The sequence below is a fragment of the Lissotriton vulgaris genome, chromosome 9 (genome assembly GCF_964263255.1).
Source record: "Lissotriton vulgaris chromosome 9, aLisVul1.2, whole genome shotgun sequence".
Lineage (NCBI taxonomy): Eukaryota > Metazoa > Chordata > Amphibia > Caudata > Salamandridae > Lissotriton > Lissotriton vulgaris.
In genome coordinates, this window is record NC_141697.1 from 1114070131 (window position 1) to 1114203100 (window position 132970).

At 44.7% G+C, this 132970-nt stretch overlaps 1 protein-coding gene across 2 annotated transcripts; it reads left to right on the forward strand.

Annotated features, from left to right (window-relative positions):
• The first annotated feature begins 15332 nt into the window (after positions 1–15332).
• ASB14 (ankyrin repeat and SOCS box containing 14) lies at positions 15333–115438 on the forward strand. Of its 2 annotated transcripts, XM_086939116.1 has the most exons (11): positions 15333–15439; positions 33811–33938; positions 40861–40921; position 41518; positions 42179–42310; positions 42399–42557; positions 49364–49609; positions 54033–54204; positions 70313–70856; positions 80804–80957; positions 114786–115438. In XM_086939116.1, the coding sequence occupies exons 2-11, from the start codon at positions 33817–33819 to the stop codon at positions 114965–114967; spliced, it is 1773 nt and encodes a 590-aa protein (XP_086795242.1). In that variant the 5' UTR covers positions 15333–15439; positions 33811–33816; the 3' UTR covers positions 114968–115438. The 2 variants fall into 2 exon arrangements, with proteins under 2 accessions (XP_086795242.1, XP_086795241.1); XM_086939115.1 differs by lacking the exons at positions 15333–15439; positions 40861–40921; position 41518 and having other exon boundaries at positions 33817–33938.
• Positions 115439–132970: the final 17532 nt, after the last annotated feature.

Consider the following 132970-nt stretch of genomic DNA (forward strand, 5'->3'; position numbering starts at 1 on the left):
GAGACGTAAGTCCCATGCTCTCCACACCACTGGAGTCAAGCTATCCTGGTTGAAGACGGCTGATAGCCAGAAACCGGTCCTAGGATGCTTAATTCCGGTCCAGGAAAGACATGGCTTGGCAGTTCGGCTGGTCTGTTCCCATGAGGCACAGGGTCAAGGCTGATTTGCATAGGGCCATGTCTGAACTGGGGTGATGTGGAGTGCAAAAAAACTATGGATTTAGGCCCAGATCTCTGTACTGGGGTGAATCTTTGACATTGTTCTGTATTCTGTCCATCAACTGTTGGTTTTACCTTCAGGGTCTTCAATGAGTCCAGATCTCATATCAAAAAGAAATGGTTACCAGTTATAATGTGGGTGTGACATAGATAAATTGTTGGCAGCCCATGAAGTAGCTTTGAATGTGCACAGATTTGCAGAGGAGCTCTTAGGAGATAGCTTATGGTGGCACATGCCCACAGAGGGGAAGGACACACGCCTTACATTAGAGGGGGAGGACCAGACAAACTACACAGCCATAAAGACCATTTTAGTCAGTAAGATTGGGTTGACACCTGAGAAGTACAGGCAACGGTTCAGGGCCTGTCACAAACACTCTATACAACCATGGGTGGATTTCTGGTTCTATGCTGGTTAGACACTGAATGGTTGGAAGAGTGGCAGCACAGGTAATGAATATGAAGTGTTGTACAACTTGTTTTTTAAAGGAGCTCCTTCTTGATATTTGTTTTTTCAGAGCTGCGTCAACACCTGGTTGATAGCAAGCATCCTGACTCCAGGAAGCTTGCTGAGGCGGAGGACCTCTGGGTCAGCACCAGAGTGTCTAGAAAGGTATCTGTGGGGACTCCCAAAAGGGTTGTTGGGGTTCCGACCAGAAAAAGAAAGGGGGAGATAAAAAGACTGAGTTCTCTAAAGGCCCAGAAAAAACAACTCACAAGGGAAGAGGACTGGTTCTCATTCCCAATCTGGCCACCAGATGAAGAACTTTCCTGCCAAGGTAGCAGCCCAAGCCTATCAAGCGCTATTTGCTATGATTATGGACACTACAAGGGGAATCCTAAGTGCACAAAAAGAGAACCACCTACTATTGGAGGGAATATTCTAGGGGTGGCTAGTGTAGTGCTGGGGGAGGCATTTGTCCCATTTAATGGGGGGACTTTACAGGGGCTACCTACTGTCCTCGTGTGACAGTGAAATCGTTCATAAGATCTATGTGCCCTCAAATACTATAGCGTATAGGCAATGGGTCACCATCAATAGGTAAGGTGTTGAGGCTCTGAGGGATACAGGAGCCAGTATGATGATAGTAAGGAGTCAGCTGGTTTCCCCAGAGCAGGTAACTACCCATGCATTCCACTAGGTTGTGGTGGCTGATAAGAGAGAGGGTTACTATCCCATGGCTATTGTTCCATTTGAGTGAGAAGGAGGGGGATTCAGGTCTTCTGAAAGGTGCAGTGAACTCTGCCATGCCTGTGGACTGTTTGTTAGGTACTGACGTGGAGCACACTCAATAGAAAGAAGTGGAGCTCAAGGCTCATGTGGATTTGTCCAGGTTACCTGAGTGGATCTGTGCCACGACAAGGTCCATGGCTGCCCAGGAAGGGAGTCAAGAAGGGCTCTAGCCTGAAACAATGACCCATCCAGCTGCTAAGAAGGGGAAAGGCAGAGGGCATGGTAAACCAGTCCCTGAATGTACCTCCAGTGAGATGGATGGGGCACCCAGGGTGGCTGCCCAGAGTCCACTGAGGAGGACAGTGCTTCTCTTGGTGACCTACCTGAGCTTGCTGGATGGCATGTGGAAAGAGGACCCACCAACGAGAAATTCTATACGGCACAAAGGAAGTGCCTAACCCATGTGGACATACGGCAAAACACTGAAGCCCAAGAAGCAGGTGATGCCTCTGGAAGTCACCACATTTACTGGGAGGAAAACCTCCTGTACAGTGAGTCTAAGGCTCCTGAGCTGGGGACATCAAGGGCCCTGGCGGACTCCCAATGCTACAGGGCCTTCCTACTGGAGCTGGCTCATAAAATTCCCCTGGAAGGACACCTAGTACAAGATAAGAACTTTACAAGGCTTGTCCCCTACTTCTATTGGCCTAGGATCAAGATTTCCTCAGATACGTTCTGTATGACTTGTGTGACCTGCCAGGCCAGCGGGAAGACAGGGCAGCGGCTTAAATCCCCCCTTAATCCTTTGCCTGTTGTTAGCATTCCCTTTAAGAGAGAGATCATCGACATTGTAGGGCCTATGGATCCCTAGACTGCATCAGGCAACAGGGTCACCCTGGTTCTGGTGGATCATGGCACAAGGTGCCCAAAGGCAATCCCTCTGAGGACTACTACTGCATCCACAGTGGCAAAAGTCCTAATGGTGATTTTTACCCGAGTGGGTTTCCTCAAGGAAATTGTGTCTGACAGGGGTACAACCTTCATGTCTGCAGATATGCAGTTAATGTAGAAGGAGTGTGGGGTAACAGACAGGTTCTCCACTCTTTACCATCACAAACCAATGGCCTTGTTGCGTGGTTCAACAAGACCCTGAAGGCATGACCAGAGTCCTGCCTGAGGCTTTGAGGAAAAAGTGTCAAATCCTCTTACCATGCCTGTTGTTTGATTACAGAGAGGTGCCACAGAAAGGTGTGGGTTTCATATGATCTGAACAGGGCTTGACTGGCCATAGCGGACACCGGGCGTTTCCCCAGTGTGCTGCTAGGGTGGGGGCCGATTTTGGGTCCCTGGGTCCTTTTTTGATACAGGGTCATTTTTGCAACATAGCTGCAAAATCAGACCCTGTAACAAAATCAGCCGAAACCGGCCCTGGCAAACAGCTCGGCCGCTCCCAGGGGGGACCAGCTGAGCTCTTTGCCAGGGCCAGTTTTTGTTCCCAGTCCGGCCCTGTATGGGCACCCAGTCTGAGGACCTCTGAGTCTGCTGAAAAAAGGGTGGGAACAAGCATCCAGGAAGGTACCCAAGGATGTAGTGAGCTACATTCTGGCCTTCAGAATCCAGATGGCTAAATTATGGAAGCATTCTTCCAGTAACCTTTAAGCCAGCCAGGAAGTCAGAGTGATATGACGAATATTCTACTACTCTGGGGTTTCAACCTGGTCAGAAAGTGTGGATGATGGAACCGGAAGAACCCAACACCCTACAGGACCACTGGAATGGGCCATATGAGGTGAATGAAAGAAAGGGTGGACCACATACCTGGTGGACCTCAAGACCCCTAGGCACCCCCACAGGGTGCTGCATTTATATCACCTCAAACAACACTTTGAGAGGTCTGAGCTCACCATGCTGCTGGTGACTAATGGAGAAGAAGAGGAGGACAGTGAACCTCTCCCTGGCCTTTTGGACTCCAAGGAGAAGGGTCAGTTTGTGGAAGGAGAAATCTTTTCCCGCACTCTAACTCCTCAACAGCAGAAAGGCTGACACCAAGTGTTGGGGCAATACTCTTCTCTGTTCTCCCTTATCCCTGGGACTACCCATCTTGGTACTCATGATGTGGACACAGGGCACAACTTCCCTGTTAAGAATAAATCTTGCAGGTTGTCAGATAAGGTGAGGTCCAGCATTAAGGCTGGAGTGTCCAAAAAGCTGGTGTTGGTGGTGATAGAAACCTCCAGTAACTCCTGTTCCAGTCCTGTTCCAGTCCTGTGGTTCTCGCGCTAAAAGCTGCACCACACCCGAACTGATTGCAGAGGGCTAAATTCTGTGACTAAGATAGATGCTCACCAGTTCTCCTATGCTGTTGAGCTGATTGATTGGTTAGGGGCTGGCCAGTGTCTCATTACTTTTGATCTTGCATCAGGGTACTGGCAGATGGACCTAACAGAGGGAGCAAATGAGAGGTCAGTCTTCTCCACTCCAGAGGGCCGCTACCAGTTTAGAGTGATGCCCTTTGGATTAAAGAATGCCCCTGCCACCTTCCAAAGGCTGGTGAACCAGGTTCTTGCAGGTATGGAGGCCTTCTCTGCTACTTATCTGGATGACATAGCTATCTTCAGTAGCAGCTGGAAGAACCACCCTGTTCACCGCCATGAAGTGCCTGAGGCTCGGCAACAGACAGGCCTGACTATCAAGACATGCAAGTGCTAGGTAGGGCAGGGCTCTGTGGTGTACTTAGGACATAATAGAAACCATCATGTCCTGACTCCCTCCCCAAAACCCAGGCTGATGTCAGAGCTTTCTTAGGCTTCACTGGGCACTATAAGAGGTTTGTCAAGGTATATGGCACCATTGTTGCTCCCTTGACTGAGCTGACTTCCAAAAAGCAGCCCAGAAATGTGATATGGACAGAGCTATGCATTTGACTCCCTGAAGCAAGCCATGTGCACAGCTCTTGTGCTCAAGGACCCTGATTTCTCCCAGAAGTTTATCATTCAGACAGATGCCTCAGAGCATGGCATTGGGGCAGTACTATTCCAACTTAGGGGCCTATTACGATGGCGGGAAGACTTTGTCCACACGCCACCGTACCGGTAAACGGGCCGACCACCAGTGGTCCAGTGGTCCCGCTATGGCAATTACGAATCGACCACCACCCTGGCGGTTGCATCCCACATATTCAACATTGTGGCAGGCAGTGCTGTAAGCAGCACCCACCACAATGTTGAGTATGCATGTTGTGCATTGGCATGCACAACGAGACAGGCACCGCGAGGTGCTTGCCACCTTGTGTATGGCAATGTATGGGGGTACCACAAGTACCCCCCAAGTGCAGCCCCCACACCACCTTGGGGGTCCGCAACGGGCACCCAAAGTGAACTCCGCATGCCTTTCCATGGCGGAGTCTCCGCCATCGAAAGGCATACTACAGGACACATTGTAATATGGATGGCGGTGCCTGCACAGCACCGCCACTATATCATGGGCCTTTTCCGCCCGGCAGGCAATCACGACGATTGCCTGCGGGTGGAAAAGTGTTGGACGGACTTTCTGTCCGCCGCGGTACTCCCTTCCATGCTAATGTGGCAGGGGTAATTGGCCGTCTGGCGGTGCAACTGCCATGATAATAGGCTCCTTAATGAAGAGGACCTAGACCAACCTGTAGCCTTCATCTCCAGGAGGTTGCTCCCCAGGGAACAGAGATTGAGTGCTATTGAAAAGGAAGCTTTTGCTGTTGTCTGAGCACTGAAGAAATTGAGGCTATACCTGTTTGGCACTCACTGCCCGATGCAGACTGACCACAGGCCCCTCAAGTGGCTTGTGCAAATATGGAGTGAGAATCCCAAAACTGTTGAGGTGGTCCCTTTTCCACCAGGGTGTGGACTTCAGGGTGGAACACAGACCTGTGGTAGGCCACGCTAATGTTTCTGGTCTATCTAGGTTTTTCCGCCTTAGTGACGAGAACTCCTTTAGAGGTTGTGTAGAGCTCTACACTTTCAGCTGGTTGAACACGGGTTAGAACTGTCATCCTTAAGGTGATCTTTCCCCAGACTTTTTGCCTTTTGCCTCCCATTTTTGCAGCTTTTTTTTGTTGACCGTTGGACTCTGAGCACTTTACCCCTTCTGACCAGTGCTAAAGTGCATGTGCTCCTCCCATGTGGACCTGCAGCACTAATTGTGACACCCACTTAAGTAGCCTTTCAAACCTGTCTCTGGCCTGCCACTGCAGTGCCTGTGTGTGTAGCTTACTGCCACTTCAACTTGGCATTTAGAACGACTTGCCAAGCCTTAAACTCCCCTTTTATTACAGATATATTATACTGTATAGAAAGGTGTATTGACCCTCTTTTTGCTTCTCTTTCCACTATTCTTTCATTCTGCATTGGGAACTCTCAAGCGTTATTTTTCTGCTCTGCCTGCTTTTTTGCGGCTGCCAGACCATCCTTCTCTCTTTAAGTCTCCTATTGTGCATATATCTCTAAAAGGGCCGGCTCGCTTGTTTCCACCCACACCGTTTGTTATTCTACAGTGGGACCTTAATTTGGTCCTCACTACTTAATGTGTGCTCCCTTCGAGCCTTTACATAACTGTCTCCTCCGGCTGTCAAAACAGCCTTTGTAGTGGCGATTACATCTGCCCAGAAGGTGAGTGAGTTGCAGACGTTATCTTGCACGCGCCCCTAACTGATGTATTTTCCAGACAAAGTGGTGCTTTGCACCTGGGCTTCCTTTTTACCAAAGGTCGTGCTCCCATTCCATCTGGGTCAATCCATCATGTTGCCCATCTTCTATACTCCCCTGCATCCCTCTAAAGACGAGGAGCGTCTCCACCGGCTGGACCAAAAAAGAGTGTTTTCGTTCTAACTTGACCACACAAAAGAGTTCTGGGTGGTCGACCAACTCTTCGTGGAGTACTTCGTAGTGAAGAAGGGAAGGGCAGTGCAGAGAAGGATCATTTCTCATTGGGCCATTCTCTACATTAAGATCTACTATGCCCTGTCTAAGAAACAGCCCGTGAGGGATTAAGGGCCCATTTCACCAGGGGAAAGGCTGTGACTATTCTAGAAGTCACCCTGGAAGAGTGACTCAAGCCGAAAAGACCTAGTGGGGTTACTACCTGTCCTAAGACATTGTTCTAGTGTAGTGTAGTATACACTACTCTAGCATTCTAAACTTTCAAAACAAGGTTGGAGAAAGGGTTATGCTAGACCCTTGTCACCCAATCTAAAATTTTAGAAGTGGCTTACCTATAAGTATAGTGTAAATAACAAAGGAAGTATAGTGGTTTCCTATAGTGGTAAAGCAAATTCAAGTCTTTATGCCATTGCGGTCACAAATGTAGGAGGCTGGCTCAGTATATTGTGTCCCCCTATCGTGAGGCACTGTGCACTGAGTCCAGACAACCCTTAGTGATAGTGTTTAAGCCCCTGAAAACCAGGGTTCTCAATAGGTTGCTGTGGAGAGCAGCTAATGCTTATTCAGGAGGGTGCAAAGCAAGTGCATTTACCAATATAGTCAGTCAGTAATCTTTTCACACAAGAAAGGACCACACCAGGTGAGTATAAAATACTTTGTATTTATTAGCACGCACTAGACACTAATTTAGTATAACTCCTATCCGGCGAGATCAACTACACCCAAGAAATATTTCAGAAATAGGTATGTAGCATAGAAAAACACATAGGGCCCAACCGGGGAGCGAAACCTTACCCCACCCGTGGATACCCCAGAAACCAAGATACCTACACCATGAAGCCCAGGTGCATAGGGATGAAGTGGTGTCAGAACCTCCTGTAGAAGCCAATGGAGGTTCGTAGTAGATCAGCAGCTGCAGAGTCTTGTGAACCCGGCCGGTCGAACCAGGATGTGGAATCCAGACAAGAAGAACCTGAAAGAAGAGAAGACAGAGTCCAAACCACCCGGAGGTGGCCAGGAAGTACAGGAGCACAATATCAGCCCTTGTTGGAGATTCTTGCTGTAGCACGGTGGGGTGGAAGCAACACTGCAGAGCCCAGGCAATGATGCAGCACAGGAGCCAACCACGAGCTGTCCCATGTCGGTCGACGTGTGCAGGAAGGTCAGTGGCCAGCAGGACCATCAACAAGCCTTTGCAAACGCAAACAATGGTTTGCAGGAGAAAATGCTGTGTAGCAGACCAGCAATGTCTGTGGGATTAACCCAACAAGGGTAAGTCAGAGCCGTCCTTCAGCACAAAAGAGAGCCAGCAGGAATTGATGGCGCCCCCTCGAGGACCCTCTGGCAGTAGGCCCATGGAGTTGCAGGGAAGCCTCAACAGCACACAGGAGATGAAGGTCCACGATGCAGAGGATGCAGGCAGGACGTTGGTCTTGAAGCTGTGCAATGATTGAGGCTGGGGCCTCTTGGAGCTTCAAGATCTTTTATGGAAAGAGCCAATAAGTCTTGGCAATGGCAAACAGACGCATTGCCAAAGGAGGCTGTTCACGTCGACTGGAGAGGGATTACAGGTGCTCATTTGCAGGGAAGACTGGTTGGACCTGCACCTGTGTGGCAGACCCAGGGGAGGTCTGTGGGAAAATAGGGAGATTCCTTCAGGTTGGGATAGAGGCTGAGTCCTTGGTGACTTGGAAGATGCACAGCCATTGATTTGCAGAACTTGAAGATACACATTTACAAATATGCAGCAGGAATCTGCCCGCCGAACGCAGTGTTGTGTTTGATCCTGGCTTGAAGAACAGCGGAGTTCCAGTATCCACCATCAGAAGAGTCTTTGGACAGTCTTCAGATGATAGGCAGTTGGATTTTGGAGTTGTCGTCAGGACGAATCTAAGGACCCACCCTCAGGCAAGCCCTTAAGTAACCCTAAAAAGGGGAAGGACCACTTCTGTGATGACCTGCCTATCAGAGTGGGTAAGGGATGCTACTCAGCTGCCCTAGCCAGTCGGATGCCCCCATGGAACAAGATTGAACATGCCAGAATCAACTGACCTCCTGGAAGAGCCCTGGGCACCTTCCTAGGGAGTAGCTGGATGGGTGCTGGACACACCCCTGTTCTTTGTGTGGTTTTGCTCCAGAGCAGGAGCCAATGGCTCCTGAACTGGGCAAAACTGGTTTATGCAAAGGGGGCACCAAATGTGCCCTTCAATGCATTCCGGTGGCGTTCTGAAGTCCCCCCACCCTACCTAATTCTAAATGAGAGATGGTGACATATCTCCTCTGCGTGAAATCCTTTGTTCAGCTTCCCCTGCCCGAGTTAAGCTTGTCAGCGGGGAGCAGAACACTGTCTAGGGTTGTCAGCAGTGTGGGCTGGCAGGCAGACCCTGTAAGGCTACACAGGTAGGTATTGTAGGGGTCCTTTAAGGATCCCCCCTGTACAATGTATCATGCAACTACCACATGATTCCAACTTGTTTGATACCAAACATGACCAGGTTTGGGGCAGCCATTCTGTAGTTGGACATCTCGACTTGCCGGTGTCCACTATATACGTTATAATGGCTGTCCTGTACTTACCAAGCCCAGAGAATGAAGCCCACACACGACCCGACGGACCTGAAAAACTACTGGCCCATCTTACTGCTCCCCTTCACTGCCAAAGTCACCTTGAGACTTGTAAACACACTCAGCTGGCCACCTTCATCGGAGAGAACTCCATCCTAGACTCCACCCAGTCCGGATTCCGCAGCAACCAGAGCACCGAGACCGCCCTCCTCGCCTCCACCAATGACATCCGCATGCTAATCGACCTGGGACACACCGCGGCCCTCATCTTACTAGACCTCTCTGCAGCCTTCAACACTGTCTCTCACCTCACTCTCACAGCCAGAGTTCACAACGCAGGTATACGAGGAACCCCCCTCAACTGGATCCAATCGTTCCTCTCCGGCAGACTCCAGAGGATCAGATTCCCTCCTTTCTTCTCCGAACCAACAGAGATCAACTGTGGAGTACCCCAAGGATTGTAGCTCAGCCCCACGCTCTTCAACATCTACATGGCCCCCCTCGCCACCATCGTCAGACAGCAAGGGCTCAGCATAGTTTCATACGCCGAAGACACCCAGCACATCCTCTCCCTCACAAAGAACCTTGAGGACACCAGACTCGGCTTCCAGGAAGGAAGGACCTCTGGCTCTGGATGAAGAACAGCTTCTGAAGCTCAACTCAGGAAGACCATGGTCCTCTTCCTAGGACCCTCCAACGCAGCCTGGGACAACACCTGGTGGCCCTCTGCCCTCGGGAGTCCCCCCCCCCGTACAGACCACGCAAAGAACCTCAGCATCATCCTGAACTGCTCCCTTACCATGACTCGCCAGATCAACTTTGTCACCTCCGCAAGTTTTAACTGCCTTTGCATCCTCTGAAAGACCGAAATACCTCAACGAGAGTCTCCTTCCACGTACCCAAAAGGAACCACCGCTCCGCCGACCTCGCCCTGGCAGGAGACCCCCCTGATCGGCATAAACAGAGCTGGCGTATAAGCCTTCTCCTACCTCGCAGCCAAGACCTAGAACGGGCTCCCAGCAAACATCAGACGCTCCCCGGATCTGCACACCTACAGAAAGAACCTCGAGACCTGGCTCTTCAACTGAACCGGAGCTGCGCCCCCACCCCCAGCGCCTTTGAGACCCTCACGGGTGAGTAGCGTACTTTATAAGCCCCCTGATCAATTGATTGATTGCTTGGCACCCTGCCCTTGGACTGAAGGGCCTACCTTCGGGGTGGCTTATAGTTTAAAAGTGCAGTGACCAAGATATAAGGGAAACCTTATATCCAGTGAAAGGTGCAAGCACTATTTCACGCAGACTGCAATGGCAGTTTTTCAGACACAGGTTGCCTGGGCTCCCATGGGTGGCATAATTTATGCTGCTGCCCATGGGAGTCCCCTGATGTACCAAAGGCCTGGGTATACAAATTGTGGGGTGTACAAAGTACCTACCAGAGAATTTAGAGGAGAGAGCACTGCCACAGGGGTCCTAATTAACAGGATCCCTGTGAACCACAGGCAAAACGCACTGACAAGAGGCAAAATGTGGGGGTATCTATGCCAGAAAGATCCTACTTTTCTACAGGAGCTGCCTTGAATTATAAGAAACGAAAGATACTGAGGCTTCCTGCCTGCCATATTTATAGCAACACAGCCTGTCTGTGAAAAAGACACCTTGAGAACTGCATTTCAGGTCCCACTTTTCCACGAAATGTTTACACATCCCGGAACAAGCTATGAATTGCACACTTAGCAATTTTATCTCTCAGCCCTGCCCCACGATAAAACCAAGAACATCTTTGTCAGCAGTGCACGCCTGCGAGCTGGCAGTGTTCTTGGGTTCATTTTTGGCACGTGACCACTATATTTGAGATGGTCACTGATTGCTTTGAAACTTGTCAACAGGTGTAATGTCGCAGCTGTGACACATTTTCTTTCCGCTTTGCTGAGCAGTGAGCAGGACACCTGCCAAGTGTGCTAGGCCTTACACCAAAAGCGGACTCGGTGGCTGCTGAACACAGAAATGTCGGAAGGGCTGGAGCCTAGTCAGTTTAGATGGTACGAGCAAGCCAGCCTTCTGGTGAACTTGGAGAACAGAGGCAGCTGGTGGAAGCAAGTTAATGTTCTTAGGCACACAAAAAAACAAGCTGCATCCCTAAAATACAACGTCTTATGGTCACTATTTTGAGAGAATTCGCCCTACCACTTTCAAAAGTCTCAGCCCACCACTGTACGTATGCTGAGTTGGGCGTCTAAAGAATTGTAATTAACCCCTTGGCCGCGCCGGTAATTCTGCCGCGGCACTGGGGGGAGGGGGGCCGTGCGGCGCCTCCATGCTCGTGACGGACAACTCCGTCACGAGCCACGGGCGCGCTGTGCTTGTGACGGAGTGGTTCCGTCGCGGCTCCGCCCGCTCAATAAACGCTCAGCGCAGGCGCAAAATTGATGCCGCGCATGCGCGGCGGCTGGGCCATGACGGAACCACTCCGTCATTAGCACAGCGCGTCCGTGGCTGGTGACAGAGTGGTTCGGTCACAAGCACGCAAAGGGTTAAAAAACCTTTTTCATGGTAAGGTCGGTTTTAAGTCACAATTTTCAAGATGCCACTTATAGAAAGGTACATGCCCAGTTTAACGCACGCAACGCGCACAAGGTACATGCCCAGTTTAACGCACGCAACGCGCAGATGAAGATTAAAATGGATTACTTAGAACAAACGCGGTGTGCACACCACCACCCGTTCTTTTGTTACTTATAGAAAGTTGGCATTTTCTTGTCTAAACCAGTGGTGTCTGCAGCCTGTAACCTGGATCACATGGCTAGATTTAGCTCCTAGTTAGTATTGTTGTATTGCTCCCAGACAGTGAATCAAAGAAGAATAGTAGCTGGCCTTGATGACGGGGAGGAGGATTTTGACACTAGTCTTCTGTGACCCCAGACTAGCTGGACAGGGAGGCAGGAAATTCAATACCTCTGGGGGTGGAATCCCCTAAAACCTTCTCCTACTTCAGGGTGGGCACCACTTATAAACAATGGACCCTCAGACCCAACTCTTCAGTACGCCTCTGGACCTATGTATACTACAGTAGGACTGCTGTGCTGCTTTGCTACCAGAAGGATTACTACTTTGCTGTCCTGCTACTCGGCTGCCCTGCTTTCTGAGAAGGAAGACTGGACCTGCACCCTTCATCCCAGGCTGAAGTGACTCCAAGGCTCAGCTGACTGACATCCTGCTCTGGGCTACAGGGACATAAAAAGCTCCAGGGGTCCCTCAAACTGCCCAGCTGACCTGCTGCCTGGACCTGCTAATGGACCTGCCGGAGCCCTGCTGGCCTCTGCTGGAGTGTGTTATTGGTACAAACAAGATGGTCCCAGAAAGTAAGTCAATCGAAATCACTTGAATGAATTCAATGAAAATTATAGCAACATTGTTTTTAATCACAACGTGTCATGTAAGCTTATTCATAAAAATGAGTACACAGTTCAAACACATACAATGCCCCTAACGGGTAGGACAGGGAAGGGTAGTGTTGGGATAGTGAAGGTATAGGAAGTTATAATACAAGTCAATTGAATCCAAGTCAATCAAAACATCATCATCAATAAACACAATGGAGAAAAATTCATCAGTCCATTAACACAAACATGCCTCAGATACACTAAAATCACAAATGATATGTTTGGGAAGAGGCTGAACAAAAGACGGAATGTGATTTTGATTGACTTACTTTCTGGGACCATCTTGTTTGTACCAATCATCCACCCAGGTCCCAGGGACTTGCTGGGTCAACCCGTGTCTTTATAACACGGAGTGTGTTATTGACCATCAGGAGGTGCCCCTTGGGTGTTGGACCCTTGGTGTGGCATCAATTGAGCTCCTCTACAAAGAAAAGTAGAAATACGGAGGTTTTGGGCTCTTTGCGACCCTGAACAGACCTATTCGCTGCAAGATCTTGCTTCCCACGCTGCCCACCAACAGGAAACTCCAGCAAACCCGACTCGTCACAGCACAGCGATCACCAGTGGTGCCCGGGAACATGAGATTTCCAGTTTGCGCTACAGCTTTGACAGGCCTTAGTGACCACCAATGTGAAGCTCCAGCAATGACCGTCCGCAGGGCCGAACAAAATCTTCATGCTACAGCGATGACCATCCATGACACCTGGCCTGCTCTTCGTGCTACATCGGTGATCATCAGCGACGCCCTCCCTCGCGATCCCCTCCACCGCGAACGGAACGTTTTGCGCTGGGCTTTGAAGGTGACACTTTCAGCTGGACTAACCTGGTGTATGTATCCGGCCCAAGCTCCATCAGAGTCGGCCTGAACTTGTGACTTTCACTCATTCTTGCAGGACCAGGAACATGAGGGTGGCACTTTGTGGTTTTTAGGCACTTTACTTCCCTTAAATCTTTAAAATTGCATATCTCTGGTTCTACTGATTTGTTGCCAAATAAAATTGTACTCCCAGATTCATCATTGTCATGTTTTGCGAGTCCTTAATAGCGATTATTAAGGAATCGCTATTAAAGACTCGCAAAACGGGATTCAAGTAGAAATCGCAATATTTATTGCGATTTCTAAAGCTTCCTTATTTGCGATTCGCTAATTGCTAAAGGCCCATAGGAATGAATGGGGAGTCATTCCTTATTTGCGATTAGCAAATAGCGATTCGCAAATAAGGATGCGATTTCAAGGGTGCCAGGGTGTCCAAAGGACACCCTGTAGCACCCCTGAAATGGTAATGTACACAGGTTTTGCGCACACACATGTCCAAAGGACAGGTGTGTGTGTGTGTAACATACAACTTAAAAAAGTGAATTTTTCTAAGTTTTCGCTATTTACCACATAGTTACACTTCGCAGTAAATAGCGGCCCCAGATTGCGAATTCGCAATTTAAAATGGTTCATGAATTGCATTTAAGGAATCTCAAATTGAGATTCCTTAAATGCAATTATTCGCAATTTAGCGATTTTTAGAATTGCGATTTTTGCATTTGGGATGATGAATCCCAAATGCAAAAATAGCACTCATAAACTTTGCGATCCGATTTCGGCTTCATGAATCTGGCTGTATTTCTCTAAATTGGTGTGGGATTTTTCCTGTGTTGTGTTTACACATACCTGCTAAATTAAGCCTGACTGCTTTTGTGCCAAGCTACCAGAGGGTTAAGCACAAGCTAATTTGTGGTTGCTTGTGACCTCATTCTAACGGGAAGTGTAGTTGCTTCTTGAGTAGGGGTTCACCCCCTCAACTAGTAACTCAATTTCCAAAAAAGGCACATCTTTTTGATTATCATAGCCTTATGCATTGTATGAAATATTCTTCACAGGTTCCAATCAGCAAAGGTCTGCATGCCACCTGTCACAAGTTCCGATGTCTAATAAGATAGCTACCTCCAAACAATGTATCTATCACCAGTGTGAAACATTTTGTGACCTGAACTTCTCATATTTTGCTGATATTTTTGAATATCAGAAATCTTGGTTCTACAACTCATATAAAATGTTTGTCAATCAGTTAAGTGAATAGGTGGTCGGAATATTTGTCATTCAGTTGCTGACAGGTGAGAAACCATCAAAATGGTTACAGGGTATTCTACACTTTTTAGTCACCTCCCGACCTTTTCGTCGCACCTACTGAACACACCACCTACATGGCTCTGCATTGCACTAAAATTCACTGGGGTAGATTTACAAGCCTCTTGTGACACTTTTACGCTGCCGTTGCCTTACTTTTGTGATGCAGCACCGGCGTAAACAATGCACCACGTTGCGACACATTTACAACGTGGTGCATGTAGGGAGATGTGTTACGTTGTAAAGCCCTGTGTCACATTATACCGGTGTCAGGTATAATATATGCAGGGTGGACGTACCGACGCAAGAAAGCCTTGTAAAAGTGACGCAATTAAATCTACAAGATTTCACGGAGTCACTTTTACGACGCCACTGCATAAAAACTTTCCACCTGCTTGAAGCAGGCATAAGGAGTGACGGAGCACATTAGGAATAGGCATTCCTGAGCATTGCTGAAGTTGCGTCGTTCTTGCGACACGACTCCAGCGATGCGTTACTGGTACACCAACAGATGCGTCTGTCATTCCTTGCGCCACGGTGTGCTGCATTGTAAATGTGACGCATCCATGGTGGCGCAAGGTTTTTTTGCGTGACGCACTTGAACTGACGCACCTCTGCTAAATATGCAGAGATGCATCAGTTCTTGTAAATCTGCCCACAATATTTTATGTTTTTACGCAGGGACCAGTGCTTGATTACCTGAGCAGGCCCTGTAAACACCGGTAAACCGGCTGAAATTCTTCTTGACTAGCGGTCAATGAGGTCTGCAAATAATATCTCCTCGTGCTGGCCCTAATCCACCTGGTCGTGTTGCCAAACATAGCTAACCCACATGCACGAATCGGGAGAGAGTCCAGGCCCTCGTATTACCTTGTATTTATAGCACGCTGTCGAAGGAAAAGCATTTTCAGGGACAGGAGACTCCGTCAAATTTGGGAAAGGGATTCTTTGCACGCCGAGGAAAAATTGTTCTGCTTCAAGCCTCGTGAAACATTTGAGGGGCATAAGGTGAGAAGAAAAGCTTTTTATTGCACCTGCGTTCCATTTATAGGCAGGGACGTAGTTTAGTCAGTGCTGTTCAAGGGTGTAAATTTTAAAGGGTGGGGGGATGCCCAAGGTTTGATATACACTGCTCCCATGAGGGACAGGTTCAATATTTATTTACATTAGGTAGACCTCTCTCTAGATTCCTTAAAAAAAAAACTTTTAGTCAAACCATGATTACAAGAAAAAACAACAAAGGCATAGAAGACGCGACTCCGGGCCCTCAGATCCAACTCTCAAGCCAATAATGTATTTATTTGAGGGGGTGTCACACCCCAAACACCCCCATGAAGCTGTGGTATGGGAGGACGTGTGGTGTTAAAAAATGTCTGGAACTAAGAGGCCTCTTGGCTCCACATGCACTGCAGATCTGCAATACTAGCATACCACAACAAACGGCAAACATTGCGTGTCTTTTCCTATGTTTACATAGCCTATGACATCATATGTTTGGCTGCCTGAAAAGTATTGAAAGGTTATTCTAGAACATTCTTTCGGAACACCTGACACCCTAAGTAAACAGGAATAGCACAGAAGTGGTGTGTAATCTGCAGTGCTGATAGTAACTTTATAATTGTCTGTGTGCTTCTGGTTTTCATATTATTTCATTTAGTTACAATTCTGGGCTGTCAATCATTTTTTAAGACTGTTAGTGTGGCGTTTGTTTTGCGTTTGACGGAGAGGGCGCGGGCGCAACCTAGAATGGATTTTTCCGACTATGAAGAAAATCTACATTTTGATCGAAAAATAGAACACAGTGCTAAGGCTTCGCAGGTTAAAATGAGTTTGCAAATGGAAAATAATTGTTTTTGTGGATACGCCTCGATTATGTAATTTTAATATAGCCATTGACGAACCAGACAGATAGTACTCCCTTTTTTCAGAAAAAAAAATGATAAAATGTGTGTATCTGAAAGTGCGTAGGGCAGGACGTCACACGTTTGCCATTGTAGCTCTTTTCTAAAAACATCAAAGTACAGTTCAAAATGTATTTGAATCAGGGCGTGTTAAGGGGTGAAGGTATGGCTTAACTGCTAGGGCGGCTGACCTTGAAGCTGAGGAACCAGGTTCGAGCCTGGGAGGAGGCGCAAACATTCTGTGATTCTGGGCAAAACATTATAGGGGAGATTTGCAACCATTTTGCGCTGCGTTAGCATCACAAAATTGACTTAACCAGCGTGATTTTTTTTTGCTATTTACTTTACAGCGCAAAACAAGGCACCCTCAAAGTAGAGCAAAGCAGCGCGAAGCACTGCTGACGTTACTTAGCCCCGAGGGGGCGTTACATGGGTGGAACATGGGCGTTCTCATGCAGCCACCTGTGCCTTTTGACGCAAAACCATATTTACAAAGATTTGTAGACATGGCTTTGCGCCAAAAGTTAACGCCCCTTCAAAGGAGGTGCCTACAGGAGAAATGCTTTCATTTTTCCGTGCTTTTCCGACTTTGCATGTGTACTGTACTGTGCAGCACGCAAACAAAGCGGGAACAACTTTCCATCGTGTCTAGGCATAGTATTTGTTCAAGAAGGGCACCCTTTTTGTACAAAACCTAAGCTAGACTCATGCACACACCCTAGCCCTATGGCCCTATGGTGTGTGCTTGGCACACGGCTGCTGAAATCAGCGCCGGCGCAAGGGAACGGGGAGGAGAGAGCCATATCGCTGAAGATATGGCTCTCTCCTGCTCCCTCCCTGTTGTCAATGCGCTACATGACTTTTTTGTAAATCTCCCCCTTAATCTTCCAGTGCCTAAAATAAATGTGTCCGTCTATAATGCAACTGGTGCTCGAGTAAAGTGCTCTGATACCGTCAGGCCGAGTTCGCGCTATATAAAGCTGCAAAAACATTCTTTGATTCTGGGCAAAACACTTAGGGGGGATATTTACTAAGATTTCGTGCCGTGTTTGCGTCACATAAGTAAAATCTTTTTTATCCAATTTTTTTTCCAGCACTAAACTTCTTTAGCGCTGGAAATAACGGAAAAGTAATGCCACGTTGCGCCATGAGGGCGTACCAAGGGTGGAGCATGGGCATTCCCATGCAACCACCAAGGTTTCTCACCTAAACCCAATTTACTAAGCAGAGTAGATTGGGTTTAGCGTGAAAAAACTGCGCCCTGTTCAACTAAGCGCAAGGAAGGAGAAATACTTTCATTTCACCTTCCTTTTCCGACTTAGCATGCATGCTGCACTGAGCATGCATGCATACAAAGAGGGGAAAGGTTTGAAGTGAGTCTCAGCATAGTATTCTGTACTGGAAGGGTACCCTCCCAGTACAAAAGCTATGCTAGACTCACGGAGACACCCTTGCACCATGGCGCAAAGGTGTCTTCGTGGCGCACGGCAGCTGATTTCAGTGCAGGCGCTAGTGAGAGGGGAGGAGAGCGTGCCTTATTTTAGTAAATAGGGCGCTCTCCTTTTCACGCAGCGCAGCATTTGCGGCTGCGGCAGTGAACTACGTGAAAAGTAGGTACATCTCCCCGTTCCTTAAAATAAATGTGTCCGTCTGTAATACAACTAGTGCTCATGTAAAGCGGTCTAATATCTTCGGGTCGATGTCGTGCTATATCAAACTGCAAAAAAAAGTGTAATTGGTGAAATGTTAGTAATTTATTTTGTGAGCATTTGTTGTGTATTTTGTGTTGTGTACTGGCGGCTCTTGCTACACTGTAGCTGTGTGTAGCAACGGTAGTGAGGGCTTCACAGGCTGTCTAGAGCGATCATTATTAAAAGTTAACAGCAGCTATTTTCAGGGCTGAGGAGGAACAGGCCGTGCTGGACCAGAGAGCCTCCAGTAATTAAAACCTGACTTTGAAACATGTCCTGAATGCAAAAAAATACCGATTTCTTAGAAATTACTTTAAAAAAATAGGGTAATTAATACGTGTTAGCAATGTCAGTCCCAGTTTACTTTTTCCATGAATCCATCATGTGCTCCCTAAGAACATGTGTTTTTTTCAGGCCTGTTTCTGTAGTGTTAGTTCATGCAAAAATATGATTCTTGTGTAGGAGTCGGGTCAGTCTTGGGCAGTGGTGCAATATTAGCCCCCGAAGCCGCAGTGTCTAGGTGGTATCTTTTTTAACACTTCATCCACACATAGTACCAACTACAAGTGCTCCCAAGTCTCGGTAGGTCATACCACGCCCGGTTCTGCAGCGGTATGGGAAGAACCCAATGATGAAGCATGCCACCAAGGGGCAACCCTGGTGGGTGAGGGTTATTTAAGAAAAACAGTGTTTTTCATTAGCAAGGCATCATTAACACCTATGTGGAAAGAAAAAAAGACTTGTGGCACAACAGAGGGGCTCTATATGATTGTTATAATTGTTTTATGCGTATGTCAGTTGTATGATATGTCTGGATGCAGTAACAGTAAATTCTTTCAGGCCCCCAAAGGCTGATTAGATGTCCCTCTGTGTCAAGCATGGGAGTCTGGGTGACATGTTTTAAGCCGCACCCTTCATTATGGGGGCCATGCCTCTGTGAAAGGATTCCTGAATCCTAATTAAGCTTCTTTGTATATATCCTTTTACAGCTTCCCCACTTTTTCGTTCCACTAAAAGGACAGATCATTTTAACAGTCCAGACAAGTATATAATAGGTGTTCTCCAGGTTTCATTTCATGAGACATTTCTGTTTCATCTTTGAAGCACTATTATCTAGGAAATGGAGACCTTCCAAAACAGCATTAGACACAAGTACTGGGGAAACAAAGGTGGAGTTAATGACTGAAATGCAGGCTCTATGCGGCAGGAACAAAAGAAAACAGACTGCATCATTCTATGGATTCTTATATACAACCATCTATTTTTAAGGTCACCTGCCTAATGACGAGGTAACAACTTCATGTGCCAGGGTGCACTGAACCCACTTATGCACCATAGTACAGCTATTTAAATTCTCAGTCCAAGATGCTTAACCGCATCGCTGCGGCGGTTATTTTTCCGCTACGCGGCTTTTTTGTAAAAGCCACGTTAGATGACGAGCACACGCCCCCCGTGGCTGATGACGAGCTCAGGGGTTAATACAGCTTCTTTCAGACCACATTGTAGGTGCCCAGGACTGATACAAAGTAATGGGCCCCAACCATGGTGGCTGAGATAGTTTGCCACTGGTGTCCTGGGACACCTACTAGTATGGCTCTGCAAACTGGTCAGTGGCGGCTCCTCCGCTAAGTTGGAGGAGATTCGCCCCACTCCTTTGAAGCAGAGCAAGAAAGGAAAAATAAAATGATAACGTAATGCTAATATAATTTTATTTTGTCCCACTACTGCAGCTTTGCGTGACGGGGCAGGGCTGCTTTGCTCGCAGGGCTGGGGAGGAGTGATAGCACCCTCCTACATCCTCTATCGCAGCATTGTGATTGGTCAGGGGAGCCTGGTTGCCTGCTTCCTGTTCCGAGGAAAGACGACGGAGAGACGCTGCGGTAAATTATGTTTTAATTTATTTAAAATAATCCCCCCCCACCCCTTGCCCTGCCACACCCGATCCGTGCCGGCCGCTACTGAAACTGGGCCAAGTGCATCCTTTCTGCACTTGACTCTCACAGTAGCAAAGACAAGCAGTTTGAAGCCTCTCCAGAAGGTAGTGTGAGGTTAGAGACTCAGAACTCAAATAATCACACAATAGATGCAATAATGTAATGTCCACCCAATGCTTTTGCTTTTAGAAAATGATAAGTATTTCAATCATAATATCGTGCATACATAGAAAGTCACTCTACAGGGATGCACAACAGCATCCACGAGTTCTCTACAGAATTAAAGCACAGGTAAAGGCTCACTTTATTGCAGCGAAGTAGTTTCCTAGTGTTTTCCGACCAGTGGGTCTGATCATAGCAAATTCTTTATTTTTGTATGTGGGGATATGACTGTTTGATGAATTACCCCACCAAACTCTTAGTTAAAATGTTACAGTCAAGTTTTCATAGGCAAATGGAATTAAACAGCATGAGTGTGCTGGTGAAATGGATATGGGGCACTTTATTGCAATCACCACCTCCTTCCCTCCACAGTCAGGCGACTGGCACAGCAGCTGCTACACAAAGGCACCTCCACCCGTCTGCTCCAGTCTTCATTCTGCTCCAGGGAATTATCCTCCTTCAGTGTAAGGCACTGTGTGATGGTGGAAGTACTACGAAGGGAGAGATAGCACAGGACAGCTGCGTCTTTCTTCGTAGTGGCCTCTAAATCAGGCCGTCTTTCTGGTTGACATTGGCAAGTCGGACATGACCTCTCCTCAGTTGGACTTGAGTTGGGAATGTAGCAGTGATAATGCCACCCTTGGCACTTCAAGTGACTAATTGGTACTCTTCCATTTATTGTCTGATCCCTTTGAGCCACTCACACTGGACTGATCTGCTGTTCTTCGCCAAGGGCAAGCTAACTTCTGTAGGATAGCTCTTTCCTCTCCCCTCTCACTAGGAAGGCAGCTCCCGGGGTCACCTACAGACCCACAGCTTCTTCCAGCAAGACTTTCTGAACTAGGGGGCATATTTACAAGCCCCTATCGCCACAGGAGCATTTTCTTTTTGACGCTCTGGTGGCGTAGCCCTATTTCCCATATTCACAAGGTGGCACTAAGCCCCTTAACGTGGCTTAATGCCCCCTTGTATATATGCCCCTTCCCGTTGCAGTCCTCTGCAGCGAAGGGGTGTGCAATGGGTGTTGTTGTGGGCATTCCACCACATCACCCATTGCTTTTTGACACTGCCCCAGATTGACAAGGCCGAGGCAGCACCAACAACTAACACCATGGAATACCAGGTATTAGAATGGCGAAACCAGGAGAAATTATTAATTTCCCCTAATTGTCTGCTCTTTCCATGTGAGCTGCATTCCGCAGTACACATGGAAAGAGCAAATCGCTATTGTTGAATGTTTATCTGCAGGAAGGTGTTTCTTCCTGCAGATAAACAATCATCCCTGCAGCGCACGACCCACTGCGACATGGCGGCCGGGTGCCTGCGCATTGCACTAGCAGCTTTTTTGTGTGCCAGCACTAGGGGAAACACAGGGGTGCACCATATTCTTGTGAGTTTGGCACATCCCTGCTTTTTCAAAGTGTAAGAGCGTGGCGCTGCCAAATAGGCGCAGTTCCGACATTTGTTTGTTAATATGCCTCTAGATGAGGTCCCATAACAGTTGTAAATGTACTTGACCACAGAGTAAGTCCAGAACCACATGTGAACAACAACTGGTACTGCAACACCCTCTAATAGAAAATAATGGAGGCAAGGACTTAAAATAACACCCAATAAGAAATATCGTGAAAATAAATTCACTTACTTTGACATTTTAAAAATATATATAGAAATGTAATGTTAAAAAATATATAAATAAAAATATATTTTATTATAAAATATTGTAATAGCTTGTTAAATTTAAGAATAATTGTCATATTTGCTTGTAATCAAAATATTTTCAATTAATTCTATACTTAACGTTTAGTAATTTTTACTACATAATAAATAAACATTTTACCATCAGTGTTTTTTAACAAAAGCTGTAAAAATCATTAAGATTTAATATATATATAATTTTATGAAACATTTAATTCAAAATTAAGTTAACAGTGCTGTAGCATTTTATGTAAATTTTTCTACATTTAAAGTAAAAATTGCCACTCTAACAATTAATGTTACACTCGAGGGAGAGTCAAGTACAATGAAAGTAAATAATGGTCTAATATCTTCATTATTCCATTTAAAGCAAAATTCCTAATTTATTTCAGATCCCTTATGCCTATCTTATTAAAGTCCTGAGCCACAGTCATAGAATTAGTATCAGAATGAATCCACGCAATAGTCTTCTCACTTAGTTTTCTTGATGTTTTATTCCAATTCTCGTAAAGTATGTACTTCAGTTCTTCATCGTAACAACAGGTAGCCACAGGTTGAGCCAACACGTGTTTCGTCCATAGGTATTAATCTAAGACTTCATCAGGGCTACAGCAAACAATTACATACAATACTAATATAATCCACAAAGTAATATCCACTCGATTGTAACGGAACCTCCCCCAAAATCATAATTAAGAAGTGAAACACCTAGTGCAAAGCCATAATCAATCCAAAAAGAGTGTGAATCAATTCAAGGAAAGCTGGCGTATTCGTGAAGGGATGGGATGAGTAGAAGAGAAGTTAAACTCTCATAAAAAGGTTGCAGATATTGTAAGTTTAAAGTGCTCATCAGAGAAAATAAGGAAAAACAAAACAAACAAAATTAAGCCGCAAAAAATAGCAAATGCCGCACCCTATGTGCTTCATTCTAGAGATGAACGTAGGTATTAGCTTCCAAATACCAAGTGCACACTTCCAATGTGCTATTCTATCAAGAAACTTACCGCAAGCAGCAAACATCTGTAAGCGTAATATCAAATAAAGTTCTCTGCCACACTCAAGTATTGCCGTCCTCAAAGACAAATAATGCCTTGTAGTCTGGTATAAGTAAAGGAACCAAATTAAACTTTTATCCACATGATTCAGTGCATACATGCAGTTACTTATTGGGCATAATTACAGAGTATGCAGACAGTATGGCTGACACTCACCGCCAAAAGCGAGATTGCTGGCTGAAAATATCTGGCTTTCTGGGGGATTTCCAGGCCAACCTCATGGACTCATCTCTTCGGAGAAAAGGCAGTCTCGGCGGTAGAGCACTTCAAGGACTCACGGCTATGACCAAGTCTTTGGGCCTCTCAGTGATACCCCACCCCCCAAGTCTGCCTTCTGCCCCTTTCATGGCTATGGAAGGGGCATACCACTGTACCAATCATATCTCAGCCACCGTCCTCCACAGGCTTCCAAAGTTATGCAAGGACGTGGACGCAGTGTATTCTGACCCCCTGGGAATGGTAACCAGAAGTCATCCGCCACCAACCACTGGCAGCTGCAGCCTCCAAGTCCTCCAAGCATGGTGCTGCAAGATCATGGGTGCCCAGTTGGAGGGAGAATTCAACATTGTTTACTCCACTGGCAGTTCATAACATGAGAAAATTGATTCTTGCAGATTATTCAGAGGGGCTACTTCCTCCCATTCCAATCTCCACTCCCTCCCCCTTTACTGCCATCTCAAGGACAGCTGGCAAAGGATCATCTCATCTATCTCCGAGAGGAGATTACAGCTCTCTTGGTCAAGGGGGCTATAGGAAGGGTTCTGATATCAGAAGTAGGCAGTGGTTGTCTTTCTCTCTACTTTCTGAAGAACAAGGGTCTTCATCCTATTATAGACCTTAAAACAGTCAATCTCTTTCTCAAAAAGTTCAAGATACTTAATTGACTCATGTCTTGTGTGCCCCAGACCCAGGGGAGGGGCTGGTAGCACTTGACTTGTAGTATGCATATTTTCACATCCTCATCTTGCCTACCCACAAGCATTACCTGCTGCTCAAGGTAGGCCACGAGCACTTTCAGTTCATTGTGCTATCCTTTAGCCTTACCAGCGCCCCTAGGGTGGTCACCAAGGTGAGGACAGTTTTCACAGGTAATCTGCGCAGGTTAGGGGATTTAGTCTTTCCCTACCTCGACAACTGTCTGTTGAAGGTAGCCTTGCCCCAGACTGGTGTCTCCCACCTCCAGACTATGGCGGACCTCTTCCTTACTCTGGGGTTCACTATAAACGTAGTAAACACAAAGAGATGATCAACGGAGTGCTGAAACTTTTCAGACACTCACCCTCAGTCACAGATCTGGGTTTAATCCATCATCATTCTTTAGCTCACTTCACCACCTCAGTTCAGCCTCAGCTACATGCAAATCAGTCTTGACCCTGTGCCTCATGGGAACAGTCCAGCCTGAACTGCCAAGCCAGTTCTTCCCTAAACCAGAAACAAACATCCTGGGACCGGTTTCTGAGTAACACCCTTCATCAGCCAGGCTAGTTTGAATCCAGAGGCGGTTGTTAGGTATGCTGGTCCAATTAGGTGGAGGGCCTTGTATGCTTGAGTGAGGAGCTTGAAGGTTATTCTTCTTTCAATGGGATGCCAGGGGAGATCGCTGAGGTCTTGGGTGATGTGGTTGTGACGGGGTATGTCTAGGATCATTCTTGCTGCGGCGTTCTGGACGTTCTGGAGTTTGCAAAGTAGTTTCTTATTGATTACGGCATAGAGAGTGTTGCCGTAGTCCACTCTGCTTTTGAAGTTGGCGTGTGTGATGGTTTTTCTGGATTCGGGTGGGATCCATCTGAACGTTTTTTGGAGTATAAAGAGGTGTTGAAGCCAGCTGAAAATAAGGCGTTGATCTGGCAGTTCATCGTGAGTGTTGATGTTGAGGTTTCGGCAATGGTCCATCGGGGTGGGGGTGTTCATGAGGGCGGTGAGTCACCAGGTGTTGTTCTATGCGGAGGGCGTGGAACCAAGGATGAGGACATCTGTTTTCTCGAAGTTGAGATTCAGGAAGCTCTTCTTCATAAAAGTGGTGATGGCTTTAATCCCTTCTTGGAAGTTGTGTCTGATGATGTTGGGTTCTTTGATGAGGGATGGGATGAGCTGGGTGTCGTCGGCGTAAGAGATGATGTTGATCTTGTGGTTGCTGATGATGGTTGCAAGGGGGTGGGCTGAGGGAGAACTTCTTTTCATTGTTTTTAACCTCCAATTCCTCAGGAAGTTCTTTGGATGGGACAAATGTGAAATGACTACCATCTGCCATGTCTTGCAAGTCCTTCACATGGATGACCGCATGGTGTCACTGATGCTTCCAAGAAGCTTATGGCCACTCTATTGTTACAGAAAAAGCACAGGCAATATGTGATGTTTTGTGGATTTACTTTTTGCTTTCCCTACCACAGCCATGGTTTTCATTAAGGACAGGGCACCACTGTTGTGATCCCAAACAAGTTTTGACCACACCTGTTTAATATTCTATGACCCTCAAATCCATCAGGATAGCGAACAGCCCACTTAGGCCCTGATTAGAAGTCAGTTGGAGCCACATTACTGAATGGAATTCTACTCCTCCTGATTGTAAGCTGCCCTGTGTTCCAGCAAGTGGTTTTCCTAAGTATTGGAACTCTGGACTCAATTTTACCGGATAGTAATTCCACCTGGAAAAATTGCATAAGGCTTTGGCTGCAGCCAAGCCTCTTTCCATTAGCTTCTCCTTCCCTTCCCTACTCCCCTCACCCCCTCCCTCCACCTGCCCCCACACAGAGGCTGCAGCATATATTTACCACCTGCTCACATCAGGTGGTAAATATATGCATTAAACCCCATGAAACTGAGAATTCAGCGTAATTTTACAATTGGTAAATCCGGTCCATACGGTTATTCCTTATTCCAAGGGGAATAGCACAGAACTGGTGATGGAGCACTGGGCCCTATCATGTTATCACTTAGTCAAATCATCAAAGATTTTCCCCCATTGGTCGTATGAACCTTTGATCGTTGACATGAAGCATAGAAAGGGAGAAAACTTCAGCCAATGTCATGTGTCTCCACAGAAAGGAACATAAATAGCTGAATATAGTTAAAGGGGTTTATTACAGTCTGCCAATCAACCCAGTATATCTGCAAACCAAAAATACGTTCATTAAATCCAGCAGTACAATAGGTAAGGTAGGCTGAAATATCTCAGTAGGTTAAGGCGCAATAGAATAACAAATCAAATTGCGATAATAGTATAAACCAAAATTAAAGCAAACAGGTGGTTCTTAAAGAAACTTCTTTCCTCTCTTCTAAACATAGATCAAATATAGGATCATATATCAAGGGTCTCTAAATCGGGAGCATAAAGAAAGAAGGTGTCAGCAGTATCAGACTCCAGTAGAAGTACAACGAAAATGGAAATAAGTGTATAGCTTAACCTTCACACTTGCAAGAATAGGGAAAGCAGAGAGGTGTACACCTCTCTAAGTCTAAAGGGAATCTCTCCTAACTTTAACGAAAACACCAATTAATAAATAACATGAGATTAAGAAACATTCTTATTTTCTTCACACCGCCAGGGACCAATAGGAATACTACTTGAGTGCATCTGCAACATGGCTCCAGGTTCATATCATATCAAACTGAAAATGTGGCTCCCAACCTTGAACATCTTGCCGTCCTGGCACATGATGAACAGAAGGTCTCTTTCAACCATTGTTTCTCCACGTTCACTGTCAAATTCCCCTTTCAAGCATCTCTATCAGCAGTCTCATACAAAACACTTGGGGCCAGATGTAGGAACCCTAATACCGGTCGGTAACGACCAAAATTACAGAATTTCGGCCGTTACCGACCGGTATTAGGCATTTGGGATGTAGGTGGCTACATTTCAGATTCGGTAATTTACCGAATCGGTATTTAAGAATTCGGTAAATTACCGAATTCTTAAATACCGATTCGGTAAATTACCGAATCTGAAATGTAGGAAGCACTCAAGTGAGTGCTTTTCACCTGTAAGGATTCGTTATTTACCACCAACTACAAGTTGGTGGTAAATAACGAAAACCGTTAAAAAAGCAATGTTTTGCTTTTTATTCAGTGCCATGTGGCAGACATACATGCCCTTAGGGCATGTATGGCTGCCACATGTGCACCCAGGCACTATTCAGGGGAGCAACAGGGTGTCAATGTGACATCCTGTCACCCTTGAAAGGGTTCCCCCTATTACCGATTTGGTATTTACCGAATCGGTAATTCCCATTCATTACTATGGGCCTCCAGGCCCATAGGAATGAATGGGAATTACTTGATCGGTATTTACTGATTCGGTAAATAACGAATCGGTAAATACCGATTCTTAATTACCAAATCTTACCGATTTGGTAATTTCTACCGAAAAATTATCTACATCCCATTTACCTATTCTTAAATGTCGAATCGGTAAAATTCGGTATTTAAGAATAGGTAAATTGAGATTACCTACATCTGGCCCCTAGCCTTTTTCTGGCTAACATAAATCATCATAATCAACCTGCAAAGAAAAGAGAAAACTCACCGGTGAAGCAAAATGCAATTCGACTAAGGTCTGTAGTCAGGCTAACTTAAATCAAACATTTAATGTGCACTTGGAATACATGGGTATACATGTACACGTATAGCCTTAGAAATGAATGCAAAACATGAATAAAAATACGTCTTCATCTTTAAACTGAATATTAGAGCACATATATATAAATCTCTAGTTCTACAATGAATGTATTTCAGTAATGAGTTTAAATGTTTCATACAAAGCAATCAAGTTAAGGCACACAGTAAACATAGCACCATATGCACACTTGCATTTCTATGGGGTGTAAGAGTGGAATCTAAACTGCACTGCCCCACTTGCAAGAAGTTACCCCCATGCTAATGTAAATTTAGCATGCAGTTTGCACCCTGCCAGTATTGTGCAATTCGTAATCATGGCCAAAGCTGGGAAAACAGATGGGGTCTCACTGAACCTCCAAGGTTGAAATCATTGGTGACACGGCAGATTTACAACTGTTTCAAGGACAGCCAGAAATTCTTGCAGGGTAATTTATATACCTGATGGCCACCACTTTGGTTCTTGAAGTAAATTACTACACTATTACAGTTGCCATTATATTTAAAGCGAGAGTATATAAAATGACATACAACTATGACAATAATGAGTAGAATGTTAGCTCAGGCAATTATTAGGAATGAATATGAATTGAATTCCCAACATTTTAATAATGATGAATTAGAGCCCATATTATATATTTTTCTGATCACTAAAGTGCACCTTTGCCCCATACACAACACCTCTTATCTTGTTTGCTAAAGTGAGAGCATCCTCCAGGGAGGTACATGCATGACGTTATCCAATTCAGGATACTGTTGAGTGCAGAGTTCATAACTATGACAGTTATAACCGATAGAATAGCCTCCAAGAGTTACACTTGTGCATCTTGCATGTTTTTTGTGTCTGCTGTTACGATACTATAGAGACTGCAGTGCTCACAATTGATGAGATGGCTTTCCTTTCCAGGCAATGTGTCCAGGGTATATACGCCTTTTACATTTCTTCATTACTTTTATTTGCTTCTTTCCATGTTTACACGCATCTCAAGGGACAGTGAACCAGAGGAGTGTGTCAGTATATGTGTTGCTTGGATGTATGTAATCACCTCACACACTACGACACATTTGGAAACCACTAATAGTGGATTTATGGACAATTAGTGCAGGGCATTATCCTCACTCTTAGGAGAACAGAGATCTGTTACATATAGGTCCTGAGGAAAGTCACAAGACCCATCTCGGGCTTAGGGGGCTGAAACATGTAGACCCCTTTGATTGAGATGTAGGGGACCATTAATTTACCCCTATTGGTATCTTTCTTGCTTTTGAACTTGCCCAAGTACCCATAGATTGAATAAATTGCACTAGGATACTTGAGGTAATTTTAGATATAACACAGATCCCACTAGCAATACCCCTGGTAAGAGAAACCTCCTTTGAAAGGCTTAGACCTCTAGGTGCTCTGGGTGAGGGCTCGATGCTAAAGCATGCCAGTAGAGAATTCTAGTGGGTGAAAGTCCTTTTAAAACCCTAAGATAGTATCCAGTTAGGAGTGGTGAATAGAGGTTTCACTCCCCAATGATTATCCCATTGCTTGGTGTGATCCAGACGTGGGTCCCCTGCACACTGCACCACTGGAATAATGCAGTATCCAACTGATGAGGCCTAAAAACAGTGATAAACGATATTGGGTTGCTGGTGTTCTGTTTCAGGCAGGACCCGCGCTGGCAGTTTGGGCTGAGCTGTTATGACTAAAGTTGAGTCAAGACTGATTTGCAAATGGCTGGGTCCAAACTAAGGTGGTATTGTGTGGAAAATTAACACTGGCCTGGGATGCAACCCCATGAAAAAAACAGATTTACCACAAGTAACTCTGGTGAGATATATGTCCTGTACCTGTGCAAATCTAATGCCTTGCGAAAGGAAACTACCCCATCACTTCCATCTGACTACCACTGTTATGAGGTACCTCTAATGCATCCAGAATGCGGCACTTCCCTCAGGAGTGTCGTCCCTTCGACGCACTCTTAAATGAATTAGTTCATGTTTTTAGTTCAATAAAGGTCTTTGCGAGTGATTCTAGATATTTCAATAGCTTTAATTTTCTTAAGTCTTTTTGATTCGTTTTATTTCTTCATAATACGTTTCAAAAATATTCATTACAATTGTGCCCAATGCATTTCGGGCGTTAGCCCTTCATCAGGGGACTTGAAGTCCTGCAAAATAATACAAGAGCATGTGGTTCCGTATATCAAGTATTTACATTAAAGTTAAATTAACATATTGTTTAATCATGCATGTGAAATTCTGGAACAACAGTAGGGCGGATTCGGGAAGACGGTTTCGAAAAAACGGTTGCAAATGTTAAAAAGAGTTGCCCGTGGGTTTAACGGTACGTGACAAGTCGGTGAGAGAATTGATCAATACATTGGTGGTGACGCGGCCGTAAAACATTAAGAGAACCAGGTGTCCGTGATTTATATTGTGAGTTGACGCATTGGGTAAGGTGATGAGTAATTATATACGTGCCGGTCGTGTTTTGTGTTGGTGAATTAACGCTTAACTAGGAATGTGCAACATGCAATGTGAACTGCCGTGTATTTTAATTCTGACCTGTGATGTACGGGCTCTCCGTACGTATTGTGGAGCTGAATGGAAAAAGGGAGCAATGTTAAAGAAAGCGTCCTGCGCAATAGGTTGTAAAACTTGCTGTGCAATGACTAGCAATATCTCGGAGCTTACCGTTAAGCTTGTGAAGGCTGGCGGGTGTCTCGAACTCTGTCGGGGTCGGCAAAAAGTGATTGCGAAGGTGCTTGTGTATATGTGTACTGGATTGGTGCCGTGATGGTCACGTGTTTTTCAGCGGTAGTAACGAGGAGCGTGATTTGTGTAGCGGACGTCTCGGACGTCTCAAAGCGTCACCAGTGATAGGTGGTAGCTATGCAACGATTGTGTTTGATTACTTTCGCGTAAGTGCCGAGGGTGAACCTGTCTATAAACCCAATGTGGGTGTGTGTAGTTACTTGTTCACGAAAAAGCAATATATAGAAAGTATAAACAGATTAAAATAACGGGTGCATAATAGGTTCAAACTTTAGCAGTATAATACTGTGCGATCGCAAATAGTTGTAAACAAGAAATCGCAAATAGTTGTAAACAAGAAATCTTGGAACTTAGAAATGTTAAAGGTAACAACTGTATTCTAAACGTTCATTGAGTCCCTTGGGTTGTACCGTACACAAACGGTCTATCCAGTGTAATTTACGTCTGAGTAGGTGTTGGGTATTGTCTCTGCCCGGTAATGCGGTAACTGTCTCCAGGATGCGAAATCTCAGTTGGCTGGGGTTGTGATTCAATTCATTGAAATGTCTGGCCACTGTTGATTTGGTTGTTTTTGTGCATATATTGCTTTTGTGCTCTGTGAGTCTTGTTTTGATTTTTCTTGATGTTTGACCCACGTAGGACAGGCCACATGGACATTTCAACATGTAAATGAGATTGGAACTGTCACATGTCCCGTTTACTCTGAGTCTGATTTTGGTTCCTCTGGTTGGATGGTTTATTTCATTGCCTTTAATGATCGCATTACAATTACCGCAGTTGTGACAGGGCAATGTGCCCTTGAATTATTTGGTGGGTAATACTGTCTTCTGTTTCAATAGTTCTTTGATGTTTTTAGTTCTTTCATACGCGAAGATTGGTTGGTGTGAAAAAAGTTCCTTGAAATCTTCTTCTATTTCTAGTAGTGGCCAGTGTTTTAAGATCACTTTTTTGATTTGGTAACTTCTGGTAGAATATTTTGAAATGAAAACCGTCTTTCTTTTGTCCTCCCTGACTGTTGGTTTTAACAATTGTTCTCTGTCTATCAGCCGCCTGTATCAGTGTGTTCTCGGGATATCCTCGTTTTTTTAATTTGGTCAAGGTTACAGTTTTTTGTTCATGATATGTAATTTCTGATGATGCGATTCTTTTGATACGGAGCAACTGTGAAAATGGTAAGTGTCTTTTTAAAGAAGGTTGGTGGAAACTGTGAAAGTGGAGGAGATTGTTTCTGTCTGTAGGTTTTTGATATACAGTTGTTTGGATGTTGCCATGATCGTTGATTACTAACACGTCCAGAAATGATAGTTGAGTTTCGCTTTGATTGTGGGTGAATTGAATCCGTTCGTTCACAGAGTTGAGTTCTTGGATTGCTGCCTCCAATTCAGTGTTTGATCCCCTCCATAGGATTAAGATGTCATCGATATATCTTTTGTATGATGATGACGTTCTCTTTCCACTTAGGTTGACTTAGGATATGATCGGTTTCAAACTGGTGCATGAAGATGTTGGCGTAGGCCGGTGCCGCACAATTGCCCATGAAAGTTCCTGAGTTTTGGCTGTAGAATTCATTGTCCCATTGGAAATAACTGTGATATAGTGTGAAGTGCATTCATTTTAGGAGTAGCAATTTCAAATCTTCTTCTTTATCACTGTTGATTAACACGGTTTCCAAAGCTGATAGTCCAAGGTTGTGCGGGATGGAGGTGTAAAGAGCCTTTACATCAATGGTGCACAGGATCATGTTGGGAGTGAATACTGCTTTCTGTTCTTCCAAAATGTTTAAAAAGTGTGTGGTGTCCTTCACATAGGTTGGTATTTTTTGCACTAACAGTTGTAGTTGTTTGTCTATGAACTTTCCAACTGGTTCATGAATGGAGTTGACGGTTGAAACTATGGGACGGAATGGTGGGTTGGTTGGGTGTTTGTGGATTTTTGGGATCATGTACAGGTATGGTATGGACGGATGTGACTTGATTAGAAATTCCTTGTCTTTGTTGGTAAGAACATCATTCTCAATTGCTTCATCAATAATATTGGTGAGCATTCTGGTGAATTTCTTGGTGGGATCTCCTCCCATTTTCATGTAGCCAGCTCAGAGCACAGTTAGCTATACTTTGACAGCACCACCTACAAATACGAACTTTCACTATCAGCAACACACTTGAGCGCGATCCCGACTATCATAGAAAGTACCTCTAATGCAGACAGTGCAAGTTGACCTACAGTATTAATTTACAACTGCATGTGCCAGAGCTACCATTGTCATTAAAAGTTAGTACAGTGTTTTTAATATGCTAGGAAACCTCCAGGCATATTAGTCGGCTAGCTGTATGGGTCCTAGAAATGTACCCCCCCTATGGGGGTTCATTTTGAATGCCACATTTGCCGATAGAATTTCATCCAGCAGTGACAACAGTGGGTTTTCAGCCTGTGTTTCTTCTGTACAGAAGCTACTTCTATGATGAATGCAGCAACTTTTGTGGACAAACTTTGAACATCTTGGTGGAAAACCCTTATATTTGGTACACCATCGTCCACCCCTGCGGTACATGAATGAATTATAACACACTAATAGACAAAAACTCCATCACCCAAACTCTTATTTCCTAAAAAATGCTGTTCCGTTAACTAAATTCTCTGTACATGCACACTTGGTTAAAATTGGCACAAACAGTACATGCATGTCAGAGTTTTGTTTTGTGCGCGTGGCAACCGTATCGAGAGGGAACCGTTCTCTTCAATGGCAAAGTTTGACACAACCTGAATAAAAATGTTAGTAATAATAACTAGAATGAAAACAATTAAGCATTTTATTAAATACAATTATTAGCTGCTTTGGGGGTGCATCCTTGTGAGCACCATACACTTTAAAAAAAAAATCAAGGACTTTCAAGTAGGAGGCCGCATGTGATAACTGTGAAATTTACAAACTTTAGATAAAGATCTGGAAAGCCAAAACACTTCCAAAGAAGCAAGAACACCTAAAGAAGCAACACAAAGAGGAGAATCGAACGCCTGTGTCTCAGATAGATGGCAACTGACTTTTCTTGTTTGCTAACTGATCATTGGTATGTGGGGTTGTTACTATTATTGGTGAAGAGCAAGACACCCATTAGCCAAATAACACCAAATAGCTCACTGGAACATATTGACTGTCTATGCATCATTTGCCCCATCTTTGGTATTTCCAGGAATGGGGGCATTTCGACGAGCAAATCTCCAAAATGTTCACTAATGGTGAATACAACTACTAATGGTGAATACAACTACTTCAGTTGTGTATTCAGAAGTTGTGTTTGCAGCACAACATGTTTTGCACTTTATTGCCATCAAATATTTTAACAAAAAATGGGGGCATTTCATTTGTAAATTAGTGATTAGATCATTCTGAATAAAGGTTTACTTTCACAACAAGTATTATGAAGACTTATGCTGTAAACTTGAAATGTGCATTATACACAGATGCCATGTGAAGCTGTGACCTGTTTCTGTAGAATTTCACACTTGCATAGAAATTGCAGTAAATTGATTCTGTTTGCTGCTTTTTGTCCTTTTTTGTAATAGAAATCTATGATGGAAACTTCTACAAGTGACGACCTTGATGACGCTATTGCTACTCAGTATGCGATTCAACAAAGTCTGATGGATATTCACAAGCAATACTGTATCACTAATACACCGGAAGCTAATAGGTAATGTATCATTGTGAGATGTACTGAACTTATGTTACAGGGTTATAAAACAATATGCTTTCATTTTAGAGTGTCCAAAGTAGACTCATGAGATTGACAATGTTCTAGTACTTAGGGTGTGATTGGTGAATTCCACTTGGTGTGACCATATACAACAGGTCGGTGAATACAATTGAATTTAGAAATCCTAACATGTTGCCTTAAGTTACATTTCGATTAAAATGTTGTGGTTCAGTTTAGTGTGTGTCGATGTGTTTCGGTCAGGTAAATCGGCCTGTGAGATTTTTCAATGTTGTGTGATAAAACATTTTAAAATCTTAACATTGCATAGATACTAGATGTATTCACCATCAACCAGCCAAAGCTATCCACATGATGTTTTCGTCGGTGTCTATAGACAACATATGAAAATGCAGGAAAACATTTTCAAATAGTTAAGATGCAGTCTTTCTCTCTGAAACAGAATATTTTAATGGCTATGTAACATATGGCAGTGTGAGATTCCTATATCACGTTATAAAATAATGGGGCATATTTATAAGCCCCAGGGCTCATTTTTTTGACGCTCCAGTGGCACAGTGTGCTGGCCCATATTTAAAAGACCATGCAAAGCCACTTTGCGTGGCTTTGCACAGCCTTGTAAATATGGCTCTCTTTCACGCAGTATTCTGCATTAAAGGGGCGTGTCATGGGTGTTGCCGTGGGTGTTCCCACACAACACCCATGGCCTTTTGACACTGCCGCAGATTTACAAAAATTGGTAAATCTAAGGCAGCATCAAAAACTAATGCCTTTCAAGGGGAGGCATTAAAGTGGCGCAACAAGGTAGAATACGCTTATTTCTCCTCTTTTTTGCTCTTTCTATATGTGCTGCATTCTTCAGCACACATAGAAGGAGAAAAACGCTATTAATTTTTGTTTTTGTGCAGGAAGGTTTCTGTTCCTGCACAAATACAACCATCCCTGCAATGCCTGCACCATGACGCACGGGTGCCTGCTTTGGCACACAGTTGCAGTTTTAGCACCAGCCCAGGGGAGAGTTCAGGGGTGAGCTGTATTCCTGTAAATACGGAGCATCCCTACATCTTTTAAATGACGCAGCTCGGTACAGCAAAATTGCTTGCGGCGCAGTGCTACGCCATGTCATTGTAAATATCCCCCAATACGGGACTACTTAAGCAAAAAGTACAAGATTGAAAAACTATTCATAGACAGGCTTTGAAGAGATTTCATTTCCACTAGTTGACATTTAGGGTAAACAATGTTGCACTTGCGCCCGTAAATCCACAATTGTGATTCACACTATGTGGTTCTCTAGGCCTGCAGATAACCGTTCAGTTTGAGACTGGGTGGGGAAAAACGTTTTTTCTTATTTTCATGAGAGGTGGCATTGGTAATAGGGAGAGCACCCATACTGGGTTGACTCTGTGGTATATACGAATAGGGCCAATGCTTTCCCCAAACGTGTTGACTTCTAAAAGTTCCCCACAGAAGGTGTCCATAAATTGTGGAGCAAATGCCATTCTTTTCAAGGATGCACGTGAAGAAATTTCTTCGCACTGAAAAATATTTCCATGTGAAGGAATAGGGGACAATTGTACCAAAGCGCATTTACCCTAATCATGTAGATTAGCCATGGCATTAGAGGCATCACATGGTCAATGCTGCTTGAGTATGTGTGAGGGCTCTGTTAATCAGGGAAATTCAGACGTCCTAGTAAAGCATTAGCCAAGTTTACAACTGCCTAGATGTCTGCATGTTTTAGACTTAGGACCAGATGCATCAAGCATCCATTTTGCGATTCCTAAATAGCGATTTTTTGCGAATTGCTATTTAGAAAGCGCAAAATGGTATGTATGTACAAAATCGCTATGTTTTAGCGATTCCTTATTATTCTTTATTTGCGAATTCGCATTTTGCAAATTCGCAAATAAAGAATAATTTGCAATGCATTCCTATGGGCCAGGAGGCCCATAGGAATGATAGTGCAATAATTCTCAAATTGCGATTACGCAATTAGCTAATCGCAATTTGAGAATTATTTCAAGGGTGCAGGGGTGTCTCAAAGACACCCTGCTGCACCCCTGAAATTTACATGTGTGTGCATGTGGCACACATACATGCCCTATGGGCATGTATGTGTGTCACATGCCACCCCCACAAATGCCAAATAGGGCATTTTTAAAAGAAATCGCAAATTACCACCAAGTACAAGTTGGTGGTAATTTGCGATTTCCTAACACAAATTCGCAATTCCAAATAGTTACATACATATCATTTAAGGAATCGCAAAAATTGTGATTCCTTAAATGCTATGGCAAAATAAGGAATCGCATTTTTTTGCGATTCCTTAAATTGCGATTATTGATACATAGCAAATCATGCTAAAAGGCCGTTTGCGAGTCGCAAAGGCTGAAATTCTGCGAATTTCGGCCTTTGCGAGTCGCAAAAGCCTTGATGCATCTGGCCCTTAGGTTCTTAGAGAAGGAACATTAAAATCACAAATCCTGACAAAATGAGGATGGTAAATAACTGAAAGCTAGAGTTTGTGAGTGAGGTTAAATAAAACATTACAAGACAACTAACAGCAGTTCACCCAACAATTAACGCTATCAACAACAACGAATTAATTGCATAGGCTGTGCAAGACACATAAAACTTTGGGGATGTTTGGGCAGCAAAATGCTTCCAGTGGAAGCAGTTTGTATTTGAGGATTATTTCAAGAAGCCCAGGGCGGTGGCAGATGTCAGATTTTTTAGGGTAGTACAACGTTTTTACTAAGCGAGCAAAGTCTCAATCAAATTCTAAGTATTGATTTACACCTAGTTGTCAGAGTTTACATTTTTTCCTATATCCATGCCTTTGCATAGTTATTCCAATCAGGCTTGCAATATTTCATCATAAGTGATATTTGGTAGTGAAAATGGTGGTGCTGCTTTCTCACGAGTTAACTTTAAAACTTTTTTGTTGTCATTTTCAAAAACAATGGGCAGAAAACCGACATGGTGAGTTGTGTTAATGTTCACGAGCAATAGAAGAAGTTGCCCTGGGTGGCTTAGTGCTGGATAAGTAAAGCTAGGTGTGTAATCAATAAAGGCAACCAGAAATGCAGAACAAAGTCTAGTACAGTAAGGCAAAGGATCAGTTTGAATACTTAAATAAGAAATGAGGCAGGTGAATGTTGGAATATTAAACCGCATGAGGGTAGCAAATCGAGGACTTGTTCAATATGTTTAAGGCATAATGGGAGGCGATGTTGCAGTAGCCTTTCTTGTTCAGTAGTAAGACATTATTCAGGGTTTTGCAAAGTCGAAGGAGAGGTGCACTGTATAGATTTTGAGCATGTTGTGCAAAGCAGAATTGGTTGCTAAGGTAATGAGGTTGGAAAGACTCTTGTCTCTGTTGAAAAGGACCATCCAGGCTTTGGACGGATGAGAGTTTTGATTTACAATAATGTGACGGAGGCAAAAGATGACACATTTTTGTGTGAAATGTCATGGTGCATATAACCCTCACCATCAACTCCATCACCAGTGGGCATGTTGCAGGGTTAACTGCTTGGCCCTTTACTTTTTTTTGTATACCACATAGCTTGGTAGCATTTGTTCCTCCTCTGGTTTCTCATGCCTACACTGATGATAACAAAATCTTTTTCCCTTTTGCAGTATTTAATCATGTCCTTCATGATTGCCTCTCAGACTGTGTCACAGTCATCCGGCTCTTGATGGCGCTCTACTCTCTTATGCTGACCTTACTCCATAAGCTAGAAATGTTGGTATAAGTTGCAACCTATTATCCAACTGGAAAACTCAAAAACAACTGCAGCTACTGCTGCTAGGGATAGTGGTGAACTTTCATGCAAGTAGTGCGTTCCTACCCACTTTCATTGTTAAAAGGCTCCATGAGCCGCCCCCAAGCTGATGAGCTTTGGAACTCCTGCACGCTATGAGCAGGATTATACCTGAAAAAATTGGCAGCATGTCCAGCAACCCGTAAATATGTTCTACTGATGAGGGAGGAATCCTGAAACAATGGTGTCTAGAGATACGATTTTGAAAGACGGCATTAGCTGAAAAATTATATGAACTTTGTGTAAAAAAAGAAAATATTATAAAAAGAAAAAAATGGGTAATGGTGCTGTTATATGCAAGCGGTGCATTCCTACCCACTTTCACTGCTGCTAGACACCAACCACTGAATATCTGTAAATTCTGCCCTGACATCCATGCCATATGGACAAATTCATTGATCTCTGCAATATTTCGTAGCATGCTCCTTTGCAGTTTATTAGTGGGACTCCCCTGCTATTCATTTCCCTCACTGGATAAAGTTATACAGTTCAACACTAGGAATCGTATAGCTTCACTATGACATTCCCAGGTGCACAATCAAGGCCAGGCCAAGAAAACTACCTCTTTGATCTCCCTAAAAAGTTTAAACATCATCATTTGAAGCACCGCCGCCACAGACTCTAACCCAAAAGGCATCCTTACAAACCTGTAACATCAAAATGGAGTACTAAAATTTCACTGAGTGAGACCATGAGCTTGAATTATGCTGCCAAAAGGCAATATCCATGTACAGCCGTGCCCCCCAAAAAAAGCCATGCCTTCCACTCACGTGGCACACTTTGACAAGCTCTAGTGCCAAAACATCGCAGTTTTTGCCCTTTGTAGGGCCTGCTTCAGCAAGCATTTTGCACAACTAAGTATAACCTAGGTGGGAAAACAGTGGCATTTAGGTAACTGAACATGATTCAGATTTTCTTTCTAAATAACTTACAGGTGTGTTTGCGGGCATGTCATAGCAGGGGTACCTGTTAAATGGACTCATAATTCTTTTGCAGGCCGTTTCCCACCCTGAAAACACTAAGCCATACAGGGTCAGATGTAGGTGGCCATTTACCTCCCTCAAAAAACAGCCCTATAACTTACAGTGTGTATCTTACCAACGTTTTTGTGTGCTCTGATTTTATGGGGTTTGGGAAATATATGTATATATAGGCCGTAAAGTGCATATGAACTACAGTTGAGGTATATAATGCCTGAGGTCCATGCATTTTTTCGGCTATGTTAGGAAAGGATGAATATTAGCAATCCTGGAAATCTTTGTTTTTTATAGTTTTGCAGGCATACACCTCAGAATGATTAAGAATCCCCAAAACATCTGAAATCTATTCCAAATGAAGAAGGAAGAGGAAACTTTGAAAGATGTGGTCTGTCTCCCATTCTTTGAAATCTTCAGTGCAGGCTGGACTGGGAGCCCAGAGAAGCCCTGGCAATTTTGTCTGGTCAGTCCCTGGAGTGGGGGGTGCAAATGTGAAGCACTACTACTTTTGTTACTGGGGGCAATAATGCAGCACAGCTGGAAAAAACGGTTCCCGGTAACAAAACTGGTCCCCATTGCTGCAAAACCGGGCCCCACCCTACCAACCTCTCGAGAATCTGCCCGATGCCCACAGGTCGTAGCTTCAGGAGGGTTGTTTGAGGTGTTACACTCCCCTAATAAATGTATTTTTCAATAAATAGTTGGGTACAGGTGCTTTCAGTCAGGTATGGTGAGATGTCTGTCAGATTTCACCTTAACGTTTTACATACGCACAGACAAAAACAATCTCTCCCTCACAGTTTTGAAAGTTCTCAAAAATATTGGTTGCTTTACAAAATATTGTGTTGTCTCTCGTAGTACTCCTACCAATACACATTCCTTTTCCTTTCCACTGCCCCTTAAGCCCTTCTCATGCATCATGCTTGTCCTATAATCAATTTAAACATTTGGGGGCATATTTACAAGGAAATAGAGGAGGGAGGTGCTGCGGCACATTATGCAGAACCACGCTCCGCCATTTGCAAAATGCAGGGATGCGCCATATTTACAACAATATGGCACATCCCTGTGTTTTGCCTAGCGATGGCGCTAAAAATAGCTGCCTAGCGCCAACACAGACACCCTTGTGCCACAGTGCCATGGTACCTGCATTGCAGGGAATGATTGTTTATGTGTTGGAAGGTGTCCATTCCTGCACATAAACAATCAATAATAGCGATTTGGTAATTCTATGTATGCTGCATTCAGCAGCACACATAAAAGTAGCAAATCGTCATTATTTAATGATTGTTTATGTGCAGGAATGAACACCTTCCCGCACACATACAATCAGTAATGGCGTGTTGCTCTTTCTATATGTGCTGCAGAATGCAGCACACATAAAAAAGCAAAAAAAAGAGGATAAATAAAAGTATTTCTCCTTGTTGCGTCATTTGAGCACCTACTTTTGCATGGCGTTAGTTTTTGGTGCTGCCTCAGATTTACAGACCCTTGTAAATCTAGGCCAGCATCAAAAAGCAATGGGTGCTGCGGCGTAAGTACCACAGCAACTGCCATTGCAGACACCTGTGTGAAAGGGTTCCATATTTACAAAGAGACATTAACCCCTTGCGTGCTGATGACAGAACGGTTCCGTCATCAGCATCGGTTGAGCTGTGCTGATGACGGAACCGTTCCGCCATGACTCCGCCCGCGCAAGGCGGAGTCAGCACAGGCGGAAAATACGCCCCGCACGCAAGGGGTTAAACCACAAAAAGTGGCTTAACACCACTTCGTAAACATAGTGCAGGCATTGCGCACCGAAACATCGGCAAAAGTGACGTTCTGGTGGCGCAATCTCTTTGTAAACATGTGATTATCGGAAAATCTGAAGCTTACACCCCCCCAATCTTACGGACCAAGCTACACCTCTGGATGCCTGCTGAGGCCAGTTGGGCCCTGCTTCAGTGCCTCCCTTACTAAAATGGCTGCATTGCTTTGCTTTGTATTAAGAACCTGCTCTTTTAATCAATGCATTATGCTAACTTTAATGTCTCTATATTTTAACTGTGTGGCACAAATACATAATTATGTAATTGTTTTCCCCTCTTGCAGCTTTTTTTCATTACCTACTGACCACAGTGCTCATGAGAAGATAGTTGCAGCAATAGACGCAGTTAAGTAACAGGAGATGCTCAATTATCAGACACTAAGGGCCTGATTATGACTGGGTTGAAATTCCAGGTTCAGTTGTTTTTAATGCATTCAATAATTATCTAATGCTTTAACCACCTCAGCCTTCGTTAAATTAAAGGGGAACAAACTTGCTGACATTTAACAGGGGAATAGCATACAGCATTTACTTTATCATGCAGATTTTGGGTATGTCCTTTAAACACCAAAATCCTTATGGTAACCCCCAAAAACTGATAATAGGTGTTACTTATTGCACCGAATAAATAACCTATCGTGGGGTATCGTTATATACGAGGTGTGATAAATCACATATTCTTTCCCAACCCATTTGTAATCAAGCTCTATGCTGGAGCCTTACATACTTCGCTTTTTACTTTGTATAATTTAATGTATGCAATGCAAGCACTTAAATCAAATAATCCTTACCTTGAGAGCTGTTCAAATAATGATAGTGACAATTACTATAGTCCATTCCACAGGCTGAATTGTTGAATAATTAATGTTGGTGGACACCCCAATCAAGCTCACCATATAGACCACAGACAGATAAAAGGCTGATCAACCCATTTACAAGAGGGTGGAAGAGGGAAATATAGAAGGATACCAGTCAACAACAGGTTTCACTAAGGATATACTTCTGCAGGCTTTCTCTCACCCCTTTTCATCCTTTGTTGTGTTTTTCACATTTTCAGCTGGTCATTATAGCACATAGTATGGATCAATGGTCAGCCCAATAATTATTAAAATGATTTCAGAATTAATTAAATGTAATTTCATGATATTTTAATGTAAAATTAATTAATTAGAAATAGTTTATATTTGTTAAAATAAAACAAGGATGTTTTATTTTTAGATAATATTTTAAACAGTACATTAAGTTTATCTATATTTGTAAATATTTTAAATAATTTAATTTAATTTAACACTATTTCCAATGGGGTTTTGTATTAAGTCCCTACCTGCATCATTTTCTAAGGAAGCGTGTTGCAGTATCAGTAGTGGCCCTGTGTGGTACTTTTAGGGGTGGTCTCATGAGGAGTACTCTTGTAAGTTTACACTTTTGAGTAACTTTACACTCGGAGATTGTGAGTAGCCCAGAGTAGTAAATGTACTCTGCATATGCATATTTACCTTTGTCAATAGCCCCAATATTTGTTTGCAGCTGAAGTAATGCATGGTATGTACAAGTTTCCGCTGGGCATTAAACCTGACTTGGCCCTATGTTCACCTCTTACAGGTGATGAAAAGACATTACAAAATATGAGCTCCCGCTTTCGTACCTTCAAAGAGGCAGACGGAAGAGGATGGATTCCTTTGCATGAAGCTGCAATAAAGCCAAATAAGAATATTCTTGCAATAACTCTTAAAGGTTCATTTCTTGTCTTCATTCACTTAAACATAACCTAAGACTATTATTTACCTGTAAATTAATTTCAGTTTTTCACCATCACTTTCAGCTTCATGTTCTAGTGTGTGGGAGAAAACCACTCTAAAGGGGGAGACGCCCCTCTATCTGGCTATAGACTATTGCCAACTAGAAAATGCTAACTTTCTTCTTAGCAAAGGCTGTGACCCCAATGCTAAAAATGAAGAAGGGGACTCTCCATTAACTGCAGGTAAACCAGTGCATTTATAATGTTGTTTATGTCAATATTTCTAGGGTTCGTCATAATATGTGATAGTTATGATGTAAACTTTGTATTAGGGAGAGTTATAAAATTCGCTAAGCGACAGCTTCCCTTATCTTCTTTATTTTTGCCTTCTGGATATTGCCTTGGACTGTAAACTGGTTCTTCAAAGAATAACAGGAGTCTTTTAACATGTTTCTGTCTCCAACCCGAGTTATATTTTGGTAGTCATAAAGGAATATAATTTAACCACCCTAGCATTTTCTATACATTATAATCTTATAGGTAAAGAACATGCACAAATGACAGAGGTTTTCTTACCACAGGTGTTGACACTACAGACAAATTATTTTTGTAATTTAGTTTTTCTATTTGTTGGTAAACATTTCTGTCTGTGCTTAACGGTACGAAAGACATTAGGCAAATGCTGAGATGCTGCCACTACCAAATAACCTTCTGGGTTCACATCCTCTAAAGTAAAGTAAATGACTTGCTTGACCCCAGTTATCTCTGATAGATGTTCTGGGAATATCTGCTGTAGGATAGTAATATATTTATTCTGCCTCCCTCACATGATCCCTCAAGGCTGCAGGGGACAAAAATTCACCAAGAAAGCAAATGCAATAGAAGCAGCTCTATACCATATGCTTAATGGATAGATCCTAATTATCGACCTACACTCAAAATAGACACCAAAGCAACCCTGATCAGACCAAAACAGCAGAAGTTTAAATGATCAGAGCATGAGTAGCAGAAGAAACTTCTTACTACATGTTCAAAGGGGAAACACAAATCACCAGCGCATGCTTACTGAAGACAATGAGTACGCAACATGTGTAAGCCCTGGGAATTTCCAGATAATTCCATGCTGTTATCATATAGGCATGTTTTTTCTTGAGTCTTCTTTGATGATCTATGTCAACCTGCTCATGGACTCCTATCATGAATATGTACCAATGAAAGCACACAGCAGCTTGACTCAGCACAATAATCCTCCAAAGAAATGCCTGGAAGATGGTGAAGATGAAACACATGCTGAGAGTCAAAATGCCAACCAATAGAGCGTGTTCATAGAAGATATTAAGCACTGCACAGTAGCATTCCCAGAGAGTTTCCAGATAATGTATTCAGGACTGTTGAGGCAGAAATAAATAGGCTGAAAAGTTTGCCCAATATAGAATGATTGAATGGCATTAAAATTGAATGTGTGATTAAGTTTACTTTTTGAATGTAAAATTGGATCCTACGCATTGTACAACAAGTACACCATTGGATGCAGCATGATAAACCAAGCAGCCAATAGCATGGCGTGAGATAAATACTTCTTTGAGGTGGAGCCAAAGCCCACGATTTATATAATTTAAAGAATTGTTAACAGTCTGGCAGATGGATAAAGTTATCTGTAGACAGGCCTAAAAGTGGTATTATAATCATTTCACTGGAACTATTGCAGCCAACTCCTAATGTATGTATGACAAAAATATTTCCAAACTTCAGTAGTTATGATTTACAGTGACAACTTGCCGCGCCCTTTACATCACTTACATCCTATTCAACCAAAACATAGCACCCTGATACCTCACTACCATACTGCACAAGCATCTCCTGTACATAGATTTCACCTATACTATCTTAAACATCTGGAATTGCACCTGGCATCTAAGTTACTGACAAAAGCCCTATACATTGGTTATATATGATTTTGACATTTCAATACATCTATTGCACAATGGCTTGACATTCAATGGGAAAAAAGGGTAACATTCTCAGAGTGATTTTTACAAGGGACCTTCCCACATAAAAGTGAGAATTTTGCAAGAGGCTCAGTATAAATAAATATACTTTTTTAAATTGTAAAAATATGAATTTCACACTTACATGAGAATATAATTAAAATGTAGCAGACCCCTACTTCAGAGCCTGAATGTTTCAGAAGTGCCTTTGTAGTACATTTTTATTTAATGTTATGACTAGCACAATATACAGTGCAGGCCAGTTGTATTCATGAGCAGTGCCTTGAATATACATTATACAATGGTACACCGATGTAATCAGCTTCTTCAATTAATGGCTTTGTTGAGGAGGAATTAATACCCATTTGTACTCAAAATGTACCATCCATGGCCCCCGGTTTTATTGTGTTTCACAGGGCAACCCTCTCGTGGCATGCGGTCTCTCATGCTGGGAACAGCAGTCCATTCCGCCGTACCCATTCAACCACAGGTGTTGTCCTTTCTAAATTCGAGGTATTTGAATGTCTTTGTGACTACAGGTTTTTGGGTCCTCTATATATAGTGAGGCCTGCTTATACACCAATGGAGTAGGATAAGTCTTCCAGCCATTGATTTCCACACTTAATAGCAACATACTTCTAGTAATCTGATTCAAATGTGTTAAGGCAAATTGGTGTTGCATTTCTGAACTGGCGAGTTATATTGTACCAAAGGATCAGTGCAGTGCGGACTCCCGGAGCTTTTTCAGCTATGAAACTTTAGAGGTGCCTTAGGTTGCTATAAAAGACACCAGGACCTCCCTCCCCATGCATGCCAGGAAATAACTGGGGACACAGTTCTATGTTGGCGTCCTGTCTTGAGGTGAAATAGAGGGAGAAGATGAAGGATATGGCCTGGAAGAAAGACATATGATATGTCCCTCGGGTATGACAAAAACAATGAGTTTGTCTTTACATGAAAAGTGGAGTCAAAGTTCTAGTGTTAGCCTATGAAACTTGTGGCATGGAAATTCCTACATATTGGGGACTAAGGAATGGTGAGTATGTACAAACTGGTGGTTTGAACGTGATAGCATGTGGTAAGGTCAATGACATATGGCTAGCAAGAATACAGAAGCTGTTTGGAGGTGAGACTACATGGGTGTTAAGAGTAGGGGTGTTGAAAAAATGCCATAGATGCATGTCCAGTGAGAGGAACTACAAGACACATGAGCAATTTAGACTATGTAGACCCTTAAAGAAAAGTCACAGTTCCTCATAGATTATGCTGATGGCATTTGTTTTGGTTTCCATTGAGCATGAGCAATTAAGTAGTAGTTGTTTAGTGAGGTAGCGCTGAACTTTAGGCAGCTCATTGTGTATCTCTCCTAGAGAGATACATATAATGGTGACGAAATTCCTGCCTGGTCCATTAAAGAGGAAGGAAGGTCCCATTACAATACAACCTTTAATAAACATGCTGTGCTGGTCCAGTCTTTCAGAGCCATTTTACATTGGTTGCTCAAGTCGTTCTATAGAGTTCCTTGGGAAGACTAGAATAACAATATTGAAGCTGTTTAAAGGTACTGTTGCCAGGTTATAGACACCTGGGGTCTTAAGTGACTAGTAACTGCTAGTCTACGAGATACAGACAAGGCAACATGATTCATAACACGTACCAGTAGGCAAGGGAGTGTTGGTTACTGTGGTGTTTTGTCTGGAAGAGGTAAACCTGGGGATGGTCTTAGAACAGATGTGGACAAGACTCAAAAAGTGTTCTCGTCATTTCTAGTCATATACTACTTCGATAAGTGAATCTTTTTGGGTGGTTCCTCCTTTTTAACTGTAGTTACTGTCAGTTTTGGATGCTGGACACTGGAAAGCTGATACACACCCCACAGTGCTTGATCTCTGACTTCTAAACAATGCATCATCTCATTAGCTGTCTCCATTCTGGTACTTGGGACGCCCCCTCCTAAAAGCGAGCCGCAAACCCTATTTTGTGAGTCGGTAATAGGTTACCGACTCGCAAAATAGGGTTTATAAATAGGGCCGACTGATTTTGCAGTCATATTTTCTGTTTTCGATCACAAAATTGGTCGCACATCTGGTCCTTAGTCCCCTGCCCTAAGAAACAAAAAAGGAGCAGGGTAGGGATACCTAACCCATTGGCCCCATGGCACCCCCAGACCAAAAATGATATAAAATTGCAGGACTCCTGTGTTAGCTGGAAAAAAAATAGTGGCTTGGCTGCATATCCTGTGTTAAGCCCCAGGCCCGACCCTCAAGAGGCTCTGGGGAGCCGATCCCTAGGGCTGAAATTTACCAGAATGGGGAGGGTGGCCATGTGGGGGCAAACACCAAGTCCGCTTCCAGCAGGTGGGAGCTCTAAAAATGCTCCCACCCGCTCTGAACAGACTGATTCCCTGCCCGCACTGAAGTGTGCAGGGAAACAGACTGAAATAATGCTCCCATCTGGAAGGAGCAGCATTAGTAGCTGCTTTCTCTGGGTGGGAGTAATATTAGCTCCCGCTGCACGAGGGGAGCTGGCTGGAGCTGCAGGATCCTTGTAGTCCCTCCCTGTGGCCCCTAACAAGAGTATGATGGGTGCCATGGGTAGGTACCAGCAAAAGACTCACAAATGATGGACGAAATGCAGAACAAATCAAAACATTCACCCCCAGTCAAGAGATTTGGGTTAAATGCATCGTTCTTTTGCTCACCATGCCACCCCAGTTTAGACCCAGCTATATGCAAAACTGTCTTGACCCAGTTCATCATGGGAACAGTGCAGCCTGAACTGCCAAGCCAGGCCCTCCTGGACTGGAAACAGGCATCCTAGGACTGGTTTCGGGGTTTCCAAGGCACCCACATTTTAAAAATGCAGGCCTCAGGGAATACGGTCCCCGAGACTGATAACTGCTCAGGGAAGGGGGCCACGTGCCACCCCTTTAAAAAAATACACAGCCCTGGAGGATGAGATCCCCAGGGCCAAAATAGGCTTGGAGAGTGGGTCGGCAGAGCACCCCCTCCTCTTTATAGATATATGTTTGGCTCTGGGGGATGAGTTTTTCTTTGGCTTTTGTAAGTTGACAATTCTCTTGATATATATATATATATATATATATACAGATATATATATACATATATATATATATATATATATATATGTATATATATATATATACACATATATATATACATATATATACACATATATATATACATATATATATATATATATACACATATATATATATATACACACATATATACATATATATATATATATATATATATATATATAAATCAACAAAAGTCCGCCAGTCTCCCAGCCACAAACGGCGGCGGGCTCGAGTGAGGAGGCGACCCTCGTACTAGTAAGTTGACAATTCTCTTGATATATATATATATATATATATATATATATATATATATATATATTATTGAAAGCCCGGATACTGTCAGGTTGAAACGGTTGGGGACTAAAGGAGATATCGTGTCCCAGAAGCATGAGGCATGGCGAGTCGACACCTTTGTAGCGCCAACCCGCCCTGCGCAGCATCGCCCAGAAAAGATTTTCAAAAACAATGTATGCTGGGACTGGTAGTCACAGACAATGGAGTGACTGACCAGCGATGTCTGAGATAGGCATTCACCGTTTGGGGCGGAGTGGCGCACAACCTATCAGTACAGGGCAAGACAGTACATCTTGGATACACGCCCAGTACTTTGAAACAACACACCACTGGCGCTGAGGGAGGCTCGAAATATTGCCGAAATGCATCCGCCGATAGTGGGTGATGAAGTTGCTCTCCTCACCTGTGTGATGGAATAAAGGTGTCTCCTCGTGGTCCCCTTCTGTGGCCTCGCACTTTTTCTTCGGAGGAGGTGGGAACTGGATATGGATATATATATATATATATATATATATATATATATATATATATATATATATATATATATATATATATATATATATATATATATATATATATAAAATATTTTTTGTCAATTGAATTAAGGCTATATTGTGAAACAGAGGTGCCCCCCCCCCCTACAGTGACAACTAAAGTTTAGGCCAAAGAAATGAGGGTTTCAGCATTAATCAATCTAAAGATGTGATTCAGAGTTGGAGTATTAACATACCTTCTATTCTGTTGTTTTTTTAATTGGTGGAAAAACCTAAAATGTGGTTGTGGTAGTTTATAAGGGCCGGATTTTCACTTGGGGGTAATGGAAATTCCTCCAGTTTGTAGAGAAAATGCTAAATGTTCTGTAGAATGCCTTTCCTGTGGAAGAGACTCCGCTGGTACATTTACTATGCCATACTATCACAGTGGTGATGATAATTATGCTGGTGATTCCTGCTTTCCAACGCGATTTAGCACCTCGTCGAAAAAGATAGTTTATTCCATTGCTACGCAACTCTAAATCCGGCCTCTGAAGCATTGTGGGTGAGATACCACACACTGAAGATACCACATTTCTTACTTGCATTGGGACTGAGCATGAGCTCTCGAATCCCCATCATGGAGAAGCGTGGCTCAATGGTTAGAGCGGCAGACTCTGATGCAGAGGTTCAATTCCCGCCTCGGTGGCTCTTGGGCTCAATATCCCCGGACCTGATAATTCTCGCCTCATGGGTCCCACTCTGTGACTCTGGGCAATAGCTTGCTTAATCTCCACAACGGCCCGAGCAGCGCTTGGATGCCTGGCTTCACTTTGGGGTTGCCCAGGAGTGGACATCTCACAGGAAAGCCAGGAAGGGTTCTACAGCGGTATGAATACAGCGCTACGAGACCTCTGGGTAGAAGGCGCTATATAAATACAAACACATTTACATTTACATGTGCATGTGATGTGTTTGTGGGTACCGAGTGGCACAGTACAAGGCCCATAGTATGTGTTATCTGTTTCCTTTGTCTTTTTTCACTGTGTTTTTTATAAGTTGGTAAAATGTAAGAAATCCATTAGAAACAAATAACAAAGAATATATTGTGCAACTTTCTATCTGAACTACGTATTGAAAGCTGTTTTGAAAAACCTTAAAATAATGTCAATTTCCATTTTCACCTTCCAGCCATCCGCCGTGGTTCATATGACATTGCCTCTTCACTAATTGGCAGCAATGCAGATGTTAACTTGCGATGTGTCAATGAGAGGACAGCTCTACATGAAGCCGCACAGCTGGGGCACAAGGATATCGTTCAGCTTCTGCTTCTTGCTGGTGATGATCCTGATCCACGCAGTTCCTCTGGGCGCACGCCGCTGGCGCTGGCATCTCAATATGGTCACAGAGATATCATAGAGCCCTTAATACAAAAGGGTAAGAAGATGAATAGCAGTTGTGTTTTTTCCCAAAATTTTAGACCCGATATAGACATTGGTGAGGGCCAAACATCCTCCAAAAAGTGGAATCCCATTTCGGAATTTTAAGAATAAAGGTTACGCTGCTGGTGGCTCTCTCTTGCCCAAAAAATGTTCGAAGTAGTCCAACATACATTTAAAGTATTAAACTGTCTCCATGAGCCAGCTGTCACCTACATACAGCCAATACATTAATTTCAGGTCTTTTAGAAGTGCCTTGGTGATAGATTAAAACATTTCCCAAGCCTCTCTCATGTCTAGCTTGTAAAACCAGGACCTGACGTAATGAAACCAAGGCAATTTACATCTCAGATCCAATCCTTACAATTCAGAGAATAAATTCTTACCTGGATATTGACCTTGCTAGATTAAAGTCTTACCCAGAAAATAAGGGGTTTAAGAATAACAATGTGCTATAATCTTTAGGGCAAAACCCAAGCTCGTGCCATTTAAAGGAGCCCTTAGAGGCCTTATTCATCATCTGCAACCTGTCCTATCAGAAGCCATGAAAGGCAGGGGCAGATAAAAAAAGAGAAGGGAATCAGCTCTACCCCAGCTCCTCATTGGGTTGAAACTTCTCGACCTGGTTATGACAAATGGAAGTAGTCAATCCTGACAGCTTCCCATTGTGTCTTTTAGTATAGCTTTCTGAATGCTGATATCATAGCAGATGCCATGAGGTGTAGAGCCTGGAGCATGGAGCCATGAAGCCAAGAGCCATGCTGAGGAGAACTGACAGCCAGGCCAGAATAAACGTTTATGAGAATGTCTGTTAGTGTATGCATGTGTGCCAGGAGGCCTGTGTAGTTATTAGTAATATATTAAGGTATCCTGGACAGAATTTTGGCTATCCCTGTTGGCAACCAGTGCCATATTTGTGGGCTTCATTGGTGACGTGCTAGTAAACCTTCCTAGTAGTTCCTAGATAGTCGTCCATCTGTGTGACTCATGTATGAGCATTCTTGACGAAATGCATGCATACTTGTGGCATATTGGTTGCCTACTTTGTTGAGTTCTTGATGGTGCGCAGTCTATCACTGCATGACAGCGCCCATTAGTGACACATATGTGACATTCTTGATGGATTGATCGAAAATGCCTTACAGAAAATGTGGAGGCCAACACAACATATGGAACGAGAACTGCCAAACACGGTATATAACTGCAACACTTTTAGGTCTTGCCTAGGCAGCGCGCATACGCTGTCTCTCCGAGACATCTAGTGATCTATGTGCGTTGGAAAACTCTGCCTATTAGTAATTTCTCGCCGCTTGACATTAGTTAACTTTTGAAATTATTTTGTTAGCGGGCTTATTATTGGCTCTTGTGCTGACATGTAACTTCCAGTTATTCCGGAAGCAGCACCGCTTAACTACAGATTCTTTACTTTCTCATTTAAAGTAGTGTGCATTAACATGTGCTCGCTACCTTACATAATGATTATACGCATACACCAAAAGTTTGACGTGGGTGCATGCGTATTCGACAGCACCAAAGTCAACAAAACGATGAGAGGCGGGGGAGATTAAACACTCTACCCAGGATCACCGGCTGTATATCCACATTATGGCTCCCCAACATTGCCTGCCTTTCCGACACTGTGCTTCTGATCCCCCTTTTGGCAATCCGAAACCTGCAAAATAAGCCTGCAGCAGTCCGGGAAACGGTCTCCCTCCACAAGCGCCACTCCTGCACCCAACGTTCCCGCATCCCCTCCCATGCCATGTGACTCCCCAAACAGTACCCACTTAACTAAATTTACGCACAAACTCCCTACACTCCACCCGCTGACCTCGCTCACTGAACCCTCTGTAGCACCTCTACTTTATGTCCACGCTAAAGTTGCTGCTCCTATCTCTTATGCCACTAACAACCATTGACAAAGCCAAGAGACCTAACCCGTTGTAAGTATGATGTTCCTTGTAACATCATATATCTTGATGCAATGACAGAAACCGTCAATTACAAATCGGGTGGCACACAATGCAAAGCACTGGCTTTTAGCTTCCGTGATTTAAGCCACGCCCTCCATTATTGCTTGACAAATATGTATTCACACTATTGGAGCGTTTTTGGCCCCATCAGCACTGAAGGGAAATCGTTGTGTGTGCATCCGGACGAAGGAGCAGCCAGAATAGTGTCTGAGAGGTCCGACTCATTACATGACAATCACTACAACTCACGTCATGGAACCCCCCCCCACCATGCCCCCTGCCCAAAAGGTCTCCCGCAATCCTGTCCACCCCTGGAGCTCCGCACCATACCCCCAAATAGTAGCAGCATTCAAACCACAGCCCAGAACCGACACCCAAAACCTACTATCCTCACACCCCAACCACCCACCCGCCCGTACATTGCTGTTAAATATTGCCAGGGGCCCTTCCAGTTCCACTTAAAAGCACAAACAACAGGGGGAAGATATGTTAACCTCTCATCTCAGTGGTAACTCCCACAACTTGCCTGAGCCTCTTCCTTTAAATTTGTCTCTGTGGTCTTTAATGTATGGTAATCAGATCCCATTTCATCCCTTCTTATCTGTGAAACTAGCTACTAATGTTTCTTACTTCTCTCTATTGTGTCATTATTCCCCAGGGAAATCGGGCAGGATTGTTGCACTTTGCAGTTTTAGACTGACGAATGTTATGCCATTTCTAACATAATACACAAGGTGTTGACATGCTAATTTTTGAATTGATATGCCAATCTTTTAATTGGTCCCGAGATAGAACAAGCATTTGAAATGCAATGGGTCTCGCATTTACGCGAGTTTAAGCTATCGGCATTGTAAATGACAATGCCTTTTATTTATGTTTTAAAAACCAAAACATAAATAAAAGGCATTGTCATTTACAATCCCAATAGCTCAAACTCGCGTAAATGCGAGACCTATTGCAACTGCTGGTTTGTTCTGCCTGCTTCACCAACCCCAACTTCACAAACGCCACTACCACTCATTGTCTTGGGGCATGTCAATCGCTTTATCATACATCACAACATTCAATATGGATCAGAGAAGAGGAAGTTGAGTATTCAAGTTTTGCTTCCAATCAGCTCACTCAGAAAGAGGGCCCTAACTGGCAATAAAGTCCTACTTTTTTATCATTCTTAATTAATGTAACATCATTCCACCAGCAACCAGAATGAAAATTCCAAAGTTTTTGCTGCTGTCGTGGAGTTCATTTTACGGTACACGTTGCTTGCTATTACATCATAGTTTAGTTTTCTTTTATTCCGCAGCTGAAGGAGATTGTCTATTAAATCCTGCTTCTTTCAATGAAGATATTGTAATATGAATAATTCATGTTTTAGAGGATATTACCATTGTGATAATTACCCCTCATTCCCATATTGCACTCCCATTTTGACTTGGAGTGCATACATTGGATGGCAGGCAATTCCCACAAGGTATCGACTTCAGAGCATTCACTACTATCCAACGGTGGTTCCTCCATGGGAGTGAAGGAGCGTCGCCTCCCCCCACATCCTGGGCACAAAGCAAAAAAAATGAAATGATAATAAAATGTTTTTATTACCATCTTATTTTTGACACTCTGCCAGCAAACAGAGTGCGAGGGCAGGGCAGGGCCTGTGAATCACTGCTGCCAATGATTGGCAACAGTGAGAAGTGGGCGCTTAAGTTTATATTACGCATGTTGGTTTGGCCCGCTACCTTGCTATGGCCAAACTGACATGCTCAATTCAAACCTCTCTGATCCGGCTGTCTTGGACAGCTGGGTTGGAGAGCAGGCCCAGCCCTACAGTGCCTTTTGGAGCATGGAGCCAGCTCCCAAGCTAATTAAGACTCTTTAGAACAGTGTTTTGATTGGAAGAGAGAGTTGGCTGTGGGCTTCCTGCTCAGAGGGCGTGCTGCAGAACAAGGGGCAGTGCTGCAGAACGCGGAGCGGCAGTGTCAAGTAAGCGATTTTATTATGTGTTTATTTATGTTAGTGTGTATATTATTATTTGTTATGTGTATTATGTGTATTTGTTTATATGTATGTGTCTATATTATGTGTATTATATGTATTTGCTTTGTGTGTATTTTTTTGCGCCCCCCCCCCCCCTCAATATGATTTGCCGCCAACAGCCACTGCTGCTATTATATTAAAACATGAAATCTATAATGATATTGTGCAGGTGGTGTAGTCGTCCAAATACATGTCTATCATTATTAAATGATATATTTCCAGCCCTGAAATAGTTAATGAACTAAATAATGTGATTTATGGTCAAATTGACTTAGCTTAAATGTTTTCCAATCACTTTTTTGTTAAAATGTACATTATAATCCTAATGGTTCAAGGAATACTTTTAGGATGTTTATATTCACTAAAAGTGCAGCTTGATTAAACTTGCTAATTATGTATTATATTTCCCAACAGGCGCTAATGTTCTTTCTCAGGCTTCTGACTGTGCTTCCATACTATTCGAAGCTGCCACTGGAGGAAACCCAGATGTAGTATCACTGCTTCTGAAGTATGGGGCAGATGCCAATGTTCCGAAAGAGTCTGGTCACTTGCCAATCCACGGGGCTGCTTACAGAGGACACTTTTTGTGAGTCAAAAAAGTATATTTTCACTAGCCTATCAGTGATATCACTCTTACGATTAACAACATTTTATTTAGTAAGAACACATTATTTATATTCTTGGACTAGCACACTAATTAAATGCTGCTTTTATTTACAATCGATCAACACTGGATGTGAAATGAAAATTATATATGCAATGACTTATATCAACAATATTGTAGATAGCATTGCTGATGTTTGCGGGTAGATTTTGGAAAGGGACAATTGTAGTATGGGTATAAACAAAAATTACATTTTAAACCTGAAGACTTGTCTGATTGTTTGCAACTAAGTTTCAGTGGGTAATTTGCAACGTCAGTTTTCGGTGAAGAAATTGATGGAACAGTCACTGACCATGTCATGAGTGATGTAATATGTGACGTCATCAGCAGTGCATTGCGGGCGCGCGAGTTATAGTTAGCTGAACTAACTATAACGGGGGAATTTCAATGGTTTTATATGAGTGAAATGTCCAGCTAACTATAACATGTGTCAAACCTACGGTTTTTCAGTGAATTTCTAAGGTTTTTTAAATGCTAATTCCTAACTATAACGTGGCTGTAACCTATGGTTTTTTCAGTGAATTTCAATGGTTTTGTAAATAAAAAAATTTTAATGTAATAATTGTTATCTTTTTTAGACTGATTTACTACATTATTATACATTTATTTTTAGATATATTATTTTTTAAATTACATTACATATTTTTTATATAAATTGTTAAAAAATGTTTGTACACCTCTCTGCAATGCAGCCCACGGGCGCGTTTGCAGAGGGGGAACTAATTCCCCTTGCATACTGGGGGTCCCTGGGGACTAACTAGCCCACCTGGTACCTCCAGTATGCGCCAGGGGGCTGCATTGCAGAGAGGTGTAATGAGGCTATGCCCCTTTTTACACATCTCTGCAACGCACCCCCCAAGTGCGTTTGCAGAAGGGAAACTAATTCCTCTTTTATATTGGTTGTCCCTGGGGGCCAACTAGCCCACCTGGAACCTCCAGTATGCGCCAGGGGGCTGCATTGCAGAGAGGTGTAATGAGGCCACACCCTTTTTTACACCTCTCTGCAACGCAGCCCCCGGGCGCGTTTGCAGAGGGAGAACTAATTCCCCTTGCATACTGGGGGACCCTGGGGGCCAATTAGCCCACCTGGAACCTCCTTTATGCACCAGTGGCTGCATTGCAGAGAGGTGTAATGAGGCTATACCCCTTTTTACACCTCTCTGCAACGCAGCCCCCGGGCGTGTTTGCAGAGGGGGAACTAATTCCCCTTGCATACTGGGGGTCCCTGGGAGGCAACTAGCCCACCAGGAGCCTCCAGTATGCGCCAGGGGGCTGCGTTGCCTTGCCCCGGAGGGCGGCGGTCCCCGGGGCAGTGTGGGGGAGGGATTGGGCACCCCCACACTTCTTTATCACTATGCCCCCACAATTTGGTCCCCATGGGGGGTAATTTTTAAATAAACATACCGGGTTTTTAAAAAAAAACATTTTTGGCCTTGGGGGTCCTTGTGGGACCCCATGAGCAGGCCTAGGGGGTCAGGGTGCTTCTACCCTGCCCCCTTTTTGTGTTCTACACGTTTGTTTTTCTGCTTTCTTGTGCCTCGGTCTACTGAGCACAAGATGGCTGCCAACACTTCCTGGTTTGAAGTGTTGAAAGCCAATGAGCATGCAGCTCGTGCTCGAGAAGTTTTAGAACTCAAAAAGTGGGCAGGGTAGAAGCACCCAGACCCCCTAGGCCTGCTCAGGCGTTCCCACAAGGACCCCCAAGGCAAACATTTTTTTTGGGGGGGGGGGACAATCGCCCCCGCGATTTTTCATTTTTTTTTTTTTTTGCCTTGGGGGTCCTTGTGGGCTTAGGGCGTCAGGGTGCTTCTACCCTGCCCCCTTTTTAAGTTCTACACTTTTTTTTCCAGCTTTCTTGTGCCTCACTCTACTGAGGCTCAAGATGGCTGCCATCAATTTCTGTTTTGGAGTGTTGACAGACAGTGGCAGCCAATCAGCATGAAGCTCGTGCACAGCAAGGTGCGCTCACGGTTCGCGCTTATAGATATATAGTTGATATATAATTCTCAGCAACTACTCGAGGGATTTACACCATTTAAACAAAAGCGTGATCTGCATACCAGACCCTACCATTTTCCCAAATTTGGTGTAATTCCGTTCAGCGGTTCGGCCTGTAGCTGTGTCTAATCGTCCTATGGAAATTAACACGGGGAAAACACGTTTTGGTACCCCTCTTTTTTCTCGGCCCCCGCTTGACAAATCTTGCAGAGACTTTCAGGGAAGGAGCGGAGCGGAGCGGGCCATCTTCTTTGAGAAATTTGCGGAGATTCATCAACCGGCGCCAAAGTTATTCCCAATAGAATGTTGCGGATTTCCTATGGAAACTAGTTCCTAACTATAACTACCTACTGGCGACCGCCAGTAGGTAATATATATTCCCATATATATTCCCGTAACGGAGAAGGAAACTCACGCACTCCTGGGGGTCTTTTCTTATTAGTTTAATTCAGCAAAAGTCAAACGCATTTTGACTGTTATGCCTTCATCCAATGTCAAAATGCTCGGAGGCATATTTTTTCTTTTTATCTCAGTTTCATTGGACATTTTTTGACTTAGAAAACCGACCATTTGCTTGCAAAGGAGAATTATGTTATTGAAGTTAAACTGTATCATTTACTATTATTTATCAAATACCTTTTATCGCATGAAATTTTACAAGGCAGCACGTTAATTGTTTTCTAGTTATTGACAACAAAAATAATAATGTTCTTAGAATGATCTAACAATAAAAAATATTGAGAAACATGAAAAATTACAAAATTAAATTAAAATGAATCATACGTAGAGCACTTCATTCCACCCTCATTACTTAATCATGAGGTTTTCACATTCATATTTCATTTAAATGTAGTTAAAATAAATGTATTGATATTCCTTTCATACTCAATACCAATTTCCTTGTATTCACAATTGTGCCCTGAATGGGCCTACATTTCTTTGAATGACTACTCTGCCTACATTAATAGACAATTAATGGAAGGTTTTCTTTTACCAACAATTAGGTTAAGTCCCACCAAACTCAATATTCTTCTATTCATCCTTATATCCCAATGTTACTCTCTCTAAATGATGTTGCAAACAGTATTGAAGAGTGGGAAGTGATATGGATCAATCTTTCATCCTATATGTACCCATCATTTTTCTTCAGAATTGAGACCTACTGGAAGTTTGGTCGGTAAGGTTATGAATGTGGCGGGGTCGATGTAAGGGACTAGGTCTAGGCAAGTATGGTTTTATTTTCTTAAAGGTCTTTTTGTTCCTAGTTGTCAGTCTTTCTCGAGTATGCGCAGCGGGATCCGAGGTTAGGGATGTCCTCTGGGCGTTGTCTCTTTGCGTCAGCTCTTCTTCCTCCTTGGTCTTGGGATTGCAACCAGGTTTCCTCACCGCAGGATATATGGGGAGGGAAAGACACAGAGCTGCCGGTCAGAGTTCTTTTCTCAATCAGAAATGCCCAGGGGGATCCAGGGAGTGTGGGGATCACCGCTGAGTATGTGTATCAAACCACACGTCTCTAAATAAGGGGTGTGAGGTACATGGTGCTGAGGAAAGGGTGAAGGGGAAAAACTGGAAAAATGGGTCTGGAACGAATATGTACAAGGAGGGAAGGTAGGCACCAGTAGCCGGATGAGTTATTCTAGCAGGACGAGTCTCCCCGCCTCCCAACCCAGCCCGACACTCGCTGCCGTACCTGCTGAAGCCACGCTCCTCCTGGAACGTGGCTCGGCGAATCGCGGGAACGTTGGCCTCCTGGCTCCGCAAATCCCTCGGACAGAATTCCTCTCCCCTCACGATTCCGGGTCTCTCGTTACTCGCCTCCAAACGCCGGTCGATCTCCTCTCCACGACAGAAACTCATCTCCGGTGACATCACTCACACCCCGTCCTCGAGTCTTCCTCATCTTTAACCAATTCCAATTTGCGGGTATGTGGTTAGGATTCCCCCTATTATTGGATCTGATCTTAAGACATTTCAATTTCGTCACATTTTCTGTAATCATTTTGAGGCACTAGAAGAATGTTTTGTCATCAATCTCATTGATGCTTGTGTGTCCTTTAACTCTTTTTATTTGTTTGTTTCTTTTTCTAACAGTAGCTGTTGTCTTGTTTTTGTTGTATCTCCTCTTATGCTTCTCTAAGGACCTTGGATGAACACCCTCGTTTTCTGAATCTGTTTATAGTTTTTTCTTGGACATGCAAATGCTAATAGGAGGTGGAACAGTTTCATTTGATGAGTGGTTGATGACTGCTTGCATGTGATAGGAAATTCCCCGCAGTTGGTTTTCTGTAGAGGGTACTTTTTTCCTGTTCCCCTCCACAAAAACTGTTGCATCTGGGAACGAGACACTTGTCTTGCTGATGGTACTTGTGAATTTAAGGTTCAGGGTGTTATTGTTCAGACTCATTATATACTCTTCCATCTCATTTTGTGTGCGCTTCCAAATTATAAATAGGTTGTCAATGTAACAAATCCACTATACTAAGAACCAGGACACCATCAATCGAGGCCAAGCCCTGTGTGATGGCATCCCTGGTGCTCAAATAGGCCCAGGGAGGGGGGCCACAGAGCTCCCGCCCCCATTGAGTTAAGGCTAGGCCCCTGGAAATGGAGCTTCCAGGGCCAGGTAGAGGGGCCACATGGCCCTCTCCCACTTTAATGAATGTATTTGGACCCAGGGAGGTGGTGTTTCCCAGAGCCTGGGGGCTCTGTGTTGCCCCTCGCATTCATGTAAAAATATGCCTGGGGAGGATGATGTCCCCGGGGCATAGAAATGCACATGGAGGGGGGCCCAGTTTGTCCCCTCCTTTAGTTTTAAAATATATGGACATGCCCTTAGGACCTTGCTCACCCAGGGGCTTTTTCTAGCGAGGGAGGCCATGGTTTGTTTTTTCTCATTCTTGCTGTGACACTTATTCATCCATTCGTGGACCCACTTAGAGTCTCATGCACTCACTCACAGACCCACAGAGACACTCATGCAACCACTCACATAGTGAATGAGATACTCATCTGCCCACTCACAAACCTGATGATACACTCACACCCCACTCAGACCCACTCACTCATGCACCCACTCACAGACCCACTGAGACACTCATGCACCCACTCACATAGTGAATGAGATACTCATCTGCCCACTCACAAACCTGCTCATACACTCACACCCCACTCACTAATGCACCCACTCACAGACCCACTGAGACACTCATGCACCCACTCACAGACCACTTAGATACTCATGCACCCACTCAGAATCACACACCCATCACAGACCCACTCAGACACTCACACACCCAGTGAGACACTTATGCAGCCACTTCCAGACTCATACATACTGACACTCACACACCCACTCACTCACTCACACACCCACTAAGACACTCAGTTACACTCAAAATCTCAAGGGTTACAGGGTACAGTAAGAAAAGAAAATTTAAAAAACTTAAAAATTCCCTCAAAAACCCAAAGGTTTTCATAGTTAGGAAATAGAGTTTAAAAAAATCTTATAAATTCACTGAAAAAACCTAAGGTTACAGGGATGTTATACTCAAGGTCGGATTTCACTTGTACAAAACCTGGGAAATTCAGCAGTTATAGTTAGCTGAGCTAACTAAACCTTACGCCCCGCAATGCCTACTTATGACCTCACATATTACATCACTCATGACATGTTTAGTAACATCCCTGATGACATCACTGATGATATCAGAGATGACATCATTCTCAGAAGCACTCATACACCCGGGGGGTCTGTAGGAGAGGGAGCCGAGAAGTGTGGTTTTAGGGCTAGTTTGGACTGATGTTCGTTGGTGGAGAAGGAGCTGCTCGTGGTAGGGGTGGAGAGTCGGGGGGAGCTCTTGTGTACAATGTCGAGTACTCCTCCTGGGCAGTTGGCGTGGTTCTTCCTCTGGATCTTGTATCAGTCAGGGATGGCGGTGGCGATGGCGGCGGCATTGGTCCAGGTTTCTGTAAAGAAGGTGACATCTGGTGAGAGGGTGTCAGTGAGGTCCTAGATCTCTATGGTGTGTCTGTGCAGGGAGCGCACATTGAGGAGGATGCTGATTAGGGCTCCAGAGGGCTGGCATTCGTCGTGGGGGCGGTGTCCCCGGGGGCATGGTCGGAGGCAAAGGTCTGGCGGCAGTGGCAGCAGGAAAACTGGCCGTGGGTGGTGTTCGGAGTGGACAGCTGGCAGTTGTTGTTCCTTCCCGGGTTGAGTGGGAGGAGGGCAGCAGTGTCGTAGCAGTGTATGGGCGGAGATCCATAGGTTGTCGGAGCGCAGATGGGCTTGCCTTTGCCGCACCCACTGTGCGCGTCTTTTGCGTGGCCGCACAGCGGGCGCCATTAAATAGTGGACGGGGGGAGGCACAGTTGGGAGGTGGGAGCGGGAATAAGCAGGGGGAGGGGCCACAGGGGCTGCAGCAGTGGGAGAGGGAAGCAGGAAAAAATGGGCAGAGAGCGGGAAAACAGCAAGAATGGCACAATAAGGCAGAAACATAGAGGTACAATAACAACAAGAAAGGCACAATAAGGCAACCATCAAAATTAAGGGACAGAGTAAGGCAACACAATTTAACTAAACAAAGGGCACAATACAGTCTGGACCAAGGTTTGAACCCCTACCTGCACTATGCCCTGCACAGGGCAGCGGCACAGAACAGCATCGGAGCTGCAGCGGGAGAGAGCAGGTCTCAGGCCGTGAGGTCAGAGGTCTTGCTCACGCACCCATGCAGCAGCCGCCTTTAAAAAGGTAGGAGGGAGGGAGGCACAGCTGGGAGTCGGAGCGGGAATCAGCAGGGGGGAGGGGCAGCGGGGGCAGCAACGGCAGGAGAATGAAGTGGGGAAAAACGGGAAGAGAGCCCGAAAACAACAAGAATGGCACAATGAGGCAGAAACAAAGGTACAATAACAAGAATGCCACAATAAGGCAACTGTCACAATTAAGGAGCAGAGTAAGGCAACAGAATTTAACAAAACAAGCATTGGGAATGCCATAGGTCTCGCATTAGAAAAGTTGGAGCTATTGGTCTTGTAAATGACAAATATTTTATTTATGTGTTGGTTTTTAACTTAGCTAAAATGATAGCTTTGTCATTTACAATGCCAATAGTTATAACTTTCGCGAATGTGACACCTATAGCATTTGTAATGCAACATGTTTTGTATTTACGTGACTTAGATGGCAGCTCTGGTCGTTAGGCCACATCTCTAGAGAGATGTACAAGGGCGATAGATGGAGTGAGGGAGATAGATAGATAGATAGATAGATAGATAGATAGATAGATAGATAGATAGATAGATAGATAGATAAATAGATAGAGTGAGGGCGATAGATAGATAGATAGATAGATAGATAGATAGATAGATAGATAGATAGATAGATAGATAGATAGATAGATAGATAGATAGATAGATAGATAGATAGATAGAGTGAGGGAGATAGATAGATAGATAGATAGATAGATAGATAGATAGATAGATAGATAGATAGATAGATAGATAGATAGATAGATAGATAGATAGAGAGATAGAGAGATAGAGTGAGGGCGATAGACAGATAGATAGATAGAGTGAGGGCAATAGACAGAGTGAGTGCGATAGATAGAGAGATAGAGTGAGGGCGATAGATAGATAGATAGATAGATAGATAGATAGATAGATAGATAGATAGATAGATAGATAGATAGATAGATAGAGTAAGTGCGATTAATAAAGTGAGGGTGATGGATAGACAGATAGAGTGAGAACGGTAGATAGAGTGAGGGCGATAGATAGATAGATAGATAGATAGATAGATAGATAGATAGATAGATAGATAGATAGATAGATAGATAGATAGATAGATAGATAGATAGATAGATAGATAGATAGATAGAGTGAGGGAGATAGATAGATAGATAGATAGATAGATAGATAGATAGATAGATAGATAGATAGATAGATAGATAGATAGAGAGATAGAGAGATAGAGTGAGGGCGATAGACAGATAGATAGATAGATAGAGTGAGGGCAATAGACAGAGTGAGTGCGATAGATAGAGAGATAGAGTGAGGGCGATAGATAGATAGATAGATAGATATATAGATAGATAGAGTGAGGGAGATAGATAGATAGATAGATAGATAGATAGATAGATAGATAGATAGATAGATAGATAGATAGATAGAGTAAGTGCGATTAATAAAGTGAGGGTGATAGATAGACAGTTAGAGTGAGAACGGTAGATAGAGTGAGGGCGATAGATAGATAGATAGATAGATAGATAGATAGATAGATAGATAGATAGATAGATAGATAGATAGATAGATAGATAGATAGATAGATAGATAGATAGATAGATAGATAGAGATAGATAGAGTGAGGGCGATAGACAGATAGATAGATAGAGTGAGGGCAATAGACAGAGTGAGTGCGATAGATAGAGAGATAGAGTGAGGGCGATAGATAGATAGATAGATAGATAGATAGATATATAGATAGAGAGATAGAGTGAGGGCGATAGATAGATAGATAGATAGAGTGAGTGAGGGCGATAGATAGATGGATAGATAGATAGATAGATAGATAGATAGATAGATAGATAGATAGATAGATAGATAGATAGATAGATAGACAGATAGATAGACAGATAGAGTGAGGGCGATAGATAGATAGATAGATAGATAGATAGATAGATAGATAGATAGATAGATAGATAGATAGATAGATAGATAGATAGATAGATAGATAGATATGTGTGGGGTTGTGTGTGGTTGTGTGTGTGTGGTTGTGTGTGTTGTGTTTGGGGTTGTGTGTGTGTAGTGTTTGGGGTTGTGTGTTTGGTTGTGGGGTTGTGTATGTGGTTGTGGGGTTGTGTGTGGTTGTGTGGTTGAGTGTGGTTGTGTGTGTGCTTGTGTGTGTGCTTGTGGTTGTGTGTGTGATTTTTGTGTGTGTGGTTGTATGTGTGTGTGGTTGTGTGTGTGGGGGGTTGTGTTTGGGGAGTTGTGTTTGGGGGTTGTGTGTGTGGGGGGTTGTGTGTGTGGGGGGGTTGTGTGTGGGGGGTTGTGTGTGGGGTGGTGTGTCGAGTTGTGTGGGGTTGTGTGTGTGTCTGGGGTTGTGTGTGTGGGGGGTTTGTGTGTGTGGGGGCATTGTGTGTGTGGGGGGGTTGTGTGTGTGGGGGGTGTGCGTGGAGGGGGTTGTGTGTGTGGTTGTGTGTGTGGGGGGTTGTGCGTGTGGGGGTTGTGTGTTTGGGGGAGTTCTGTGTTGGGGGTGGTGTGTTTGGGGGTTGTGTGTGGAGTTGTGTGTGTGTGGGGTTGTGTGTGTGTGTGGAGCTGTGTGGGATTGTGTGTGTGTCTGGGGTTGTGTGTGTGTGTGGGGTTGTGTGTGTGTGGGGGGTTTGTGTGTGTGGGGACGTTATGTGTGGGTGTGTGTGTGCGTAGGGGTTTGTGTGTGTGGGGGGGTTGTGTGTGTGTGGGGTTGTGTGTTTGTGGTTGTGTGTGTTTGGTTGTGTGTGTGTGTGTGGCAGAGTTAATTACACTCTTTCACACACTCAAATTCCTCAATTGATAGTTCTGTAGAAAGATCAAAATACATTCTTACAAAAAGCCAAATTATCCGGAGTAACCTACGAGCAAATCTCGTTTCCAAATACACAAATAAAAAGCAAATCGAGAGTGAAAGTTTTAAAGTCGTACAAACAGTTCTGTGACAATTAAGGGAACAAGGGGCGAGGATGTGAGTGTTGGTTAAAGGCCAGATCTACCGAATTTGGAACTGGGAGACCCCGTTCGAGTCTCGGCGTCGGCTCATCATCATCTGATTGTGGGCAAATCACTAAACTGCCCGAGCCTCAAACAAAAGGATGTGTCCTTGTGTCATGTAACTGGTGCTTGTGTGAAGCGTTCGAATACCTTCGGGTCGAATTTGCTTTACATAAAACTGCAAAAAAACAGGCCAAACTATTTCTTTGTTTAAATCCCAAAATGAGGGGGATGAGAGAGAGTATGTGTATTTGCGTGTGTGTGAGATTAGTTGGTTGAAAAATACACTAAGCCAGAATGTTCTACATTCCTTGCGATGTTTCATGGAACATTGGCAAAAGATGATGTCACTTCCTTGAAAGTTACAGCAGTTTCATTGCTATCATTATATTTGTCCTGCCTTATACATTTTTAGGCCCGCTTCTGAGATTGCCCTTTAAGGGCTGTGGCATGGGTGACCAGCCTGTCGTTTATGCTAGTGCCGGGCCTCATATTGCATCACATATTCGGCCGAAACCGCAGTGTAATTAAATGAAGCATGTTCTACTCATGGAGTTCACACAGATCACTGCAAGGCCTTCTCTGGTATGTAATGCCAGATCAGCGTGGGCGATGTGTGCCATAGCTTCCAATGAGTTTCACAATTCACTGTAAACACATGTTAACGAAATGTGAGCATACTTCGCAATGGGGGCACTGGTGTACCTTTGCAGTGACGATGGCCACATCTGCTCTGCACTACGCTGTGGCCATAACTCAAAATAAAGGATGCTCACATTTCCAGACTTGGAGCCTGATGTACCAAACATGTTTCCCCAAAATACAGGCTTTGCGGGAGCTGCGCATCTATAATAGGCCTGCGTGGCTGCAGGCAGAATACAATTAGCCGTGCACTGTGCAGGTGAAATCCCGGGGGCGGGGGCGCTCTACTTACCGGGCCTGTGTGCACGGGCACCATAGCTGCTAACGAGCCCTACGAGGGGCTCCAGTACCAAGGCGCTAATGAGGCCACTGTGTGCAGAGAGTGGCACTCCAGGACAGCCACTGTGCAGACATCCTCGGGGGCGCACAGTGCGACACATGGCGGGAAAAATGGTTTGGGGCAAGGACCAGGCACTATAGGGCTTCAAAGGCAAACAGAATATGGATAATTCTGACAAAAAGTGACGTAGTGCTACTTGGGTAAAAGCGTCAGGGGGTCCAAAGGGTACACGGACCAGAAGAAGAAGGCACATAAGTAGAAGGATAAAAAACATGAGTCAGGGAGCATAGCAGAAGGGGACAGAGAATGGCGGTCATGGAGCATGGAGAGTAGGCGCTATAAAGACCAGGAAGTAAAGTGGGGTCTACACGTGAAAGCAGCATAGGAACAATCGGAGTAGAGGGTGTGGCAGGGGAGCCAGTCCGCATAGGCAGAAGGAAACAAAAAGACAATGAGGTAAGGCGACCTGAGATCATGGGACCCAAGCAGCAGAGGGACGAAGGACGGCGACCGCTTTAAGGTGTAGGGCACAATTACAAATAGGCAGATGCTTCCGGAAGCATAGTGTTAATGGACACAAACGCACATAGGGAAAGGCATCGGGGACAAGGAAACACAGGAGGCACAGTGACATGCTGGCTGGAATAACAACAAGCAAAAAAAAAATAAAACGAGACACGGCCTGCCCGCCGTGAAAGTGAAAGTACGGCCGGCCGGCCGTGAATAATTAGGGGAGGAGCAGCCAGGAGAGAGCAGGAGCAGAGGCGCCAAGCTGGGGAACAGATGGCTGGCGATTTGATGATGTGCACGCGCATTTTAGCTCAATGCGCTTGCGCATTGACCTAAAAGCGCACGGGCACAGCTTAAAATCGCCAGTCTAGTTAAACTCTGTTTAAGCCCCTATAGTCTCGCAAGCTCAATGCGCATGCGCATTGACACAGCGAGACCTAAAAACTGGCACAATACAGTCTGGACGGAGGTTTCAACCCCTACCTGCACTAAGCCTCGCACAGGGCAGCGGCACAGCACAGCAGCGAAGCTGCGGAGGGAGAAAGCAGGTCTCTGGCCGTGAGGTCAGAGGTCTTGCTATCTACAGAAGATAATTGGAAATTGGACAGCCCAACACAGAGAAAGATTATTCTTTCAACCCATCTTCCCACACACACACACATACAACTGTTATTTATTCTTAGATGTTAACAACAGCAAAGTTCATTCAGATTTGCATGTAATCCTGACCTAAATATTTTCCTCTTTAACACCAGATATGCTGCTTCCTTTACAAAGTAATGAAATAGCACTAGGAGACAATTTGTCCAACAGCGCTTTTCTATCTATGCACCCCAAATCTGTAAAAACATTCAGTTACCATTAGCGCTCCTTAACTGCTACAATTTAGGAAACAGCTGAAGACGCAGCACTTTAAGGAATATAATACATCATGATGCAGCAGCAGTACATTTCTGGAATCCACTTAACCCTCATATTACACGTTGACTGTTGGCTATATTTGTGCTCTTCTAATACCACAAAGATGCATACATATAATCATTGCCATGGGCATTCCAGGTTTGATTGTATCTTTTAGGCTTCTACTATGATCATACAGGTTACAATTGTAGGTTCCAGAAATAACCCCTCTTCCTGGCACTCAGCTGAGATTCCACCAAATTCTAGGAGGAGAATAGGAGCTAACCAAGTAACTATCTACCATACTGGATTGAGTATGGATATGAGTACAGGATGTCCATGCCATAACTGGTCTGTATACCCCATCCAACTATTTACCTTAGTGCTTTGTATCAGAAAAATGTCTTTTATATGGTGTATTGCGGCACCTCTTAGTACACCTGGTAAACCACAAAGCTAGAGTTGTTGTAATCTAATTGGTACACAACTTACCCTCAGGCCAGGTCTGTGTTTGTCACAAGAGTGAGGAGACTAGTTTGTTCCAAAAAAGGATGTGAAATGAGTAGTTGCTATAAAAAAAGTGAAGGTCTTGGGATTGGTTCATGTTGTAAGTCAAAGTACACATCTACGACTGGCACAGAACAAATGGATGTTGTATTATTGGATTGCATGAGGTGCTCTTTGTGGGTATCTTGGATTGCAAGGAACATCCATAAAAATGTGGGTACGTGCCTTTATGAGATGCTCCTTGGGGTGCTTAATCAGGGCATTCCCTTTTTTAATCCTCTCATTCAGAGGTGGTGCAGTGGCCCGTATTAGGTAGGGATCTGCACTATGTGTCAACTTCTAATATAGCGACTACATTGATTACAAGAAGTGCCTTGAACGACTGTAAATTTTGGCTCGAGGTTAGGTGTATGGTTGAGCTTCAATTTTTCCTGTGAGCCCACTGAAACAGTTTATGGAGCGAAATTAGGAATTAAATTGAGAATTGTATTCATCTCAAATAAGCAAACACTTTAAGCTGAAGTAGCAACCATCAACAGTGAACAAATGTTCATTTTCTTATGTTTTGACTAACTTAGGAATTCATGTATACTAATCGGATTTAGTGTTTCTTTGATGTCATATTGTAAAGCATTCTGTCAATTTCTTTAAATGCTTTAATGCATTCATAAACGTGTTGTAAGACAATAAAGTGACTTTCAATAGTTAAGTTGCCAACTAATTGTTATTTGAGCAAATAAGCTTTTACTCACTGATCTGCGGAAGGAGAGGAAAAACTTAAAAAATGTCTAAAAGATTGTTAAGACGCCTGTGATACCGAAGCCTCTTGGTCATACTAAATGGCTTTTGAGAAAGTTCTCTCAAGTATGAAACACTAAACTTTTTATGTTTAAATAGATCATACCTATTTCAAAAGGTGTGCATCTTTTTTATGTTTTTTTTAAATTTCATGATAAAAAAAAATCGAAAATGTGCCCCTTCAAGTTGCAAATATATCAAGTAAAACGATGTCTTGTGCAATCACAAATGCTCACCTTCACTATCCACTTGCTTAGATATAAGCAAGACTTATTTCAGTAGAAGACACATGCAAGTAGCTTATATCAAATTTTCGAATAAATCAATTTTTGTTTGTATTTTTTATACGCATGGAGAGTTATTCCTACTTAAATTTTCTTTCGTTAGCTTTTGTCATTTGTAGGTTTTCACTTAAATAGTTATGCATGAATATCAAATAGTGAAAAGAAAGGGCGTTGTTGTCTCGATTCACAATGCAACCCTCGCAATCCATGGGGGGGCACTGGCCCCTGCTTGTTATTCACATCTCAATTTTAGAAATGGCACATGTGTTGGTGCTGCCATTCTTCAGTCCTTTCATCTACCACTGAAGATGGAAACTTTTCTCAAAAAGCAAGTGGTCCGCAGCAAACCATTTCAATTTACATATATGAAGTTAGGGAATTGGGACGAGATGAGCCGTTATGCCAGCCCTCTCCTCCATATTCGTCCTTTCCCACATTGCAACCTATATCCCTTCTAGGGACTGATTACTTGGAGAAGTGTGGCTTACTGGTTAGAGGAGGCAGACCTGGAAGCAGAGGTCAGCCCGGGACCAGGGTTCAATTCCCGGCTCGGCGGGGTCTTGAGTCCTAAAATGTCCATGGACTCGACAATTCTCGCTCCGGTGCCTACTCAATTCACGGGTTCACACTCTGCGACTCTGGGCAATAGCTTGCTTAATCTCCACAACGGCCCCTCGCGGCGGGATGCCTAGCTTTCACCTTGCGGATACCCTGCTGGGGTTATCTCACAGGGGAATACCAGGACGGGTTCCCTAAGCAAGCGCTTAGAAACCGCTCGGTGATTTGCGCTATATAAATTCCTGTACATTTACATTTACATTTACTTTTCAGTGTAGAGCTTGACAAGAAGGCCTACCAGCTTCTGCCATCCTTGGGCGCCTAATGACTGTTGCAGATGCAATTTGGTGTCTATTTACTAAACTTTTATGCTGTGTTTGCGTCACAAAAGTGACGCAAGTAGACACAAAATCTTTTTTACCTATTTACTTTCTAACGCTAAACTTATTGAACGCAGGGAAATCACTTAAAAGGAACACAAAGCAGCGCAAAGGGCTGCTTTGCATTACTTAGCGCCAAGGGGGCGTACCATGGGTGGTGCGTGGACGTTCCCATGAAACCATCCAGGCTTTCTGACACTGAACCCTATTTACATAAAAAAGTAGACCGGGTTTAACGTCAGAAAATAGTGCCTATTTTAAGTAGGCACTGTGAAAGAGAAATACTTTCATTTCTCCTTCCTTTTCGACTTTGTATGTGTGCTGCACTGTACAGCATGCATACAATGTGGGAAACGTGTTCAAGTTAGTCTCAGTGTAGTAGTTTGTATTGGAAAACTATTCCTTCCGGTACAAAACCTATGCTACACTCACGCAGACACCCTTGCACTATGGTGCAAGGGTGTGTGAGTGGCGCATTGCAACTAATTTCAGCACCGGCACTAGGGACAGGGGAGGATTGTGTGCCATATTTCTGCAAATATGGCACTCTCCAGCTCTCTTCTTCTCGCGCAACACAGCTTTATTGCCTGCTGAGCTGAGTTGTGTGACATTTTAGTAAATCTGCCCCCATGTGGCCTGCTGAACTATATTGTACCTGCTTTTCCAGCCCCAGGTCTATATTGGCAACCTTTATGAAATACTTTGGTATTAGCTAATCACTACAGTACTTTGCTGCTGTCCTTGGCTCATACCACTTGGGAAATGCTGTATTTTCTGCTCACTACTGACGTTCACTGTTCAGCTTAGTGCACCCTAACAAATCCATCCAGCCCAATTAGGGCTGTTGAATCAATGGCACTGCCAGATTACCAAATAGGCAAAGTGGGCACCGGCCTAAGGGCACCACTCCTTTCAGGGGATCCTAGCGACAATGGATCAAAATAATAATGATTTGATCTTGAAAGAAAATTACAATCTAGCTTTCTTGAATATTGTTTCCAAAAGATAGAAAAAAATGAACCAACTCAAAGAAACGAAAACCTCACATTGAAGACTCTATAGAGAAAATACTGTATTAATGTAATGTACCCATTAACAACTTAAAGTACATCAACCAGGGACATCAGATTCACATAAGTTTGTCTCTTATAAGCTCATCTTCTGGCAGCTGGCCGTTTGTAAACAAAATCTGGTGCGTTGGGTATTAGGAGATAATTTGCGAGGGGGGAGCACAACATTTCGACTGCCTAGAGCCTCCACAGGGTTTCATCCGGCACTGATCAATGGATGGTTTTTAGCAAATTCTCGTGGAGGTGAATTTTCTAAACGGCACAAACCCTGTGACATGGCATTTTTTTTCCTCTGTCCTCTTTTAGAGCTCTAAAGAAATTGATCCCAGCGACTGATTTTGGTGCCATTAAGAGAAGTGGGATTAGCCCAGTGCACTCGGCTGCGGCAGGAGGACATCCTCGGTGCCTCAAGCTCCTCCTTAAATCCAACTTTGATGTCAATTTTATGCTGCACTCTCGAGTTCGAAGAAACTGTGATGACCAGGGGAGGTCGGCTTTGTATTTCGCTGTCGCAAATGGAGACACTTGCTCGGCTAAACTGCTTCTGGAAGCTGGAGCTTTTCCCAACCAGGATCCTATCAACTGCCTGCAAGTGGCCTTGAGAATGGGCAATCATGAGTTGGTAAATATGCTGCTTCGCCATGGGGCCAATGTGAACTACTTCTGCCGCGTTAACACCTTGCACTTCCCCTCAGCCCTGCAGTACACCCTCAAGGATGAAGTTATGTTACGGATGCTGCTCAACTACGGCTATGACGTGAAGCTGTGTTTTGATTGTCACTATGGAAACAAGGATCACACCCCGGAAGGATACAAAGGATGGAGCTCTGCTGTTATCAAAGACACCATGGTACTTTGCAAGATGTTATTGTGTGGTGGCATGTGTTCAAATCTATAGCATTGCTTCTAAATCACAAGTACACAAGTGTGTATCTCCCTTTTCCTGTGAATCACACATATGTGAATTTGGGCATTCTGCACTGTGGAGTGCTTGGAAAACATAGCAATACTAACATGGTAAATAGAGAATCTGTGTCCCAAATAACCCACATGAAAAAGTAGTAAACCTGCACGCCATAGGTTTTCTTCCAATGATTTCGATAGATTTCTGACTCTTAAGGGATAGATACAAAATTCCAAGTGTATGCATGAAAATATATTCCATGCATGTTCCTACTGTCTTACGTTTATCCCTTTATATTGTCCACAGATTGGAAATCTGAAGGTGGAGATGTGCATTTGCACTTTCACTTTTTTTCAACGTAGGGTAAAAACATGTGGCAAGTTCAGTGAACATTAACATTGGGTATGTGGATGCCCACTTCATGTATGACTTTGTGGATACCCATCAACTTCTCCATGGCCACTTCATGTCCCTCCCCTCATTCTCAGCTGTAACGATTGAGAAGAATGCACCATAATTCCTCATCTCCCTAAGTAGTCAGTGGAATCTACATTCAGAGATGTCTGCTCATCCTGATTCTGGATCTTAAATTTCAATTTCAAATTCAACTCTTTGTGCACCCGAGTGATTTTGTGAATGACGTCTAGGGTTTTAAATGTAGGAGAATGCAGTTGGCTTATGATGATTCTATTGCTTTATTTTTAAGAAAGACAGAAACAGAGGAAGATCTGGACTGCTAGTCCTAAATTCTACCCCTTGCTCATTTTTTGTCTCACTCTTTACTTTGGTGTCTAGGAATGTTTTGGCACAAATAACAACGGTAGGCTGCTTGCAATTCCAAGAGAACTCAGGATGGGTTGACTGATAAATATAGAATTCAAAATGAGTTGCACATTGCAAAAGTGTCTGGAAATCTGTATTTATTAGGAAAGAATTATAGTCAATTAGCAAATGAACAAAAGTGTGAGTAACAACGGGTATCCGCAAACAAACAAATAAAGAGTCCCTCAAGGTAAACAAAGCCTAAATGTCTAGTATTCTTGATTTTCAATCTAGACCAAACAAAACACCCCATTAAAACCTCATTTTAAGCATGGGGCAGAATTTCTCCTCTTTCACAAACCCAAAACTATGTGGCCTCTTTGCGGAAGGAATATCATTTTGAGCTGTAAGGAGTTCTCCGTATTACCTGGTGCGAAAAATATTGTGATTTTCCCCAGATTAAAATCAGCAGGTCAAACATGCAGAAATTTCCTAGAGGAAAAAATGGAGAGGACATGACCGGTAATTAACAAGGGTGGTGTGGCGGTTTCTAATATCGTCGTCTAAATATCGACTTGCAACAATATTGAATCCATTATATTGACTACCACTATATCATCATGCCATGTAGATGTGATATTTAGTCTGTCGTTCCCTGAGTATACTTAGTTTCATGATATTTATTTATTTTGTGTTTTACAGAGCGCAAACTAGACCCATAAGGGTATCAGAGCGCTTTACAGGATTGAAACGTAGTATAGAAAGGACTTAGGAGGGGTGGATACCATATGGGATAAAAACAGGTGGAAATAATGATATAGTGGTAGTTGATATTGTGGATGCAATATTTTTACTTGTCGATATCTCAACTGCGATATTGCGACAGATATCCTTCTGGTGGCAAGCTGAATGTGGTGCAGTATCCACAGAATTCTGCATGCTATGTAAAAGCTTGGAATAGGAGATATTTACCGGACCCAAAAAGTGTCAGCATTTACGGGTTGCTACTCCTATCCTGAGCATTCATAATTGGAGCCTTAGACACTATGCCACCCACTTCACTAGATGATGGTGTGGGAAAGCTAGGGCGGTGAGGCATGAGAGGAGGCAGAGATAGACTATAATTTTCACTAGAAAACAAAAAATAAAATGTATTCCCAAGCTACTGATAGGTTTGCCTCTTCTAAGAAATCTGAACAATATCTATATAAAATTAAGGTTCCCAGGACAAACATGGGGCAGTTCACCCTCTACAGGTCAATCGCGCCTCCCACTCTTTTTACAAGAATCTAGGAATTTTCTTGCTGTCATGTGGTAAGAATACGAAAATTATTTTTCCTCCATCCGAAGCTTAGTCTAGTGGAAAACTTCCTAGAAGCAACAATTCCCAGGGATATAGTCAATATTTATTTGCCTGCAGTTCTAACTCCCTTATTAACCTGATGTGGCTTAAAGTGAGAAAGCTATGATTCCTCTTCTTCTCTGCAACCCTGTTCACCGGCTTACATTGCTTAGGTTCGCTCAGTTCCATCATAAGTGTCCCCACTCCAGTATCATTACTAGTGCGGCCTTTCATTGAGAAGTGAGGATTTTTCTATATGCACAAAATACATCCCTAGCCCCCTCTAGTACTTTCTGCAAAATAAAGAGCTTCTGCTCACTCAGAGCACAACTTATAATTGTGCGCATAACGAGGCATCCCAAACACTAAGATGTTTGCGGCTTTTGCTTCACGCAGACTTCTAAATGAATACTCCATCTTTGAGCTCTCGGACTTCGCTTTGCCTCAGTGGAGTTTAAATAGGTGAAATCTTTTTGTTCATAGAGACCACATCTCGGTTAGTGTTTTCAATGTGACCTCTGTTTCCCTCCTGGTTCCTCTACCTATTCGACACTTAATCCTCAATGAGCAATGTGGAGTTCTGCAGTCTCAAAGTGCAGCCATTTCCCAAAATTCTCTCTAAGTTACTAAAACCCCTTATACCTCCTACCGTGTGGTCACCTCCTTAAGAACCTCTGGGATAGATCAGGGTCTCAAAGCAAAAAAATAATTCTTGTCTTTCCAAAGTATGCTGCTTGGATTCATTGTCATCGCTGCAAGAGGGGAACTGGTAGGCTGAGGCATTTCTGGTGGAAGAAGAAGACCTCTGCTCTGTGTGTCGGATTTTCTCTGACTTTACTTCCTGACCTGTCATCATGTTATGAAGAACAGAACACATAGCACCTGGCTGTGTCTGTTTTGACATTATGGAAGCAGAAGACCAACACCTGACTGGTTTTTGAATCTCTATCCTGCCAAGGAATCTACTTCTTCCAGCTCTCCTCATCTCTACAGTCGTGAGCAGAGCTCTACAGTTCTGGGGCCCCAGATAGGTCTGAGGGACTTGAGGTCATACGCAGTGCATAACGTCCCTTTTGTTTTTTTCAGTGAATTTGTAAGGTTCTTTTTCTTCAATTTCCTAACTATAATGTCCCTGTAATCTTTGATTTTTTCACGTGAATTTGTAAGTTTTTTAAAAGCCTATTCCCTATCTATAATGTCCTTGTAACCTTCGTTTTTTTGGTGAATATCAAAGGTTTTTAAAATGTTATTTCCTAACTGTAACCTGTAATCTTTCATGGTAGGTGTGTGAGCGGCTGTATGGGTCTGTGACTGGGTGTGTGAGAGGTTATGTGGGTGTGTGAGCAGATGTGTGGGTGTGTGAGTGGGTTTTGTGAGTGGCTGTTTGGGTCTGTGAGTGGGTGTGTAAGTGGCTGTATGGGTCTGTATTATATGTGGAGAAAGGGGGGTGGGCCTCCAATGAGCTCTCAGCAATACCAATGTGCAGTATCTACTGGTGGTAACAGGAAGGGTTCTTGGCCTCCCAGAATCCTCAGCATCCAAGGGGACTTCATCTCCCAACCAGTTGTGCACCAGGAGTCACGTTTGCAGAGTGGCGGGGAAAGGGGGCAGGGCCTCCGACAAGCTCACAGCAATCCAACTGTGTAGCAATTACTGGTGGTAACAGGAGGGCTTCTTGGCCCCCACCGACCCTCAGCAGCCAAGGGGACCTCATCCCCCAAAAAGTAGTGCACCAGGAGGTGTGTTTGCAGAGTGGTGGAGAAAGGGGGCGGGACCTCCGATGGACTCTCAGCAATCCTGTATTGTGGGAGTTACTGGTGGCAACAGGAGGGGTTCTTGGCCCCCACCGACACTCAGCATCCAAGGGGACTTCGTCCCTTTAACCAGTGGTGCACCAGGAGGCATGTTTGTAAAAGGTGGAGAAAGGGGAGCAGGCCTCAGATGAGCTCTCAGCAATTCCGCTGTGTGGGACTTACTGGTGGTAGCAGAAGGGGTTCTTAGCCCCAATGACCCCCAGCAGCCAAGGGGACTTCATCCCCAAACTAGCAGTGCACCAGGAGGCACGTTTGCAGAGGAGTGGAGAAAGGGGGAGTGCCACTGATGATCTCGCAGCAATCCCCCTATGTGGGACTTGATGGTGGTAGCAGGAGGGGGTATCTTAGCCCCCAACCACCCTCAGCAGCCAAAGGGAATTCATCCACCAACCGGCTGTGTGCCAGGAGGTGTGTTTGCAGAGTTATGGAGAAAAGAGGCGGGCCTTTGAAGAACTCTCGGCAATCCCACAGTATGGGAACAGGAGTGGTATGTGGCCCCCAATGACCCTCAGCCTCCAAGGAGACTACATCCCCCAACTAGAAGTGTGCCTGGAGGCGTGTTACAGAGTGGTGGAGAAAGGGGGTGGGGTCTCCAATGAGCACCAAGCAATCCAGCTGTTTGGGAATTACTGATGGTAAGAGGAGTAGTTCTTGGCCCCCAACGACCCTCTATAGACAAGGAGATTTCATCCCCAACCAGTAGTGCACTAATAGGCGCATTTGAAGAGTGGTGGAGAAAGGGGCTGGGGTCTCCACCGAGCTCCCAGAATTTGCTGTGTGGGACTTAATGGTGGTAACTGGAGGGGTTCTTATCCCCCAACAACCCTCAGCATCCAAGGGGACTTCATCCTCAATGAGTAGTGCACCACAAGGCTCATTTATAGAGTGGTTGAGAAAGGGGCGGAGCATCTGATGAGCTGCGGCAGGATTTGTGGTTCCGTGCTGAAGACCGCAGGGTATCCAAATGTTATAAGGCAATTTATTTTCCTCTATGGATTCCTCTGGGACCACTCTAACACACCCCTGGGGTCAGGGTACCTAAACCTGAACCCCTTAATTCAGTTTGCACAGAAGCCCTGGGGACTGATTCCAATACATACAATTATGGGTGCAACTTCCCAGTCAAGTTGCGGCCAGGCAATCAGGACCCTGCTTTGGCACATGTAGCTGCAGAGCCATCTTGAGTCAATCCACGAGGGTCTCATCCCTAGATATACAAATTTGTTTTTCTTTAAATATCTCTAAAACTAGTGAATGGATTTACACCACATAACAAAAAGGCCTTTTTCTTTACCAAGAGCTAGCTTTCTGGCAAATTTGGTGTAATTCCTTCCAGTAGCTCGGGCAGTAGTCATGCTCAAAATTCCTATGGTAATTAACATGGAGCAAAAGATTTTGGGACCCCCTCTTTTTCTCAACCCTTGGTGGTAAATGTATTTTTAGGGTTTAGTGGTGGATAAAGGGATAGGCCGATGAGTCCTCCTTGTTCTGAAATGGCAGCCGCAACAATAGTCTTCATGTTGCAGCCATCCAATCAGAGCGCAAACTCCCGAGAGCAGTCGGAGGAGCCTTCCACTCCAGTGAGAGCGAGGCAGCTGATGGGAAAAAAAGCCACCTTGGCCAATTAGATTGCTCTGTTATTTAAAGTTGCATGATCGCAGAAATCTTGCGAGCCTCCTGCAAATCCAACCGTCCCGATATACAACATTTTTAACCTTAATTTCTCAAAATCTATCTAACAGATTTACATCAAATCATAACAAGCACACTTTCTGGACCAAGATCAACCTTTGTGTCAAATTTGGTGCAATTCCATTGTTTGCCATTTTTGCTGTATCACTAGGGACATTGGACCACCTCAAACCTTTCCAGGAAGGAGCTGAGCTGGATGAACTTTTTTATTGGAAAATGTTATGAAGATTTGTCAAACAGTACCTAAGATATAAGTAAGGCTCCCAGTTTTCCATGTTTTTTTTATTTCTACAGATAAATACAGACAGAAAACAATGGGGCACATTTACAAGGAGTTAACACCACCAGAACATCTCCTTTTCTGACGTTCTGGTGACATTAACTCCTTCGCCTTATTTACAAGGTGACGATAAGCCACTTAACATGGCTTAATGCCTCCTTGTAAATAATGCTCCTATTCATGCAGCACTTAGGGGCCCATTATGATAACAGGCGGATCTCCACCGCCCGTATGGCGGTGGCGATCCACCCACCAAAAACCACCGGCCACCTCTAACTTCCCTCCCGCCACATTACCATGGCAGGGGGGGACCCCGGCGGACGGGAAAACCGTCTGCCGGTTTTCCGCCGGTAGGCAATCCACCCGATTGCCTACCGGGCGGAAAAGCAGTACATATGGTGGCGTCGTCTGGTAGACACCGCCATCCATATTACTATGAGGGCGGTGATGTGCCTTTCCAGAAAGTCAGCCGTTTTTCAACATTGGAGGCCCGTAGCGGGCCCCCAGGTATTCTGGGGGTGGGGGGTGCACATGGGGGGTACCCCCCAGCAGTTCCATGCACAACATGGCAGGCACGCGCGGTGCCTGCCATGTTGTGCATTGAAGTGCACATCATGCCTCCCTGGCATTGTGGTACAAAAGGGGGTGGTGATGGACGGAGCATCTGAATCAATCAAACACTCACACCCAGTCAAAAGATCTGGGTTTAATCCATCACCGTTCTTTAGCCCACTCTACCACCCCAGTTCACCGGTTTCTGGCCTTCCATCCGTCTTCAGCCCGGCTTGCTTGAATCCAGTGGCAAAGTGAGCAAGGGACTCACGTCTGAGCATACCCTGCCACACTTATGGCAGCCAAAAGCGGTACAGAAGGGGGTGGTGATGGACGCGCCATAAGTGTGGCAGCATACCCTGCCACACTTATGGCGGCCAAAAGCTCACTTTGCCACTGGATTCAAGCAAGCCGGGCTGAAGACGGCTGGAGTGCCAGAAACCGGTCCTCGGAAGCTTGTTTCCGGTCCAGGGAAGACATGGCTTGGCAGTTCGGGCTGGGCTGTTCCCATGAGGCACAGGGTCAGACTGATTTGCATATAGCCATGTCTGAACTGGGGTGGCAGAGTGGGCTAAAGAACGGTGATGGATTAAACCCAGATCTTTTGACTGGGTGTGCGTGTTTGATTGATTCAGATGCTCCGTCCATCACCACCCCCTTTTGTACCGTCCCTGGCATTGTGGCGGGCGGTGCTGATTGCAACGCACGCCACAATGACAGGAATGCAGGATGCGCCTGCCACTATGGCGGGTGCATCCTAATGTCCCCCACGGGACCCCCGCCCTTATGGTGGGTGGTCCCTTTTTGCGCTGGGATGGCAGGCGGACAAAGTCCGACAGCCATCCTAATGTGCCCCTTTGTCTGAAAAGGGCGTGCAATGGGAGTTGCAGTTGGCATTCTGCCACAACAACCTTTGGTTTTTAATGCTGCTCCATATTTACAAGGTATGGGGCAAAGCCAAAAATACCGCCAGGTGAATACTTGGTCTTAAGCAGGCGATACGAGAAGATATGTTTTATTTCTTCTCGTATTTTGTTCTTTCTACGTATGCTGCCTTCTGCAGCACACATAGATAGAACAAATCACCTGTAAAGATTGTTTATGTACAGAAAGATGCCCCATCCTGCACAAAAACAATTACCCCTGCAGGACATGCACCCTAGCAAAATAGTGCTTGAGGGCCTCCGCTGGCGCTAGGCAGCTTTTTTAGCGCTAGGGGTAATGTAGGGGTGTTCTGTATTTTTGTAAATATGATGCATCCCTGTGGTTTGCAACTGTCGGAGCGTGATGTTACCAATTTTGGCATAACACCGCACTCCGCAAATTTCTTGTAAATATGCCCCAATGAGTTTTTGTCTGTATTTATTTTTAAAAGTGGAAACATTTAGAAAATTGTTCTCTTTTGGTGAATATCCATGCTGTCCTTCGTGAATTCCCGGCCAAAGCTGAGCAGACACTATGGGGGTTTAAAAAAAGCAAGCGTATGTTAAGATATATTTGTATATAATGTTAATATTTATATATGGGTTCTATTTTGCTGCATAATTTGCTAAAGCATAACAGGCATCAAAGTATGAGTGTAAGTTGATCAATTAAATAAAAATGGAAATATACCATTTTATGACTCCATTTATTTTCAAAACACAATATGAAAATGGATGCATAGCAGTAAGAGACAAAAAATAAATATGGATGAACACAGACGTAAATGCTAAAAAAAATATATACCATAAAACCCAGAGTCTTAGTTATAAGCAAACCAAAAAACACTCTTCCTATGGTAACTAATTCCTAACTATAATTACACAATGGCGACCTCCACTATGATTTTATGAATATATATATATATTCATTATATATATATATATATATATATATTCATTAGTGATGATATATGTGAGGTCATAAGAAGTGCATTGTGGGGGCGTAAGTGGGTGGGGAAATATATTTGAAAAAAACTCCGGGGAAAAATGAAAACGTATGCAGTTTAAAAAAAATCATTTACATACACAACTTGCCAAAAGTAGTACATTTACTATAAAGTATAAGAGTACATTTACCACATTTTTGGGTCCTTCTTGGCTGTTATATATTTAGACTCACAAGCTTGGCTCCGACCCTGTGTTTCATGGAGTGGGGACATGTAAGTCTACATTTCATAGTAAATTTACACTTGAAATGGTGAATAGCTAAAAGTGATACATTTTCTGCAGTGCTGGCAAACTGAAATTGTACAGAACGGAACACAGGCACACATATGTCAAGTTCCAAAATCACAAAATTCGCTTGCTTGGAAGGGTCACTGCTGTACATTTGGTAAAAATTGTAATGTCAGCTATATATAATTTAGGCATACATACATGGAGGCCTACTTCTCTTTTTGCGATATCAAGTGTTATTCAAAGCTTTATTTGAAAACAATGTTTTATTGTTTTCAAGTAATGCAAATAGAAGATTCCAACTGACATTTCCGTTAACACAGTTATTATGTGTTACAAGTCGACATGTATCAAGAATAATATAGGTTGTTATCACATGTATGGCCATTAAATGCTGAAGAGAAAGCAGGATAAATAAATAGAGTCATTTAAGTTCAAAAACTTGGGAAAAGAGGTGGGCGTTCAGGAATGTATGGGCCCGATTCACAGAATGAACTTACTACTTTTGGCATTCACAGAATGCGCTTACTACTTTTGTTATTCACAGAATGCACTTACTACTTTTGGTATTCACAGAATGAACTTACTCATTTCGGTATTCACAGAAGTTAGGACTACTAACTTTAGGACTCCTAAATGCCTTCTGTGAATACCGAAAGTCTTAAAATTAGGATTTTTCTCAATTTAGTAGTAGTAAAGTTAGGACTCCTAACTTTAGGACTCCTAAATGCCTTCTGTGAATACCCAAAGTCCTAAAATTACGATTTTTCTCAATTTAGTAGTAGTAAAGTTAGGACTACTAACTTTAGGACGCCTAAATGCCTTCTGTGAATACCGAAAGTCTTAAAATTACGATTTTTCTCAACTTAGTAGTAGTAAAGTTAGGACTACTAACTTTACTACTACTAAATTGAGAAAAATCCTAATTTTAAGACTTTCGGTATTCACAGAAGGCATTTAGGCGTCCTAAAGTTAGTAGTCCTAACTTCTGTGAATACCGAAATGAGTAAGTTAATTCTGTGAATACCAAAAGTAGTAAGTTCATTCTGTGAATACCAAAAGTAGTAAGTGCATTCTGTGAATGCCAAACGTAGTAAGTTCATTCTGTGAATCGGGCCCTATGTAATTATCTTGATGTTCTTCAGGTGAAGAGGTAAGAGGAGGGAGTTTTTTAAGTGGGAGGGGTTTTTATACTTCAACAATAACATCGTGAGACAGTGGAAAATACAAAACAAAAATTATTACTTTTATGAACTGTCCCCTGTTAACGTATCCTTTGGTTTCTTCCTCAGTTCTGCGAAGTGATCACACTTAACTGGCTGCGGCATCTTTCTGGAAATGTGGTGCGAGCGTTACTTGATTATGTTGACCATGTAGAACTCTGCTCAAAATTAAAAGATGTTCTTGTAGAACATATGCTTTGGCCTGAAATCAACACAATTTTGCGTAAGTATCTGAAACACAAATCGTTGTTTGTTCCCTTAATTGAACATTGTAATACTACAAGGCTCCATTGAAGCCAATGAAGTGACAACAGGAGAATCATTGCCATTAGAGTCATTGGCTGTGGGCTTTAACGCGTCATTAATTCTAAATGGATCCAATGCATTGCTTAAAGGTAGCACTGATCATCTGCTCCCTCATTGGAATGCTGAGAGTGGGACAGCCAATCAAATTCTGCAGTCAATAACTACTAGTATAGGCCCTCAGTGGCAGCTCTCACTGCAGACAACCCATTTATAGACAGATATGATATAGGGGCTGTTAACAGACCAAGCAAAACCCATCTGCTAATACCATTACTGACCTTGGAGCCATTCAATAACAATCGAAATGGTCATTTACCCTCCGTATAGCCCTCACCTATAGCATGAACTCAGGCAGAGCATAGTTGATGAAAGGTATACCCACCAGCTTTGGGTTCTCATGCTATGTTGAATATAGTTGTTTACCTGCGTTGTATTGTATTGTAATTGCATTTATTTTGCGCTTACTACCCCTGACGAGGTGTGTAAGTGCTTTTTCGGTGAGTAGCACGCTACTCCGGAACCCATGAAGGATTAGTGTTCAATTAGTATAGTGAAATATGAAAGTAATTTGAGTGGTGGATAGGTTAGTCAGTTCCTTGGATTCAGAAGGATAGCGGAGGGATAGAAGAGGGAAAAAGGTTTGCATTTATATAGCGCTTGTTACCCCTGAACTTTTTTCAGCGAGTACCATGCTACTCTGGAACCCACAAAGGATTAGTGGTGAATTAGTATAGTGAAATATAAAAGTAATTTGAGTGGTGGATATTAGTCAGTTATTTGAATTGAGAAGGATAGCAGAGGGAAAAAGGTTTGCATTTATATAGCGCTTGTTACCCCTTATGAGGTGTTGAAGAGCTTTTTTGGCGTGTAGCATGCTACTCCGGAACCTATTAAGGATTAGTGGTGAATTAGGATAGTGAAATATGAAAGTAATTTGAGTTGTGGATATTAGTCAGTTTTTTGGATTGAGAAGGATAGCAGAGGGATAGAAGAGGGAAAAAAGGTTTGCATTTATAAAGCGCTTGTTACCCCCTGATGAGGTATTTTAGCGCTTTATTCGGCGAGTAGCACGCTCCTCTGGAACCCATAAAGGATTATTTGTGAATTAGTATAGTGAAATATGAAATTTGACAAGTGGACATGTTAGTCTGTTATTTTGATTGAAAGTATAGTGGAGAGATAGAAGACTGAAGTATTTAGACTTTTTGGGGGGTTTCTGTTGTTATTTTTGGAGGTCATAAAAGTAGTGGGATGCTTAGGAGGAGTAAAAAGGGATGAGGAGGGGAAGAGTCAGAGGGAAGAGTTTAGAAATGCTTGTTTTTGGGGATCAATATAGTAAAAGAGGTGTCAGATGGTGCAAGGAGGGGTAGGGGAGAGTGTAGAAAGGGCTATTTTGGAGAGCATAGTAGTGGTATGGGGTGAGAAATAGGGTGGTGCATTGGAAAGAGTAGTATAAAGAGGTTTGAGATGAGTCAGAGAGTTGAGGTAGAAGATATATTGAATGAGGTATAGGGTGAGAAATAGGGTATAGCATTGGATATGCTGAATTAGAAGAAAATAATAAATATATAGATCCATAAGTACATGGAAAGTTTGTAGATGCATAAAGGAAGTAGGTATATGTAGATTAAATATATTGATAGAGGTATAGGGTGAGAAATAGGGTAGAGCATCGAATATGCTTTTTTGTTGTTGAGGAAAGTAATAAACATATCGATCTAAGTACATAGAAGGTATATAGATGCATAATGGAAGTAAGTATAAGTAGATCAAAGATGCATCTGATAAACTCTGTTTTTCAAGTGTTGTACTTAAACAAAACTTGCACTCCAGACCATCTCTAAAAGGCAGCACTGCTTATCTGTTTCTTTTAGGAACCTCATTGAATTGAGTACTGTACAGTAATGCCCACAATTACAATGCAGAAATTGCACGGGTGTTCATGGGTGTCTTTTATCTTAAACAATCAAGGCAATTAATTCTGTGCATTTTTCATTGCGAGAAATTCTTATGATATTTGCTGACCTTAGAGGTTATTCAACTCCTGCTCTGAGCTATTTACACTTCACCCAGTGTCTTATAGCTTTATGTTATCTGGTACCTTTGATTGTGAAGAAAAAAAACAGCTTTCATAAGCTATTTGTGTTTTTTTTTATTTCACCTGCAATGTATAGAACTAATACCTTAATCCACAGGAGGGGGCTTATTTACAAGCCCATTGTGGCGCCAGTGCGTCACTTTTTTCGACGTACCAGCAGCGCAGTGTGCCGGCTCATTTCACAAGACTACGTAGTCACCCTACGTGGCTTTACATGGCCTTGTAAATATGTCCCCCTCTCAAGCATTACTCTGCACGAAAGGAGCATTACATGAGCAATCCAGGGTGTTGCTGCGCGTGTCAACACCCATGAAATCTGAAGCATTATCAGATTTAAAAGCTTTCTTAAACATGGGAATGAGTGAGATTCTTACACCTCCCCAAAGAAGGCATAAGGGAGGCACAACAAGGAGAATAATCCTTTATTTCTCCTAATTTTTCCTTTATCTTTGTGTTCTGCATTCTGCAGCAAACATAGAAAGAGGAAAACAGCTTTTGTGATTGTTTTTGTGCAGGAAGGTGTCCCTTTCTGCACAGAAACAATCACTCTTACAATGCAGGCACCCTTGCACCATGGCACAAGGGTGCCTGCGTTGACGCAAGGTAGCCCACTGTGCACAAGTGCAGAGGGAAAGGAAAGGAATGCCCTGTATCTCATGGCATGGTGCATTCTGGCCCTTTTCTTGTGGTACAGGGCAGCACAACAAGATTCCTTGTGTCACTGCCCGGTGCCAACACCTCGTCAATGAGGCCCTAATCTTTTTGGATGGCATTTGGTTCACCATCAAATCCAACCACAGAAGCATAACTAAAAAAGAAACATTATTTATCCCTTTGCATGGTGTGTCCTGACCGTTAATGGTGCTGCATGACCACTGTATTGAAGCCACCAAAAATGTTAATAATGCATTTCAATGCGGTGATGCGGACCATCACAATAAAATGTGTTAGTCTAACACCTGATGCGTGTTTTTTGGCTGGGCTGTATTGATTGTGGCGAGTTGAAATAGTCATACGTCAGAGTTTGGAAAAATACAGTTTATTGGTTAGGTGTATATGTACCTGTAGGTATGTAGGCATTATAAGGGGCAAGCCTAGCTACAAAGTACCAGAACGTTATATGATCAATGAGAGTCATAGGAGAGGAGTCATCAGGCTGTATACAGAAAGGGGTAGACAAAGGAACAAAGGGAGGACATCCAGAGGGATAATTAGAGGTGGGGAGGGAATGGGAGGGCACTGAAAGCTTGCCTTAGAGCTTGGAGTGATGTGAGACAAGTACAATGTGGTGTTTGAGAGAATGGGGCTTCGATTCCACCTGGAAGTGAAGAAGGGATCAGAGCTTGGAGGACCTGGATGGGGCTGGAGATTCAGAATCGGACGCCATTTGTTTTTTGTCATGTGTAATGACACAGCTTGGGAACTATCCATCTCATGACAGCTTAGCTTTCATACAAATAGAGGCAAAAGCATGCTATGCATGCATAACTGGGGAGAAAGCTGTATGCAGCTGTGCGGACCATTAATCCTAAAACCTTAGAAGGACATAGACTGGCAGTGTGTCTTTAGAGATGATTGACCAGGATGGTGATTAAAGGGAAGTTCCACTGTTTGGCCTCCTGTGATAAACAATCAGCCTCAGTACAACATGTTTCCTGTTGGACCCTAGATGTCACCAGCATTCTTGTTCCAAAGGAAAAGCGCTATTTGGTGAATGGTGACTTTGGCTTTAATGCAGAGATGGTCCAATCTGTTTGTAAACCTAAAGATTATAACTACCATCTTGGGTCTGATTATCATCAGTACTTGAGGCTACCACTAGAGCACTATATAGGCTACCAATGATTTTAGAGGCACTTGTGTTGCACAAGGAACTAGGTATCATCTTTGCTATAGCTTTGAGTGACACATATATTATGAACAAATTGAAGTAGGGAACCCTGGGTAATTCCTAGGTTTTGTGTGGATAGCCATCCTTCCTATGGAGCACTCTACAGCATCACCACCACCAACAACAACACTCTAAAAGTGCTCAGCTCACGTGGTGGTGAGCAAGTTTAGAATGTCTATGGTGTTGTAGAATGATCCATGGGAAGGAGGTGATTTGATCAATTGAGAGCTGTAATACTGTGCCTGGAGTGGTAAAAGGGTTTTGTTAATTTTCAGATTGGGGTGGATGGCACTGGCTAATCCTATGCTAAATAATTTACTGTGAAAATGGCAAACAACTTTGCCACTCATCTAGCTAGACATGGATAGCACTATTCTAGTCCTATGCTTAAAAATTATTTTTGAAAAAATACATTTGAGGTGAACAGTTTAAAAATGTTGGAGTTTTGGTGGTAGATTACTTCATATGAAGGAGCTGATCTCCACCTAAAACCTGGGGACTAACCACAGTTCCCTACTTTATTGTTTGTGTCTTCCTACTGTTGTTGTTCTTCTAGGAATCATTGAAAAGCTGCATTTCAGTAGTTTCCCTACAGTTGAAATTACAGCGTAAACCAAACAGATGAGGTGTCCAGGAAAGTTAGATCCGTCTAATATATTTGAATATACGTATTAACACTTAATCCTTTTCTCCTGTGCAGTCGTTCTCTTTTAAGGGTGACCCAACATTTGAGATAGAGCAAAGAGCAATTTGTGCTAGTCCATCCCAAAATGTGCATGCTTTCTTTTTTGTAGTTAAACTGTGGTTTCATCTTGGAGTAATGGGAAGGACATGCCCCAAATTAAAGTCCTGATGACTATGAGGCTAAGTTTGGCATAATAGTGGTCCATCTGTGATATATTGTGGGCATACCTGACAACATTCTGACATTCCCTCGCATAATTGTAGCATATTATTGATTATACGTTTGCATTTGTGACCACATTGTAGCTATCCCTATCATAATAGTGTCTCATCCTTTACATATTGCACCGATTCCGGACAACGTTTCAACTATCCCTCGCATATTGATACCCATCCAGGTCATATTGTGAATGTTCTTGTCATAGTTTGACTTGGAAACTCCTGTCAACTGATGGACAGTCCTAATATTTAATGGCTATGAGAAGTGGGCATTAAAGTCAGTACCTGCCCTTCTTTGATGGTAATAAATGTGAGAACTTGGTGATTGTGGGGACTAAAAATGAAAAATGTATTTCAGGTTGCCATAACTACATTGTTTTCATGGCAATCACAAGATGGTGGACGGTTGAAGGTATTTACAAAACATATAAACGTAACGCCTCATGGTAAAATGTGTGCAATTTCAGTAATAATAAAAGTATTGATTTTCTGAAATATATTTTATGAATATATTTGAAAGATAATTTATGCTGACTATGGCATTGTTGCCAATTTTAATTCCTTATTACTGTTGTTATTTCATGACTTGAAGAATTTCCTCATCTGCTCTGCTAAAGCATTATATGATATGCTAATCACAGTTTTGTCAGACAAGTGGATACTCATCCTTACCTATCACTACAATTTCCTTCGAAGGGGCAGGTTGGAAGAATGTAATGAAGAAAAATGTCGAATGCGTTTTGAGAGATGATAGGTCATGTGATATTATTGATTTCCTTTTTGTCATCAGTTCTTTAATTTTTGAGGAGGGTGTGCCCCTACATGCTTGGAAACATTAAGGTTTGCCTATCACACCACAGAAAGTATTGGGAAATGTAATTACTTTCTGTTCAGTACTTCCAGATTTTTAGCCAATATATGGGAACCCGGTACATTGAAATACACACTTTGTCCCCCTTTCAATCTTTGCCCAGGGACAGAACGCTCAACAGGAAATTGTGCACACTAACTTCTCTTTTCCTCATTCGAGGCAAGAAAAATCTGCCACTGCTAAATCCTCTTTGAAAATTGGGCAAGAACACACGTGCATAATTTTCTCAGGGTTCTCATCGCCTGGATACACTCACGGGTGATTAGCTGCGCTTTATAAGTCATGTTTAATGATAATGATGAGTTTACGCATTATCATAGACTCACATTTTCAAGGAAACAGAGGGCAAGAAGCAAGCCTGTATTTCTCTCTTTTTCCAAGTTTATTTTCATGAATGGAAGGCGCCAGTAAACGTGTCAGTGCCACAATTCTGATCTAACCTATAGCATCTTTAGGAATTTCACACCAAAATACCCTTAGCCATATGGGTTTTGCCTAGCCTAGCTTCAGAGGACACAGCTCACTCTGATAGACTGGCACAAACTGTGGAATGTTTTTAGATTAGGCACATACTTTGGCTATCATTATAGTTTGTTTTGATACATATGAAGCTTATACCAGATAACTCATCAAAAGGGATTTCAAAGCCTTGCTGTCAGCTTATAATGAGGATTTACATTGTGATTGCTTACTAGTGATTATCGAAAAAGTGATGTCATTTATATCTGGCATCTTCTATGATGCTCTGAAGGCCTGAGAGTATCATTTGTCTCTGGTGTTGCTGTGATGAAACAGTTTTAGCTTCATCCTTGGATTGCCATAGAAACTCAGTAGGACACGCTTCCAGAGCTGTCATTTGTCAGTCAGGAACCTAATATGAAGGAAATGGTGAAATGGAGGGATGAAGACAGAAATAGTTCTAATCCCTTTTGTTTAATATTGCCACCTCCTGTGTGGAAGTACTGAACACTGGACCCAGTCAAGTTGGCAGGAATCCTTCAGAGAACTCTTCTTCCAAACGCTGATGCTATTGTTAGGGGCTTTGGCTCACTGATCCAGGATTCTTCTGCTAGTTACAGTTAGATGACCTGTCTATTCTGTAAGATGTCTCCAGGCAGACACTTTGTAATAACCTGATAGTGGGGTTTTGGCCATTTTCTCATCAATAAGAAGTCTGGAAGTGATCCTCAAACGATAGAGTGTGTGATCCTCCAAGAGGTCTCCAGTCTAGTTTTTACTCTTGAAGCAGCAAGCTTTTCAGTTGTGGTCAGAGGACCTTCCCAAGAAATATATAGTCACTCCTGTTACAGACATTTGGGTATGAAGGTTTTCTATTTTTTTCTAATTGTGAAGCCCACATCTGCTTCATCCTCAATTTAACAAAACTGAATAAGTGTACATATTGAGTTACCTTTTGGATTATAATTTACATGTGTTAATCCTGTTAGCCTTTGGGGGACTAAACCCCCAACCTTAATTTTGCTGACCTCGTTCTTGCTGGCCTTAATACACTGTGGTCTTTACCACTGCTAACCAGTGCCAATGTGCGTATACACACTCCTCAAAACATGGTAATATTGACTTCTCACAAATTGACATATTTAATTTACTTTTAAGCCCCTAGTACAGTGGCACTACATGTGCACATGGACTGTAAATTAAAAGCTACTAGTCGGCCTGCCGCATTGATTGTGCCACCTACCTCAGTAGCATTTTAAGCATGTCTCAGGCTTGCCATTACAGCCTGCCTGTGAGCAGTTTAAAACTGCTATTTCGACCTGGCGAAGTAAACCTTTTGCCAGGCCCAAACCTTCCTTCTTAACACATTTGTCACCCCTAGCGTAGGCCATGGACAGTTCATGCATGGTGTCTCTGGAATTGGAATTTAAAATCCTAACTTATGGTGAAGTCAGGTTTTAAATTACAATTTTGAAAATGGCACTTTTAGAAAGTTGACATTATCCTACCTTAGCCGTTCATGTCCATAGCCAGTACCTGGAACACATGGCTGGGTGTAGCTAACAGGTGAGCTTTGTGTATTCCACCCAGACAACCACACACAATAGGGAGCTTAGGTGTGCCTGGATGGGCCATCGCTGGCAGGATGGGAGGGAGGAGCTAGGCCCAGCCCCATTTACACTTGAATAGGCTGTGTCCTGCCTCCACACAAAGGGTTGCATACCCCCTGTAGTTAGTCTGGAGCCAGGACAGGAAACATAGGATGCCTGGGGACTTGAAAGGGAAACCTCTAGAAGGTTCTCCCCCATTTTGAAGGACCAACTGGGTATAAATACTGGATCTCAGACATAAACTCTTCAGTAAACTTCTGGATCGCTGGATATTCTACCAGTAATAAGGACTGCTGGGCAGCTGAAGGACTGCTATGCTGCTGGATTGCACTCTGCTGAACTATTGCCGTGCTGTTCTGACATGCTGCGATCCTGACTGGGTGAGAAGGACTGGACCTGCATCTCTTGACCCCCAGAACTACAGAATGATTTACTGGGCAAGTTGGCTGTCCCTGACTTGAGCCTCAGGGAAAGAAGGCTCCAACAACCTTGCACCTGCACCTGGACTCTGCCATCTATGAGGCTGTCCTGCCAAGTTGGTGCCACTCCAATCCTGAACCCTTGGAAGTGTGCTTACAGTGCTCTGCTAGCCTCTATAGACCCAGCAGAACCAATACATCTACTTTGCTGCACGGTGCAACCCTGAGCAGAACCGATGCATCGCCGCTGCTTAGTGGACCAGAACCGCCGCAAACACCCACATGGCATTGCAGCTCGTTGCCATATCGGAACAACAGCTGTGAGACACATCCTCGGTGCAGATCCTTGCATCCCTCATCGAAGGCAGCCTCGACAATGACACCGAACTCCACATCACAGTTTTGCAGCTCCTCGGAACCAACTGGGCGATGCATCTGTGACTCTGTACTTCGCATCGCAAGCCCTCATTGACAGGATTTTTTATGGTGCTGCAAAAAGACTTCACACCGTAGCCCTGTTGCATGTTGGAATCAATGCATCATTTTCGCCAAGCGACGCATCTTCAACGGGGATCCTCACAACGCTCCGCAATCCAGGATTGAAGGTACTTTGTTCAGTAGGCCGAAGTGGGTCCCTGTAGCCGGCCTGCACTCCATTGCAGTCAACCTGAACTTGTGACTTTGTTGTGTGTGTAGTCACAGTTGGCACTTCATGTCTTTTGGCTCTATTTTTTTACTAAAATCATTCAAATGTAATATCTCCGGCTCTACTGATTGGATGTTTGTCATTTTGGTCATGTTTTATTTATTAAACATTAATCTATGTTTCTATATTTGTTGTGTGCTCTTTTTGGGGTGTGCTTTCACTGTGCTACTGTTCAAAGTGGTGCACAAATACTTTACATGCTGACTCTGAGTTAAACCTGACTGCTCTTTGCCAAGCTATCCGAAGGCTGAGCACAGGTTAATTTATAGTTTGCTATAATAGATTTCTACTGCCTGCTTCAGTGGGTCAGAGTTCCAACTAAAAGATCGCAACAAGTAAGAATCACTGCTCTGTCATTGAATGGTAAGAAATTGGGTTTCTCTTTGGCAGAGGTATGCACCCTGTCCAAGCAGGAAGCACAATACTAGTCAGGGTAAGTCACAAACACACCCTAAATTAACCTGTGCCCACCCTCTGGCAACTTGGCAATGATCAGCCAGGCTTAACTTGAGAGGCAATGTGTAAAGTATTTGTGCAACACATCAAACAGTAAAACAATGAAAACACCACACAAAAAGATTCCACACCACGTTAGACAACTAGCTCTTAATTTAATAAATAAAACAAGACCAAAATGACAAAAATCCAATAAGTAGAATTCAAGATATGAATTTGTAAAGATTAAAAGTGCAAGTAGCTTTTAGAAGCAATAAGCGCCTATGTGGTTATCTGGTTGTGCTGGACCGGGGCTGAGTCAAGAGTTTGGGCCGCCACAATGGAACGCGGGCCGGATGCAGGGTCCACAAAAAGCCTGCTGAACAAAAATACCATGATCCTGGTCGCAACAGCAAGATGCAGTGTGAAGCCGAGCGATGTGTCGGTGTCAAGGTGATATGCCAATTTTATCCATGGAACAATAGCTATGTGCTGGTTCCAGTATGCGATGGTTCTTAAGCTGATGAGCCAGGTTTCTCCACACAGTTGAGGGGATGCATCGATCATCTCTCAGCAGTGGCTGTGATGCGGTGGTACCGATGGTGAGGCGCTGGTTACAACTGCGATGGTTCTGTTCCCACAACAGCCTTGATAAGTTGATTCGGCTCTCACAGCAGAGGGTGCAGGGGCGGCTCTAGGCTCATGGTGGCCCTGGGCAGGGAGCGTAGGTAGGGGGCCCCGGAAGAGGGGGTCCGGGCGGGGCGGAGGCCAGTGTAGAGGGGGGGTCAGGGTATTTGGAAGTGGAACAGAGCCGGAGGCCGCCAAATCCCTGCCAGGGCCACCACGCAAATATATACCCATCCTCAGAGGATTATTATATTAAGAATATATATTGGCGTGGCGGCCCCTGGGGTTTGGCAGACCTGTGCAGGTGCACAGCTTGCACGTGCCTAAGGCCGCCTCTGGAGAATGCATCGGATATGCTTGAGCAAGCACCTGGGTCCACTTCCAATGGGCTAGTCACAGGAGTAGGGTGGAAGACTGTTATGTACCTGAGTCTTCAAATCCAGAGGCTAGTCAGCTATCCCTTGGAATCACTCTGGGTTGCAGTGATACAAGAGCAGTCTTTACCCAGTCAGTGAGAGCAGCAGGCAGCAGGGAAACACAGCAAGCCAGCAGTCTTCCAGATCAGCAGCCCAGCAGACTGGCAGTCGATAAGCACAGTAGTTCTTCTTACTGGCAGAGTGGATTCAGCTCCAGAAGTGTACTGAGTTGGTAGTGCCAGAGGTCCAGTACTTATACCCAGTTGTGCCTTTGAAGGGGAGCAGGTCCTGTGCCAGCTCACCTGACACCTCAGGTCGCCTCTGCCTCCTGGTAGCGTATTGCAGTTCACCACCATGTGCAGGGCTGCAAGTATCCAGCCCTATAAAGCAGGTGCTCTGCCCACTCTGTCTGCTACTGTTCCTGGTCCCTGGTTTTGACCGTTGTTTGTTTGTGAAGCAGGCGCTCTTGCCCATTCTATCTAGTGAATGCAATTGTTATTTTCATGTCAATCTCACATGCACTATTTTCTTTTATCTGTATTTTAATTCCCTGTACTTCATTCCCTCTAGGTTATTTCCATTTTGTATTATCTCTCTCGCCCCCCCTCGCTCCTTCCCTTTCCTGCTATTTCTGCCGGTCCTGCACCCAGCCAGACTTAATGGAGGCTGGAGTACCGGCATGCCAAATGCAATCCTGTTCATACCTGGACAGTTCCAGCATCACGCACCCTGGATCTACCACCATCCACAAGTACACCACCACCGAGCTGCGAGCCCTGGTCCCCGTAAGGCTTGACAACTGTGCATTGCCTCTCTATGATTTACGGAAGGAACTTTCGCCTGCCACCACTCCCGTTTCACTTTCAACTCCGAAACACTTGCTGTCCAACACAGCCAACCCCCAACCCAGAGGAACTGCTCCAGTATTTGCTTCTCAATGTCTGATCACTCTGCAAACAGACCACAAAGATCAAGGACACCATAACCACCCTCACTTGCAATGTGATCACAATCACAGAGACCTGGCTCAGTCCCATATCAACCCCCAACATCGCTACCGCAACTCTCCAAGGCTACAAGATGATACACAGAGACCGCTCCAACAAGCATGGGGAAGGCATCACCATCATCCAAAAGGCTCCAATGTACCACCACTGAATACATCTTCACCAATCATGGAACATTACAACTTCCAAACCTGAACAGTACAGAAAACAACCATCAGAGGTACCCTCGCCTACAGACCCCGGGCCAATCCTGGCTTTTTCGACATTATCTTCAATTTCTTCTTCCCCTGACCATTGAGTACAAGCACTACATCTTCCCTGGAGACCTCAACTTCCACCTCGATGACCCCAACAACACCAACTAAGCCAATCTCCTGGAGAGCATGAGCAACATCGGACTCTCACAGCTGGTCACCTGCCCCATACACAATGTAGGACAAACTTTGGATCCCATTTTCACAACCAGTAAGAGAATCACATTCTTCCATGTAACTGAGCTAACCTAGACCAACCACAGCATCATCCACTTCACAATCACCGGCTTACCGGAACCCACCACCATGTTTGTGGGGAGAAACACATGCACTTGAGCACTGGTTAGCAGTAGTAAAGAGGATAAATGAATGAATAAATAAATGTATTTGTGTGGTTACTCAAAACCATTACAATAAAACAATAAAGTAGAAAAAGAACACTCCATTTAAAAAATTTGAACAATTTAAAACAATAAACATTGTGATAAAACATAAGGGTCTAAAATTAAATTAATATTGAGTCCAAGAGGTGGCTAGCCGAGCAGCGAGATGGCCGCTCTCTGAGTGAGCTCCACCGGCTACTCCGATTAATCCTTTCATGATCCTGTTCCTGGCGACTGCAGACCCCCATTCCTCCAGGGTTCTGCTCCTACTACCCGGGTAATCCTCCAGCCCGAGTTTGGAGCGCGGAGGCGGCTCTCCTTGGGAGCGAGAACGGACTCCATTCTCGCCGGCCGGCGGGCCGGTCCTGACCCTAACCGGAAGTGCCTATTGCTGGGAGCCGCGAGACACTGTGTGCCGCGGCTGCATGGGCCCCAGCGGATCGAGCGAATATTGCGAGGGAAGCTTGCTACGCCACTGCCAGAAGCACTACCGGAGGCGTATTGCAGCTGTACCCCCACTGCAGCCGACAACGATTCCGCCTGGTGAGAGGCTGCGGGGAGCTAGCGGAGACCGGCGCGGCTAGGCGGGAACAGCCGCGCCGCAGAGGAGTGATCCTGAGTCCGCCGGAGGCGGCGCTGACATATGTGGAGCCCGGTGGGGGACAGAGTGGACGCGCCTGCACCATCTGCAGCATTGCGGTGTCCGGAGCGGAGGTGAGAGGGTGCTACGGAGGGGCCGGGTTTCCTGGTGGATCCTACCGTTAAATAGGTGCGCCTGGCCCTCCCACTGCACTAAGACTCGACAGGGCTCAACACCACGCGCTTGGAGGGAAGCCTTGACGCCCTGATCCCCTGGAACCTTTGAGCTGCGCTTTTTCAGAGGTGCGAGTGGGTCCCCTATTACACTGCGGGCGCCCGCCATTTTGGGCCGTGAGAAGGCCCTAGCCGTGCGCGGCAGCTTGATGACCTCGCTGGACACCAAGAGCGGTCCATAAGGCGGATGGCCTGTCACACCGAGTTGGCATAGTCACGACTAGCGCGCACTGGCACCGCCTGGACAGTCACAAGCAAGCGGGGCACTTGGTAGCTGTGGCGCAGTAAGGTGCTGCCCCATTACGTGACCGGTGGTTTTCTCTGAATTGCGAAGATGGGGAAAAATGACGCCAAACAATCCAAACTGAGCTTTGACAATAGAAAGCCACCGAAGGACACGACGATGGAGTCGGATGGGGGCGCAACGTCATCGCAAGGTGCTGCCCCGGACATAGATTTTGGGGCCCTCATCATGGAGGTGAGAACCAGCTTGAAGAGCATAGATGCCAAGCTTGATAACATGGCGGCGCAACTCGAAACCGTGAAGACAAAAGTGGACACCCACGAGAAGAGGCTGGACTGTCTCGAGAATAGACAAACTGAATGTTGTGAATTCCAGCAGCAGGCCAAGAAACACATCACGACACTGGAGCGGGAAATTGACAACTTGCGCGCCAAATCGGACGATTTGGAAGCACGCTCCAGAAGATCCAACGTTCGCATTACGGGCGTTCCAGAGACTACAAACACAGGGAAGATGGAATCGTTTGTGTCAAACCTCCTACATGAACTGTTCGATCCTGATCTGTCCCCGGTTTTCACGGTGGAGAGGGCACACAGATCCCTTGGGAAAAAACCCCCGGTGGGCGCCCCACCGCGTCCAATTCTGGCTAAACTGCTCAACTACCAGGATAGGGACGTCATTCTACGCTTGGCGAGAGAGAAGGGTAAGATCACGCATCAGGGCAATCACATTTCCTTCTACCCGGATTTCACCCCCCTGGTGCAGGCGGCCCGCAAGGAATTCCTACCAGCGAAGAAAATTCCACTGCAAGCTGGCGTGCCCTACTCTCTCCTGTACCCGGCAAAGCTGAAGGTTCACCACGAAAACACCTCACACTTCTTCACTGACGCCAAATCTGCCCTCAAGTTCGCCAAACACATCTGTGCTGGAGCCAGGAGAAAATCGCCAAGACTTGAGGAAGCCTCGGAGCAACTCAGTGACAATGACTGAAACCTCTACAACGCTTACCCTACACGGCTGCAAATATACTCTTTGCATTGGGGTTGGGGGCCTGGTCAGGTCTCTCGCACAGGTATGCTCGTCCTGAACTGACTCATTTGGGGTAAGTCATTGAGTCGCCTTTGTGCGCTAACTTTTGCTGCAACCTCCGCGCCTCCGCTGGGACATTGGTTGTCTTCGGCACTTGAGGACTACGGGATGGGGGGCACTGTCAGGACCCAGGAACTTGAAAGTTTGACTGTAGCCACCCCGTGTATACGGGGGTGTTTGCCGAGCGCACCACGCCTCATGGGGTGCCTCCCTTTGTTGTTGATGTTGGGGTATTTCCACGCATTGCGTGCATGCTTTTGGGATATGTCACGACCTAATTGGGGGGTTGTTGAGGGAGGGGGGTGGATGGGGGATATTCAAAAGTTGCTAGTTTTTGTTCGTCTTTGGTGCAATGTACTACTACACATGCCTATGTATTGGCGCGCTGAGTCTGCAACTATGGCGTCTGGGTGCCCGCATGGCCTCCGAGAGCGGGGATATGTGGTGGGGGCTGGATACAGTCGAGTACTTTAATGGGAGGTATCAAACTCTGGACTTGGAACATTAGGGGCCTTGGGGACTTCAAGAAGGCCCGTTTGATGCATGGCATGTTGTCCAGACACAATGTAGATGTATGCTTCCTACAAGAAACCCATCTGAATGTCGCCCCCTCAGCTCGATTGAAAAATTCCAGATGGGCGCATGTTTATTCTTCCATCTATTCAAATTATGCAAGGGGAGTTGCCATACTCATTCGTAGAGGGTTGGATTGGCGGGAGTACTCCCAGGTGCGGGATGTGGAGGGGAGGTATGTCCTGCTTCATGGGGCGTTACAGGGGCGACCTATTGTCCTAGCTGCAATCTATGGCCCCAATGTGGACGATCCTGATTTTTTCAGAAATGTTTGGGCGAAAATTGTGTTACTGGACTGCCAGTCGGTTGTGTTGGGGGGGGACTTCAACATTGTGTTAAATGATGACATAGATCGCAGAGGCGTAAGCAGACCGCAGCATCCTAGAGCGCGCCAAGCGATATCTGATATCATGAGTGAGGGACTGCTGTCTGATGTGTGGCGAGCTAGAAACCCGGGAGCAAAAGTGGGGACCTGTTACACCTACCATAAGGATGCATGGTCGCGACTAGACTTCTGGTTGGTGTCTCCCGAAGTTGCGACATGGGTGTCGAATGTTGATATCATGGCTAGATCACTGTCAGACCATGCTCCGTGTATGTTGGAATTGCACCCCCCAGGAGCTACACATAGGGCATTCCAATGGCGCCTTCCCCCACACGTACTCACAGACCCTGTGTTCGTAGAGGAGATAAGGGAAGACATCAATAACTACTTTGCTGAGAATGCTGGGTCTGCCACATCTGAGGCTATTGTGTGGGATGCCTTTAAAGCTGTCATCAGAGGTCAATGTATAGCACGCAAAGCAGGGGTCCTGCGCACCATAAGGGATGAGTTAGCTAAACTGGAGGGGGAACTGAAAGCCCTAGATGTTGCGTTTAGCTCTGACCCGTCGTTAGAGACCGCGGGTGCTTTAAAAACCAAATTGCTGGCCTTTAACGAGGAGGCGGAGCGGGAGGTGAGGTTTCTAGGGAAACAAGCAGAAGCGCGCAGGTATGGGGAGGGAGATAGACCGAGCAGGACCCTTGCCAGACTGATTGCTCCCCGCACACAATCAAATTATATCCACACTATTTATGATAACACCGGACACCTAGTGGTAGGCCAGGAGGCAGTGTTGGGCGCCTTTGCAGACTTCTATGCTACCCTGTACACCTCACGACAACCCACTACACCGGCATCACTGCGAGACTTTCTTGACTCCATAGCACTCGTATGGTTCAACAACAACCACAGACAGTACATGGACCTCACCGTCACAGTACAAGATATCGCCCAGGTGATTAGGAGCATGCCGGCCAATAAAGCTCCTGGCCCAGATGGCCTGACCACCTCCTTCTATAAAACATACGTAGCTGAACTAGCGCCGAGACTACACTCTGTATTTGTCGAGGCTCTCGAATCGAATTCCCTTCCAGACTCCATGCGTGAGGCTCTAATTATCACACTCCTCAAGCCGGATAAGGATGAACAGCAGCTAGACTCCTATAGGCCCCTGTCCCTTATAAACGTGGATGCTAAGATATACGCGAAAGTCATCGCAGATAGGTTACAGCCGATGTTGCCTATGATAGCGCTCCCAGACCAATCGGGATTCATCCCTGGCCGCGCGACATCACATAATCTCAGAACGATCTTTTCGGTCCTTCATTATTTACACCCGTCAGTACAGGCGGCGGTGGTGTTTCTGGACGCCACCAAAGCCTTCGACTCCTTAGAGTGGCCCTACCTCTTCAGTGTATTAAGGCGGATGGGCTTCAGTCAGAACTTCATGACCCTGATAAAGCTCCTCTACATGAACCCTAGAGCCCGGGTGTGCGTTAATGGTCTCGTCCGCAAGCCATTCAGTATTTCGAGAGGCACTAGGCAGGGTTGCCCTCTGTCACCGCTCCTTTTTGCGATTGCAATGGAGCCGCTGGCGGCCAGAGTCAGACAACACCACACCGCCAGGGGCATCGGATTTAGTGCTAGAAGCTTACTAATCTCGCTATACGCGGACGATGTCACCTTGTACGTCCTGAATCCTAAAGATAACCTGAGCCCGCTACTCCGGGAATTTGTACGATTTGAGGGCCTGGCGGGGATATCCATTAACTGGTCGAAGTCAGTGGCCTTCCCCCTGACGGAGAGCACTGAACGCCCTGCCCCTGACTACCCCCTCAGATGGGAGACGGAAGCTGTCAAGTATTTGGGCATCTGGATCAGCCGAGATGTGCAGGAGTTGTGGTCGTTGAATTTCGGTAAGGCGGTAGACTGGCTGGAAGGGAAGGTCGAGGTCTGGAATAGGCTACCGCTGTCCCTGGTCGCGAGAATTGCACTGGCTAAAATGGTGGTCCTCCCCAAATTCTTGTACTTGTTCGTCAACGTACCGCTGCCTATGACAGCGCACTTCCACGCCCGAGTCCGCTCACTGCTGCTTAAACTGGTGTGGGCTGGAGGTCAAGCCAGAGTCTCCTGGGACCTACTCACGCTTCCGCTCCGACAGGGGGGCCTGGGTGCCCCAGATTTGAAGCTCTATTCACTCTGTGCGCAGGCTCAGTTCCTGCATTTCTGGGCATACCCTACCCCTTACCAGCCACATGTGGCGGTGGAACTAGCCGTGGTCGCCCCTTGCCATTACGAGTGGCACTGTATGGAAAAGTTACGTGCCCGTCGCGTGAAGTAGACACAGTGGAAATGGTCCGCTGGTCCTGGCGCGAACTCCAGAAGCGAGCCGGTCTCTCCCTGCTTTATGCGCCAGCTGTCCCCCTGAGGGGCAACCCGATGCTGCCTTGTCTGACAGCAAGAGGTGACGTCCTCACTATCTTTGGAAATCGGCTTCTAACCTTCGCTGACTTATATCCAGATGGCACTTTTTTCGAGATGCCTGCTGATGGGGTCGACCAGCCCTGCACATTTACTGACAAACTGCTATATCATTCCCTAAGGGAGTCTTGCAAGAAGATAGGGCCGTGCTTCCCGGAGGAACCCTGCACACTTGCCGCCCTCCAAAACCTGCTTTCACGGCCTTCCCCCAAAAAGCTGGTGTCCAGATTATATAATTGCATGCAGGAACAGGCCCCGGTGACAGTGGCCACGGCCAAAACCGCTTGGGCTACGGACCTGGGGGACGAGCTGCCGAACGACGCATGGGAGTATTGCTGCACGCAACTCACAGCCCTATCCCCGAATTATCGTCTGCGGCTCATCCACTTCAAATTCCTACACAGATATTACCGCACTCCGACACTACTACACCGAATGGGCATACGTGAGGATGCCTCTTGCTGGAGATGTGGAGGCGACGATGCGTCCTTTATCCATATGGCCTGGAACTGCCCCAAGTTGAGTACATACTGGTCAGAGGTCTTCACGGCCATTAATCAAATCACACGAAGGAATGACTCGCCGTCCCCACTGCTGGGACTGCTGGGGTATGTTAAGGACACTGAGCCCTGCGTCAGGAAACTGCATGCGTTACTCCTTCTCTATGCCAAGAGACAGATCGCACTGCACTGGGGCAGACCGGCCCTCCCCTCTCTTGAGAGCTGGATCAGAGACGTGACTTACGGCCACACGCAATTGACACACTATTGGGAGACCATGCCCACTGCTTCCAGACCCACTGACATATGGGGCCCGTTTATACAGTGGACCACAGAACGCACGAGCTCAGACACCCCAGGTACCTCACGTGCTCCGAGTGTTTCAGACGACATGGGCTGAAGGTGCGCGATGCGTAAGTTAATTATTGTAGTCCCGCAGTCCCGCGCCAACACTGACAGGCCCTGCCCGGACGCACGCTATGCGATTGCTGCCCCCACTGATCCGGATTGTGTCCCTGGCCCCCCACGCCCCACTGGCCCTCCTGTGCCCTATTCTTTCGCCCTCCCCCCCTCCCACCCGCCCTTCGCCTATGCGTGAACAGACAAGATGCCCTTACACTCCCGCCCTGAATATGGCTGGCCCTTTATCTGAACGACCTGTGGCAGGCCCATGAGACCTTTTTGTGAACTGAAATGTTGTGTGGATGCTTTTTACACGTACTTGCACCTTTGTTAGACGTTTTTGGTTTGGCTCGTTGGGGGGTTTTGTTGGGAGAAAAATGGTGCTGACGGACACATCCTTTACATGGACCGCTGTAGCGGGTGGTTGACCGCTGCTTACTTAGGGGCGGCTTCATTGATTTTCAATATCTTTCAATTGTCAGCGGCACTGTGTGAAAAGTAAGACCGTTTACTTGCTGAAGTTGAACTGCACACGCTCAAGATTTTATTGTATTTTATGTTTACCTCTGTATGTTTCACCCGGCTGGGTGATGGCCTCTATTCTGTTTCTCAGTAATCTCTGTATGACCTTCCTGATAGCGGCCTGCCTCCGGGTTGTTGGCGTGACGCAGTGTGCATCTTCTCTTTCATTTGTTTACAATAAATGTCTTACACCAAAAAAAAAAAAAAAAAAAAAAAAAAAAATATTGAGTCCAAGAAAGCTTTTTTTTTTTTAAACTCGGCCAACAGCTGTACATGCTCCCATTAAGCTAAGCAATTAGTTCAGGATGGTATATGACCTCAGCGCAAGTGCTTGCCTGATTGCTTAACTGGGGGAGTCCCTCAGCTTCATACGAGTCTGTTGTACAAATTTACCAAGCATAGCCATATTCTTCACTGTGTCCAGTGTGTACAGTTGATGGACTCCCTCCTTTGCAGTTCTAGTCTCCCATTGTAGCAAGATGGGCCTAAGGTAAAGTCTGTGGTCTAGACGCAAGGCCGGGCAGCAAAGTAGAATATGGGCCAAGGACTCACGTTTGTATTTGCAGAGCCGACACTCCATGATCGCAATTTTTATTGACCCGGAGGGTTGTAATTCTTTAAGGGGGAGAGGATGTAATCTAAACGCTACGATCCAGTGTAGGGCTTGCCTCCCCACAGCCTGCGTAAGATGAAGTTTGGGGTTGTACTCTGTATGTGGGAGGCTTTGGGACTCGTGAAAGCCTCTTGCTTCCAATGATTCCATGTCTGAGGTGCGAGAGCAAAGGCAAACTTGTTTTTTATTGTACTTTTTATAGCAGTATTCCTGATTATCTTGGGGTCCTAGTTCTCTATTGCAAGTTTCAAAACGTCTTTGGCAGCGGAAAGGCTGGCTGACCAGGGAGTTCCTGGTTCCAGAAAAATACTTTTTACGGTAGACTTCATTGTGTTTTCTGGTGCTGCCATGGTAAGATAGAAGTATTTGCTCAGAGAGGCCCTCTCTTCCAGCTTTTGTTGGTTCAGGTTAAATGGTAAGTGGTAAAGTGCTTAGATTCATAAAGCCAACAAAAACAAGTTCAGAAAAAGAGGAGGAGGAAGGCAAAAGGTTTGGGAGTGGCCTTCAGACAGCACCATTTTCCAACAGGTTATGATTTAAAAAAGGGGCCTTTGAAGTGCGTAGAAGTCCTTTCTTCCTGTTCTCGCTCCTAACTCACTACAGTTGGGAATGCAGCTCTTTGTTGAGGACTGAACACAGCCTATTTATGTATAAGTGTGAAGCTGTGCCCAGCTCCTCCCTCCCATCCCCCCAGTAAGATCAATAAAGTCACACCCAGGTTCCCTTTCTGTGTGGCTGCCTAGAGGGAATACACATGCAAAAAGAACTATTGATGGACAATACACGACGTCCAGCTGTCACCCAGACCAGCTAGCGATCTGAAAGAGGCAGCTGACACCAAATGGCTAACAGCAGAAAAATGCCCAACTTTCTAAAAGTGGCATTTTCAGAATAGCAACAACAAATCCAATTTTACTATTAAAGAAGATGTCTCATTACCATTCCATAGGTACTAAACATGACAGATCTACCTTCTCCTAATTAGGAATTACATCTTATTAAATGTAATAAGGAATCCCCAATGTTAACATATGAGAATGGTAGTGTCAGAACCCCACAGTCTTTGACTACAATCAGAAAGAAACTAGTATACTCGCCCTTAGGTAGGCACCAGAAAAGTGGTAGGGATTTTAAAAGGCAAGTTAAAAAACCTAAGATGGCTGACAGAAAATCACAAACACTTTTAAATACTATGGTTGCCACCTTAGAGACATGCTTGGAATGTCCAGCATGCTAAACCTCTGTGTAGAATTGAAGACAGTTTGATATTATTTCCCAGCTCTGCAAAAGTTTAGTCAGGGTAGTGGCGTCTGTAATCTCGACAGTTCAGTTTTATTGCATTTAATTAAATTTCTTAATATATCAGAGGCTTTGCGAGCATTTAGTTTACAGAAAGTTGTCTCTCAACGTCAATGTCAAAAGATTTAGTGAGTCGTGTTTTCTGTCAGCTTGCGAGTCAGAGCTGAATTCTGCAGTTAAGATAATAGGTATTGAACAGGCTGAAAATGAATGTGCATCGTAAAATCTTCCTGCTCGCGATTCAAAATTGAATAGCTGGAGGGACTTAATAATTCTTTCCATTCAACTCGCGATTATGAGCTGATTTCGGAAAAAAAGTAGCAGTTAACGAGGCAATTAACTGATGCTTGTCGGAAATTCTTTCCGCTCGCTTTAAAGAATGAATTTCTATAAAGCTGTGTTAAGGGTCAATTGACTAGAGTATTTTTGAGGAAATGAAGAGAGAGTAAAACAATTTAGTTAGAAGAAGTCTTCCCTCAATTCCGGAGCTAGTTATAATAATAATCCAAAACTCACCTCATCAAGAAATCAAAGAAGGGGTAGAATTTCAGGTTTAAGTCATCTTTCTCAAGAATATTCTTGGCACATAAAGACACGCAAGTACCCTAAGAGGGAAGTAAATAATATGGTTAAAAAATAAGAATCAAGGTTGTCGTGTATGCGGAGCCCCGCAAGAACATCCCCTGGTGGAGCACACCAATTGAGATCACACAAAAGTGCTTCTGTTTTAAGCAGTGACGCTTTATTGCTTCATTTATATGGTGATTTTTAGGTTTGCACGGCTTCGATATTTAACAGCATATCGAGAATGTAATAATCCATTTACATGTGAACATTATGCTCCAATGCATTTCGGGCGTAGGCGCCCTTGGTCACGGAGAGCTAAAGGAGGAAGCAGACAAACAAGGTAGTGAGGGGAAGGCGAACATAAGGGAAGACTAAAACGGGTCTACTAGCATGCTCTAAGGTGTTGAATCACTAGGATTTAAGAGTGCGCAAAAGGAGTGCAGGGTGGGGGTATGATAGAAAACTAATTGCCGGTAGTGTGCGTATACCGTGGGTCTCTGGACGTTAAAAAGAGAATGGAGGCGTGCTCTGTGATGTGAGGCTGTTTGGCTAGGTGCGCATCGGTAAGGTGCAGGGTAGGGGGGTGGTGGAGGTTTTACCGCCAGTGAGATGAGGCTCTGGGTATGCACTGGTGTGCTTCTTACTTCACAGTAAAAACGCGATGTCCTCGGGTGTAGTCCTGTGGTCATCTGTTTGCCGTCAAAGCCGCGTTTGAAACAATCGGCTAATATGGTTAAAGTTAACAGAGATAACGGACTCAAGTCCGTGTGTGTGGGGGCCATCTTGAAATGGTGCGAGGCACTATAGAGATTAAAAGGTGATTACATGCGAGTGTGAACGGGTCAGGTTGAGGGAAAAATAGGTAAGGGATACATATGGAAAGACGGATGAAACAGGTAAACAACTTTGAACAAATGTGTAAACACGAATAAAAATATTAACACGAATAAAAATGGGAAAATAAACGTGGTAAGAGAAAGGAAATGAGGTTAGAGTTGGGGTGATGTAAACACTGTGATAGAGAAACTGGAGGGACTGGAGTATGAGAGAGATGAATAATAGGAGTACATAGGGGTAAGGATAAGGTAAGAGAGGTAGACAACATAGAACTAGTGTGTTAACGTGAATGGAATAAGCATGGTGAAATAAAAGAAAGTGAAAGGAAGTAAACAAAGGTAGGGTGGGTACAGCGATAAAGAGAATGGAGAAGCAGCAACGTTTACAGTAATGTATTATAGGTAACAGCTAAACTCTGTGCGGTCATTGAGCCCGTAGGGCTTAAGAGTCTGCAGAAGATAAATCCACTCGAGTTTTCTCTTCAGTAATAGTTTGGTATTGTCTATGCCTTCTTTTCTGGATACGATCTCTAGGACCATAAATTTAAGTTGAGCGATGGTATGGTGTGCTTCCATGAAGTGAAGAGCAATGTTGGATTTTTCAGTCTTAAGTCTGATGTTAGACTTGTGCTCATTCAAGCGGGTTTTGATTTTTCGTTCGGTCTTCCCTATATATAATTTGCCACATGGGCATTTGAGGGCGTATATCAGATTGGTGGAGTCACATGTGGCATCTACATGGAGCTTGATGTTGTGTCCTTTCATGGGGTGTTGTATTTGGTTGCCCCGAATTACATTGTTGCAGTGTCCGCAGTTGAGACATGGTTGGGTGCCGCGGTGTCTTTTAGTTGGTGCGGTGGGTTTTGCCAATATTTCCTTGATGTTGCGATTTCTTGTGTGCGCAAATATAGGAGGCTCATTGAAGATGCCTTGGAAATCCGGTTCGTTTTGTAGAATTGGCCAATGTTTCCAGATGATCTTTTTATATGCTGCGCTGACAGTAGAATACTTGGACACGAGGACCATGCGTTGCTCTGTGTTCCTGTAAGTCTTTTTGAGGCAATCCTGTCTCGATATGTTAGCCACGCGATTCTTGGCTTCTTGCAAAATGTTTTCTGGGTAACCACGTGCCCGGAATCTGTTGGACATTTCCGTCATGCGTTGGTGAACCATGGTTTCATCAGATACTATGCGTTTGACGCGCACCATTTGGGAAAACGGGAGGTGCTTTTTCAGTGAGCCTTGATGGAAGCTGGTGTAGTGGAGGGCATTATTTCGGTCTGTGCTCTTTCTGTAGAGATCCGTGATTATACCATCAGTTGTGTTCTTGATGTGGACATCTAGAAAGGCAATGTCTGTATTACTGATTTGCCACGTGAGTTTAATCCGTGGGTCTTTGGTGTTAGTTTCTGTCAGAAGGTTATGGAGCGATTCTTTGGTGTCTGCCCATAGGAAGAATAGATCGTCTATGTAGCGTAGAAATAGTCTAGTGTGTTTTTGGAAGCTTGGATGAGTGTACAGATATTTTGTCTCAAAGTTCTCCATATAGGTATTAGCGTAGGACGGGGCAGCGCAGTTTCCCATGGCCATCCCCGAGAGTTGTAAAAACCATTGATTGTTGACCTCAAAATAGCTGTGATAGAGCGTGAATATCATTAATTCCATCAGGAATGTTTGCATGTCTTGGTGAATGTCACTTTTGAGGAGGATTTGCTCTATGGCCTCGATGCCCCCTGCGTGGGGTATTGATGTGTATAATGAGCTTACATCAGCAGTACAAAACACTAAAGGTTCATTGTGAGAGGTTTGGAACTCAGACAGATTTTGGAGAAATTCAGTGGTATCTTTGATGTAACTCAATGATTGGTGAACTAAAGGTTGTAGGTATTTGTCCAGGAATTTGCCGGTGGTTTCGTGAATTGAACGTTTGGTAGACACTATGGGTCTGAATGGAGGGTCCATGAGGTTCTTATGGATTTTTGGGCACATGTAGATCGTGGGGCTTTTTGGGAATTCCACTAACAAATATTTTCTGGTGCGTTCTTCGATGGTTCCCGATTGAAAAGCTTTATTGACAATTTCTTTCAGTTGGTTGTGGTATTCATTGGTGGGGTTAGAGTTTAGTACCATATAGGTGTCAGTATCTTGGATGTGCTCTCTGAGTTTGTTAGTATACATTTCACTGTCCAATATGACCAGGGCTCCACCTTTGTCAGCTTTTGTAAGTTTTATGTTAGTGTTGTTGGCTAGAGACTTTAATGCATCTCGGTCTTTGATGGTTAGATTGTGAATTTTCCTGGGTGCCTTAAAATTTATGTTGGCAAAGTCTTTTCGAACCAGTGTCTCAAACATGTCGATACATTTATGGCTAGTCGGTGCCTGGTAGATACTTGGGGGTCGTAGGCCCTTGAGTTCATCTGGTTTCTCCGTAGTAGAGGGAGGCAAAACGTTGTCGAAGAAATGTCTTAGTCTGAGTTTTCGTGTGAACTTGAAGGTACTGACCTCCAGTTCAAGGAGATTAGTTGTTGTCGTAGGAATGAAGGACGTTCCTTTTTCTAACAGTTCCATTTGGTGGTCAGATATCTTGGTTTTGGAGATGTTAATCACGAGGCTGCTTTCTTTGGTTTTTGGTCTTTCTTGGCTACTGTACTCCTGGTGGCCGGTGGACTTGGGTCTCGCTCTTTTGATCTTGCTCCGCCTGGGTCGTCTTGGGGATCTGGGCTGATCTCTAAAAAAGGACGGCTAGATGTAGTTTGTTCTCCACTGGTGCTAGGAATGGTGGCATTCGTGTTGATGTTCGCCTGTTGTCGATCTGTCGTGTTTCTGTTGTTGGGGGGTTTTCTAGTAAACCGGGTAGTCGAGTCGGTGTCCGATGAGGAAGTATCCGTTTGTGAGTTGTACGGTCGGTTGCGCCGTCTTTGGGCGTACATATCAGCCCACGAGTAAACCTCGTCGAGCTTGTAGTCAAGCGTGTCGCGACGGAACTTCCTGACTTTTCGTTCGTGTATTTCCTTCTGGTATTTATCGAGTGTGAGTTTTGTCTCATCTAGCATAGTTGTGAGTTCCTCCGGTGTCAGCAGATTCTTGATTTCATTGTCGATTTCTTTAATTTCCGACTCCAGTTCCTTGAGAATCCCAGCTAGTTCCTCGACTATCAGTAAAATGAGGTCGAGGCTGCATTTATTTAAGATTCCATTCCACTTTTCTAGGAAGGTCTTGGAATTTTTGCAGAGAGATGGTTTCAAAGAGATGCGTAATCCGCGTGGGATTCTGAGTGCCCTGTGGTAACGCAATAGCGTGCTCGCATGGAGCTTTTGGTTTATGTGTCTTTTTGATAGATAGATGAGCTGCTTTATACATTGCTCTTTATTTCTGGTGGTGGTAGAAGGGCTAATGTCTTCCTCGATTAGCGAGTATATTCGTTCTTTCTCCGATTCATCGAAGGCCAAGGTATGTGCTCTGGCTTCTGTGCTTTTGCTGATGTCGTCAAATTGCATGGTGAATGGGTGCTACCCCGTGGTAGACGGAATTGTGAGTGAACGAATAGTGGAAATGACGGGGTGCACAACGTCAAGTTAGACAAGATGTTCAAAAAAGGTATGATGGGTTTTTGGGTGCTCACATAGGGTGGTGTTATCCGTCGAAAAAACACCGTCAAATATCAAGGTTGTCGTGTATGCGGAGCCCCGCAAGAACATCCCCTGGTGGAGCACACCAATTGAGATCACACAAAAGTGCTTCTGTTTTAAGCAGTGACGCTTTATTGCTTCATTTATATGGTGATTTTTAGGTTTGCACGGCTTCGATATTTAACAGCATATCGAGAATGTAATGATCCATTTACATGTGAACATTATGCTCCAATGCATTTCGGGCGTAGGCGCCCTTGGTCACGGAGAGCTAAAGGAGGAAGCAGACAAACAAGGTAGTGAGGGGAAGGCGAACATAAGGGAAGACTAAAACGGGTCTACTAGCATGCTCTAAGGTGTTGAATCACTAGGATTTAAGAGTGCGCAAAAGGAGTGCAGGGTGGGGGTATGATAGAAAACTAATTGCCGGTAGTGTGCGTATACCGTGGGTCTCTGGACGTTAAAAAGAGAATGGAGGCGTGCTCTGTGATGTGAGGCTGTTTGGCTAGGTGCGCATCGGTAAGGTGCAGGGTAGGGGGGTGGTGGAGGTTTTACCGCCAGTGAGATGAGGCTCTGGGTATGCACTGGTGTGCTTCTTACTTCACAGTAAAAACGCGATGTCCTCGGGTGTAGTCCTGTGGTCATCTGTTTGCCGTCAAAGCCGCGTTTGAAACAATCGGCTAATATGGTTAAAGTTAACAGAGATAACGGACTCAAGTCCGTGTGTGTGGGGGCCATCTTGAAATGGTGCGAGGCACTATAGAGATTAAAAGGTGATTACATGCGAGTGTGAACGGGTCAGGTTGAGGGAAAAATAGGTAAGGGATACATATGGAAAGACGGATGAAACAGGTAAACAACTTTGAACAAATGTGTAAACACGAATAAAAATATTAACACGAATAAAAATGGGAAAATAAACGTGGTAAGAGAAAGGAAATGAGGTTAGAGTTGGGGTGATGTAAACACTGTGATAGAGAAACTGGAGGGACTGGAGTATGAGAGAGATGAATAATAGGAGTACATAGGGGTAAGGATAAGGTAAGAGAGGTAGACAACATAGAACTAGTGTGTTAACGTGAATGGAATAAGCATGGTGAAATAAAAGAAAGTGAAAGGAAGTAAACAAAGGTAGGGTGGGTACAGCGATAAAGAGAATGGAGAAGCAGCAACGTTTACAGTAATGTATTATAGGTAACAGCTAAACTCTGTGCGGTCATTGAGCCCGTAGGGCTTAAGAGTCTGCAGAAGATAAATCCACTCGAGTTCTCTCTTCAGTAATAGTTTGGTATTGTCTATGCCTTCTTTTCTGGATACGATCTCTAGGACCATAAATTTAAGTTGAGCGATGGTATGGTGTGCTTCCATGAAGTGAAGAGCAATGTTGGATTTTTCAGTCTTAAGTCTGATGTTAGACTTGTGCTCATTCAAGCGGGTTTTGATTTTTCGTTCGGTCTTCCCTATATATAATTTGCCACATGGGCATTTGAGGGCGTAGATCAGATTGGTGGAGTCACATGTGGCATCTACATGGAGCTTGATGTTGTGTCCTTTCATGGGGTGTTGTATTTGGTTGCCCCGAATTACATTGTTGCAGTGTCCGCAGTTGAGACATGGTTGGGTGCCGCGGTGTCTTTTAGTTGGTGCAGTGGGTTTAGCCAATATTTCCTTGATGTTGCGATTTCTTGTGTGGGCAAATATAGGAGGCTCATTGAAGATGCCTTGGAAATCCGGTTCGTTTTGTAGAATTGGCCAATGTTTCCAGATGATCTTTTTATATGCTGCGCTGACAGTAGAATACTTGGACACGAGGACCATGCGTTGCTCTGTGTTCCTGTAAGTCTTTTTGAGGCAATCCTGTCTCGATATGTTAGCCACGCGATTCTTGGCTTCTTGCAAAATGTTTTCTGGGTAACCACGTGCCCGGAATCTGTTGGACATTTCCGTCATGCGTTGGTGAACCATGGTTTCATCAGATACTATGCGTTTGACGCGCACCATTTGGGAAAACGGGAGGTGCTTTTTCAGTGAGCCTTGATGGAAGCTGGTGTAGTGGAGGGCATTATTTCGGTCTGTGCTCTTTCTGTAGAGATCCGTGATTATACCATCAGTTGTGTTCTTGATGTGGACATCTAGAAAGGCAATGTCTGTATTACTGATTTGCCACGTGAGTTTAATCCGTGGGTCTTTGGTGTTAGTTTCTGTCAGAAGGTTATGGAGCGATTCTTTGGTGTCTGCCCATAGGAAGAATAGATCGTCTATGTAGCGTAGAAATAGTCTAGTGTGTTTTTGGAAGCTTGGATGAGTGTACAGATATTTTGTCTCAAAGTTCTCCATATAGGTATTAGCGTAGGACGGGGCAGCGCAGTTTCCCATGGCCATCCCCGAGAGTTGTAAAAACCATTGATTGTTGACCTCAAAATAGCTGTGATAGAGCGTGAATATCATTAATTCCATCAGGAATGTTTGCATGTCTTGGTGAATGTCACTTTTGAGGAGGATTTGCTCTATGGCCTCGATGCCCCCTGCGTGGGGTATTGATGTGTATAATGAGCTTACATCAGCAGTACAAAACACTAAAGGTTCATTGTGAGAGGTTTGGAACTCAGACAGTTTTTGGAGAAATTCAGTGGTATCTTTGATGTAACTCAATGATTGGTGAACTAAAGGTTGTAGGTACCGGCAATTAGTTTTCTATCATACCCCCACCCTGCACTCCTTTTGCGCACTCTTAAATCCTAGTGATTCAACACCTTAGAGCATGCTAGTAGACCCGTTTTAGTCTTCCCTTATGTTCGCCTTCCCCTCACTACCTTGTTTGTCTGCTTCCTCCTTTAGCTCTCCGTGACCAAGGGCGCCTACGCCCGAAATGCATTGGAGCATAATGTTCACATGTAAATGGATCATTACATTCTCGATATGCTGTTAAATATCGAAGCCGTGCAAACCTAAAAATCACCATATAAATGAAGCAATAAAGCGTCACTGCTTAAAACAGAAGCACTTTTGTGTGATCTCAATTGGTGTGCTCCACCAGGGGATGTTCTTGCGGGGCTCCGCATACACGACAACCTTGATATTTGACGGTGTTTTTTCGACGGATAACACCACCCTACGTGAGCACCCAAAAACCCATCATACCTTTTTTGAACATCTTGTCTAACTTGACGTTGTGCACCCCGTCATTTCCACTATTCGTTCACTCACAATTCCGTCTACCACGGGGTAGCACCCATTCACCATGCAATTTGACGACATCAGCAAAAGCACAGAAGCCAGAGCACATACCTTGGCCTTCGATGAATCGGAGAAAGAACGAATATACTCGCTAATCGAGAAAGACATTAGCCCTTCTACCACCACCAGAAATAAAGAGCAATGTATAAAGCAGCTCATCTATCTATCAAAAAGACACATAAACCAAAAGCTCCATGCGAGCACGCTATTGCGTTACCACAGGGCACTCAGAATCCCACGCGGATTACGCATCTCTTTGAAACCATCTCTCTGCAAAAATTCCAAGACCTTCCTAGAAAAGTGGAATGGAATCTTAAATAAATGCAGCCTCGACCTCATTTTACTGATAGTCGAGGAACTAGCTGGGATTCTCAAGGAACTGGAGTCGGAAATTAAAGAAATCGACAATGAAATCAAGAATCTGCTGACACCGGAGGAACTCACAACTATGCTAGATGAGACAAAACTCACACTCGATAAATACCAGAAGGAAATACACGAACGAAAAGTCAGGAAGTTCCGTCGCGACACGCTTGACCCTATTTTGAGGTCAACAATCAATGGTTTTTACAACTCTCGGGGATGGCCATGGGAAACTGCGCTGCCCCGTCCTACGCTAATACCTATATGGAGAACTTTGAGACAAAATATCTGTACACTCATCCAAGCTTCCAAAAACACACTAGACTATTTCTACGCTACATAGACGATCTATTCTTCCTATGGGCAGACACCAAAGAATCGCTCCATAACCTTCTGACAGAAACTAACACCAAAGACCCACGGATTAAACTCACGTGGCAAATCAGTAATACAGACATTGCCTTTCTAGATGTCCACATCAAGAACACAACTGATGGTATAATCACGGATCTCTACAGAAAGAGCACAGACCGAAATAATGCCCTCCACTACACCAGCTTCCATCAAGGCTCACTGAAAAAGCACCTCCCGTTTTCCCAAATGGTGCGCGTCAAACGCATAGTATCTGATGAAACCATGGTTCACCAACGCATGACGGAAATGTCCAACAGATTCCGGGCACGTGGTTACCCAGAAAACATTTTGCAAGAAGCCAAGAATCGCGTGGCTAACATATCGAGACAGGATTGCCTCAAAAAGACTTACAGGAACACAGAGCAACGCATGGTCCTCGTGTCCAAGTATTCTACTGTCAGCGCAGCATATAAAAAGATCATCTGGAAACATTGGCCAATTCTACAAAACGAACCGGATTTCCAAGGCATCTTCAATGAGCCTCCTATATTTGCGCACACAAGAAATCGCAACATCAAGGAAATATTGGCTAAACCCACCGCACCAACTAAAAGACACCGCGGCACCCAACCATGTCTCAACTGCGGACACTGCAACAATGTAATTCGGGGCAACCAAATACAACACCCCATGAAAGGACACAACATCAAGCTCCATGTAGATGCCACATGTGACTCCACCAATCTGATCTACGCCCTCAAATGCCCATGTGGCAAATTATATATAGGGAAGACCGAACGAAAAATCAAAACCCGCTTGAATGAGCACAAGTCTAACATCAGACTTAAGACTGAAAAATCCAACATTGCTCTTCACTTCATGGAAGCACACCATACCATCGCTCAACTTAAATTTATGGTCCTAGAGATCGTATCCAGAAAAGAAGGCATAGACAATACCAAACTATTACTGAAGAGAGAACTCGAGTGGATTTATCTTCTGCAGACTCTTAAGCCCTACGGGCTCAATGACCGCACAGAGTTTAGCTGTTACCTATAATACATTACTGTAAACGTTGCTGCTTCTCCATTCTCTTTATCGCTGTACCCACCCTACCTTTGTTTACTTCCTTTCACTTTCTTTTATTTCACCATGCTTATTCCATTCACGTTAACACACTAGTTCTATGTTGTCTACCTCTCTTACCTTATCCTTACCCCTATGTACTCCTATTATTCATCTCTCTCATACTCCAGTCCCTCCAGTTTCTCTATCACAGTGTTTACATCACCCCAACTCTAACCTCATTTCCTTTCTCTTACCACGTTTATTTTCCCATTTTTATTCGTGTTAATATTTTTATTCGTGTTTACACATTTGTTCAAAGTTGTTTACCTGTTTCATCCGTCTTTCCATATGTATCCCTTACCTATTTTTCCCTCAACCTGACCCGTTCACACTCGCATGTAATCACCTTTTAATCTCTATAGTGCCTCGCACCATTTCAAGATGGCCCCCACACACACGGACTTGAGTCCGTTATCTCTGTTAACTTTAACCATATTAGCCGATTGTTTCAAACGCGGCTTTGACGGCAAACAGATGACCACAGGACTACACCCGAGGACATCGCGTTTTTACTGTGAAGTAAGAAGCACACCAGTGCATACCCAGAGCCTCATCTCACTGGCGGTAAAACCTCCACCACCCCCCTACCCTGCACCTTACCGATGCGCACCTAGCCAAACAGCCTCACATCACAGAGCACGCCTCCATTCTCTTTTTAACGTCCAGAGACCCACGGTATACGCACACTACCGGCAATTAGTTTTCTATCATACCCCCACCCTGCACTCCTTTTGCGCACTCTTAAATCCTAGTGATTCAACACCTTAGAGCATGCTAGTAGACCCGTTTTAGTCTTCCCTTATGTTCGCCTTCCCCTCACTACCTTGTTTGTCTGCTTCCTCCTTTAGCTCTCCGTGACCAAGGGCGCCTACGCCCGAAATGCATTGGAGCATAATGTTCACATGTAAATGGATCATTACATTCTCGATATGCTGTTAAATATCGAAGCCGTGCAAACCTAAAAATCACCATATAAATGAAGCAATAAAGCGTCACTGCTTAAAACAGAAGCACTTTTGTGTGATCTCAATTGGTGTGCTCCACCAGGGGATGTTCTTGCGGGGCTCCGCATACACGACAACCTTGATATTTGACGGTGTTTTTTCGACGGATAACACCACCCTACGTGAGCACCCAAAAACCCATCATACCTTTTTTGAACATCTTGTCTAACTTGACGTTGTGCACCCCGTCATTTCCACTATTCGTAAAAAATAAGAATTGCAGTGTTGATGTTGAACAAGAAAATGCTAATGAAAAAATCTATGGTATTTGTTTTCTGAAAGAAAAGACAGAACAGTATAGACTATCAATACGTTGAGTAGAAAAGACCAGTAAGAGAAGAGAAGCATCAATCATAACTAAATTGGGTAAATGAAGAATAGATTAATTAGATAAATATAGAATAATTGTTGGAGTTGAATAGGAGGAGATAATTGAGAGGAGTGTGAATATTTTTCCATACAGGTTCCTTTCTGGAAAGAAAGGTAGAATCAAATAAAGAACACAGAAGGAAGAAGCAAGAGGAAATATACAGGAAGGAATTCAAGTTTGACTGACTGTCTCTTCTCTGTCCCAATCCCCTTTCTCCCCTTGGATCTGAACTGACAAATGAGAGATATTAGACTGGCAGGGAAGTTCCTGGAGGGACATTGGGACCATTGTTGTGTGAAATACTAATGAGCTCCCTCTGACAGGTAGGCCTCTCAGTAGTGAAAATCGAATTTAAGAGTTTTTCACTACCAGGACATGCAAAGCTTAAAAGTACATATCCTACCTTTTGATTACATAGCACCCTGCCCTACGGGCTCCCTAGGGCCTACCACAGGGGTGACGTATATGTAATTTAAGGGATGTTTAAGGCTTGGAAAGGGGTTTTAAATACCAATTCAACATAGCAGTGCAAACTGCACACACAGGCTCTGTAATGGTAGGCCTAAGACATGTTTAATGGCTACTTGAGTGAGTGGCAAAAGCAGGGAGGCAGTCCCACTAGTAGCATTTAATTTACAGGAGTTGGGCACGCGTAGTGCTTGAGAATAGGGACTTGTATTTAAATTAAATATGCCAATTGGGTATGAGCCAATGTTACCATGCTTAGAGGAGAGAACACATGCACTTTAGCACTGGTTATCAGTGATAAAGTGTTCAAAACCAATGTAAACAAGGTCAGAAAAAGAGGAGGTAGATGGCAAAAAGTGTGGGGTAACTCTTCAGAGAGAGACATTTTTCAACAGATGGATTGTATTGAAAATGCAATATCTTGTTTAATTAATTTAAAAAACGTTTAAAATCAGTGTTAAAGTTACATACAGAAACAATTATTTTTGCAAGTAGTTTAATATGACATTACATTTGATAGTAAATGATCGTATCATTATAATACGCAGAGATATTCTGTTTTGTACCCATGATGAAATAGCAAGAGGGCATCTCTGTTTACTCTCTAAATTGAAAATAATGAAAGGAATATTGATGACAAAAACACATGCTTTCTGATTACTGTATATCAATGCAAATCTTGGATGTTAGGAATACTTCCACTCCAACCTGTGCATGTGGCTATCCAAACATGTTTCCAATAAACACCCAATCGAAGACGTCTAATTCTATCAACAAAATGTGATATATCTGTAGTTAATGCTGTTATATTGAGCTGTGGAAAATAGCTAAAAGTTTATTTTTTATTTGCAGTGAATACTCGTTCCTTGAAACATCTTTGCCGTTTGAAGATTCGAAAATGCATGGGGCGGTTGCGGATACGATGCCCCATCTTTATGACATTCCTCCCACTACCGGACCGTCTGAAGCAATATGTACTGTACAAAGAATATGACCTCTATGGACAGGGAATCTTAAAAGGAACCAGAAAATAAGCGTTCATTCTTAAAACACCTAGTGACCCAAGGGGAGATGAAAGACCCTGCAGATGAGTGGTCAAGAGGATTCTTTCAGACATTAGGTATACGCATGCTACTACAGTTAACAACATATTATCAGTGAACATACACCTAAAAAGCTACTATGACCAAATTGCAGACACAGAGAAAGAGTATGCAGGGTACATTAGGAGAGAATTACTGCATGGCACATGGAAGCCTGCTTTCAAAAGATCTCTTCAAGAAGTCAATCACAGATTTGCAAGAAGCAAAAAACTGTAACTATACTCTCATTCTCAACATCAATTCAATTTAATTTTTTTTTATTTATGTGTTGGTTTTGAAAATAGCGAAATTAGTAGCTTTGTCATTTACAATGCCAATAGTTTTAACTTTCGCAAATGTGACACCTATAGCATTTGTAATGCAATATGTGTTGTATTTACGTGACTTAGATGTATTGATATTTTTTAATAATTAATACTTAAATAAAAGTTATTGTCATTTATAATGGCAATAGCTTAAACTTTTGTAAATAATTTTTGTGAAGATTATGTTACTTGTATTTTATTGTGATGAAAATCCAAGCACAGAAGTGGAATATTAACATCTGTTTGTGACATTTGTAATAAAGCTTGAAACATTGAGAGAACATATTTGAACCAATTGTTGTTGAATGGTTGCACAGATTGATGCTGTGGTGGCGCTGAGTGATGTTGTGGTGGTGACGAGTGATGCTGTGGCGTTCAGTGATGCTGTGGTAGCACCTAGTTTTGTTGTATTTCCCCTGAGTGATGCTGTGGGGGTGCTGAGTGATGCTGTGGTGAAGCGATAGATAGATAGAGTGAGTGCGATAGATAGATAGAGGGAGGGCGATAGATAGATAGAGTGAGGGCGATAGATAGAGTGAGGGCGATAGATAGATAGAGTGAGGGTGATAGATAGAGTGAGGGCGATAGATAGATAGATAGATAGATAGATAGATAGATAGATAGATAGATAGATAGATAGATAGATAGACAGAGTGTATTTATGTTGCATTGAGTATTGTAAGTATGAGGTGTGTAATTATATGGCACTGAGTGGTATTATGTGGAGTGTATTTACGTTGCATTGAGAATAGTGTAATCATATGGTGTGTAATTATGTGGCACAGTGGTAATATGGCGAGTATATGTTGTATTCAGTATAGTGTCATTATGTGGCGTGTAATTATGTGGCACTGAGTGGTATTTGGAGTGTATAATGCATTGAGTGCAGTCTAATTATGTAGCATATAATTACATGGCACTGAGTGGTATTTAGAGTGTATGTTGCATTGAGTGCAAAGTAATTATGTGGTGTGTAATTAGGTGGCACTGAGTGGTCTTTGGAGTGTATGTTGCATTGAGTGCAGTGTAATTATGTAGAATTTAATTTTGTGGCACTGAGTCGTATTTGAAGTGTATGTTGCATTGAGTGCAGTGTAATTATGTGGCATGTAATTATGTGGCACTGAGTGGTATTTGGAGTGTATGTTGCATTGAGCGCAGTGTAATTATGTGGCGTGTAATTAGGTGGCACTGAGTGGTATTTGTAGTGTATGTTGCGTTGAGCGCAGTGTAATTATGTAGCATATAATTATGTGGCACTGAGTGGTATTGTGTGGTGTGTGTTGCATTCAGTAGAGTGTAATTATGTGGTGTGTGCTATGTTTTGTTGTGTTTTATTATGCTATACTTTGTTTTGCTATGCTATGTTTTGTTATGCGATGCTTTGTTATGCAATGTTTTGTTATGCTATGCTATGTTTTGTTGTGTTTTATTATGCTATGCTTTGTTTTGCTATGCTATGTTTTGTTATGCTATGCTTTCTTATGCTATGTTTGTTATGAGTTTCTATGTTTTGCCATGCTATGCTATGTTTTGTTATGCTGTGCTGTTTTGTTGTGCTACGCTATGCTATGTTTTGTGATGCAATGCTTTGTTTTGTTGTTGTTTGTCATGCTATGCTGTTTTGTCATGCTATGCTATGTTTTGTGATGCTATGCTATGTTTTGTTGTGTTATGCTATGTTGTGTTGTGCTATGCTATGTTTTGTTGTGTTTTGTTATGCTATGTTTTTTGTGTTTTGTTATGCTATGTTTTTTGTGTTTTGTTATGCTATACTATGTTTTGCTATCCTGGTGTGTGTGTGTGTGTGTGGTTGTGTGTGTGTGGTTGTGGGTTTGTGTTACTATCCTTGTGGGGACTTGGGTGTGATAACACACTCACGCTGTGGGGACTTGATTGCACTGTGGGGACCTGAACCCAAGTCCCACAAGGTAAAGTCTTCTAAATGATTTTAAATGAGTTCATAAACATCTGTGCCAATTTTTACAAATTTAAAAAAAAATGCCTTGTGGGGACCTGTGTTTCAGAAAGTGTGTTTATATTTTTGCTCGCTCTGCCCCTGTAGGCCGGAGGTGGTACTGCAGCCTTAAACACACTTCGCATATAACACACTGCAGCAATTGGATTACATCTTGCAACAAAGAGGATAGTGATTTTAAAGAAGCATAGCATTTAGAAAACATAATACATGAATACAATTGCCTTTTTAAATGTATATAAAATTTTTTCCTTTTTTTAGAAACAAATTAATCTACTGATATTGCACTTTTAATTTTTGGGTGGCTATTTTCTTTGATAAGCATAGACATGCACAATTAGAATAATATTTATTTTTTTACATTTCAAACACCCACTTTAGCCACTGACTCTTGCATTGACAGTCAATACAGTTTGCCTGGTTGCTGCACTGCATTACGCAAAATGCGTAAGTCTGTCCCAAACGTATGTGTAGCACCCAATGTGCCTCCTCTATCCATGCACACAGAGCATTCCATCTCTAACTGTATATCATATGATATATGCAGCCCCCTCCATACATTTGCTTCATGCATCCCATCAATTACTGTGTAGCACACAATGTGAGCAGCCTTCAGATTCGATGTGCATAGAGCATTTCATCAGTGGAACTGCCGGATGTTATATGTGCAATCTCCTCCAAGCGTGTGCCCACTGTTTTCCATCATGCAGTCTGCAGTAAAGGATGTCAACAGCCTTGTTCATCTACACACACACTACAGTCCATCACTCACTGCGCAGCACACAATGTGAAGCCTCCGCCATGTACACACTACATTCCATCACGGAGTACCACACAGTGTGAGTGGCCTACGCCATCCATGTGCACACTGCCTTCCATCATTTACTGTTCAATACACAATATGTGCAGCCCCATTATCCATGTGCACACTATATCCCATCATTTACTAGGAAGCACAAAATATGTGCATCGTCCTCTATCCATGTGCAGACCACTTTCCATTAAACACTCTTCGACACACAATATTTGAAGCATCCTTTGTCCATGCACCACCTGCATTCCATCACTCACTGTGCTGCACGGAATTTGTGCAGTCTCTGCCATCCATGTGCATTCCACTTTTCATCTCTTACTCTGCAGCACCCAATGTGTGCAACCTCTGCCATCCAAGTGTCCAGTACAGGTCATCAATCACTGTGCAACACACAGTGTGTGCAGCCTCCTCCATCTCCTAGGGTTTGAGCCTCATGGCCTGCCCCTGTTTTTTCCACCTAACCCACAGGACCTCTCTCTGAGATCCTGACTGGTGTAGAGCAGATTTTCCTACTCTTGTAGGTGATAGGCTGTGTATGAAAGGGAAGAGGTGTGGCCCAGTGGCCAGGGTGCCTGACTCTGGACCGCAGGGTTCACTGTTCGGCCCTTGGCCCCAGCTGCAGGTTAGCCCAGCACCATCTTCCATAATCTTCCAAACGCCCCCCACCGCCAGGACACCTCTCCGGAGGTAGCTGTGCGCTTTAACGAATGCTGGCATTTGTTTATGCTGCTGGTCTGACAGTTTCTACGATGATGCACTACCCCCAACCTTCATTGCAGCTGAGCTGCGGAAAACACATAGAATGTGAATAGGCACACGGGAACAGCGTCTAACTCCTGAGCATAGTGCATTTCTCTATAATAACATAACATGATGCTTGATGAATGCATGGAACAACTTTCTTCCCAAATGATGAGATGTTATCAGCATTTATTGCACTTAAATGTGAAAGCGTACTTATGATGATGCATAATCTAAAATCTACATCTGATCGAAGTCAGATGCTGATACTAATGCGCCACTTTGCCAAATCCTTTGTGGGGTTGTACCTGCAGCGCCCCATTCTAGGCACCTGTAGAAGGCATGTAAAGAGCACTGGAAACAGACCCGACTTACCAGCCCTCAAAAACCACTGAAGACACACCTGTTATGCCAGCATCTCGAATTCAAAACAAAATCTGCTTTCACTGTCTGGGGAAAAAAGGTATGTGAGAAATTGCCTTAAAGCGCAATTTCCAAAACATTGTCCTTTTAGGGTGGTAAATTTTGCAATTTTGTGCGCCTCGAAATTAAAAGTCCACAGGGACAGCCATTCACCCTAGCTGTGTTAAAATTCAGTCTTAAAGTAAAAGTAACTTCTGCACGCTACTTATAAGTTTGTAAATGCCAGTTTCCACAGCAATAATGCCATCAATGTTAGCAGATAAAGGAAGTTATGTGATTTTGTTTAGATACACATGATTTTTTTTAACTAAATAAAACAGGAATATAATTTAAACAGAAGCCTAAAAGTACCAGCACAAATACGTGCTTCAACAAAAAAATGTTGCTCGAGAAAACTGGAATTGTTCCTTGCAACTGAGCACACACCCAAAGCATCTGTTTGAGACAGGCAGCAAGAGAAGTGCTAATTACGCATAAGAAAAGCGTCATTATCATGACAAGAGACCAGTATGCAGAAGCCGGCTGGAGACGGCCAAGACTTTCAGACTGGGGGATGGGACTACCTGGAACAGAAAGCACGTCTGTAAAGTTAAAAGACGGATGCTTGCTTTTGGGTGTGACCGACTTGAGACACTGAAAGCAAAAATATTGGAGCACATGCACCTGAACGGAGGCACTCCTTCATTAAAGCTTCCAGTTCAGAGCTGTTTTTTGCGAGTACATTATTTGTAGAGATGTTTTCATGCAGGCTTGTTAGAGATATTCACTTTATTTTTGTTGGTTAAACAGGTAATTCAGTGCTGCTTTTCGAATAACCTGCTGGCAGCTAATTTAGTTGCTGCTTAGCTATATGAAATCCCAGACAATATGAAGGTACTAAGCCAACTACTCTTCCTTTCCATTCATGCTTAGGAAGTGAAGGTTTTTTTTTAAACAAAATACAAAACGCACAGCAATTTGGTGGCACAAGTGCATTGCAAAAGATTTTCTTCTTTGCTAGGAAAAATGTTGAATCATTGGAAAGAAGCTAGGAGGAAAATGTGACACAACAACAACAAGCTCTTGGCATTGCTGTGGGGAGGGGGGGGAGGATAAATGCGAGACACGGCCTGGCGGCCGTGAAGTGTGAAGCAGTGGGCGGGCGGAGGAGAAATGCGAGACATGACCTGGCGGCCGTGAAGTGTGAAGCAGTAGGCGGGGGAGCCCTTTGAAGTGAAGCTCTCCGAGGGAAAAGCGCGTGCTTGTGTTCATGTGAACTGTCGGAAATCCACCGATGGTTTGAGAACTTTTTGCCCACTAAAATTCTCCTCTATCCATTCCTTACGGAATAGGATAGGCGAGCCCTAAAAATGTTCATAGAGATGTTGGAGCAGAATGTCTGTATCAACAGGTCTGCGCAGTCTTGTGCTGTCCATATGTGTTCAAGGTCAAAACAATACTGAAGTGTTGCATACAATGTCTAATTATGGAATGGTCACTAATTTATATGTCTTTCATGGTACAGAGATACCTGGCTAATGCAATCATTTCAGTCACCAAAAGGCTGCAGAGGATGTCAGAAAAAGGCTTTGGGATTAGACACCAAGAGTTCATAATGACATATGGCTGAATCTATTAATTTTTTTAACATCAATTTAGCATTTTCTGATGTGCTGCTATCACTTATGTATAGCAATAATACATGTAGAATGAGATTTAATAACTTTCTTTGCAAACGTATCCTTTATATTTTATTGTGGGCATGTCACAACCCCCAAATCAGATGGTTCCAAGTTGCCCTACTACTTAAAAAAGGGATGAAATAAAAAAATTACAAAAAGAAGGTCGGGATTTTGTCGAACAAATAGGAACAGCCCATAGTCTCAGGCACTTTGCATCAATAATCTAAAATGGTGTGACATTCTTTACACTGGGAAATAAACTGGCAACTGACCAATACAGTGTAACAAAATAAAGACTCACTGGGGCTTATTTACAAGCCCCTTCTGAAGTCGGTGTGTCACTTTTTGTGATGCACCGGTGGAGCATTTAGCTACCCTATATTTACAAGAATACATAGAGCCACCCTGCATGGCTTTTTGTGTCCTTGTAAGTGCTACACCTTTACACGCAGCACTTTGCGTGAAAGCGGTGTGCTATGGGTGTTGCTGTCCCACGCAACACCCATGGTTTCTGCGTATTTCCAGATTTACCAGAAATCATAAACCTTTAAATGCGTCAGAATGGTACGCCTTCCCAGGAGATGCGTAGGGAGGCGTAACGAGGAGAAATGTTTCCTTTCTCCGCGATGTTTCCTCTTTCTATGCGAGTTACATTCTGCAAGACCCATAGAAAGAGGAAATCACCTCGCATGATTGCTTTTGTGCAGGAAGCTGTCCCTTCCTGCACAAAAAAAATCTCCCTGCAACGCAGTCACCCTTGGACCATGGTGCAAGGGTGCCTGCATCAGCACAGGGGGAGCACAGGGATCCTTCATATTGTTGTAGATATGACACATCCCAGTGCTTTGTGAGTTACTCAGTGCTGTGCAGCAAAATGGCTTGTGGCTCAGCGCTGAGTCACTTTGTTGTAAATAAGGCCCACTGTCTTTTTTGGGGGGACATAACCTCTACATAAACCAATCCTTTGGCAAAAAATCAGAAATACAAAAACATTTAGGAAATATGGAGAGAATGGCATAGGAAAGTACTAATATAGAGCCAGAGTTAGGATAAGGACAAAGTTTTAAAACAAATAGGTGTAAGTACAAGAATTAGGCAAAGGTAGAAGGGCACAGGAAATCTCACTTATAATTGATTTCTTGAACTATTTAATATAGTCTGCCACACTTGAGTGCTTCACATATAACTCAAGCATTTTACAACAATGGAAACGGGACAAGGAAAAAACAGAAAACACAAGTTTAAAGCCTGGAGCCTTCAGCTGAATAGTGAAAACAACTGGCCTCTTTCTATATAACAACATTTACAACATTCAATCTAGCCTGAACTTAATTTTGCTGCAAAACTTGAGCCCTACCATCTCTGTTGGAGCAAGCAAAGCAGCAGTAGGCTTATTACTACCTTTCGACCCCATAGCTCTGGAGGACACCATGTCAGCTATTCGTGGCCTTAAATCAGGATTGCCGTCTGATTCCTATCTCCCCCCCGACTATTTTGCTTTGGGGGTTGAAGCGATCAATTCCTATTTCCTGGAGTGGTAATCTGGGCCTTAGGATCAACACTTGGTCCGTCCTCACCCCTCCTTTGCTATATACCATGCACGGCTAACAACCGTGGGGATTAAATCTCAAGGTGGGTAAGTGTTGCTCTATCCCCCATATCGTTTGGAGTCCCTGGCTACTACCCCACGGACTGGGTTGATATACTTTTTAGTATTATCACCCTCCTCTTTGTCATTACTTCTTCATCTCACCAATAGCTCCTTACCAATTCGACATGGATGGACAAGGACTCAGTTTTGGTGATGATGACGCAGCAGCTATTCATAGACTCCCGTCAATGCTGGGCATAGACATAGAAACCGCTACAGGGAGCAACTCCTCAGACTGGAAATCACTCTCTGATATGAAGAGAGAGTGGGTCAGAATCACTCTACATGGAGCTCTTATAGCCGAGTACTTTAAGGCCAAAATAGCACCAAACGGCCTTATTGTTAAAAATTTCCCCAGGATTTTCTGGGAGGATGGCCAGTTCAAGATAGAATGGTCCCTTATTTCATGGAAATGTACACATGATCTGCTTATTCTCCTGGTCAATACGGCAAAACGTTTGGCAGACGAGCTCTTAACTAAAATTCAGGCAGCAGAAAGTGCCCTTAAGAACACCGGACAGAATACCGGTTTTAAGACCAAGCTAGCAGAGCTGAATAAAGAAATCACAGAACACAAAGATTTCTTAATGAAACAGAAAGTGGCTAAATTACAAAAGGATATTGACCGTTTCTCCAAAGAGAAAGCATATCCCTATCTTAAGGATGACTTTGTTCCACCAGGGACAGGATATCTCTCCGACTCAAGCACTACCTCATCCAGACGAGGTTCCAATAGTGACAACAACTCGAGCGGAGACGAGTGGCAGCCTGGACCCCGAAGAGGGAATAGAGGAGGAAAACGGGGGCAGTCTTTCTATCAACATCCCCCCTATCAGGGTCCTCCGATGTGGCAATTTCCACATTTTCAACATCCCATGACCCCCTTTATACCCCAGTACCCCCCTCAGTTTGCCCCACATAGCATGAATCAGCAGCCTTTTTTAGACAGAGGTTGGGGCAGAGGGCGCGGGCGCAGGCGAGGAAACGCTCCAGACAAGAGGGTGCAGTGGGAGGACACACAAACCCTAGGGATGGAAACCAGGAGCAGGACAGGAAGGAAGTGAGCTTGGTTGTAAATCTATCATCACGCCAACTTACAACACCAGAAGAAAAAGTCCTCCAGAAAGGATTGGGCTTTGTACCTACCCCCCGAATCGACAACTTTGAATTAAACTGTGAAATCCAGAAATTCTTCAGAAAGGTCAGATTGAAAGCCTTCTTTGATGGCAGACCCGGTGAAATACGTACTGACTCAGGTCTCCATAATCCATCGACTTTTACGCCACACAGTGGGATGGTACCTAGTGAAGTCCTGACATATGAGCAGGCTGTGCTCAAGGACATTGGAGCTCTTAGACCATACAAGACACACCACAATCTGTCCAATGTGGAGACACAGATACTTAACTCCCTGGGTAATGATGAAACCATTACTATAAAACAGGCAGATAAGGGTGGAGCCACGGTTATAATGGACACCAAGGACTATGAAACAGAGTGTCTCAGACAATTGGGGGACAGACGCTACTATACTCCCATTCCAATTGACCCCACGGAACGACTCAAAACCATAACAGGGTTGGCAGAATCTGCAGAATGTCAAGATTGGATCACTAAAAAAGAGGAGGAATTCCTTGTGAAAAAAGACCCAAGGGTGCCTTATTTTTACACCCTTCCAAAAATTCACAAGGGGACAACACCAGTGCCTGGACGCCCGATTGTTTCGGGTATAGGCTCGATATTGGAGCCCCTATCACAATTCTGTGACCACTTCTTGCAACCCTTAGTGAAGAGGATCCCGTCCTATGTACAAGACACCAAGGACGTTCTACGGCTCCTTGATAATCTACAAGAGGACATTCAGATTGACTTCCTTATCACCCTCGATGTGGAGGCCCTCTATACCAACATTCCACAGAGGGCCACACTCGGGGTGATTGAGAGGATTCTCAATATGGAAGAATGGACCTCACCCACACCACCCTCATTCGTCATGGAATGTGCTGATCTGGCCCTGACAGAGAATTTCTTTGAGTTCAAAGGGCAACATTACCATCAGACCCAGGGCACATCCATGGGCAGCACCTTTGCTCCTTCGGTGGCCTGTCTCTATATGGCAGATTTTGAGGAACAACACATCAATGGACCAATGAACCCCTACCACTCTAACATCATACTGTGGAGGAGGTTCATTGATGATATCCTCATACTCTGGACAGGGACATCACACCTGTATCAAGAGTTCTTCAACTGGTTGAACACCTTGAATGAGTTTCTTACCTTCACGATCACTGCCTCTCACTCCAGGATAGCATTCCTGGACCTTACCATCATATTGGAAAGGGGGAGGATCAATACCACAATGTATCGGAAGCCCACGGACCGGAACAGTCTATTACTCTTCTCGAGCCACCACCCTAGAGCCTTAAAACTGAACCTTCCTTTTGGCCAGTTTTTGCGGGTTAGGCGCAACTGCACCAACCTTACAGACTACAGACACGAGTCTAACATTCTCTCTCGAAATCTGAAAGACAGAGGCTACCCTACTAGGGAGATCTACAAGGCACGGAAACGGGCACAGAATAATCATAGAGAGGCCCTTCTGGAGGAAAATACACGAGGCACACAAGGCAATGATTACTGACCTGTGTGACAACTTTCACTCCTGTCTCAAATGAACTTAAGAAAATTATCAAGAGACATTGGCAGATTCTCAACACAGGAGACCTCGCCCTAGAGACCCCCAGGTTTGCCTTCAAAAGGTCTAAAAACATAAAAGACATGTTAGTACACACCAGACCTAAACAAAGTGTAGTTCGCAAACAGAACACACTGTGGCAACTTCCCCCAGTTAAGGGACACTACCCCTGCGGCTCCTGCAGTGTCTGTCCTTTTACGAGCGTCACTAAGTCCATCGAATTAACAGAGACATTCACGTGGGAAATTCGCAGCCATACCAACTGCAATTCTTCCAATTGCATCTACTTGCTCAAGTGCCCTTGCGAACTACAATATGTGGGCATGACCACCCGACCGGTGAAAATTCGTATATCGGAACATAGAAGCAACTTTCGTTGTAAGAAAACCAACACCAAGATGTGCCGGCACTTTTTAGAACATAACCACACTGCTGACTCCCTAAGATGGCTCATCCTTGAGATTCCCACCAACAAATCCAAACAGAATTTATTTCACAAGGAACAGAGGTGGATACATAGGTTGTCCTCAGACAGACGGGGACTGAATGAGGACATTCCGTGGAGTAGTTTATGACTTTAATGATACAACAACCTGCCTAATACTGCGAGTCCATAATATGGGTCTTAATTTCAAACCCTGGCCTTGTATCCATATCTGAACATCCTCATGACCCCACCTATTTGCAAATTGAAACAATCATGAATATGATTATCAACACTGGATCAATTACGAAGTGCCTTTTAATACACAGAGACACTTCACAGTTTTGTTCCATTGATAAACCTTGTCTAATATAAAATAAATAGATAAAGTATATGAATAAATACGTACTCTACATTGATTCACCTCTGCATACATATAACTAAGCATGCCTACAACCGAATACTAACCCGTTCTAAGATGGCCCCCAGTCTAACACAGCGAGTCACATGACTTGCTAGGCGATTTGGTAACGCCCCAAACAAACATAAAAAATCACTGCAACGCCGTGACCCGTCACTATCCGGATCCCGGTAGCGATGGGTAGGCACAGCGGCTCTGACCAAGGCCTCGAGCAGTAATTAACCCGCACTTGCGACTCCCCAGCCACAGGGGGACTTTTGATACTGTTTCCAATGACCCGCTACCAGGGCTTTGGTGAATTGCAGCGCGCCTGCGTTTTTGCGTTAATTGAGCTGACCCGATCACAATGGGGGTCGGGAACCGTCTACGCGGTGCCTCTGACTAAGATATAAGCGAGCCTTAGTCAGGGCTGCTTTGTCACTTTGAAAGCGCTTGGGGTGTATTAAGTGAACGGAGCATACCAGACATAATATGGGGGTCAGGCACAGTCACCGCGAGCTATCGAAGTGAGCACAAGAACTCACTGCTTGTCGGTTTACATGCCGTTACTGAGCTTTAATACCTGACTATCAACGAGGCACTGAGAGCTTAAGGAATTAATTAAAACTCCCCCTGGGTATTGTATTATATTGTACTCCGCATGCTGACCCTGGCTGCTCCTTAGTTATCACTACACAGGTTAGCATATAAGGTGCACAATACTTCTAACCAATATTTCTAACCGTACTAATGGATGAATGGACATCCATGTTTTGGCAATAATAATGTGACCATCTAGTAATGTGAAACAAATGAATTGGTTCAACATGATGAGTATGATGCATGCGTACTCGCCCTGCTTAGTATGGCACCCAGAGAACCAGACTATTTTCTTGAAATTTATAGGCATTCAAGGATCACTGACAATGCAAATCTACTTGTCCTTGCCTCCCTTATAGCCATTAAACTCCTTTTGGTTCTCCCCCTTGAAGTCACACCTACCGGGTACTGTTGACACCCGTACTCCTTGACCCTTAGGTGAGTAATAGAATACCCCATTGTAGGATTGTGAATCGGTAACCATGAAGTCACTGCTGCTGTTTTTAGTTAAAACTTCTGTTTTTATTAATTTTACTCTTGAATGTTGTGGTATGTGGTATTGTGATTATAGTTAATACTAGCTGGTCACTGTGCACAATATGTCACTGCCACAGAGTCACTTGTTCCACATAAACCACAGCGTGTTCACGGTCATAAAGGGCACTTGTTGTCTATGTATTTTGGTAATTCTCTCTTTTGTCTCCTCTAGGCAAGAGCAGTCCAACGCAGGTAGTACAACAGGAAGTTAAATGTATTATTGGTTGACACTTGATTAGGTCATTCCTTTGCGATAGATGTATACTATTAGGTCCTGAAGAATCGCAGCATAATTGCATAAGCGAGAAACATGTCGACCTCACTATACGAACTGTAGTCCTAGAGCGTGATACGGAATCCTAATTTCTGGCGATCATAGGCTACCCACTGTTTTTAACATATAGCATGGGAACCACCAGAATAAATTGATCTCCGGTACCTCGTGCTACATTTTAAATCACCACCCTACACTATCCATTCTCTCCCTGGCCCCTCACTTGCACTTCACCCATAGGCAGTTGGAAAAAAGATCTCCGACAAAGAGCCCCTCTATGAGGTGAGCCCGTAGGGCATTGCACCGCCTGCCCTACGAGGAGCAACCGCCAATGATGAAGCATGACACTCGCAAGAGTGTGTGAGGCCATTAATTCCAACATATTGGATACCCAGGGTAGCCCTCCACAGAGCACTACCCCCTTTCCCCTTTATTGACCGTACCCTTCTTCTTCTTCCTCAGGAACAGCCGAGTCCGTTTTTGTTAGTCATTGTTCTTTGGGGCTCTGACTCTGGCTGGACCTTCCATTCCTATTTCCTGGAGTGGTAATCTGAGCCTTAGGATCAACACTTGGTCCGTCCTCACCCCTCCTTTGCTATATACACTGCCACTCTATCCCACACTCTCAGGGCGGTGCCTGTGATTTCAGAGGCGTACAGGTTAGGGGGCCGGTGACGGCGTGACAGGAAAGGCACGCCCTGAAGGGTACGACCGACCACTGCCTGGTCCTGGAAGAGCCAGTGCTTGCCGGATTCCAATTGAAACCATTCCACGAAGGTACGCAGCTGCGCTGCCTGGAAGTACAGGGTGAGGTCGGGCACACCGACCCCTCCATTTGCCGGGGGCAGGGTGTCGAGGGTGTGCTTAAACCTCGGTCGCCGGCCGTTCCAAATGAATCGCGACAGTTCCGATTGGGTTTGCTGAAGCCAACCCGCTGGGGGATTTAGGGGAAGCGTCTGGAACAGATACAAGATCTGCGGTAGTAGTGTCATTTTGACTGCGGCAATTCTGCCCAGCCACGACAATGTAAGCGGCTTCCAACGTCGGAGCTGCTCCCGGAGTTTGATCGTGAGTGCTTCATATTTGACTCGCGCCGTACCTCGGACAGTGGGAGCCAGGCGAACGCCCAAGTACGGGACGGCTGCGTCTGACCATTGTATCTTGAATTCGGACTTGATCTCGGCCACCACGTCCGGGCTCAGGGAGATGTTCAGGGCTTCGGATTTCATTTCATTAATCTTAAAACCCGAGGCCAGGGCAAAGGTGTGAAGCTCCACAAAGAGAGCACGCAGGGATTGCATCGGGTCAGTGAGGGACAGCAAGACGTCATCCGCGTATATGCTGATCTTGTGCGTGTCGGCACCAAATTTGACACCAGATATGAGCGCATGCTGCCGCACCCTCTGAGCCATCGGTTCCATATACAGTGCGAATAGGAGCGGCGACAGAGGGCAGCCCTGGCGCGTGCCTCTGCCAATGTCGAATCTCGGGGAGGTATGACCGTTCACCCTGACCGTGGCGTTGGGCCGGCGGTAGCAATTGAAGATGCGGTGGCGGAGTTTCTCCCCAAATCCGAAGTGGCGGAGAACCTGGTCGAGGTAGGGCCAGTGCACTCTGTCGAATGCTTTCTCCGCATCGATGGTGAGGAGCATGCAGCCCGGTTTAGTGCGCGACCCGGCCTCAATGAGGTGCAGCACTCGCCTGGTGTTGTCGCTGGTCTGCCGTTGGGGGATAAAGCCCGCCTGGTCAGGGTCTATCAACTGCTGCATGTATGGCGCAATGCGGCCCGCTAGAATGCCAGTGTAGAGCTTCAAGTCTACATTCAGCAGCGAGATGGGCCTGTATGAGCTACACGTCGCTGGGTCGCGGCCCGGTTTGGGAATGACAGAGATGGACGCCTCTAGCAGGTCCGGGTGGATGGCACCAGGCGTGTCAAAGGTGTTAAACAGGTCGCGCAAGAGGGGGGCAAGCTGCTGGCAAAAGGTCTTGTAGAAGGCCGCGGTATAGCCGTCGGGTCCCGGGGATTTCCCCACTTTGAGGCGGGCAATAGCAGAGATGACTTCCTCCAGGCCAATGGGCCGTTCCAGAAAGTCCGCTTGGGCCTGGTTGAGTGATGGGAGCTCCGCGCCCTGCAGGTAGGTCGGGCTGGCAAGTGGGTCTAGGTGGTCCGCGTCGTATAGCGCCGCATAAAAGTTGCCAAAGGTTGCCGCAATCGCCGCGTCTTCCGTGATCTGGCTGCCATCAGCCGACAGGAGAGAGCGCACCTGCTGCCGTTGAGTTTGCGCCCGTAGTCTGCTCGCCAGAAGCTTCCCGCATCGGTCGCCTCCGGTGTAATAGGCGTGCTTAAGGCGCATAGCGGCGTATTCCGCTACGTCTTGATCCAAAGCTGCCAACATTTTCCGTTCGGCGCATAATTGGCGCCATGCCCTTGCCGCCCCGGTGCGTTGGTGCATCTGTTCTAGTTCCGCCACCCGTTGGGTAAGCTCGGCACACTTTAGCGCCCTGTCCCTGTTGTTGGCGGTGGCTATGGAGATAAGTTCCCCGCGGAGGACCGCCTTGAGGGCTGCCCACTGAGTGGCCTTTGTGGTGTCATCATTGGCGTTGTGTTCCAAGAAGTGGTCAATCGCAGCTGTGAGGCGGGTTTGGGTGTCGGGCAACTGCAAGAGGCCGTCTCGCAGCCTCCAGTGTCGTTGCGGAGCTGGCATGGCTCCCACACGAAGTGTCGTTACCACTGTGGAGTGATCCGAGAGCGCGGCTGGCAGTATCTCCACCTCTTCGACCTGCAGCGCCAGTTGAGAGGAGCACAGGAAATAATCCAGCCTCGCATACGTCTTGTGCGCCGCCGAGTAATACGTGTATGCTGTAGTCTGGGGGTGCGTGTGTCGCCATAAATCTATGAGGCCCAAGTCTGCCACATGTGCGTGTCCTGCCGCTGTGAGTGCCCCCACCTGCCCGGATCTCTGGCCTGAGCGGTCTGCCGTGTTGTGAAAAACAATGTTAAGGTCTCCACCCAGCAGCAAGTGAGTGTGTGTGGTGGATGTAGCGGTCTCTAGTGCCGTATGTAAGAACCTTTCCTGCCCCTCGTTCGGGCCATAGACTAAACCCACCAGTAAGGTATGGCCTGCAATCTGGAAGCTATAAAGCAGAAGTCGCCCTCTAATTTCCGCTTCTTTCTGGAGGACCCTCCCCTCGAAGGACTTAGCCACTAGAATCGCCACCCCTGCTGCTTTCTTCGGGGATGAGGAGAAGAACTGCCAGGGAAAGGCGCGTGATTTGAGTCTGTGCTGGTCGCTGCGAACAAGGTGTGTTTCCTGGAGTAGGCAGATATCTGCCTTGGAACGCTCGAGACAGGAGAGAATCGCCTTGCGCTTGTTCGGACTATTAAGACCCCGCACATTAAGCGAAAGCACTGTTAGATGACGTGTCATGTCTGGGGTAATAAGGAAGATGCCAATCCCCACCCGGAGGTGGCAGCCACGGACCAACGGGCCGCAGGAGACGCTGCGCTGGGAGTCCTACCGACTCCGTCCGTGATGTCAGAATCCCCTGGACAAGGAGAGCCCACCCGCCCCTCCCCCTCATTCCCCAACTCCCCCCCAACCCCAACTGCCCCCCCCAACCTCAGCTCAACTGGAGCGACTCCCTTCTCCCGGGTCCCCCTCTCCCTAGGTGCAACCCCTTCCCGCCCCACCACCCTTTCCTGCAACAACCCCCAACTCTCCCCCCCAACTGGTAAAGAAATTAGGTCCAACATTGTCCCAGGTCCAGTCTCAAGGCCACTGGACCCGTGGTAAAGTAAGTCCGTAGAATGGAAGCAGTGGCGACAGTGCGAGCAGGTCGGCCCTCCCCTAGCACTCCGCTGTAGGCGAAGAGTCAGAGTCTCCATCCGGGAAGGCCAACAAGCACTCTGCCTTCGCCCCCGCCGCCGGACTAGACTAGCCCGACCCGTCCATGTCCTGCGGAACTAGTGCGGTTCTCTCCCAGCGGTCAGCCATTGTTCGCTTGCGCCAGGCCCTGCGCCACGGTTTCCACCGCAGCCCGCTGTCCCTCCTCTATCTCAGTAGCTGCGGGGCGTCTCGGCTTGCGTCTGCGCCGTTGCTGTTGCCAGCGTCCTGGGGTCGCCTCATTGGGGGCCTCCTCACCCAGTGAACCGTCGTCGACCACCGGCTCGTCTAGGCCCAGTACGCGGCAAGCGTCCCTGAGGGAACGCGGCTGGTGAAGTACATTGCCTAGCCGGAACACCAGGCGGAAAGGGTGCCCCCAGCTGTAGGAGATGTTGCGTTTTCTCAGTTCCGCTGTCACTGGCCGAAAGGTGCGCCGCTTCTCCAGTGTAAGCGCGGCTAGATCCTGGTACAACGTCGGGGAGTGGTCGCCAAAGGTGATCTTTTCCAACTGGCGGGCCTTGCTCAGGATCTCCTCCTTCGTTCTGTAGTCCTGCACACACACCAGGATGTCCGCCGGGTGAGCAGCGCCGGCCCTCGGCGGACCCGTCCGGTGGGCCCTGTCCAGTCGCAAGGGGGCGTCCGCCTGTCGGCCCAGGATGTGGTTGAAGAGGCCCCGCGTAAACTGAAAGAGGTCTTCCTTGTCCGGGGACAGTTGTACTCCTCTGATCCTGATGTTATGCCGCCTGGAGCGATTCTCCAGATCCTCGGCGTGCGTCTGGAGATCCACCTGTTGGTCATGTATGCGGGCCAGTTCCTGCCTTAGGGCCTCAATTTCGGTGTCCCGCGCATCGCTTTTCGTCTCCAGGTCTGCCACTCTCTCCCCTATGGCGTCGGTATCGCGGCGGACCTCCCTGATCTCGTCCTGAAGCTCCTTCTTTAGGGCATGGATGTCTTCCCGCAAACTGGAGAACAGGGATTCCAGGAAGGACCGCGTGACCGGGCCCTCGGGGTCCGTTGCTCCGGGGGGCGACGCGGCTTCTACCTTCTTCCCTGTGTCTCCCCGGGGGTTGGGCCCCGCTTGTCCATTCCGCTTCCCCATGGTGGTGGGGGTGAAGAGGTCCTTTATGGTGCGGTCTTTCCTGGTCCTCCCGCCAGACATGCCTCCCCGGGGCCCCCAGCCGCGTCCGTCGACCTCCTCCTCTGCCGCCCGTGGGTGGGCCCCTGGGCCTCGGGGGCGACTCTCCGGGCCGGGATGACCGGCGCTTCCTGTGTGGCGCGATTCAACACAGGCATGAGCTACGCCGGGGGACGGGGCCCTCCACTCGCCGTGGTGTCTAGGAACGTCCTCAGGCCAGTGCCCGGGTAGGTGCCGGAGTCGCCGCCCAGGCCCGCTGGGTGAGTGAGAGGACAGGGTCGGGCTCTTGGTCAGGCTCCTTGTGCAGACAGGCGCTGTGTGCCGCTGGATGGCTCCTCTCTCGGTGCGCCCCCCCGACGCAGCCCCCGTGTGTTTCCCGGGTAGGTGCTGGTGCTGGTGCGCAGGGCCG

Bases quoted from the DNA above. Each gene is read 5' to 3' on its own strand.
- ASB14 (XM_086939116.1), top strand. From the start codon at position 33,817: ATGATGGAAACTTCTACAAGTGACGACCTTGATGACGCTATTGCTACT. The intron at 49,610-54,032 runs GTAAGAAGATGA...ATTTCCCAACAG, and splicing joins AGAGCCCTTAATACAAAAGG to GCGCTAATGTTCTTTCTCAG. The intron at 54,205-70,312 runs GTGAGTCAAAAA...GTCCTCTTTTAG, and splicing joins GCTTACAGAGGACACTTTTT to AGCTCTAAAGAAATTGATCC.